The sequence below is a fragment of the Microtus pennsylvanicus genome, chromosome 1 (genome assembly GCF_037038515.1).
Source record: "Microtus pennsylvanicus isolate mMicPen1 chromosome 1, mMicPen1.hap1, whole genome shotgun sequence".
Taxonomy (NCBI): domain Eukaryota; kingdom Metazoa; phylum Chordata; class Mammalia; order Rodentia; family Cricetidae; genus Microtus; species Microtus pennsylvanicus.
Genome location: NC_134579.1, coordinates 188,324,165 through 188,468,343, shown reverse-complemented (window position 1 = coordinate 188,468,343; position 144,179 = coordinate 188,324,165). Strand labels below are relative to the sequence as shown.

Below are 144,179 nucleotides of genomic sequence, written 5' to 3'. Positions count from 1 at the left end.
ATTTATTATTGCTATTGTTACAGTGGATAGCTAAAGATTTTGATAATCCTCAACAATTCTTTGGCTTGGAATGGAAAGAAGTCCTTGAAAGTTATCATCTCGCTAGGTTAGAGAGATAGCGCCCTGGGTCAGAGCACCGGCTGTGAAAACATGGGGACATGAGTTCAGATCCCCAGCACTTGTGTGCTGGCTACCAGCCTAGCTCCGGGTTCAGTAAGAGACCCCTAGAGGAGAGTGCAGAGCAGGCTCTCAGACATCCTTTTCAGGCCTCTGCTACACATGTGTACATTTGACATGCACACACACACACACACACACACACACACACACGAACAGAGGCTATATAAACAGCTTAAAACATTATTTTAAGTTATATAAATTTATAAATAATTAAGCATAAAAGCAATCTCGGTTTGCAGAGCATCCTCTTTCATCTAAGTTTTCCATACCGTTAGAAACTATATACGTTTCAGACCCAAGAATCATCTGTTTTACTCAACGAACATCAGGCAATGGGAATGGAAGAAAAGAAAAATGTCTATCAAATTGAATTATGCAGTTGGTTGTTTTCCTTAATCCAGTTATTCGTGTGACTGCCGAATCTGTCTTCTTGGCTGGCATCCCACATACTCATAATAGAGCCCATATGCCAAGCGTATTAATAAAGGTGAGCCGAAACGCAGCAGAGCGGTAAACTGGCAAGCTGTCCTCACCTACTCCTACTGCCAGGATCCCAGGGCTAGCTAGGGCCCACACTGAGATCATGCATCTTTAACCAACAATCTCATGTAGAGTACTGAATCTTAGGCTTACAGGAAAGAATGTGGCAGGACTATACATTTGTAGAAAAATAATCCAAGGTAATGCAGTTTTACTTTTAAAAAACCAAATAAAAATATTTACTTTGAAATGTCAATGACTTTTTATTCCACAAAAGTACATACAGATTTTAGAACACTGAAATAGTATTTATGTTTTCCTTTCCTTTTGGTTCCTTGTGAGAATTGCTTGATTTGCATCTCAGAGCCCAGGTCTGTATTGACAATGTGTGCCCTGAACTTTCTACACCCTGCTTCTTAGTGGGGCCAAGGCCCTCCCTACTATATCTAGGTTGAACAAGGTATCCATTCAAAGAGAATAGGTTCCCAAAAAGCCAGTACAAGCAGTAGAGATAAATCCTGGTGCCACTGCCAGTGGCCCCTCAGTCTGCCCCAAACATATCACTGTCAACCACATTCAGAGGGCCTAGTTTTCTTCCCAGTATGGCTTTCAGCCATTTGAGATTCTTCTGTTGAGATATCTCTGTTTAGTTTTATACTCCATTTTTAATTGGGTTATTTGTAATTTTGTATTTTGAAATTTTGATGTCCAATTTCTTGAGTTCTTTATATATTCTGGAGATCAGTCCTCTGTCTGACGTGGGGTTGGTGAAGATCTTTACCCATTCAATAGGTTGCCTTTTTGTCTTATTGGCTATGTCCTTTGCTTTACAGAAGCTTCTCAGTTTCATGAGGTCCCATTTATTCACTGTTGCTCTCAGTGTCTGTGCTACTGGGGTTATTACATAGGAAGTGGTCTCCTGTGCCCATACAGGCTACTTCCTACTTTCTCTTCTATCTCGTTCAGTGTGGTCATATTTATATTGAGGTCTTTAATCCATTTGGACTTGAGTTTTGTGCATGGTTATAGATATGGATCTATTTTCATTCTTCTACATGTTGACATCCAGTTATGCCAGCACCATTTGTTGAAGATGCTTTCTTTATTCCATTGTATAATTTTAGCTTCTTTGTCAAAAATCAGCTGTTCATAGGTGTGTGGATTAGTATCTGGGTCTTTGATTTGATTTCAGTGGTCAACGTCTCTGTTTTTATGCCAACACCAAGCTGTTCTCATTACTGTAGCTCTGCAATGGAGATTGATAGATTGTGATGCCTCTGGAAGTTCCTTTCCTGTACAGGATTGTTTTGGCTATCCAGGGTTTTTTGTTTTTGCATATTAAGTTAATTATTGTTCTTTAAACGTTCATTAAGAATTGTGTTGGTATTTTGATATGGATTGCATTGAATCTATAGATTGCTTTTGCTAGGATTGCCATTTTTATTATGTTGATCCTATCTATCCAAGAACATGGGAGATCTTTCCATTTCCTGATGTATTCTTCAATTTCTTTCTACAAAAGCTTAAAGTTCATTTCATAGAGGTCTTTAACTACTTTGGTAAGTGCTACCCTATCAACAACATCTAGTGCGCTGGGGTACCTGGGTAAGGATCTCATTCAAATCAGGACACAGGGGATGCAGAGTATGAACAACTGCATAACAAGTTTTATATTGTATGGCCTTTAATACAGACTAAAAAGCATTACCTCAACTCTGAATCCCCCCTTTACTCACGTACATGATTATGAGAAACTCTTGCCTCTCCTTGCAAGAAACAATACCTCAATTAATAACAGTAATAAAAATGAAAAGAAGTACAGAGAAACAAAGCAACATGTATACAGAAGCAAGGCACTCCTTTGTAACTGGTAGAGCGTGAAGAACTGAACTCAAAGGCCACTTCCTTATCCAGGCTACAGATTCTGAAAGAACGTTTGAGAAATGGGCAGAGAAAGTTTGCTTTCATCTATGCTTGGTTTGCCAAGCAACCGTTTCCCAACTTCATCTCATCTGTCCCAGAAGGAGCCTGCACTCTAAGCCATTTCCTCTTTTTTTATTTTTATTTGAAGTCAAAAGGCGTTTTAACCATAAAGTGTGTGAATTTTCTGCGTTTGGTTGAATACAAAACTGATACATAATCAAAAATAAAAAAAGCATAAGAATGATTACAATAAGCATACCACTGGAGGTATGAAGAATACTTTGTAAGAATCCCTTAGGATCTAATCCTGTCAATTTGTCAGCAAAAATAGTAGAGGCATCCAAATCAGGAAATGATTTAGCAAAAGTAAGTCCTATATCATCATGTAACTGTTGCGCAGGATGTTAGGGCTATGTATTCGTACTCCAGATACTAGGAGGGTGACATCCCAGACACAGCATTCTCCCAAGGGAAAAAGGGAAGGCAAGAAGGAAAAAAAGAGGGAGGGAAACTTGGCTCCCTCTTGTCCAGCTCGTAAGTCATTTGCTAACTACAAAGAAACACACCAAAACCAGATTGCGTTACTGAGCTCAGAAACCTTTGTGTGGGATTAATCACACTGGAGTCTCCACATCCTGGAAGTGAGCCCCATGAATAATAATGTACTAATGTCTCGGAGAACCATAGGAAAGTTGAAATCACATCTGCTGAGAAACCTAGGAATGACTGGGCCGTGCATTCTATATTCTATGTATTCTACAGCCTGACCATTCATTGCAGGAAACCAAGACGGTCATCTTCAATCACAAAAGAGATGAGAAACTAATCATACATACCTAAGATTTTTTTTTCCTATAGCATTCTAAATCTTTCTGTAGCTAAGATTTACTGAACACTGGAATGCCTTCAGGATGAGAGGTGACTTTTTGGTCTTTGCATTCCTTAATTACAAACTGTATTTCTACTGCAGAGACCTCCAGCCTCAAAAAGGACAAATCTAATTTCCCCAGCTGCATCTCATCTACGTCCATCCTGGCCTAGACTCTGATCTAACAGCCGAAGTTGTCACACTCCAGTATCCCGTCAGTAACCTATTGATGTGGAGACACATAACTGCATTAGAAATGCCGCTGATTGGTTTTGACACTTTACCAATGAATGGCAAAAATCCTTCAGTGGGATACCAGATATTTTTTCCTAGTACTTCTATATGAATAGAGAAAGGATTATGACAACCTGAGATCTAGTAAGTACAGGAAAAAAGAAGGGAGCGTTAGGCTTTAGCTGTCACAGATGAGGCCACCATGAACTCTGAAGTCAGTCTGCAAATATGTTTCCCAACTTTGTGTCGGATCTGAGTTGACCGCATGCCCCTTTCAAAATAACAGTAGTAATCTAGGAAAATGAAAGCCAGAACTAGTAAAGAAGATAGCCTAGGCTTCTTATGGTCCAGTGAAGCAAGCACCACAAGATCGAACACCCTCTGAGGAAAGAAGTTTCAGGGAAGCCGACAGAGGGTGGGCAGCAGAACGCTGTCCCGGGAGTCACATCAAGAACGGCCTTTAGAACACACAGATTTCTACGAGATGGTGTAGCAAGTTCCTGAAGTGGTCAGGTGCCCAAGTTTCTGCCATATCCTCCGAAGACTGTGTCACCTTCATTCCATCAGCCTGGAGTCCAGTACCCTAACAGCTTGTGCTCCCAGGATGTCCGCCCCAGGGGACTTTTAAATTGTTGTCAGAAAACTGAGCTCTTACTTAGCAGCTGTGACCTGGTGATGCCATGAGCTTTCTAGTGTGTGACCTACCTACAATTTAAAGTGCATGTCTTTTTAGTTTAGAACTAGCAGGCTAGCTATGAGTTTCACCTCACCTAGCCTATCAGATATTCTCAATCTTTCAATCCTCCCACACTGTGGCCTGTAGTAGGGAGCTGCGGGCTGCTTTCCTGCCACCCAGCTCCCGGCCGTCTGGCTAGCTTATGCCTCAAAATAACGACACACAAACTGTATTCGTATAAACACTGCTTGGCCCATTTCTATTAATGTGTGTAGCACCACGAGGTGTGCTTACCAGGAAGATTCTAGCCTACGTCCATTCTGGGTCGGAGCTTCATTGTGTCTGCCTCAGAGAGCAGAGCTATGGCGTCTGAGCTCATTTCCTCTTCCTCCCAGCATTCTGTTCTGTTTACTCCACCCACCTATGTTCTAACCTATCAGGCCAAGCAGTTTCTTTATTAATTAACCAATGACCTTTCTCCATCATTGGCCTCTATCACCATCATGGTTTTTATGCTTCTTTCCAACCATACACAAGACAGAGAGATAATAGAAGCCTCACATTAACAGATACTGGGAATGTTGCGTTGCAGTGACTCAAATAGAAAGAAGTCCCTGCGCCATCGAGAGAGAAGAGGAAATGTGGGCAATAAGAAAACCAAAACACATCAAGTAACAAGTGAGAAATTATTTCAGGAATAGCCAGAGGATTCGCTGTACACATCCAGATGATCTCCCCTATCTAGACCCTCTTCCCATTTAAGGAAACTTATTTCTTGGATCCCCCTCTAGCAGTGACGTTAAGTTTTTACGAGTTTTTTATTATTTGTTCTCAGTTGCTATGGAGATAAAATAAGCTTATGAAGAAGTATTCGCCGTCGATTTTTCAGCCGGTTAATTCAAGGGCAGAAGAAGGGCATGGGAGGTTTTACAACTAGAGATGAGCATTTTTCTGACATGTCATTAAGAGTATCAGCATGAGAGAACAGGCCTGAGGACGAAGAGGCTTCTGGAGATGGTTGCAGTGTTAGTCATGGTAGTCAGAGGAGACTGAGAAGGTAAGGTAGGACCAATGGGGAAAGGTTACAGAAAGACACCCAGGGGACACACAACTGTAGGGAGGGAGCCAGCCTGGTCTTTCCAAGGGCTACACAAGTGACTGGTACATCTGGATAGTTAATAAGGAGTGTGCGTTGGAATGGCAGCAGGTAGATAATAAGATCAAAGAGATATAGAGGGTGGCCTTGGAGTCATGAGTGACAAGAGTAACAACCTAATCAGCCCCTTTCTCCTTTGAATCTCGAAAATACTTCTTCAGGACTCTGGTCTAAGAGGCCACTAGGACTTCTTGTCTTAACCAAGTCGCTACACATTCAAAACCAAACCTCACCATATTTTAAGTACAGTCAGACTCTGTATTAAGTCACACTCATTCTCAGCTGTAGGGTGCACATGCTTGCAAGAAGGAACCGTAGAATACTATGGATCACACATTGAACCTAGGAGACAGGCAGTAATAATTTATAAGCTCTGGCTTATAAACTTTCTTTACTGTCTTTATAATCACAAGAAGTTCATAAAATTTGCCCACACCAAGGGCTAGTGTGTAGAGTACTTTCTTCTGCTCCAGATGCTGTGTGAAGCATGCATTAACTCTTTCATATGTGCTAACTTATTTAAACACCCTCTGAGGTACCATTATGACACTTTCCAGATGAAAACAGTAATGTCTGGATGCTTAAGAAGTGTCCCCAGGGCTCCTAAGCTCTGTACCATATCTTTGCATACAGTTTAGAGCACACAGTTTCACCTATTTTGTAAACAGGGTCTTGGAGAACACTAAGTAAACACAGGCAACCACTATGATGCATCAAGCATATGAATGTCATTTAAACTATTGCTAGGTCTTTATGGATTTCTCTGTTGGGTGAGGGATATGCTCTCCTCAGAGAGCCGGCCATAACTGCAATGCTGTAAAAACCCTGGCTTGTTTATAGGCTACCACTTGGCTTGAAAGCCTTGTAAAATTAGACACAGATGTATTATTTCAGTTTTTCCGTTGCTGAATCCAGTATCAACCAAGAAGTTCAGAAATTTGTACCTATGAAAGTAATCATGGAAATAAGCTAAATGGACGGAGATACTCCCTAAAGCACAGCGGGAGTGTGCAGTGAGACTCCTCCACGGTGCAGCTTTCTCCCTCACTCAGGATGAGAAGGGTTCTCAGCTGTTCTTTCCTCAGCTACAGTAGACATAGGAGACGTGATGGTGAGACTGCCAAAGCCCTTGGTGTGGGAGACACTTTTCGTCTGTGGCCTGCTTACTCAGGAGCACACAGAGGTTTCAGGCTGGGCTGTCCAGAGGGACCACCATGTCTGCAGCTTCTCCATTTACAGACTCAACCAACCATGGGTTAAAATGACTCAGAAAAAGTGCTAAGTGCGGCCATTTATCCTTGCATTATTGCCCAAACTGTAGTTTGCTTTGCATCCGGAAGGAATTGCAGGTGACCTAGAGATGGTATTGCACCTGGAGGATGTTTACCGTTTGTTTGCAAATATGACCCCCTTTTCCGTAAGGGCCTTGAACATCTTAGAATCCAAACTCGTGGAGGTTTTGCCATAAGATCATCCACCCCCTTGCTCTGAAGATTTTCTTGCTCTTTTGTTTACTGAAATATACTTAAATTCATTACATTTACAGAAAACTGAATTTTCTATATGTAGCTTTGTAGCTTTCTAGAACGTCCTGTATTACTTATTTGTGATTTTTATAAACTGAATAAATGTTTCTCCATTGGTATGCATTGCTATTTCAGAAACGCCTATATTGAGGATACCTTATATATAATATATATTTGTATATGTGTATATGCATGTAGCATATACATACTCTAACAACTTTTGTTCTTTTAATTTTTTGATATTTCATGTTTCTTTTAATGTCCTTTCTTTAAAAAAAAATATGCTTTTAAACCAGGCATGGTGGTGCACTCAGGAGGCAGAGTCAGGTGGATCTCTGAGTTTTAGGCCAACCTGGTTTACAGAGTGAGTTCCCAGGTCAGCCAGGACTGTTACACAGAGAAGCCCTGTTTCAAAAAAGCAAAATAAATAAATAAATATGTTTTTAATTGAAATAGAATTGTATCGCTCCACCCCTTCCATTTCCTCCGTTTAGCCCTCTCCAACCTCCACCCGCCCCTGCCACATACTCCAATGATTGTCTTTTTTCTCTGATCATTATTGTTACATACGTGTCTATGTGTGTCCTGTTGTATTTCATGAGGATTGCCTGCGTGAACATGGGCGGGCTGTTGTTTACTTACCCAGGGGCAATGTACCTTTGGGCACAGCACTGAGGAATGACTCTCCTTCCAGGAGCACTGCCTGGAGCCACTCAGGGACAGCTGGGTCTTCATGAGCTCTCCGGTGTGTGACTTTATGTCTTTGTAGTTGATGTTTAAGAAGAGCATAATTTCTGATAAAAATACCTTCTGATTCTGAATTAAATTTGATGAACACTTCCGGTAAGATAACTTACTAATATGTTATTGTCCCTCTGTTAATTAAGAAATTCTACCCTTATAATAAATATGTATGCCTTTAACAAAGAGTCATTGGGCAGTGGGCACGCGCTTCGAGCACCTGCTTCTTTCCGGGTATGATGCTGCATACTAGAAATATAATGATGAATGAGCAGCGAAGTGGTTCCCTTACCTCATGGCGGTCCGATATTGTCACTTCGCCACATTCAGCTGCCATTCAGACCAGTAAAACTCATCAGCAGTATAGACTCTCCCAGCGATTAAGCGATCACAGTAGCACATATAAGCTAATAAAGGCTATTTGACAAATGATAGCAGGACAGCTGAGATGGCTCACTGACAGCTAGGTGGATTCCCAGGACCCACAGAAAGATAGAAGGAGAGAACCAGCTTCACAAAGCTATCCTCTGACCTCCCTATGCTCACACACATCAAGCCCACGCATATGCACACATGCATACACGCACACTTTTTAAAAGGAATGATATCCAAAGTCAACAGTCATTTTCTGTCTTTAGTTGGTCCCGACTTTACTCTGTCAGTTGTCCGGGACAAAAACCTTGGTGTTGTCTTGACTTTTCTTGCTCCTTCATTCTTCTCACGAATTTCTCAGTGAATTCGGGGCATTTTCTTGGTGAAACCTGCAGAGTGTGCCTTTCTCCTCTGGAGCCGACTGAGGTCTGGTGTTAAATCTGAGTGGCTTTGCTCCTTATGTCACCCGCCTTTAACGTTCCCAGCGATGGCCGTCTATTGTCAACACAACTGATGGACTGAACCTGCTGTGAGTTAAATCAGAGCGTCCCCTCTTCTCCCAAAAGTTCCACCTCTGGCCCCAGATTTAATTGGCAGAATAGTAGCCTGCACTGCAAGATGAGAGTCTCACTTCTCTGAGCTTATCTCCGGCTCCTCTGCTCCCGTTCTTTCTACACCACACTCTGCCTTCTCTGCTTACCTGGGAAGTGGCCAGGGACACACCGGCTTCAGTCTTTGCTCCGGCCATCTCCTGTGCCCGCAATGGCTGGAAATCAGCTTTACTCTTCTTTCACACTGCTCCTCAAGTCTTCACTCAAAATAGTGAAGTCTTTATTTAGATTGAGTGTCTCCCTCTTCTAATGCTGCCATCTGTTTCCACACTCACTGCCCAGTCCCTGGTTTCTGTCATGTTCCCATCTGCCCTCGTGGCACTTGGTACCCATCAATGCATATATTCTCGAATAAGATTATGTTTTGTGCTATGGTAGTAGCTCAGTGGTTAGAATGCTTGCCTATCACATACAAAGTCATGGATTCTGTCTCTGTTACTACATAAAATGCGCACAGGTTGGTGCCTGGCTGTAAACCCAGTACCTGGAATATGGAGGCAGGAGGATCAGAAGTTTAAGGTCATCACTGGCTACATAGAACAGTGCCAGGTGTATACTATGCAATCAAGTAAGTACTGATTTTCAAATAGAATATAAACTTCTTTGGACTGAATAGTATAGTAGAAAACAGACTATGAGTTAGCAAACCTGAGTCCAACTGCTGGCTCCGCACTTTCCAATTGGATAAGCTGGGTACGTTGCTACTTATTCTGAGGCTCTGATTTCCCCAACTGTGATGAGATGAACACAGTGCTACTCTGCGAACCACATGTGAAGCACCCAGTGAGATACATGCTTTGTAGTTGCAGATATTATACCTGTAATATATATATATATATATATATATATATATATATATATATATATATATGATCTCATTATGAATACTAGACCCTGCTAAACAAAAATGACAATCCCCCTGCCTCAGCCCTCTGAATGTTGAGATTGCAAGTGTGTTACATGCCTACTTGCAATAAAATATTTTTATGTGAGATGGTTTTGTAAAGCATATATTGCTATACTCCTTTATCAAACAAGTTTCCACAAGGCAATACAGTTTGAGTACGCAAAGTGACTCACACTCTGGCACATTCAGCTGCCGTTCAGACCAGGAAAACCCAGCATCAGTACAGACTCTTCCTGAGCCTTCCAGATTTCCCAGAGAGCCTGGGAAACTACTAGAAAGTGACAACATCCTAAAGACACCACCGTCTGATAGTCGGGTTACTCAAGTCATGAACACCTGCGGCAGCAAACTGGTGTCATTGAGTCTGAGTCACAGAGGAAAGAGGGCCATTTCTGGGAAGCAAGTTGTGGGATGTTGGCAGATAACAGAGAAAGTGGGGAGGGGAGAGTTTGTTCAACTGTGCTTTTCATCTCTTTAATTCTCACATCGGCTTCTAAGCACAACCAGTCTTCACAAAACTCATCACATCTACTGCAAGACACCCACTCTTCCCGTCAAGCAGTGGTTCTCAACCTGTGGCTCCAGGTCAGGTATCCTGCATATCACATATGTATACTATGATTCATACTAACAGCAAAAGGACAATTAGGAAGTAGCGACAAAATATTTTATGATTAGGGGTCACCACAGCTTGAGGAACTGTATTAATGGGTCACAGCAATGGGCTTAAAACATCCCTGTGTCCTGTGAATACCATCTCTTTCATGTAGCCAGACGCATCTCTGGACAACTGCTTTGCTCTTGGTTGATTCTCACTGTTTGTGGAAGTTGAGAGCCCTTCAGCCCCTGGGTTGGTGGGGGATGAGGCTATGTGGGTAGAGTACCTGCCTAGCATTCATGAAGCTTTGGGATAGATCCCTAGTACAGCATAGAACAGGGCCTGGAGGTGCAAACCTTTCTTTCCAGCACTGGGGAGGTGGAGACAGGAAGATCAGGAGTTCAAGGTCAACCTTTGCTATCTAGGAGGAAGTTTGAGCCAGTCTTCAATACCTGTAACACCCTGTCACAGAAGAGAGAAGAGAAAGAAAGAAACTGTCCCCAGAGGAAAGTAATCTACCCAATGGAGATGCAGAACCCACTTCCTGTGATCACAAGTTTCTTTATAAACTGAAGGACATCAGGGTTGGGAGCTCAGTGGTAGAGCACCTACCCTGCCCGGGTTTCAATCCCTAGCAGGCGAGCAAGAGAATAAGGGAAGGCAAGGGAAAGAAGGGAAGGAGAAAGGAGGTACCAGGAGCAGAAAAGGGGGAAAGAATGGACACAGAGTGAAGCCTATAAATGTCACTGGTGGACCTGTGGTGGCCTGGCCTCATAAATCTATAAAACGATGCAACTCAAACTTCGCACACAATGTGAGAGCTGTTTGCTGTTTTGGTTTGTAAATGGGATACCAGAACATTCCCATGCCTATTGCACTTTGGAAACGAGAAATCTGCTATAACTGGATGAGAGAGTCAATCCGATTACTCCAGTTCAATAAATGTGTTTGAATTGGGCCCCTGTCCCTTTAGAAAGCATGCTTCCCTTCAGATTCGTTTTGGTTTATAGAGGCCTCGGAAGGAGTGCTTGGGAAGAAAAGAATCCTTTCATACAGACCTTGCGAAATATATGAAAAGATTCTTTGAAAGCTACAGCATTGGAAACTGCCTTCCAATGAGCTGTTGCTGGCCGCAGTGATCAGTCTGAATGAATAGGATGGCTTAGCTTTATTTTTAGTTTTTTCATAGTTCACTTTTTCCTAGTATTATCAAATAAACCAAATATCCTAATCTTCCTGGTGTTCCCTTTACAAGGAAACTAATAGCGTAAGAAGCAGCGTTCTTTTTCTCTGGCCACTTTTCAAGCAGACTCCGCATGTCACAGAGGCTGTGGCTAAAGAGAAGCAACCCGTAGGCACACATTTAAGGAAACAGACATCTAAACCATCACCTTTGTTAAATGGCAGTGCTGTTCAACCACTGAGCCTTGGGGGCAGGGAATGAGAAGGCCTCCTGTTTGCTAAAGAAGTAACTACCTGGATGACTTTGTTTAGAACGAGGTGGAGGAAAGGAATGGCATTTTCCAACTCTCTGTGAGAATCTCAGTAACAGAAGTGTGCGAAAAGGCGCAGTAAAGAAACTGCCGGCATGATCGCTCCATGGTATAGTTAAAGGGAAGATTTATATTGTAGGTAAAAGAGAAAGAAACATTCAGAGGCTCCTGGAAGTGTTCAGAGCAGAGAGAAACGAAAACTGACTGTGAGAGAAGGGAAAATAGCAGGGGCAGAGGGGGAAAGCCTTGCACTATAAAGAGAGGAAATGGGTATCTGGGAGGACAAAGTATATGGAGGTGAGAAGGGCCAAGAGATGGAGCAGGGTCTTTAAAATGCGTAGCAAATAATTGCGAGTAGGGACTGAGGGAGCCTGGTGACTGGAATGGGCTTTGATATACAACCTCAGTAAAACGTTGATGGAACCGTACGTCATTTTTGCCAAAGATAAAAGAGATGACTCCTATTGGCAGATGGGAACTGGTTTCACAAGTTCCTGAGGAATGCTGGATTTTGTCTAACTGCCAGAAATCCTTCCAGAGTTCAGTGTGAGCTTGTTCTGGATATTTGGGCTGCCTGAGACCCAACACCAACACAGTGGAGTCTAGGCATAGATCATCTGACTCATCCTTCTGCAAGGTATCTCACCAGACTCCCCTCAGTTCCTCAGTTCTCCAAGGTTGCTCGTTGCTGATGTTGACTCCTGATAAATAGACATTATGTGAAGTACCTTAAGTTCACACGAAAATCCAGCCCTCACAGCAACCTCCTGAAATGGGTACCATTTTCCCCTCATTTCTACAAGGGCAGAGACTGAGGTTAAAAGTTTTGCTTAGCCAATGATTGGCCAGTGATGATGCAAGCTGAGAGTCTGGCACTGTTATACCCGTCTAAGCAAAAATACAGCTCTCATTTCAAAGGGAATAAGAGATCATTCATTTTGGATCCAAATACGAATGACTATGCCCAGAACCCAGACTCAGATTTTCCCAACTGTCATGTTTCAATACAGCAACTGTTTCATGGATTTTTATACTAGCAGAATAATAAAAGCAGTAAATTAAGGCCTTTTTAAAAATTACATTGGTGGAAAGCCAGTGTGGCTCCATAGGCTCGTATGTTTGGTCCCCAGTTTGTGCAACTATTTAGGAAGGATTAGGAGGTTTGACTGTGTTGTATGAGGTGTGATACTAGGGGTGGGCTTTGGGGATTCAGAAGCTTACACCAATCCCAGCATCCTCTCTCATCCTCCTGTTTGCAGATCAAGATGTGAGCTCTCAGCTGTTCCTGCCACCATGCCTTTCTCTGCCGTCATGGACTCTTGGCCCCTGAAACAGTAAGCTTAATCAAATGCTTTCATTCGAAAGCTGCCTTAGTCATGGGGCTTTGTCACAGCAATAAAAAAGTAACTAGAAGAATTGGATAGGTGGATTACAAGCAAGCCAGGAAGTCTCTGCTGTGGGTTCCAGATGTTACCCTGATGGCATTCTTAACCTTTGCATTCGGAGAAGCTAAGGGGTCTGTTTACATATCACATTAGAATTTTCCTGAGAGGTACCAGGATGTTAAATCACAGCACACCAGCACCATAGGTGGTGGGCAATAAGTATGAAAGGCTCTAAAACCAGCCTAAGATAGAATATCCTAGAAGAGGGTGCAGAAAGAAGGTCAGAGCAAGACAGCAAGGAAGGGTGCTGTAAAACACTGTCTTCCCGGCATGACCTCTGTTCTGCACATGAGCTCAGCACCAATGGCTGCCCACATAGGATCTGCACAAAACTAGGCCCAGCCATATCTCGGGATGAATGGTGGAGGATCTTACAACGCCCCTCCCTTCTCTAGGGAGCCATGGACCGTAAACGATTGACCAAAAAGTGGGCGTTGAGTCCTCATTGATGTGGTCACTTGCTCAAGTAAATAACCTCCCACTCATGCCTATGTGGGCAACCCTTTATATGACGGCTATAATAACAGCAACCAAAAGATACCAAGATACAAAAAGGAAGTGGGTCAGTGGTAAGAGGGAAGGGATGAAGGGAAGATAACTAGGGCACATTCAAATATGTTTTACATACATACATACATATATGTATATATACACATATATATATGAAATTGCTAAAAATAAATTTAAGATCAAGATAATTTGATTCCAAGCTTGCAACAGCTCTCCACCATTACTGTTTTTATCAGACCTGCAGAATGCTTTGAGGGTTTGTTTGTTTGTTTTATTCTGGAAACTTCAGCTCACACACCCACATGCTTCTCTCAGCTGAGGTTCCTCTGCCTAAGCCAGATATACGGGCTGGAAGTCAGTCTGTGGAATGTTGAGGAAAGAGAAAACCCCAGGTGGGAAATGTGTGACTGGAACCTGGGATGTCTAGCCGCTGGAAACGAAGGGAAACCATGTTGGAAATCTTACATAATAAGCCACAGATGTGACATCAGGTCTCCTGGATGATTCATCGGCAGCCACGGCTGGAAACTCAGCCCGGAAGAACTCAGGCTGCGTCAATATGCTGAAAAGAGGACAGCATCCTTCCTGTTCGCTTTCTCTTCTCGAGGGTTTGGAAATCTGCCAGAAATGCCCGAGACTAGCCTTAGGAGGCATATTGGCAGCACCCCTAGGAGCCCTTAGCCAAAAGCTCCAAACACTGGTGGGAATCATTGAGACTCATCTGTTGTGCCCTGCTCAGAGGTAGTCTTTCCACCGAGATAATTGGCTTAGCACAAAGAGGCTGTTGTGGGTTAGAGCTCGCAATTGATTACTAGGTTGCGATAAGTGTTGTTCGCTCCTTCTCCCCCCCCCCCCCAGAGGCCTCAGATAGTGGAGTACTTTTGACCTGGTGCCACTGATATGCTCTTTCCCAGTGGGAATGATAGGGGGAGGAAGGAGGGAGGGAGGAAGAAGTGAGCGCCCATTGTTCCACTTTTCAGCAAGTGTTTTCACCCCGCACCTTCACACAAGCCAAGACTTCTGTCCTTGCCGCCAGAGAGCTGACACTATGATGATCAAGGCTCCTAAACAGTGGAAACTCTGTCCCTCAAAGAGTCTGAGGACCAAAGTTAGCAACCAACAACATTCCTAGTCAAAGTAATTTCTCCTTGCTTGTTCTTATGCATCCATTGATAATTATTACAGGAGATATAGAAAATACCTATCATCAAAAAAAGGTAATGTAAAATCAGAAACAATTTTCACCAGTAATTTTGTTTATCTCTAAAGCTTTTATGGTTTTTATTAAATTTATCATTTTAATTTCATTTATATGTAGTATATTACATGTCTCTCCTTTTCTCAAATTCATAGCCACATTTTCTTTAATTTTATATATTTGCACATATATATGCATATACATATAAATATATAAATCCAGCCTGCTGAGTCCGTATACAGTTGCTCATCCTGTACGTTTCCAGGGCTAACAACTTGGTATTAGATATTCAGATGGTACTGGATAACCAACCAAGGCTTCATTTCTGGAGAAGACTAATTTCCCTACTCTCGGCAATTGTTCAATACCTGGAGCTCTTCGTCTACTATTCAAACACAAACATTTAAATACATCTTTTTAGGAAAAAAATGCATCAAATTCTATACATGTCTTTTACTTAAAACCAACACACTGTGGGGGAGTTTCCATAGAAAAAGCTACACATTTTCTTGAACTGCCACGCTGTGGACTGCAGAACCTGGGCACCATCCCTTACCATCAGCTTCCTTGTTACTTTTAGGCACATCCCAACAACTTCCACGCACACAGCATTGAGCATCTGCCAACTGTTTCCTCAAGATAAATTGCCAAAGCTCAAAATAAACACTTATTAAGGCTTTGGGGATACCTTTCCCAAGAAAGATGGCATTCATCAATGGTTTCCCTAGCAATGCTCTAAGTGCCATGAAGACCTCCCAAAAGAACAGAACAGACTGAAGAGTCCTCATTAACTCCTAAGAGAGCCAGTGACCCGGGATTTCCATGTCTCACCAAAACCTGACCCCAATGTACAGATACTGGAATGCTTAATAATTCCCATCAGATGATGTAAACAATTACCCCTCTGTTGTCTTGGTCTCCAGGTTATGAGATGAGACAGTGGTGAAGACAGTTACTATCCCGGAGCGGTGGTGAGCTCAGGGCTGGTCTGAACAACTGCTGCCGTGTGGACCATAAGCGGAAAGCATAGGAAAAGCCAGCATGTTCTGTCAAAGCTGACACATTTGAGGCCCACACTTATATATGCATCTAATACTCGTAAGTCTTCTCAAACGCCAGCCCCCTCCGATTGCTTTATAGATCTCAAACATTCTTCATTCTCATAATAATCCCATGATAAGGAAGATACTGTTCTGGTCTTACTTCTTCCAGAAAAGGCTTTGCTAGAGTTAGCGAGTCTCTATGTTTATCCAGAAAGCAGCTTTGCCCACTAGATGTCCCCGATCACACTAAAATTATCCTCCACAATGTCCACATCCAGGGATACTGAATATTCCATTCTCCAGTGAGCAGGAAGCCCCATCCCACTGGGAGGGCCACCGAAAACATGAAGAAAACAGAACGTTGCCCACAGAAAGCCAATTCATACCCAAAATAACTAAAATAACTTTAGATAACAATGCGTCCCCTGTATCCGGCTCACTCACTCCTGGTTTCATTTGCCATTCACCAGCTTTAGTTATTCCATTTCCTGCAAAGATGCATTTTTCCTTCAATAAATAGAATCGGGCAATTTAGAAATCTTCCAGCTTCCAAGGCACTTTGATGTATGTCATGCCCGTTAGTTTGCAAAACAACCAGTTTGAAGGTCCTGGGGCTCAGTAAATAGGATTCAGGACCTGAGTGCAAACCCCTTATATGTCATTTCCTGTCTACTTTCAACTCCATCCTTATTCACGTTGTAATACTTGCAGCTGGCACGGAAGTCATGCAGAAGTTTACAGGCACATACAGATGTGTCAAACACATAGGTATGTGGGGAGATTGATGGGATGGACTTGCTAGAAATGGACTCACATATAATCAGGGAGGGGTCATGGAAGATTAAATAGGGTCAGAGAGAATAAGGGTATTCTAAAATATAAATAAATACAAGGAAAGAAAAAAAAGAAAAGAAAAAACCATGACCATGGGTTAGGTAAGGTCAGGTTCCAGGAAACAGGGCAACTCCACTCTCTCAGCATATAGAAACTTATTTTTAAAAACACAACATAACAGCTCCTGCCTTCAAAATGGAGTCAGGCGTGTTCCTCGTTCTCCCCTTGACTTACGTTTCCTTGTCAAATCTTTGATAGGGGAATGTTTTAATAATATCTTTGAGTAGCAATGATTATGTAATTTTTTTCTCTGACAAGTGACCAAGTTAGTGACACACTGGAGGACACAGGGCCCGATTATGATAATGAGTAGAAATAACACTAGAGAGCCAATGAAGGGGCAGAACCACATTAGCTGTATTAGTCAGTCTAATTTGTTTGAGATTTTGTTTATTTCTTTACATATATTATCAGTTTGGTTGCCAATAGTATGAAAGAAATCAGAGCTATTGAAACAGCATATTTCAGTATATTGCTGACAACCAATATTATGTTAAAGTAACAGGAAATCGAGAGCAGTTCTATTTGGAAGAACAGTTGTTCTCAGTTTGTCCATTTCTTGATTAATCTCTACTAAAACTTTTGCTGTGAGATTTGTAGCTTTTGAAATTAGGCAGGCTATGTGAGGGACCTCTCTTTGTAGTCCAGCAAGTCCTAGGACAGGTAACCAAAAGGCGGCTGTAGCAACAACTGTACTGGGATCTAGTAGAGAAAATCACCACAATTTTCAGGAAGAGCTTGCATAATTCTATTAACAAATTGTAGAGATTTGTTGATTAAAATAGGTGTAACATGTTCTATCCCACACAGACACTTATACCCTGCTAGGTGTGCAGAATAAGTATTATTTCACCGGGAAAAAAAAAGTCCATGCTAAGGGCAATTGTTTGTTAAAGGTGAGGGTATTATAAGAAGTGGAATTACCATGGGAAGGGACATTTGTGCAATCAAAACATAGACAGTGGAGGAAAAAGACATTACCAATTGGGAGCATCAGTCACGGCCTTTAAAACATGAGTTGGGGTATGTTCCATTTTGTCCCCAAATTCATAAGAAACCCCTATTCAATACAAACTTATTTTTAAGAGCCCGGCAATAGAAGGATCTCATATAACACAGAAGGCATTTTCTCATTGAGTTTTTAGTGCTAAATGGACACAGAGATTATATTCCACATTATTAGTTACATGTAAGGTTACTCTATGTATGTTAAATTCAATTGATGTGATTAATAAATTTTCCCTTGCCCTTCTTATTTTAGCACACCTGCAATCTTCACTATCAGAAACCTTTAAAGAATATTTGATTATGCTGAAGTCTGTGTTACTACATTGGGCTTGGTCAGTTAGATTAGTCCATCCCGTGTATCTTACATCCATATAACTAAAGACTGTTCCCCTTCTTTTGTCCAAACTATAGGCCCTGGTGGATAAAGACAATTTTTTTGCAAGGCAAGACAGTATCAGGGTGTTTTCCATGATAGGGGAGCCTTTTACTTTCCCTGTCAAGATGTATTTACCGTCTGTTTGCATAGGTTAAAAATAAAATAGCAGGACAGATAGCCATAGGGCTATCATGATGTAGATTTCAATAGCAAGAACACAAGTTATGTTAGATAGTCAAACCTTAGAAAGTTTGATTTTTAATGGACCTTTTCTGGACACTTTCCACTTTGGGGGTATAGGCCGCTCTTCCCTCAGTTCCTCAAATGCTTCTTGAGATGTGAGTGATGAATACGGGCAGAAATACCTGTGACTTTAACAGCAGTTGCAGTCCAGAGAATCATAACGTAAAGCCCTTTCCATCTGGGTTCAGGTTGGTGAGTTTTGAAGCGACAGACTAAAACAGGGTCTAATAACAGGCTGGAGCAGGTGGTCAGGTGGGCGGTACCCAACAGGTTGATCACCCTAGACCTGAGGGAGAATCTTATCCAAAGTTAATTGGAATCCTTTTAAGGACTCAGAGATTAGAGTGGGACAATCTGAAAACAGTCCATCATGTACCCAAGGGATCATGAAAACTGGTCATCTATAGACTATTCCATATGAACTTTTCTGAGTACATTGGACTTGAGAAGGGCATAAGACAAGAGGTCAACACAGTTACCACCAGTTTCAAGAGGACATTTAGCTAAAATCCCCTTTAGTTCTATTCACTCTCTCTAACTTTCTTGAGCTCTGAGGATGATACCTACAATGAAGTTTCCAATTTATGTTAAGAAACTTAGAGAACAATTGAGATAACTTGGCTGTGAAGATAAGGCCATTTTCAGATACCAGATATATGGGACAGACAAATCTGAGAATAATTTTCATTATTAATTTCCTAGCTACCATCTGGACTGTTCCTATTTAGGAAGAAAAGGCCTCTACCTAGCATGTGGCAGTACTGACAAAGAAGGTATTTATAGACATACAGTCCTGGCTCCATTTCAGTGAAGTCCATTTTCCAAAATTTGCCAGGTTCTGTACCTTGGCTCCATTGTCCTGGAGTTTGGCCTTCTTTGCATTTACCTGGGCACAGGTCAGGCACTGGTCTGAAATGCTCTAAAGTTTTTCTTGGTGTCCAGGTAGCCCAACATGAGGGGAGATGAGTTCTGAGATCTCCTTAGGTAACAAGTATATGGCAGGTATGATGCAAAGCAGTCAGCTAATTTGGGCCCAGTAACTTTGGCACACAGATTCTTCTGTCGGGCAAGATTCACCATCCATTGCAACTTTACTGAGCCCCAAAGTCAGAATAGGACTTGATCTCTTTTGGCTCATGCTCAGGAACATCTTCATCAAGGCAGAGTGGGGGTTTAGGGAAAGCAGATAATTCCAGAACAGTCTGGGATTTGGCTTCCCCAAGAGACTTGAGTTTTGGAGTTTTACTTTCTCTCTCTCTCTTTCTCTCTCTCTCTCTCTCTCTCTCTCTCTCTCTCTCTCTCTCTCTCTCTTTCTTTTGTATTTTTTTTTCGAGATAGGGTTTCTCTGTGTAACTTTGGAGCTTGTCCTGCCACTAGCTCTGTAGACCAGGATGGCCTCAGACTCAGAGACCTACCTGTCTCTGCCTCTTAAGTGCTGGTATTAAAAACATGCACCACCACCACCCAACAAGTATGGGGGCTTTTGTCTTTTTGGTGTCCTGTTCAGTTGGTAGCCAGATGGCCTCTAGCAACTGGACAATTTCATACTTATTTTTATTAGTCTTTACCACTGAGGCTCCTTCCAAATAGGCTCCCAGGAGCCTATAGTAATCTTCACCATAGTGGACCAACCTCTAAAATTTATGGGGAACACAGGGGTTACTCATTCAGATTTACAGGAGTCCCTGGGACCTTTTGCCAACCAAACAATATAAGTTCAGGGGGCAGCAGGGGATGCCAGAGAATACAAATGGACCACTGACCAGACTGCTAACTCAGGACAAGAAAATGAAACTCATTCTTTATTGTTATTCCTGAATGTCCCTACCATTTACTGGGATGAAATCACTTGAACAAGTTCCAGGCAACAATATTGCTCTCAAGAGACTCTTCTAGGTTGTAACTGGGAGGCTCGACTAAGGTTTTTAAGAATAACCTTCCCAATAAGAGGAATATCTGCTCCTCCAACATCCAACCCATTCCCTGGAAGGTGATAGAAAAAGTTGCTGATCCAGGTAATTCCTACAGTTTAGGTAGAAGACAATCCTCCTGGCTTGGTGAAACATGTGCTGCTTATTATGGTGCAACTAATATCAGGGACAATGCTCATTGAATCAAGCAGTACCCCATCAGTTCAGAAGCCAGGGACGAGACTAAGATTCACATCAGGCACCTTCTTGAAGCAGACATACTTATTCCTTGCCAGTCACTCTGGAGTACCTCTTGCTGATGTCCAAAAGCCTGGAACTTAGGACTGTAGACCAGTACAAGACTTGAGAGAAGTGAACACGAGGGTAGAATCCATTTACTCAATTGCTTCAAATTCCTATACTTTACTTAGTTTATTACCACCAAAGCACAAAATATTGGACTTAAAAGATGCATTCCTCTTCAACCCTCTGTCAAATTAAGTCATCTTTTCATTTAAATGAACTGATCCCGAACTTGGGACATCAGGACAACTAACCTGGACCAAACTGCTTCAAGGGGTCCAAAACTCCTCCTTCATCTTCAATGAAACACTCAACCAGGGTTCAAGTCTCTTCTGTATCAAATATCCTTAGGTAACCTTGATGGTGGAGAATCTTCTGTTTTGTGTTAATTTCATTGGTTAAATAAAGAGACTGCCTTGGCCCTTTGATAGGACAGAAAATTAGGTAGGCGGAGAAGACTGAACAGAATGCTGGGAGAAAGAAGCCAAGTCAGTCAGTCGCCATGATTCTCCCACTCCAGACAGACGCAGGTTAAGGAGAGCTATGACATCTGTATGACTTTGCTTTCTTTCTCCCACAATTCTGTTCTATCTTCTCTGCCTACCTATGTTCTGACCTATCAGGCCAAGCAGTTTTCTTTATTAACCAATGAAAGTAACACATAGACAGATGACCCTCCTACATCAAGAAGTTGGGAGGACCATATGGGACTCCCTGGCAGGTGTGGGTAGGGGAAAAGATAGGGGAAGATAGGGAAAGGGGTGGTGGAGGAGGAGGAAGACAGGCAGAGGTAAGGAAAAACTAGATGGTGGGGTATAGATAGGAGCAGACAGTGGGCAGAGTGAGGCCTTAGTGGGGACTGAGGTGGCAAAGGTGCAGGTTGCGGTGAAGAGGGGAGAAGAGGGTAAAGGTGGTTATATGGAGGGAGAAGGGGTTCTTCCTCCTGTGAGACCTGAAGAATGGTCTTCAGAAGAAGCTCATTGGTCTCTGTTACAGGCTCTGGAAAGGTCCATTTGCTAACTATGAGTACTCGGCCACCTTGTCTGTTATGATCATACACACCTTCACCCAGGGGTTTGGATTGGAACTTTCTTCAGCCATAGGCTGTTGAAATAATAGTGGCGGGGCTGCGTCCCTGGCACTCGGCTGCCCACATGGCTAGCTCTAGCTTATGCTCCGAAATAATTACACGGAAACTGTATTCTTTTAAACACCGCTTGGCCCATTATATCTAGCCTTTTCTCAGCTAACTCTCACACCTGGACTAGCCCATTTCTTATAATCTGTGTAGCCCACGAGCTGGCTTACCAGGAATGATCTTAACCTGCATCTGCCTGGAGTGGGAGAATCATGGCGACTCCTCAACTCAGCTTCTTTATCTCAGCATTCTGTTCTGTCTACTCTGCCTATCTAAATTCTACCCTATCAGACCAAGCAGTTTTCTTTATTAGTTAACCAATGAAAGCAACAGATAGACAGATAACCCACCTCCATCGATAGGCAAGATTCATTAAATCTATTCTGGGTTTATTGGCTTACCCAGGGCAACATTCACCATTGGCTAGGCTATCTGACATTAATCACTGCAAAGAAGACCCTGGGAGGGCCAGTCAACCCTGAATATGGGCCATTCAGAGTCACAGAATGTTTGGTGGTGACTCTTGGTGATAGAATAATCATAATCCTTATCTATAGGGGAGTAAATTTAATCAAAAAATTTTAGAACACAGGTTAGAGGGTTGTTAGACTTGCTAGTCTTATTACTCATACTGTCTGCCAGTTCAGTTGCCCCAAGTCCAAAATAAACCAATTAACACAGAAAATACAAAGAGGACAGTAAAAACAAAGCTAAAGACAAGACTAGACATACAAAGGCAAGACAAATGGGACATAAAATCAACCAAGAACTTCAGGTGGGTGGTGTCGCATCTCACTTTTGCCCTGAATGGGAGAATATTGGGGCCCCATAGAACCCCCTCCATGTCCCAGATAGGGATACCAAAAAAACAGAACCAGACTATGACTCAGAAGGAGGCCTCCCTTGATGCTTGCTGCTTTTCTCAGCATGAAAGTTCACCCCATAGTCCAGGAACTGAAGGCAGCCTCAGAGCCGTGGAATGTCTCAAGGCACATGCCTCCCAAGGAAGCTCCTCCCACCCCACTCCCCAAAGTTCTGGAAGGGTCTGGAGTTAGAATTTGGGTGAGTGGTCTGAATATCACTGGGGGACTCTCTAGAAAATAATCCCAAGGGCAAAAATAAGATCACTATCACAAATCTGATCCAATTTTGAAACAAGTTTGAACTTTTTAATTGGGGTGCTCCCAAGAGCTGGCCAGTGACTGCCTCCTAAGTCAGGTTAAGGGGAGCAGCCCCAAACCCATCTTTTGGACCCCTTTTAAAGAGTAAAGTCATGAGTTTTCCAGAAGAGAGAAAAATGGGGCAATAAGGAAATACAAAAAAAAATCTTTTAAAAACATCTGTGGTCACCATGTGATTAGGAGGGATCAGGGAAAGTCAAGGAGGGCAAGGGTATTCTTAAAAACAAATCAAGGTCATGGGTTAGGAAAGGTAAGTTTCCAAGAAGCAGAGAGGAACTCAGCTCTCATGTGCAGGAACTGGGCAGGACAGAAAGCTCAATCAACAGAATGGTGTCCAACGTGTGGACAACTGCACCCACAGAAAACCTGAGAGAGCTTGGGAAGTAATTCTAGTCACAAAATAACAGTGTTAAGCATGGCTTCTTGGTAGCATTTTCTTAAGTGGGCTCTATTTGCTTCTCATTTAAGAGAGGCTTCCTGACTCGGCTTTAGCTGCAAAAACTTTGAAGACTTTTTAAGAGGCTCTACCACAAAACACTTAAATATTGTTTATGAATAACCTACAGCGTGCTTCTTGGTGGCAGCATGGACCTTGAAACTCCATAGGGTAGTGGCAATAAACATGACTCCAGCCAGTACCTTTGCCGTGAGGCTAGACTCTCAAAAACCTAAGGAATGGACTGAATCCAGCTGTTAAAACCACGGCTTTAAGCCTAGCGATATTGCTTAGCAAATTAAAGACTCATGTCATCAGAAAAAGAGAGATATACAGATTCAGACAAAATAAACCTCTAAATGGTTTACAGTGCATTTAAAAATATATGTAGGCTTGGGCAAGAAAAGAAAAAGGGTAAAGTCCTTAAAACAAAAAAGAAAGAGAGTAATTGGGTGTGGTGGCACACACCTTTAATCTCAGCACTTGGGAGGCAGAGGCAGGCAGACCTCTGTGTGTTTAAAGACAGTGTGATCTACAGAGTGAGTTCCAGGAGAGCCAAAGATACACAGACAAACCCTGAGTCTAAAATCCAAAACTTAAAAATAAAAATAAAAAAATAGAGCCATGTAAAGATGAAAAATACACAGAGAATCTGGATACTGTATGTTATTGCATTGTCTTTAAATTGTTTGATGTCTGAGGAAGGAGCAATGACTGCTAAAAGATATTTGATTATAAATGCTGCTGGATTATCCAATATACATATTTTGAAAATGCCTTAACTTCAAAATTTAAGTCAAAAGATGTGTTACTTTGGAGAAGAGGTTTTGGTTTTGTTTCTACAGGAAATGAGAGGCTGTGGACTTATCCTGGGCTAAGAAAAATCAGGTTTGATCAAGGAAGACTCCATGAAGAATTTTCAATAGGAGCAGATGGTCCAGGTGATCAAACATTTCAGAGAACCTCTGTTGGAGTCTCCTCTAAGTTCTGCATCCACAACAGTTTCAAGACTGCTGGCTGAAATGATCAAGCCTCACACATAATATTCCTCTCAGGACTTGACCATAATTCAAAATTTTCTTTAGGTTCCCATAAGATTATCAGCACCCCCAGTTATCAGAAAATGGCATAGAAAACTACACCCACATTCCCCCAAAATGGATCATGGATGTTTGCCTTTGTTTAGAATATTGGGTACAAATTGTTATGGATAATGGTCAGGAGAAAAGCTAACCAAAGGAGATTTGATTCAGAGTTCTTGTTTAAAAGAAAAGGGGTGGGTGCTGTGGGACAATGGTCTGTACACTGTTAATTGTATTTTAATAAAACACTGATTGGCCAGTAGCCAGGCAGGAAGTCTAGGTAGGGCCGGGAGAACAGGAGGATCCTGGGAAGAGGACAGATTCAGTGTGCAGTTGTCACCCAAACACAGAGGACGCCAGGACACAGAGCAAGCAAGATGTGACTGCCTCTCCAAAAAAGGTACCAAGCCACGTGACTAACATAGACAAGAATTATGGGCTAATAAAAATTGTAAGAGTTAAGCTGGGCAGTGGTGGCACACGCCTTTAGTCCCAGCACTGGGGAGGCTGAGGCAGGTGGATCTCTGTGAGTTCGAGACCAGCCTGGACTATAAGAGCTTGTTCCAGGTCAGGCTCTAAAGCTACAGAGAAACCCTGTCTCGAAAAAAAAAAAAAGGAGTTAATAAGAAGCCTGAGATACTAAGTCAATCAGTTTACACTTAATGTAGACCTCTGTGTAATTTCTGTGGGACTTAATGACTGCAAGAACGAGGCAGGACAGAAATCTCAGTCAACACTCATGGTAAATAGAAACTTACTTTTAAAAATACAGCATAATAGCTCCTGCCTTCAAAATGGAGTTAGACAGGCTCCTCAAAGACCTTCATTTTTTCTTAACTTTAGTCAGCTTCTTATCCTATGAGCAATAGAATGTATTCTTCAATTTCACCATAACCCAAGCTATCTGGCTTTTTGTCTTTCTACAGCTGATAAGAGAAATTAAACCATTGGTATGTTATTCATTTATACGCCCACTCCCATAAGTGACATAAGTGAGCCTGTACAGGCTTCTTCTACTCTGCTTATCAAAACAGCCTTGGGTTCTCTCAGCTTAAAAACACACATTTGTACATGCACGCGCGAGCACACACACACACTCTCCGACCTCCCACACACACCTGTGCACCTACGAACATAATTACCACCTACAATCCTACATACCTCTGGACTCCAGATGACACAATATCGCCACTCCTTTTTAATTCTTTAAGCTCATCACGTGACTGTGTTTTTAGGATCTGAATGTTGAATCCTCCCAAATTCAGTTGTTAAAATCCTAGTTTCCGAGGTGATATTCACAGGTGGGGCCTTTAACATGATTAGGTCAGGAGGTGGAGGCCTCACACAAGCGCAGTTAGTCCTTTTTGTAGGGCACTCGTACGTAGCTCCTCGCACTGTGTCTCATGTGCCTGAAGAGTGAGAAGGCTGTTTAAGAGGGTGTGGCCCTCACAGGCATCAGAAGTCCGGGAGCTCTTTGATAATGGACTTTCCAGTTTCCAGGAATCTCTTCTGTGTCTGTTCCCAGTCTGTTGTATTTTGTCCAAAAAGTGTATTCTTTATGCGTACCCCAGAGCCTCCTATACTAATTCAGCTCTAATAAGTCTTATCACTTACCTCTTCATCAAGGTATTTATAAATATCACAGGAACTTTCATATGCCACCTCTTGACCCCTTTTATTTTTCTCCCCACCAGAACTGATGTTAATATCACACATGACTTATACCTTCTATTAATTATATATGTATTAATATTATTTTATCTTCCATACTCTTAAACCTTTCTTTCAATAACATCATTGTTAAAACTTTCAACATTACTTCCAAGATTTAATTTTATGAGACAGGTAAGTTCATATGGCCCCACTGAAGTAAGATGTCCCTACAGGTTCATGAACATGTTCATGTCACATTTTGTTCATACAAGTGCCTTAATTCTCTCTATTCTATTTAATCTCTGTCTCTGTCTCTATTCATTTCTAGGCCTTCAGCTTTCCTGCCTGAACCATCACAGAAGTCTCTCAAAACTCACTGTGTGGACCAGGCAGGCCTTGACCTAACTCACAAAGATCCGCCTGCCTTTGCCTCTTAAACGCTGGGATTAAAGATGTGTGCCACCATGCCTGGCCTACAAATGCATCTTTGCTATTATCGTTGAGCAAATAAAACAGCTTCCCCTTCTCAGTATGTTAGAAGTTTCCCCATTGACACAAGGTCAAATTTAAGTTCTTTGAGATGGCATACAAAGCCCTCTGGACCTGGTTAGTCTTCCTTTGCAGCCTTCCACAATTTGCTCGATTCTAGCTGCACAACTGCCCTTGGACCTGGAGAGCTTGGAGCTCATTCTGCCTTGGACCTTGCTGTTCTCATCAAATCTGACCACTCTCCTGAATGCATAAATGGCTGGGCATTTATCTCTTCATTTTTCAGGATTAACTGACTGTCTTCCTCTGGTAGACCTACCCTATGTATCTCTATAGGACCCCAGAATCTTCACCTTGCCCCTGTTTCTGTTCTTCATATCACTTGTGTAACTTCCATGCACTTTTCTTATTTGCATACCAGTTTATTATCTAACTTTCCACTAAAATGTATATTGGATGACAGCAGGCCTGTTTATCTACTTACCGCCTTAACAGTTCCTGTCAGTGGTTGGTTGTTTTAAAATATTAGAACAAAAGAAAAGAAATGAACAAATATTGGAGCAATTGAATAAGCAACACAATGAGCAGTTAAACCAGTAGGCATGAATTAGAGCTTTTGCTCCTGCACCTTCTTAACTTGGCTACCACCACAAAACAACACAGACCGGGAAGTGTAAGCAGCAGAAATTTATTAAGTCCCAAATTCTGAAAGTTTAAAGTCCTACTTCAAGGTACCAGGATAATCACTTTCTGATGAGGGCTCTTTGTTCTCAATGCCAAAAATTTATGGATTTGTATAAAGCTATTGATTGCTGTGCCAAAGGCTCGACTCTCAGAACTTTGTCTAATCCTAGCTACCTTTGAAGAGACTATCTACAAATACCATCACCTGAGGGTTGGGGCTTTAATATAAATTGGAAAATTACAATTCAGTTATCTCTATTCCCTCTGTGGGCTCAAGAGTGGTCATTTGTGTAAGTGGTTTCTGATAAAGTACTCACTTCTTCCTTTGGTCCTTGTACATTCTGTGTGCTTATAATCTCTTGCAGCAATCTTCTTACATGACTGTATCCACAGTCAACACCCTGAAGTCCCTGAGGACTGTGATATTACTTTGTGGTGTTACATCTGGTACCATGACTGGCAGACAGAAAGGATTCGATAATTATACATTCATTAAATAAAAAAAAATCCTTGAATGAACTCCAGCACCTAAGAAGACACTAAAATATGACCTGGGCAGCTAATATTCATATTGTAAAGCATATAAGAGGAGATTCATTCTTGAACTGTCCCATAAAATCTGTTTATAGCTCACTACCATACATTAAGTTACCATATGACTTCTAAGACAATTGATATTGGTTATTTAGAGCTATGATATTAAATCATCATGGACTGAATTACCTATATAGTAGAATTTTGTTTTCTCAGAGTTCTAGGAGGCACTTTGAGATAAGCTGTTGATAGCATTGGTGTTTCCTGAAGGCTATAAAACAAGCAACTTTCAGATCTGTCTCCTCAGATTACACATGGCCATCTAATGCTTTGCTGTCTATCATTTCCCACCATCATAACCATCTATGTCCAACTTCTTCCTAGAAGACAGTAGTTGTACTGACTTGGGACCATCATAATACCTCATGGTCACTCCTTATGCCTGTAAAGACCTTATATCTCAATACAGTCACAGACTGGCGTCGTGTGAATTAAGACTTTACCATAGGAAATCAGATGGAGATAGTATTCAACCCATAGCACACTGTTTCTTGTGAAAATGAGACAAGTGAAAGACAAGGGATATAAGGAGTCGCACAAAAGCGAGGAAAGAAGAAACATGCAAAAACCAGAAGTCAAGGACAGAGCGTACTTGCAGGAGTGAAATAAAAAAAAATGCAGGAGTGAAATTAAAAAAAAATGCACAGGGGAGGGAAAGAACAACAAAGTAGAAGAAGGAGACTAAACAAAGGGCAGAACAAGCTCATGTTAATGGACAGGGGCTTTGGTAAATGCTTGGGTATATTTAGAACAGCCAATTTAAAGGAGCAGGAAAGGCTATAATACATTTTATAGAGCAGTCCTTCAATTGTGGCCACATGGTTTTCAAGATTGCTTCTTAGAAGTGAAGCCTCTAGGCACATGATAAACTTTAGCTAATTAAGAAGACTCAGCTTCCACTGGTTCTGACGATTTGTATTGCAGCATGAGCTACCTCCCATCCCAGCAGAAAATGAGGATAATACACTGGGAAGTTCGAAAAATGAATAAAATAGCAGGAATTCTTCTCCATTCAATTTCTGTACTTCTCTCATTCTCTCTTTGCCTCCTATCTTCCAGGGTATCCACTTGACTCTCCAGGGAGAGTGAATCACCCTGTTTAAGGACACCAGGGGAAGGGGATGGAGGTGGCTTAGGGGGAGGGTAAGAGGAAAGACTTCAAAGGTGACTCACACTTCACAGACTGTAGCCAGTAATGATTTACTTGGCAAAAACTCTCATCAGACTTCCTGAATATGCTGGATGCCTGCTAAGATTTAGCTTAAGTCAATCCATTTTAAAATGATGCAGCACACAGCTTCTTGAAGCTGTGAGATTTACATCCCACAGTGCTGCAGTGCTCTTGGGTGTTCTTCAAGTGACAAAGCAGGAAGATTTTTGCTCTTGGTCTTGGCGGTGACCTGCTGTGCTTTTGTGATATTCTGAGGGCTTGTTTCATTTATAATAATAATTAAAACAAACAATGCTAGTTCTAGATTTTAAGATGATATTTTAAGGGCATTTTGGTTGTTTCCAGGTTCTGGCTATTACCAACAATGCTGCTATGAACATAGTTGAGCATATACTTTTGTTGTAGCCAGACTTGGAAACAGCCGAGATGCCCTTCAATGGAAGAATGGATGAAGAAAGTATGGAATATATACATATTAGAGTACTACTCAGCAGTAAAAAACAATGACTTCTTGAATTTTGCATACAAATGGATGGAAATAGAAAACACTATACAGAGATAAAGTATGACTGGCGGATAGCCAGATAATTATAAGGTCTTTTTTAATTAACAAGAATTGAAATGCTGTCTTAAACATCTAAGAAACTCAGATGTGCTTGAATTTCCTTGGTTGTGTTTCTTCTCACCATGTACCCATCCTAAAGTCAAACTCAGCATCTGGTTACATCTTTAGAACAACTCTGCCATTCTATGCAAAATTCTGTACCTAACACCAAAAACTCCTAGAGTCCTAGGAGAGGTGAGAAGAGGCAGACAAATCACAACCCAGGGGAATTTAAGAAAAGTTAAGCTTCCTGGTCACACCTGAACCTTTTCTCTCTTCTGCCGGTCAACAAATAAAGTCTTTCCTGCCGTGAAAAAATTAGATCTATCACATTGACTAACTCAAGTCCAACTCAAATAACTTGAGCTCTTCGGCTACCAGAAAGAAAGCCAAACAGAGCCAATAGTATCCTTGACAAATAAGTCCCATCAAAACTGCACCCGACACAGGCAGCAACAACTGATTAATGACCGTCGTTTTTGTCAGTCAAGTCTGACCCTGGAGTCTATGCAAAAATGAATAGGGAAGGCAACAAGATGAAGTAAAAAAATGCTTACTATAAAAATACATGTGTTTGTAAAGGTGAGTGCATGTGTGTTTTTTGTGTATATGTATATAGTATGTATGTGATGTGTATGTGTCTGTCTGTGTGTGTGTGGTGTAATGGTGGTGATGGTGAAATTCTTAAGAGAAAATTGTTTTCATCAGCTGGATACAGATGCTCATATGCCCATAAACACATGTGGAGAAAAGCCTAGGAGAAACAGGACAAGCACTCTTTCAACCTGACCTTAGGCTACCCTGGCCCTGAACTTTGGAGCTGTCAATTCTGGAGCTCCAGGTGATGAGACCAGGGCCTCTGGGTGGGAATATTCTACTGTACAACCTCTCAACATTCAAGAGTTTTGTAAAGAGGGGAGATTTTAGATGCTTCTGCCATGAGAGATGGTGACAGTGTTTTCTGGAATATATATATATGATATATGATATGTATATGTACATCCAAATATGCCACAGAACTTAAAGATACACAATACAGTATAGTATTTTTAAAAGTACATTGCAATCCTGTTTCTTAGAACGTTAAAAAACAGTTATTTTTAAAGAAAACCTAAAAAAAAAAAGACCCCTGTACTGCTGTAAACTCATTCAGCTGATCCAGCTGAATTTTGGCTCAAAAGACAGAGAGAGCTTCCTCTCATCTGTGACCACTCCAGGCCTCAGCAGCATCTAAAGCTATGCAGAGCAGGAGGGTGAAAAGCTTTACCTTGATGGCTCTCATGAATCCAAATTCGAGCTTTTTTTTTCCAGGTATTTACACCATCACTCAGCAACCGTTTAGTAATGGCCCAGTTGCTGTTTCCAGGCATGGGGGCCGAGGCTTGTAAAGTCAGGGTGGCAGAGGAGGAAAACCCAGCCTGCAAAGTTTCCACCCAATATGTCTGAACTGCAGACGAGGAGTGAGTCACTCTGAGTCTGCTTGGTTATTGAAGTTATATGGAAACTTTTTTTCTCACCTTGGCGCTGCCACCGGCCCTGACAACTGCTTCCAGTCTTCGGGTACTCTGTGCTGCCTCCCCTAGCTGGTCCTTGAAACACAAGACAGCTTTATTCTTCTACCTTTGCCCTTGCTATTTTGAAGTTTCAAGGTATATGGTTACAGATGACCATCTCTGTTGTCCTTATTTTAAAATAAAGACCCGCTTTAGATCTTGATACTTAATCTTGTTATTAGCCATTGCTTCTCAGAACCAGTTCAGCTATGTGGTGTGAGTTGCCTGCTGGGCTGCTCCATTCTTGATAAATACAGCCACCCTGCCATGGGCCCTAAATAACCCTTTCCTGTTCCTCCCCCAAGTATAGCATCTCATCCTCACAGACGTCTCTGTGACCCTCCGGTAGCTATCATCCATTCTGACCTGGGGTATGGGAGCAAGAACTGAAGAAAATTGTTTCTTAAGAATATATGCATTTTAAAAAGGCCATAAAGAATTAAAATTAATGTAGCAAACCTTCAATGGAAACAGTTAAGAGCCCAGAGGAAAAAGCTTTTAGGACCGTGGAATTAAGCGGCTCGTTTAGACATCCCCATACTCAGAGGGGCTGCACACTGAGCCACGGTCCCCTGTTTTCTAAGCATCACTTTGGTTAACTGTATTGTCTCTCACGGCTGTGTAGAAGAACTAGACTGTGCAAATGTTCAACACTAAAGCCTTGAGTATGCATATAACAGCCAAGGGCATCTGAACAAGGGCCATGGAAGTTAACAGCACTGTGTCATTTCTTGGGCATCATATTTTACTGTAGGAACATAAGATGTGGACATTGGGAAAGCTAGGCAAAGGACCACCTGGGCTCTTCGAAATACGTTTTTTTTTACTACTTGTCAGCCTACAACAATTTGAATAATACATTTTGAAAGTTCTAGAAGACATTTAACAATCTTCCTAGAAGTGTACATCACACTAAAGAAATAATACTAAAATTTAATTTGCGCCATTTCCAGTATATTTTTATGTCCCTAAGTACTATGCCTGTCATACATAAATAAATGTTTTCATATATGTATTCTGATACGGTTATCTCTTCCCCAACACCTCCCAGATTTTCCCTACCTTCCCACTTTGGCTGTTTAGATTCCCTAGGGGCCAGAATGCAAAAGATTTAATAAACACTAAAAAAAGCAATAAATGCAATGAAATCTTGAATAGGCTAGACATGGTCAGAAGGACTGAATGAGAAAGGAGACCCCAGACAGGAAGGGACAGGAAGGAAGACAGTGTAGAGTCTTTGGATGGATTTCTTCACATCTAATGAAGATTTGAGTCTACCTTGTTGCTCTTGAGTTATGACAATTCACTTTAAAAGCTGAGAAAGACTGAAGACAAATCCCAAAGGGGCAGCTGATAAAATTCTTGCCAAACAAACTTGTTTTCTGAGCAGTGACCCAGATCACCTGAAGCATTTACCTGAATTGACTGCTGCATCCAGTTTGTCTGCGCCATTGTGCCCAGTCCAGTGTAAATTTTTTATTTTGTTTTTAATATGTTCAAGTAACAGGATTAGTTGTACCATGATATTTTCTATCTCCGAATGTGGTAGATTAAATTATCCTTAAAATTTAAGGATATACCAGTGAATAGGGATTGTCATTGACACTGGCCAAAGTTAAAACTCAAGGCAACCACAAACAGGATGGAGGATACTTTTAATGGGACTGACTCATCCTGCAGGAAATAAGGGAGTCAAACTTCTATATCAGAGGCAACAAGAAACGGGCATGGTCCACAGATGTGCGGACACTGTGCCTAACTCAAGAATTTCCTGGTTACTTCTGGGAGCTTCATATGCCACCAAGAGTACATACCTTGTGGTACCCAGTCTGTATCTAGTAACTTATTCCCTGTGAAGCAGACACTAAGCAAACACCTTTTGTGGAAAAGAAAAAACCTCAGTTGTAAACTATAAAGAATCTGCATGGTTCACACCAGCCAGGAGACAGAATTTAACCCCATCCTACTGTCTACAATGTAAGGATGAAATCATAGCCTCTATGGGTTAAATCAAGTTAAGACCCTTTCACAGGGGTCATCTAAGACCAACAAAAACACAGAGATTTATATTACGATTCATAACAGTAGCAAAACTATTGTTATTAAATAGCAATGAAAATAATGTTATGGTTGGGGGGGGGGTCACCACAACATGAGGAACTATGTTATAGGGCTGCAGCATTAGGAAGGTTGAGTACCAGTGCTCTAGACAACGTTGTCTTTCGGTACTCGGGTGAAGATGCTGTAGAGATAAGTCTTTAGGAGAATATCAGCAACGAATAGAGCAGGTGCCATGCTAAAGAGACTGAACAGGATTCTTTACAATAGTCAATAGGCGAACTTCCTTAACTTTAAGAAAAATAAAGTAATTGCTCTATAGTCCTTCCTTGCCTCTACAAATTACTTTTATTTACAGTTCAGCAATGCACTAACTGGCCTCCCCAGACTTCTAAGCCTACGAACCTTAATTTGCACATTAAGAAATTATAAAAAAAAATGCCAGGATAAAGGAGGTTTTTTAACTCCACATCCCATGGGCATACTTTTCTAGTTGTTGTTCCAGCTACATTCATCCTGTGGGTTTGGGATGAGTCTAAATTGCCCCGATTCTCTGTCATTGAAGGGCTGAGGTTTGCTGCTGTCTGGATGTTTACCCAAATCCTAGTCCCCTGATTAAGGGAGTGATTGTGGTCCACCAGGGACACAGTGCAAAAAGGAAGTCATTTCCTCCAAGAGCCTTGTTTGTGTTTTTGACAACTGTTTCAGTTTATAACCCATTTCCATTCCCATACCCTGCCCTCCAAAAGTAAACAGACAACAAGTCATGGCAATGTGGGGGTGTGGATGGGAGAGGAGGAAGGACGATTTCCCCGGAGCAAGAGGCATTTTTAGCGAACCAAAATTTAATTTGGAAAGAAACTTAAGTGCCCAAACCAGATGGAGTTGACATGCAGATCAACCCAGTTCCTAAGCATAAGCAGAGCCTCCAGAAACTCCACTTGCTGGTACAAAATGGTCAGGCACGAATGGGTACTCTTGTGTTGGATTCCTGCAACATTAGCGACTGACGGTGAACACCATCCTGTGAGCAGGCACACCTCTTTAGCCCGCATGTCCTTGTCTGTCTACTCAACCAACATGGCAGGGAAGGTGGTCTCTACTAGACCAGAAAATGACAATTTGTTCTGATTCTTTGTGGAAGAAGAGACTCTCTTTTTCTTGAACTAGGACGCTGGAAACCCTTCCTGGAAGGTTTTTGGTTTTGTTTTTTGTTTTTAATATTTTTTTTAGGATACAATTGCACTAAGAAAATACATTTTCAAAACTTGAACTAAGTTTAGAAAATAAACCAACTTTTTAAGAGTTTCTCTTTCTTCTAGCTCTGTTCCCAAAACATTAGCTGGCCTCTTTGTGCTAGGAAATGCCCTCTCTACAATGACAATTCATTGTCATTCTTGATCTAGTAAAGGAGGAGTTCACAGAAACAGCCCTCTTTCGTATGCCCATTAATCAAACTACATATGATCCAAAATACCAACCACACACGGTCTGCCCACTCCATTGCAGGTGTCTCAGCTGCATTAAATGCCCACCTGTATAACAAGACTCCCAACCATCTTTAACTTCAGTTCCAAGTGACCTGATGCCTTCTTCTGACCACCACAGGTGCCAGACATGCACCTGGTGCTCTGATGCATGCACATCCAGGCAAAAATCTATCCAAATAAAAAATAATACTTTTGAAATTTGTTTGATACATATTTTACTGGCAACAGAAAAATAGGGAAAGTTACATTGCCTGAGATGGTAGAATTCTGTTAAATAAAAGTAAAATATCAGATTATAAAGACCGATGGATAATCACCATGGATACTCAAATTATTCTTTCTCACCACTCCCATGCCATTGACCATGAACTCCACCACACAGCTCTTCAGTACAAGACTGCAAAGCACATGTCATTTACTGAAATGTCACATAGCAGTTGCCTTGCTTGCTTCAGTAATTTCTATTTTCTAATAGAATGGGCTTCCTTTTATTTTTCCATGTCTTAAATGAACATATATTAATTAAACAACATTCTTAATTATGAAATTTTGTGCCTGTCTCCAATGTATTTCAAGCATATTTGCTCTGTTACCTTTTCTTGTTCCCACCCCTCTGACTGCTCTCTTCCTCCTCCCAACCATGTTTTTTTACTTTCATGTCTTTCTTTCCTTCTTTTTTAAGAAAGGACTCCTAAATATTGAAAACACATCTTCCTAAAAATTAGAAATTATCTGGGAAGAAAACATTTGCATCTGAGCCATAGTAACATGAAAAGACAATTTTTCCCAATCTCAAAAGAGAGTCATGCCAAGGGTCATGGATCAATAGGCTTTAAACATTGTAAACATTGATTGTGAAGATTGCATACAAGTTGAATATTTATACATGTAAATGTATAATGAATGTGTTATTTAATACATAATGGACTTGTATATATTATTCTGGTAGTCTTACAGTAAATAGATACTACTTTTAAGATGAAAATTTCCATGTTGGGTTGGGTTGGAAACCATGCTTCACTGAACTCAGAACTAAGAGAAGGCCTGCTAGTAAGATCTGTACCAATATTCTCTACATTTCTTAAAGATGTAGACCTACATATTAACCATTTTACAGAACTCACAAAGAAGATATACTTCCCAAAGCATAAAGCTTCATATTTGCAATGTTATCCATTGCTGTCTCTTAGTAACTATGTGGGAACAACCTAACGTAATATGTATAGGATATCAATAGTTTCTACACATAATGGCATATATTATAAATACTGTGTATACAGATCTCTGTTTACAGGTCTGTAAGCACCAGCCTAACCAAATGAGCAGTGTGGTCTCAGTAACAACCACACAAATCAACCCCATGTAAATATAAAGTACTGAGGGCAAATGCTACCCGTGTAATGTCACTGCCCAAAGTAGAGAGCACGAGGCTAATCATGAGGAAATGTCACACAAATCCTCATGAACAGGAAGCAAGGGTTCTTCAAAAACATCAATGCTGTTCATTAAAATCCAAGACATGAATGCGCATCCTTATTTTTTTTCCTTGAGACAGGTAACCTCAAACAGAAGAGAATGCATAGGGTAGTTAATGAATCTGCTTCAGATCCTGGACCAGAAAAGAAAATATTATAAAGACTATTATTCAAATGTGAAATTTCTTAGGTCAGTAAAGTATAAAGTTTATGTCAGTACAGTATTGACATTAAATTTCCTGGTTGATTGTGTTAGTGCTCACGATCTTAGAAAATATACACTGAAGTATTGAGAATAAAAGGGTCATATGACTGCAATGTACTTTCACAAAGCTCTTTTAAAATATTATGTAGCATATAATATGTATACATATATGTAACATATACACACACATCTATAGTGTAAATGTTCACAATTGGCAAAAGTCAAAGGAGGGTTATACAAGCGTTCTATATGCTATTTTTGTAACTTTCCATGTATTTGTTAGTCTCTCTAATAGTTTTATTGAAGCTAACTTTAATGTTTCTATTTTTAGACTTAAAAGGTAAAATCTTAATTTAGAATAAAGACAGAATACTGAAATGTTGTGTGAGGTTTTCTGTCCTGCCCAGTTCCCACAATTGTTAAGTCTTAAAGAAATCACACAAAGGTCTACATTAGTTATAAACTGATTGGCCCATTAGCTCAGGCTTCTTATTAACTATTATAACTTATATAGTCCATTATTAGCCCATTATTCTTATCTGTGTTAGCCATGTGGCTCAGTACCTTATTCAGTGAGGCAATCACATCTTGTTTCTTCTGTGATTGGGTCAAGATTGCAAAGGGAGTAGGCTTTCCTCTTCCCAGAATTCTGTTCTCCTTGACCCGCCTCTACTTCCTGTCTGGTTGTCCCACCGATACTTCCTGCCTGGCTACTGGCCAATCAGCGTTTATTTAAAATATAATTGACAGAATATAGACATTTGTCCCGCACCACTGAAAATTATAGTTGGACTAGCAATTCCCGTTAAGTCCATGGTCCTCTAAGTCACAGTACTCATTCTTCCAGAACAGTGCTTCTCACACATTTCTCTTTTCTGGTTTCCTCACCTTTTTTTCTCTTTCTGGCAGTGTTGGATACTGAACCCAGAGCCTCCCATAGCTAGGAAAGTATGCTCCCATGGTGGAGCTACAGCCCAGCTTTACATATTTCTCAGGTTTTTGCTCTATTCACTCATGAGACAGTCTTGCTATGTAACCTTGGCCAGCCCGGAACTCAGAATACAGACCAGGATAGCCACAAAGTCACAGTGATTCTCTTCATCCCAAGGGCGAATTAAAAGTATTTATCACCATGCTGGCCTACATATTTCTTTATTATGAGAAATGAGGTACAGAAGGGAGATTCAACTTTACATAATCGCTAGGAGAAACAGAAACCGGCCTTTTTACTTGTAGGTCAAGCACTCAACCAGTGTGCCATTACCAGAGACTCTTGTAGGCAAACTGGGTTTCCAGGGTTCAGGGTTGCAATCATCCAGCACTCGTCTACAAATAGAGAGGGAACTAAAGCCCAGAATTTACCATCTATATTGAAGCCGTGTTGGAACAGAAGAACATGGAAGGGATTCTATGCACAGAATACCATAACGCTGTTGGACATATGGAGGAGTTTCCAGCTTGAGTCTTGTCTCTCTGGGCTGCGAAGATGGCTTAGTGTTAAGAGCACTCACTGCTCTTGAAAAGGACCCAGGATCCTTTTCCCAGCAACCACACCACCACCTGTAACTTTAGCTCTAGGAGATCCAACGCCCTCTTCTAGCCTCCTTGGGTATCAGCACACATGCATGTGCACAGGTCAGGGGTGTGCTGAGGATATATAAAATTATTTTCAAAAAGATTTTTCTAACAGCTGTTTATAAAAATTAAAAGGATAGATTATAATGAAAATATGCAATACGACTTTGAGGATTAAGAAAAAATAGAAAATTTTATTTTATGATGTTTTTGGCAGAAAATTTCTTCATTTTCTCCAATTGCTTTATACATTCATTCAAATAATAGTTTCAAATACGGGTAAATATGTCTTCAGTTGCAAAATTTCAGAGACAGGCTGTGCTTTTTCCTGATAAAAGTCAAGGCCAGTAAGAAGTTCCACATCACGGACCCGAGCAACGTGTGCATTAAACCTCTCTTCCACCCAAAGGTCTTCTGTTTTGTCTTCCTGAAAAATGAAACACAGAACTGTTTCATTAGTATAAAGGTATTTTATTACTCTATTTTATTTTTATTGTCATGGCTCATTGATATGACTAAATTTTGTTTAATCTAACAAAAGTACTACAAAATTACTAGCCACCATTAACTCAGACCCACGGTGTACTTGCTGCAGTCACGAGTGTGTGTGTGTGTGCATACATGTTCATGTGTGTGCGTTGCATACATGCATGTGGAGAATAGACATTGATATTGTGATTCTTCATCAGCTGTTCTCCCCGTCATTTTTCAGGTCACTTATTGAACCTGGAACTCACTGATTTGGTTATTCTGGCTGGCCAGCAAGCTCCAGGGACTTCTTGCCCCCACCTTTCCAGTGCTGGGATTGCATGTGTACAGCACACTCTCTAGTATTTTATACAAGTAGTGAGGATCTGAACTCAGGTCCCCAAGCTTGGCTGGAAAATACTTTATCAGCTAATTGAGCTCTCTCCCTAACCCCTAGATACAAATATCCTTAAAGAAATATATTTTAGGTACTGCTGTTTTGTTCCCAGGTTCAGAGCTAACACTGCTAACTTACATGAGTCTTTATTACTCTGACCTGTTTTTAACTGTTACTACATATCAGTACATGGTACATAGCATCAGTTTGTGTTTTCAAACTAACACCAAGGGCACCATACGTGCTATCTTCGAATAATTTTTCAATCACGTCAAAGTTTACAATCCTTCTACAATGATGAATCCAGTTTTAAAAGAATCATTTGTTTTTGCCTAAATGTCTGCTATTTCTCCATCGTAATTTAATGCAGATTTTCAAAACTACCAGACTGATAGGAATGGGTTTTTTTCAGTTTACAAATAATATTATGATGAATAACTTGAAATGTTCTCCTTACATTTAAGAAGATGTCTTGAGGGTATATAAATGAAATTGTTAGATTATTGAACATATGTAATTATAACTCTACAAAATATTAAGCATAACATTCCTTAAAATGTTTATGCCAATTATACTCTTGTAGGCAATGGAAGATGATCCCCACATCACCTTATCTTTATCCAGTGGTGAACATGAAATAGCAGCTAACTTGTTCAAATATTTTTAACCTACCACATTAGTATCTCATAATTATCATTATAAACATCATCCATATTGCTATATCACAAATTCTAATTCCCTCTCCTTCCCACCCCGTGTGTGTGTGTGTGTGTGTGTTTAATACTTCATGCTTCAAGGTGCTATAATTTTTATTTCTATATTCATTCATGGAAACATTAAATTAATGTAAACCTTAGTATAAAATGTTAATGCTTGTGGAGTAAAAATCTAGTTCTATTACCAGAGTTAGTATTACACACACACAGACACACACGGCACACAAAGACCTTCAGCTATGAACACTTGTTTACATGTCAGATTCAGGCTTGATAATAATTCTATAGATCGCACATCTATAGAGTTTGGACAAGCCAAACTCTAGCCACAAAGCACTAAACCATGTGTTAGATAGAACTGCTTTTATGGCAGCCCAGATGAGATAGACGTGAGTATAATTTCCTGGGCCCCCGGTTCTCCCAGGCACACTCACAGGACAGCTCTCCACGTTGGTGGGTCGGTGTGGAATGATGAAAGGCAGGACGTCCAGCGACCCAGAGCAGTTGTCGGGTGTGTAGGTTTTGTTTTTACAACTTGTCAGCACCACGAAGTAGTGTGTTGGGATAGGAACGTCAGTGTCGGCTACATACCTGAAAACATCATTGAAATGAATTGACATCACTATAAATGGCTGGATAGATAGATGATAGATAGATAGATAGATAGATAGATAGATAGATAGATAGATAGATAGATGATAGATAGATAGATGATAGATAGATAGATAGATGATAGATAGATAGATAGATAGATGATAGATGATAGATAGACAGATAATAGATAGATAGATAGATAGATAGATAGATAGATAGATAGATAGATAGATAGATAGATAGATGATAGGTGATAGATAGATAGATAGATAGATAGATAGATAGATAGATAGATGATAGGTGATAGATAGATAGATAGATAGATAGATGATAGATAGATAGATAGATAGATAGATAGATAGATAGATAGATAGATAGATAGATGATAGATGATAGATAGACAGATAATAGATAGATAGATGATAGATAGATAGATAGATAGATAGATAGATAGATAGATAGATAGATAGATGATAGGTGATAGATAGATAGATAGATAGATAGATGATAGATGATAGATAGATGATAGATGATAGATAGACAGATAATAGATAGATAGATGATAGATAGATAGATAGATAGATAGATGATAGGTGATAGATAGATAGATAGATAGATAGATAGATGAAGATAGATAGATAATAGATGATGGATAGATAGATGATAGATGATAGATAGATAGATAGATAGATAGATGATAGATAGATAGATGATAGATAGATAGATAGATAGATAGATAGATAGAAGATAGATCGATAGATGATAGATAGATAGATAGATAGATAGATAGATAGATAGATAGATGATAGATAGATAGATGATAGATGATAGATAGACAGATAATAGATAGATAGATGATAGATAGATAGATAGATAGATAGATAGATAGATAGGTGATAGGTGATAGATAGATAGATAGATAGATAGATAGATAGATAGATAGATAGATAGATGAAGATAGATAGATGATAGATAGATGATGGATAGATAGATGATAGATAGATAGATAGATGATTGATAGATAGACAGATGATAGATAGATAGATAGATAGATAGATAGATAGATAGATAGATAGATGATAGATTAGATAGATAGATAGATAGATAGATAGATGATAGTAGATGATAGATAGATGATAGATAGATAGATAGATAGATAGATAGATAGATGATAGATAGATAGATAGATAGATAGATAGATAGATAGATGATAGTAGATGATAGATAGATGATAGATAGATAGATAGATAGATAGATAGATAGATGATAGATAGATAGAAAGAAAGAAAGAAAGAAAGAAAGAAAGAAAGAAAGATAGATAGATAGATAGATAGATAGATAGATAGATAGATAGAGTTAAGAAAATGCCGAGGTGAACGACCTGCCAAAAGGAATAAGTGGAGAGCATGGATTGTATGGAAAACATAGTTTTAGCATCTATGTCTCCCACTTTAGTGAGCCAGAAACTCCTAATCGAATTCTTAGAGTGGTCATTCTATCATTATAATAAAATATTAGAATACAAGGAATTCTGCCTTCTGTGTTTCCCAAGTCTGTTGGCCTCACACTTCATAGAGGTATCTTCTAAAGGAGCAGATGCCAAGAGCAAAAGACCCCCAGCCCTGCTGCTGTGCTCCTCCCTGCATGTGTGGAGTCATCTGCTCCTCTGAGACTCATTTAATCAGCTTTAACATGGCGGGTTCACCTGCAGGGTAACTGACGGTGCACAAATATGAACGCACGTTTTAAAGTTGGAGTGAAAAGTCAGGGTGCACCAGAGGAAATGTGTGAACTTGTAGGGGCAGCAACATTCCTGCCTCAGAGTCAGGCTGTCTGGATTCCCACTTGGCTTTTGCAGATTGTTGGATAAGAATCTATTAGACAAATTACTCAATCTCTAAGCCTTGCTTCCTCATTTCTGACTAGGGGCTAAGGGAACCTAACCTCAAGTTGTTTTGTAGATGAAGCAATACCTGTGCAAATGCTTTAAAAATTACCTTATATGTAGTAAAGAGCTCTCAAAATATTTTTTGGCCTATTTCTATGAGAATATTTGATGTTACCAAATGATGAGAATCAGCTAAGCCATGAAATGCAGGTCAGGTATGGTGGCAAATACCTACGGCCTCAGCACTTGGGAGACAGAAGTAGGAGGATCAGGAGCTCAAGCACATGTCAGTGATATGGTGAGTTCAAGGCCAGCCTGGGTAACCTCTGACCTGGCCTCCAAACCAGACAAATGAAAAACACTTAGATGAAAGATCAGCAAGCAGAGTAGGGGCTGGCGCCATGCTCAGTCTGGGCTTCACTTTGTCAGAAGGCATACACAGAAGCCAAGCTTTGCGTATCTGGGCTGGGTGCTGCAGGGGTCCAGTTTTCTCCTTCTGACATTTTGGTAATAAAAGAAGGAATGGGTAAGGCTTCATCCTGCAATGGCCAAGTGATAAGGCACACCAAGTACAGCAGTCGTTCCTAACAGTCTGCTATACTCGGGGTTATATTAAGGTGTGTAGTTCAGTTCAGCTGGTTTTCTACTGAAATCTACACCCTCTATTGAAAAATTGGATTGCCCACTGCATCTGTGAAATAGACTAAGGTAAACTTAGTCTTTACTTCATTTTTTTTCCCAATTATAGTTGGTTCGGATCCATCTTTATTGCTATTACATTGATTTTTCTACATCCCTTTCAGAAAATCTCCTCTTGTCTTGGCCCACAGTTTATAACTTTTTCAATAATTTTTTTATAAACCTTTGCCTGAAAACTCTTGTAGTATCTGCTAGTTTAAATTTTGGCTATATGATTTTTTTGCTAAATATTTAGGGTTTTTAAATTGAAAATTGGCAGCTATTAAGTATATTACTACACAATATAGAGATTACACAATTACCTAATTAAAGCATTGGGAGTTTCCCTTTCAATACTCTATTGCTAAACCAAAAAAGTCAAATTACTTACTGTGTAATTTCGTCTGGAGAATCGAAATGGCCATCATAGTTATAGTCGAATATCGGCCCGCTGACCACATTCACCCCGTTTCTCTCCACAGCGTGTTTTATAAGGAGAACCTCATGGAAGTAGTCCCACATTCCTAAGACGTGAAAGAACGGGCATTTTAAAGCAACTGCTTCTTCCGAGCAGCTCGAAGTGTTTTCCTATGTTGGTGCATTTAAATAGAATCTCATTCCACCTTGGTAGCTGTCAGTGGTGACCGGATGGTCTACACGGTAGTTCATGTGGCAAAAATAAGCAGCCATGTGGATGATAACTCTTTATTGCTTTAGTTTCAGACTCAAAATTAGAGCGAAATGTGTCTCCGAATTCCTTCAACCACGAGACAACAGTCAGAACACGCATGCTGTCTTGTTAATCATTCTGGGGTATATTTACCCTACTTATGGGAATGTTAGTCAAATTTAGCTTTATGAAGAGCTCTTAACAGTTAAGAAATAAAAACAATTTTAAAAGCTATCAATTTCTAACAGCAAGTCAAAATTGTAATTAGTCGAAAAGAAACTGCATCAAGAGCTGGACTGTGGTGGCTCATCCCTTTAATCCCAGCACTCGGGAGGCAGAGGCAGGCAGATCTCTATGAGTTCTAAGCCAGCCTGGTCTACAAGAGCTAGTTCCAGGACAGGCACCAAAGCTTCAGAGAAACCCTGTCTCGAAAAAAAATGAAAAAAAAAACCCAACAAAGAAACTACATCAAAAGTTTTGCACCTGTATTTAAACTAACAGAATAAAAGGATCCAATATCAATAACATATTAAAGCAACAAAACATAGGCTCAGCTTGGCAGTCTAAGGAGTCAATTTTTCAGTTTAAGATTAATACGTATATATCACCGGGTCTGTAATCCCAACTACCCTGTTGGATTAGAAGAAAAGATAACAAGTTCAAAGCCTGCCTGGTCTACAGTGTGAGTTCAAGGTCAGACTGGTCAATTTATCCAGACCCTGTTTCAAAGTAAAGATAATAACAGGTTGGCCATAGAAGTTTGGGTACAAAGGCCAGGGCAGAGCCATGGCTCAGAACAGAGTACGGGTCCAGCATAGGTCCAGCATAAGTCGAATGGCCAGTGTGGGACCGGGGAGGCTAGGCACTTACTTTTGAATTCTTCGTACATTGGAACCAAATTGCTCGTAATGAAAGCATCATACTGACTGTTGGAAGTTCTATTGATTGCTGTAAAACAAAAGTACACGTACTTTAATATAAGATTTCTGTTGACTAGTTCTTTGCTTTCATAAGCCTCTTTGTATCTATAACTCCAAATCCCTGAAGCATGAATCTATTAGTCAACTATTTTTGTTCATGACTTAAAAACCAGAACCACATACCAGGAGTAAACCCATTCCCAGAAACTGAAATTGTTGAAATTCTCATGAAAATATAAAAATGACATTCCCTGACAAACAGGAAAAAAAGGTTTGAGTTAAAAAAAAAAATGCCACTGGTTTTCACGTGACCTCAAAAGAGATCATTTCTTAAAAAAAAAAAATCAAAACAGTTTGAAATTCATTTACTCCTTAATCTACAGTTTAAAGCTCTCAGATACAGAGCCAAGCTGACAGACCAGGCTCCAGATCCTGTTCTCTGCACCGAGACGCAGCTGTGTTCTCTGCAAGGACTTGAGCCCAGGCGGTATGCCAGAGATAATGTTGTCTTAGATGCTTGCGTCACTTTCCCAATATCCTTCAGTTGTAAAATTAAACTTAAACCTACTGAACTCTCTAAACATCTGGGCCTCGTTACAGCTAACGTGTGGTTCCCACAGAAAAAAAATTATTAATCTTTAACGAAACCGTTATACCACCCCTGGCCAGCCCGTGACCATGGAAGCCTCGTAGGCAGCCCAAGCAGGTCATTTGGCTGGGGAGTATATGTTTAACGCGCACGCCACATCCAGCTGATTGAGGGCTTTCTAGCTGTTGCTCTAAAAAAGTGTTTCACTAACCAGGAGGATAGAGGAAGCCATGGGTGATATTCTTGTCCGCTAAATAGAAGGAACATTTTTGGCTTTCAGAAGGAGCAACCCTGACATCAGCCCGCAGACAGTCTGGGACAGTGGGAGGAAGAGGTGATGTGTCTCCCTGTTGAAAGAGAGAGAAGGGCAAAAAAATTACACCCACAGCTGTGGCTCGCCCACTGCCTTATTTGGTTTGTGACTTCCCTAGACTGGTTTTCATTTACCCTCTTCCTATTTTCTTAGTGAATCAGATCTACGCTAGCAACAGGGATGGATGTGTTCGGTTATGTTTTCTTGTGTGGTTCCCTTCTGGTTAGGGGACGTTGGGAGGACAAATCAAATATACCTTGGAAGAGAACATTTGCAGAATAAAACCTGAGTTTTAGAACTGAGAGTAAAGAAAGAATGGGAACTGTTGCCGAAAAACAAAATATTTTTCAGGATTGAACTTCTCTGTAAGGCTATGTTTGTGCGTGCAAATAAGAGGGAGGTGGAAAGCGCTGGGCAGGACGGGTGGTTCAGTGTTAGCAGCACTGGCTGCCCCTTGGTTGAGTTCCCAGCATCCACACAGCAGCTCACAACTGTCTGCAACTTCATTTCCAGGGAATCCGACACTCTCTTCTGGCCCTGTAGGCACCATCCAGACAGTTGGTGTGTGTGTGTGTGTGTGTGTGTGTGTGTGTGTGTGTGTGTGTGTGTGTAGATAAGAATTAGCTACATTGTTTCTAAACTGGGTGAGAAATTCTAATAAGCATACAAAGAGCTGTGGTTATCTAAACATATAAAATAGAAATATATTTTATACGTTGTATATAATAGATGCATTATAACACAAATATAACATATACGAATATGACAAAGGGTCTCAGGCATACCAGGCTGGCCTTGAACTTGCTACATAGCCAAGGACGACTTTTAATTCTTGGTCCTCCAGACTTCCACTTTCCAAGGGATTACAGGCATGTTCCACTAAGTCTTATTTATATGGTGCTGGAGAATAAACTCAGAGATAATGCCTTCTGGGCAAGCAATCTACCAACTGAACTACATCCCCAGTCGCCAAACATCCTTATTTTTGAAGTAGATTAAGTTTGTAAGATAAATTATAAAATAGATTTAAAGGATATAATTTCATTTTCAATCACACTTAAAGACTAATACTGAACCTCATCCACAGAATTATTCTGCAAATGTTGACAGGACTCCACATGCATGATGACAATGCATTCTGTGGTCACCACATTTGAGAACACATACTCATAAATAGGTAAAAAAAATACTACTTGCTTCCATTTGTCAGGGGCTTTGATATTTTTATTCTATACTTGATGGATATTTTCCTGAAGAAATAATCTTGAAACAATACATTTAAAATGAAAACTATGCTAAGCTTGTCCTGTTTCTTATTCACTGTGCTGGGCTTACAGCAAATGTTAGCTACGGTGTCTATCTAATCCGTGAGGCTGACAGTTGATGATAAGGGAACTAGGGAAGCCAGGCGGGGACTGGAAATGTGGGCACACTGCAATGCTTCAGTAGGAAAGCACTTCTCAGGAGCTTAGTACAGTTTTCATCTTGATATTAAATATGTACTGTTGTCTTTGCTTTCTTCTAAAGCTTATGAAGAAACATTAATAATGAAGACCCAGAAGAAATTACAAGAAGCACTCAGAAGTTAGTTTGAAAACAGTATGGAACTTCCTTTAAAAGAGAAACAACTGAAAACTAGATCTACCATGTATATGACTCTGTTCCTAGGTGTTTGTTAAAGGGCTCTGAGCCAACACACCACTGAGATAGTTAAAATCTTGTTTACTGCAGGGATGATTCAGTACAGCTTTGCAGAGGCACAGAGAAAGAAAACATACTACATATGCACGATGGAATTTATTCTGTCATAAAGAAGAATAAAGTTACGTTGTTGCAGGAAAAGCAGATGCAACAAGAGATAAATATATTAAGCAAATTCAGGCAGTCTTAAAAAACAATTATATGTTTTCTATTATGTGTGGTTGTGTTATTTATATAGATACATAAAATCATGTATGTACATATGACATGAAAGTAGAAGTCAGGCCATCTAGGGCAGCAGTTCTATGCCAGTGGGCTGGATTAGAAATGCCCTTTCTAAGCTGGGCAGTGGTGGCACATGTCTTTAAACCCGGCACTCAGGAGGCAGAGGCAGGTAGAACTCTGTGAGTTCAAGGCCAACCTGGTCTACAGAGCTAGTTCCAGGATAGACTCCAAAGGTACAGAGAAACCCTGTCTCAAAAAACCAAAAAAGAAGTAGAAAAAGATAAAGACCCAGAGGCAAAAAATAAATAGGATAATTTAAGAATAAAAAAAAAACAGCTAGAAATAAGCCAAGCTAAGACCAGACATCTGTAAATAAGAAAAAAGACTCCATGTGTGTGATTATTTGAAAACTGGGAGGTGGAGGGGGCTCAAAGAGCCAAAGAGCAATACAAATAACCAACTACACTATAGTGTGTCCTGCAGTAAAGTCAACAACTGTGTATAACTTTATTATTTACCTGATGGTACAATTTAAAATGACTTGTAGTTAAAAAAAAAGTCTGTGATATGTATTGTCCCTAGCTATTTAAAAACTTACAAACAAGATTAGTTCATAATTTTCAGAACCCAAGAGGGCTTTGCAGTAATTCCCACTTGGTTCAGCAGCAGGGTCTTGCAGTAAGTGTGAAGCCCTGAGTTCTGATCCCCAGCCCTGCCCTGTAGCACACGTCTGCAATCCTGAGGTTCCTTCAGCACGATGCAGTGGAGGCAGGAGAGACTCTGGAAGCTTGAGGTCCAGTATCCTTGCTTACTCAGCCATGGACAACAATGGCTTTTTCTCAAATCAAACTAAAGATGAGAACCAGGACTTAAGGTTGTCCTCTGACCTGGTAGCCACATGTGCGCCCACAAACATACACACACACACACACACACAGAGTTTCCAATGATGTGGGAGATGTGTACATACATTATGTAGTGTGTGTGTGTAGTGCATATATATATATATGTGAATATATGTGTATATTATATTATAAAATGATAGGTATTTTTCAATATTAACTTTTTAATCAAAAAAGTTTCAATTTCATACCACATTAATGAAGTATCTTCATTAAATAACCACCATAATTCTTGCTTTATTTTCATTATTTTTTTTTATCTAGTTAGACAAGTAACTCAAATCCTCCTACTGAGTAGACCCAGAAGCAACACCAAAACAAACCCTGACCAGATTTAATGTTTCCAGAAGTTGTTGTGGGAGGACCATGATTTCAAGTCACAATTCCTCCCCCAGAACTCTTCTGTGATAACAACCAAAATGACAACACCCACCCAAACCACAGAAAAACACAGACGCCGTAAAACTTAAAGACAAACCAATTGCGCCCCTGCTCCAAAAGTGCTTATTTAAAGCTGGATTTCTCAGACGCAGGGCTGATCTATGACATTATACGTGAAGCTCCAAACATCCTCCTATGTAATTTTCTTCAACCACAACACACAAAGAGAGCAATTTTTGAATTAGAAAGCAGAAAATTGCTAGAATTCCATCCTGTCACATGGAGGGCAACAATACACAAACACCTCTGTGGGATCAGAGAATGGACAGGGTCTTTTGGTAACACAGATGTTGGTTTTACAATACAATGAAGGCCTTTACTGATCACCTAGCCTGAACCCATCCTCCACTGCCCTCGTAAACTCAAGAATGCCAGGCGGCAAGGGAAAGCATCAAAAACAAGCATCCCCCTTAACTCCAAGCAATCCCTGTCTCCTGGACTTTTCATAATCACGGACTGGACAAGGAAACTGACCTTGAACTTGCTGTCCCTCTCAAAAGCAAACACAAACTGGAGATTATTTTAAGGGAAGCTGAAAAAACAGCATAAACACCTGAATAGTGTGCCCATTAAGAGAGTAACGGGGCTACCAGCCTATGTAGGAACTCAGGTAACTGTATAATATTTACCCATATTGGGAAATAAACATTGGCACCCTGTTAGCAATGGTCACAACTGAATCACTGTTGGCTGTGAAGCTGGCTTTCAGGACCCAGACAGCTTTAACGGGTAGTAGAAAAATAGGCTTATTTTTCTGTAATTTTTTTTAATTGGACTAAAAAGAGTAAGAGTAGATAAACTAAATGTAGCCAGTTACTTCCTTTCTATAAATGAAGTGATCCCCTTAGCAAGAGCACGAATAGTTAGAGTTTGTCTTGAGTTTTTGGCTGTTAAATACTATGATTTTTCTACACACACGCAAATACATGTGTCACACACACACACACACACACACACACACACGACTTCTTGGCTATTTCTTCACTCTTCTGCTTGGTGGTACAGCTTTGTCCTTACAGCACTGAAACTAATTCACCAAATCCACACTGTTCAGTGAGCAGTTCCCGTCCTGTAGACTTGAAGGAAACCCTTCCCCCTACTCAAGGAGTTCAAGGATGGATTTCATCCACAGTTCCCTGATGGCTAATGAGACTGAATGACTTGAATCACTTACTGTGCATTTTCTAAGCTGCCTCCCATCCTCTTGTTTATGTACAGGGGTTGGCTATCTGTCTTAGACCCTAATTGCTAGTCATGCTATTCGTCCCTCGTTTCTATATCCAACGCAAATTCACTGTCCCTTCTATGATTTTCATTTCTACATATAATAGCATGAGTAATTAAATTCCCTTGTAATTTTGTTAGTATTATTCCCCAAAGCCCCAAGGTCATAAAAGTATAAATGAAAAATAATACAGATTTGCCTATCGTATTTAGGCCTATAGGTCAGTCAGCAAGCTAACTCTGTATATAGCATGAGGCAGAGATCTAATATTTTCTTCAGATGGGTACCCAACCATCTCGACACCATTTAGAGAACTAGGAGCTTGCCAAAGAGTAAATAGGGAAGGAGATTTACCTAAGCAAGTTCTCAACTTCAGGCTAAAGAAACCTGTGACACAGAACACATGTACAATGTTCTAGAGTGCTTGGTCCTTCCAGGGAGGGCTAGATAGCACTTACACGGTGCCTCTCACAGCTCATGGCACACAGGAAAATGCTTATTAGATAATCTGAGGGACAAGAAGTTATATATAAGTCACCATCACCTCCAAGGTGCACCCACCACCTACTCCAGGGAGAGCAGGAAGATAGTATGATCGTCCTTTTGCCTCTGTTTGAGTCGTTTTTTCCTCCCTCCTTACCACTCAGCAAACTGGCCTAAATTGTTATTTCTAATTTCTCCAGGTACAACACAACGTCTTCCTTCTCTGTACCCATATGCCACCTATGAGGGCCTGTATATCAGAACTGTAGCAGTTCCTTGTAAGTGACAGGGAGTCTGTGCTCACTTTGGGAACACTTCAGCAAACCAGGACCCAACCCTTACAGAGTTTAGAGTTCAAATCTTTCCGCTGTCCACTGGTCACCAGGCTCCAAGCTTACCGGGTTGGGAACCGTGTATGAGCTCCACACGGCCATCTTCATATCCTTGTCAAATCCACTGATGTATTGCCTGTGGTAAAGGAGACAGTGCTCTTTGTTCTGCTGTATCACCCTGGGCCTCCCAAATGGCAAATTTGCTTTCGTTGTTGCTGTGACTGAAACAAAAAGGACATAAAACATTTGTGACATCAGCAAAACGGTACACAGTGACTTCCACTCTCCGAATAGGGGTTATATGTCAGGGAGATGGATTAATAGTTTGCAGCAACCCTATGAGATGGGTTATCATCTTGTGCCCATCGCAAAGGGGAATTCGAACAAGTAACTGGGCCAACCCAGGGTCTAAGCAGAGACCTGAAACCTGCCTTCTTTAGCTCCTTGTTGTTGAAGAGCTTACAAAATACAGCTTAAAAGCAGCTTAAAAGGAGGCTCAAAGCTAAACGTACATATTTTGGAAGGCAGATGATTCATCTCAATAACTGTCATAGCCACACTGACAACCTGTGCCTCAGGGGATGGTGTTTGGAGGTGAAACTTTTAGGTGATACAGGCTGTGACATGTAACCCTTGTAAGTGGGATTTGACCCTCAGAGCTGAGACCCTGGAGAGAGTGACTATCCATTTCTTCTATGGGAGGTTCTGATGAGGAAGCAGGAGCCTCCTGCTGGAATCTACTGGCACCTTGACTTTGAACTTCATTTGCAGATCTTCGTGAAGCAAATTGCTGTTGTCAAAGTCACCTTGTTTACAGTGTGTTAACATCCTGGAGAGCTGAAGAGAGTTTATTTGTTTCTGTGTTTGTGCTTGTATGTTGTTATATTTCTCATCCAAAACATCTGAACAATATCTAGAAAATTACATTTCAACTGCACATGGGCAAGTTTTTTCTTATCATTCACCCCCAGACAATATACCAATAGCTATTCTTATAGCATTTATATTGCTATTGGTTATTGTGGGTAATTAAAAAATGGTATAGTTTCTGCATGGATATGCAGAAGTCACATGTACATACTACACCATTTTCTATAAGAGCTTCAGCATCCTCAGACTCAGGGCATCCGCAAGGGGTCCAAGAACAATCTCTATAGTTATTAGAAATGACTGTATCCCCAGTTTACCAAAGATGCAGCTGAGGAACCCTGACTTTAATACTTAGAAAATAATACATGATGGCAACAGTGATGTAAGAGATGCTTCTAAATTCTTTCCACAGACTTTTAAAAAACTTTACAACTACATGAGGAAGGTACAACTACTGTAGATGAAGATACAACAAAATTAGATGTCCCTGAGGTGAGACAGTAGGAAAGCTACAGAGATCAGGTTCAAACTCAGCATTGTGATCTGTTCATATCTTCGAAAGGGAAAAGAAGACATGGATGAGGCACAACCATTTCAAGGATGTTCCTGGGAAGACTGTAGCTTCAAGCTAGCTACCCTGTTATTACAATTCTATATGTGTTTGCCTGTTCCTCTTGTATAGCGTCCTTAAAATCTACATTCAAAAGTTTTTATGAGTTTAGTTTGAAAGCCCTTCAAAGGGCAATGTTGTGTATTGTTAGCTCACAGTTTTTGTTGACTTACTGTCTCCGTCGGTTAGATTTAGCATTTGATTAACTTGCACGACTTGATCATTCTGCAAGGTGAGAGAGAGAAGGGAAGAAATAAGTCAGTGTTTTAAACAATGACCAAGAATATTTGTGCAGCAATGGCACAAAGTGCTTTACCACTGAACAAAGAAACAAGACTAATTTGTCATTAAATTCCAATTATGTCACCACTCAGAAACACAGAAGTATTTCTGTCACTGTGTGTGTGCGCGCGCACGTGTGTGTGTGTGTGTGTGTGTGTGTGTGTGTGTGTGTGTGTGTGTATGTTTGCAAAGATATTGTTAATTGGGAAAAGCATTGTGATAACAACTGGGATTAAGTTGGAATGGCTGATGCTTCTCAAACTTTCCTGTGAATACAGATGCCCGAAGGACTTGCTAAAGTTCAGATTCTGGGACTGAGCGGTGTTGGCGCATGCCTTTAATCCCAGCATTCGGAAGGCAGATGTAGACAAATCTCTTGTGAGTTCGAGGCCAGCCTGATCTACAAGAGCGAGTTTCAGGACAGGCCCCAGAGCTACACAGAGAAACCCTGTTTCAAAAAAAAAAAAAACTAATTCTGATTCAGCAAGCCTGGAGGATGGCCTGAGATTCTGCATGTCTTTCCAACCTAGAAGAGACATATAGGCCAGTTCTGGGGCCACATTTTAAACAGCAAGAGGCATTCTTTACAGAATGGGACTCTGGGGTTACAGTCAGATAGACTTGCGAGATCTTGAATAGTAGTATACCTCACTTCTCTTGGGTCCCCTTTATCTCTAAAATATGGAACACATTGCCCATGTTATGTTATTAATGATTTTTATGGCAGTTCCATTGAAGTTATCTGGAACAGGAAGTAGGAAATCACCATCTGAAGATATACACACAGAAAAGGACTCCACACCCCTACTAGGACTTTTTCCAATGGAATTACCATTTTTTGAAAATTTTTATTGGAATTCGATCCTTTAAAGTCTTCACCCACAACAACGGAGAACAATTTTTACCTTTGTCATTTACATTTTAAGTTATTCTTCTGATTCCTTGTTTTAGCAGTGAAAATTTCCCTTATCAACAATGTCCTGGTATCTGAAGCCTTACTTCTGGACCTAGCGCAGAGCTTTCTATATTAAAAAAGACCCTCGCAGTATGTACTGCCAGTTTTCCAGTGTTCTGTGTCCTGGTAGATTCTGCACCACTGTTCAAACAATGCCACCCGGCACACACACTGCTCAGTGTGTCTAACCCTTACTCCCTCTGTTCTATGTATCTGAAGAGAGCACCTGATTCTTAAACTGTAAAGAAATGGCTGGAGAGATGGCTCAGCAGTTAGGAGCACTGAGTGCTTTTCCAGAGTTTGATTCCCAGCAACCATCTCAGAGTGATTTGATGCCCTCTTCTGGCATAAAAGTATATATGCCGATAGAGCACTTGTATATGAAACCAATATTTTTTTATTTTTTTAATTATTTTTGGTTTTTCGAGACAGGGTTTCTCTGTGGTTTTGAAGCCTGTCCTGGAACTAGCTCTTGTAGACCAGGCTGGTCTCAAAATCACAGAGATCCACCTGCCTCTGCCTCCCAAGTGCTGGGATTAAAGGCGTGCGCCACCACCGCCCGGCTTGAAACCAATATTTTTTAAAAAGAAAATGGTTTGAATGGGAACTCAAAGAGAATGTCAAGATTACTATTTTGAATTTCTAATGTGAGTTAACACACAGGAAAATGAACCCTTCTCATAATGCTGTCCTGTCCCCAGAGCACACTCACATATACCAAACCATAGAGCCCCTGCACTGTACTCTCTCACTTCTTGAGGGTCAGAGAAACAACAGTTACTCAGCAAGCATCCAAGCCAGAATGCAAACTCGATGGCCCCTTTACATCCTTGTAAAGACATGAGGCTGTTACTTACAGTCTGCAGCTCAGAGCATGAGCAGTTCAGTGTGTCTGTAGGCAGTGGAGTAGAAAAGCCACAGACAGAAGGTGTTGACAGTTCTCCCGCATGAGATGGCTCATAAAACGGTGCCTTCAGAAGATGGTTTAGGCTCCCATGTGTGCCGTTGTTTGGTGCTGGCTGGATGTGTAGGAGATCTGTTTTTTAAAAGTAACAATAGTAAATTCAAATTAACTTGGACGGGGAAGGGAACAACTCTTTTGTGGGATATGGGAGCCGGGGAAAGCCACCCGGCGTTTAATATCTGTTATAAAGTCTGCTGCAATGTAGTTACAATAGGACTTAGTTCACTGACCTCCATTCCCCGGAAGTCACCAGCCTCTTGTCTGTCTACATGGGGGCACTCTGTATGATGAACCACAGTAACCTCCATGAACTTATTTCTCTAGGGACAAACTGTGTTACTTAAACGATCATTTTGCCCCTTAAGCACACTCTGAGTGTTAAGTATCAAAAGCTATAGTCTTTGTTGTTTGTTTGTTAGTGTTGTTGTTGTCGAGACAGAATCCTATTGTGTAGCCCTGGCTGACTTGGAACTGGCTGGCCTGAAACTCCAGAGATCCACTTGCCTTGGCCTTCCTAGGCCTGTGATTAGAGGTGTGTGCCAAAATAATGTTCTGGGGCTGGAGAGATGGCTCAGTGGTTAGAAGCACCGGCTGATGTCACAGACCCTAATTTCCAGCATCTCTATGGCAGCTCCCATTTGCCTGTGACTCCACTTCCAGGTGATCTAACACCCTCTGCCCTCTGCAGGTATCTGTACATACATAGTGCACAAAAATTCACGAAGGCACACATACATACACATAAAGAAAATTAATAAACTTCTTTAAAAAGCTATACTATGAGTAAAAATACATTTCTGGAAAATTAATTTAAAATCTTCCAGTCTATTTGTGTAATTACAAAAATTCTTTAAGGATAAATATTTTTTAACCTAAATTAGAGGCCAGTGAGATGGCTCAGTAGATAAAGGCACTTGCTGACAACTCTTATGACTTGAGTTTCATCCCCAGGACCCGCGTGATTCCCATAAATTGTCCCCATGCAAACACACACTTAGCATAACTTTTTAAAAAAACAACAAGTTTTGTTCTTTATTTAGAGAACTTTTTCTATTTTTCCTATAAAAACAATCATATCAAATATTTTACAGGCATCGTCACTTTTAGAAGCTCCAGATGATAACGGGGTCATTTGAAATTCGGCCAAACTAACCCTTTTTGCTGGAGAGGGTCTTCTTCAGGTCTAGTAAACTAGCTTTGGTGAGACAGATAAAAGCAAGCCACTTTTCCCAAGCATTAATACTCTCAAAGCTATTAAAATCTACTAAAAATCACTATTAATGTTGGTAATAAATTCTTCGGTTTTTTCTAAATGAGCAAAGACATTGGGGGAGGGGCAATACGGCTCCCCGGTGAGCAGCTGTTGATTGTCTCTTGCTGTCCTTGCTGCACTGAGGGAAAGGACACTGTCTGACAGCCAACATGAATGTTTTTCTAACACCAGCTTATCTCAAACACTCCACAGGTGCCTTCCTGCCCAAGACTGCATGATGGAGGAAGGTCATTGGTTAAAAAAATAAAGAAACTGCTTGGCCCTCATAGGTTAAAACATAGGTGGGTGGAGTAAACAGAACAGAGTGCTGGGAGTAAGAGGAAGTGAGGTAAGACGCCTCTGACAGACGCTATGCTTCCCCTCTCTGGGCCACACAAGATGAAGGGTGGACATAGGCTAGAATCTTCCCAGTAAGCGCACCTTGGGGTGCTACACACATTATTAGAAATGGGCTAGTCCAGATGTGAGAGTTAGCCGAGAAGAGGCTAGCTATAATGGGCCAAGCAGTGTTTAAGTGAATACAATTTGTGTGTTGTTATTTCGGGTAAAGCTAGCCGGTGGTGGGAGCTGGGTGGCAGAATGCAACCCGCAGCTCCCACAACAACTGCGGCTGGTGTGCTCGGCTCCTGAAGGCAGAGCCAAGTTTCAAATACTTCCTAATGAACGCTGTATGGTTGGAACCCACTGCGAAATGTAGTTGATCCTGCAGTCATTCCCACCTGCGTCAGAGAGGAGCCACTTCCCCTGCATCTAACCGTGTCTGCAATTGGTAAAAGAAGCACAAGTCTCAAAAAACCGGTAATTGGTTCTGGGAGGTGTGATTGGTCCAGACAAATGACTGTGATTGGCCCAAACACGCTGCAGGTCACTCAGTGAGTGGGCTGGAAGGTGGTCTCCTGCACCGCCTCCTCCCATGATACTACAGTATCAGCACCCTCGCCCCCAGTAAGGCTTGTCTTGCATGAGTGGTCCTTCTGGTCTACTGTCAGTATTGCAGGCTGGGTTTGTAGCACAAAGAAAGCGGCCACAGAGCCCATGGGAAGACAGCCGAATAGTAGAGGCAATAGAATAGCAGAGGCAGCCAGTGCCCAGCCGGCCGCAAACCAGGCTGTGAACGCCTCAAGGCAGGGGATTGCTTGGCAGCTGAAGAAGGCGGTAACAGTGGTACCCCAACCTCCGGAGTGACTTGTCTAGGTGACCCAAACAGTCCTGGCAGGAAGGCAGCCACACTAAGTAGTCTGGCACCAACCAAGCTGAGAAAGCAGCCTGGGCACAAATAAGGGTAGTGGAAAGAGAAAAAGATGCACGTGGTGAGAGAGTGGACAGTCAACACTGACGAAGGATAAACAGCAATTGGGAGCCAGAAAAGAGAACATGTGGATCTTGGCCACCAAGGGAGCTGCAGAGGGCTGTCAAGTCTCAACCTAGGGTCTCAAAGTCCAGCCTGAGTGTTGTCCACTCCTGCTGCCAATGGCCGGATACACATGACCTGCATAAGGACTGAACACTAGAGGGCGCTACCTGCTGCTGCTTTGACTACAGCGGTTGATGCTGCTCAGCAAACTCTGGTAGAACTAGACAGAAATAGAAGCTGCTAGAAGCTAGCGCTTGCGGAGCTCCTCCCTGCCTACCCGCGACTCCTATCTGGGTAGAGCAAAGGACCCTCAGACAACTGACTCAGGGCGACAGAGAGAAACAAAGTCAGGTATGGGGCTTTCATTACAACAAAAAACACACGTTTCCTGGAATGAGTAAGATCATACCATGCACAGAGATTTCTGACCATCATCACTCCGGCCTGCCTCTCTCCCTTCCTAAAAGCTCTTTGTACCCTAAAGTCCCTGGGATACATGTAGAGATATGAGAGAAGTTTCCTTTGTCTTTTTCAGGGCCAGTTTGAATGAACACTCTCCCTTGACCTAACTTCTTCAACTTGCTTTTTCTGTAGCACATTTAGGGCTATGAATCTTTGATTCCCGAGACAGCCTACCACCGAAAACCTCCCCGAGCCCTATCAAATTTCTTCTGATCACCCCAACAAGGCCAGAATCCCTGATCTAAGCCCAGTTTCGGGGACTAAGAACTTAAGTTGCTAAGACTGTAATAAATAGTTTTTAAAGTCTTATTACCCTTATGCATGTATTTGGATGCTGTCTATTTAACGTGTTTACTGTGATAAGGAAGGGCACATATGTAGGGATCCGAGGACAACTTGTGGGAATCTGTTCTCTTCTTCTCCCATGTGTATTCCAGACTGGACTCAGAAAGCACCTCTACCTGCTGAGCCACCTGGCCAACCCCCACCCTGTGTTCAAACAGAGACTTTTTGTCCCTCTAAGTCACATTCAGTTATGATGAGCCAAGAGCAAGATTAAGAAAAACAATCGTGAATCTGTCCGTGTCCAACCAACAGTGAAATTGCAGCTCCTCCCTGCTCGGGCGGTCTAAGTGAACAATCTGCTGGTGTCATAGACCAAGGCAAGAGTGTAGAAGGAAGTTTGGTTCCTGGACCACTAATTCTTCACAGTTTTATAACACTTAGTGTAATAACAAGTGTCGAGCAAAATGAAACTATATTACCCCATTTAGTTTCAGAAGACTTCTCTTGTAATAATAGGAAGGCATGTTTTAGTTGAGTTTGTATATATGTGTGTGTGTGTGTGTGTGTATACATGCATGCATGTGTGTATGTGTATGGGTGCAAGTGCATGTGTATGTGTGTGCATATAGAGACCAGAACTGATGTCAGGTTTCTTCTTCAACCTCTCTCAGCTTCCTTCTTTGAGACCTGGTCTCTCAGTGAAGCTGAACCAGCTGTTTAGATTGGCTGGCCAGTGAGCCCCAGGGATCTGCCTGAGTCTGTTCCATCAATGACCACAGGAGTGCTGAGGGTCTGACCTCCGGTCCCCACGCTTGTGCAGCAAGCACTTTCCTGACTGACATATCTCCTAGGACTTAGATATGTTTATCTTTTTAAAAATTAAAATTGTTATTTTATTTTTCTAATTTTTTCGAATTATCATTTCATCACTAAACTATTTTTCAAAATCTTGGCTTCCTAAGATACAAATTTATCATTATTAGTAAAGCAAAAGGAGTCACTTATGTAACTGAAAAATTCTGAATGAGAAATCTTCCTTGTCTTTCTGCTTCCCATCTTCTTAATGCAGGGCAGGCAGCCTTCAATTTATCCCTAATTTCAAGTTAGAAATATATTACAAACTCCATGTCCTTTTCGTGAGCTGACTTAAACGTACTCACCACACAGTAGATTATAGACTTCAATATTTTCAAATGGTTCAATTTCAATGCTGTCTTTAAAGCTGGGTCCATGTGCCAAAAAGATTGCCTACGTGGTAAGAGTTATTACGTTATTACTAGATGACATCAAATTCACAAAGTGCAGAAAGAAACATACATTTATGTTACAGAATATTCATTTACACTGCGAAGATATGTCTTTGCCAAGGCACCTTCATATTGGTGTAATAAAGAGCTAGATGACCAATAGCTAGGCAGGAAGAATTTGGACAGGACTTCTGGGGACAGAGAGGACTCTGGGAAAGAGAAAGAAGAGACAAGCCAGAAGCCAAATGAGTCTAACACACAGAATAAGATAGAGATAAAGTCACATGGTAGAACATAGTTTAATAAAAATGTGGGTTAATTAAAGTTATAAAAGCTAGTTGGCAACAAGCCTCAGCTAAAGGCCAAACTTCCATAATTAATGACATGCCTTCGTCTTCTGGACAGAGAAAGACTCATTACACATTTCCTTCTGGGACAACCCCTCTTTGCTCCTCAGGCCTCTGTAAGAATCTCTTCTAGGGAGGAGAAATGATGTTTAAAGCAGTTTCCACCTGTTATCTGCACCAATCCCTCTCAGCCGTGATGCAAGCCTATCTCCAGCATGACTCTCAACTGCTATTCAACATCTCTCATTGCACAACGACTATGCCCTTCAGACCTGGATGCCCAGCTATTCTCTTGCTTCCTCCTTCCCAACCAGCAGCAGCCAGTGTCAAAAGCTTCCAGTAGTTTGCCAAGGCTCCTTGTCCCTAACAAATGATGAATGCCCCAAACTAAGGCCTCTGCACTGGTTATTTCTTTTGCATGGGATACTCACCGCTCCCCTTAATTTTAGAAAAGGTGTTTTATCATGGAGTCTCTGCTCAAATGTTACCCAAGGATCATCAACTCTTTCCCACTAGTTCAATCATCCTCAGAGACACCTACCCCAAGCCTGCCCCTGCTCTACGATTTCTCTGTACCACAGCACTTCACCCTCTATGCCAAACCACATATTCCCTCTGTGTTAGGTATTTCTTATCTCACTGGTGCCTTGTGTCTATTTAAAAGCTGCCGGCTTACCTCCATGCTCTTAAATTCGTTGTTGTAGCCATGATTACCTCCTCCACAGCTTGTACTCGATGGGCTCCTGTGAAGATGTGACATTATTATCCACTGCTCAGGGTACTGATAGAAGATGCTATTCTAAGTCAAACTTTAAGAGCTATTTATTTAGCTTCTGTTTTCAAAATCACTTTTTTTTTTGCCAACCAAATATGTATGTTTTCATGGTCAAATTCACAGCCTTTGATAAACCAAAGAGTAAGACAGAAAGAACGAGACTTCTAGCTTTTACAAAGAGAACCCAAAAGTTTGCTAGCTCTTGGACATCGACAAGGAGAGATACTAATAGGTATGGATTCAAAGACTTTACCTTCAAGGGGGGGGGGGATGGATCAACAGATAAAGGCACGTACCATCAACCCTGACTAAAATCTGATCAGTCTCCAGGACTAATGTGGCGGGAAGTGACTACCAACTCCTGAAAATGGTCCTCTACCTCGGCACACACACTGTGAAACATGTGCCCACACACAAATACATGCGCTTGCTCACGTACATACACAAGCAAAATAAGGAATGCAAAACAAAATTTTATAAGATTTTATGGTCAGACTCACTTTTGTATACCAAATTCAGTTTGACTAGGAAGTCAGTGATTTAGGAATAGAGTTTTGAAACTTGGGGAAATACTGATTCGTGTTTTAAGGGGGCAATGTCTAGGAATAATATGAAGCCATAAACAAGGAATACTTTGGAGAAGTTGCTAATAACAGGGTAAGACGTCTATAAATTCTGCAACTTCGATGTTTATTTTTAACTTCCTGGAATTTCTTCCATAAGCTGTTACTTCATTTGCTAAATGACTTTTCAAATTTAATTAATTTGTCAACTTTTTCACATTTTAACATTTGAAATTAGTGTTAAATTCACCTCAAGTCTTCTGGTACTTACCAAGGACTTTCTACTTTCTCCAAGATCTTAAGAAAGCGAATTCTTAAAATACAATTTTTTCCAGGAATTTCCAGGAAATGGCTTATTTGATGAAGGGCTTGCAATACAAACATGAGGAACTGAGGTCAGATCTCCAGCGCCCACATAAAAGCCTGGCATGATTGTACACGTATGTAACCTGTGTCTTAGTGCTGTGTTGGGGCTTGGGAAGACACGCAGATCTCCAGAGCGTCCTGACCAGCCAGTCTGGCCAACTGGAGAGCTCCAGGTCAGTGAGAACCTTGATTTCAAACCATGTTAGAAAGCAACAGTAGAAGCTATCCTCCAGCCTCCACCGGAACCTGTGCACCCACATGCACACAAATGCACTACACCACACACACACACACACACACACACACACGTATATACACACATACACATATTCACACATGCACATATACACACACGTATTTACACACACATACATATACACACATACACACACATACACATACACACATGTATATGCACACATACACATACACACACAGTTGCCAATAAAATTTATTCCACAAAAGAAAAACGCTTGGTAGGCATAAGATTAGTTTTTTCGAGTCCCATTAAGTAGCTACGTGGGCAGCCAAGCCTTGAACAGACAGGCTGATACCGTAGGTCAGACCTCACTGCTAGTTTTTGAAAAGGATACAGAGCTCATCATTTGGAACTGGGCTTTGGCACATTGTGTCTACAGGCATCATGGTGGCTGGACCCACTCTAGGTCATGATGTACCAATGGCCTCCTAACTTCTTTGATTTCATACCCCAAACACTAAATATTTGGCGACTGCCTCTCCATTTATCTGTATTAAATTACTAACATATTATATTTAATAGTAGTTTAGTTTGGCTCACATATTTTAAGGACACATTTTTCGAAACGGTGGGCTTGAACACAAAGGGCTAAGAAACCAATTCTCAAGGAGAGTCTATTGCCCTCTAGTGACAAAATGAGGAACTGCAGTCTGGTCAAACTGCATTTTCCGGTTACTTTTACAGAATAAATTCAGTCAAGTCCCCAATTTCTCTTCCTTCACACACATATTGAGATGGATGACCCTGTCCTCTTTCAGCTTGTCTTTCTTTGTCTAACATGTATTTTAACCGCTGTCCTCCCTTCAGTCCCTTCCCCACCAGCGTTGTGCTGCACGGATACCCATGAGGCCAGAAAATACAGAACGACACTGATCCTGTTTATATTCACTCATACATATAGAATTGCTATTTTAAAACTCAGAATCAGGTTGGGTGTGGTGGCACACACTTTTAATCCCAGGACTCAGGAGGCAGAGGCAGGCTGCCTCTATATTGAGTTTCGGGCCAGCCAGAACTACATAGGGAAAACCTGTCTCAAAAAAATAAAACAAAACAAAAATCAGAATTACTTCGTGACAAGAAGGTAGATCTGTATTTGTTCTCTGCTTCTTTACTCAGAAATAAGTGTCACTACTAATTAGTGACCCTAGCCATTAAAAGACTATTTTATGGAAGCCAGGGAGACTATAGTCTTAAAGAGCCAGCTAACGATTCCGATGTTACTCAGCCTGGATGACGACAAAGCCTTTACTCTGTCAGGATAGACATACGCTGTCACTCGCATCTCCAGAGCCCCTGGAAGCAGTTTCAACCTCCCTCCATCTTTTGATCTGGTTTGAAAATTAAGACGCGAACGGCAACCATGTCACAAAAGTATCGGCAAAGAGGAAGTGGCGGGTAGCATGAAAAGGCCAAGGCGTTGTGGGTGGTCAGAGACGTTTGCTCCTAACGGGAGGGGAGAGCTAACTAGGCATACAGACAAAGATGTTTGGCTCCGAGAAGACACAAACCTGGCGGCCAGCCACTGCCGATCCACCATGAGATGCACCTTGTCGATTCTGACGTGGTTGGCGTAGTGCAGTCGTTTCGGCAAGTCGGGAGTCAAGTAGGGTTTGAAATGTTGATCGGGTTTCCGGCACTGGAAAGAAAGGATAAGCTTTAACTTTTAAAACTGGGCGGTGGTGGCAGTGCACACCTTTAATCCCAGCACTTGGGAGGCAGAGGCAGGCGGATCTCTGTGAGTTTGAGGTCAGCCTGGTCTACAGGGCTGTTAAACCGAGAAACCCTATCCTAAACAAACAAAAAATGCCTTAAAGCAAAAGATTTTAACAATTTTTAGAAGTAGATTTAGTGCTGGACGAATGGCTCAGCAGTGAGGGCACTTGCTGTGCCTGCCAAAGACCTGTTTGTGTGTGGTTCCCAGCTCCCACATGGTGGCTCCCAATCACCTATAACTCCAGTGCCAGCAACCCCCATACCTTCTGACTTCCTCAGGATCTTGCAAGCACATGGGCACATAAAGCCATTCAGGCAAACATACATACATATAAAATTTTTTTAAAATAATCTTTTCTAAGTAGTTTCAAGATTAGCTAATAAGCTAGGATTATTAACCCTGTTATCCACAAGACCAAATATTATATTTATTTTATAATCATAATTATCAATTTAAATTATAATTATAAAGTTATAATCATAATGATTGTCATATTATTTATAATCATATTGTATTTATCATTACTGCAATCTTTATGTTGCAATTTAAATTTTGATTGAATGTTTGATGTCTTTCTTAAATTTGTATGCTTGGGTATTATCTAATCTACCACAAATTTCTCCTCCCTTTTTTGACAGAAAATTAAGTAGATTTATATAACAACTTCAACTTTTAAGGTTAAATTATATATGTTAACAGATATGGACACAAATATACAAGTCAGTTTAATTGGACCAAAAAGTCCCATCAAAATTGACTCCTCTGACCTTATAAAACTATTTCCTTAGCTTTCAAGTCACTTTAATAACTTTTGAAACTAAAGGTACTCTATTTGTGAAAAGCTCATGGGTTCATCACAAATTAGTAAAATTTTATTTGAAAACTTGTTTGATAATTACTATTTTAAAACTTTAAAAATGAAAACCACATTGGTGTCTATTCTTGCAAAGTAAAAATGGAGAAATGAGAAACAGAATTACAAAGAAACCTTCATACCCTCGATGAGAAAGAAAATGAGAAAAGATCAACATATAAGTAAGAATACGAGGAAATGAAATTTCCTTCTTTATTCTCATGTATTTTAAACCACGGTATCTCATCCTAGCTATCAAGCTTGAGTGTCTGCTATCTCTTAGGCAATTTACAGAAGAAAATGAGGAATTATGAAATATGACATAAAAGCAAAATGTAAAAGAGATACAGGCAGTGGGAGAGTTAGAGAAAATTATCAAACGAGAGAGCAAAGTGATGAGTTTTTTTTTTTAACAGGTCCACGCATGGCAAACACGGCACCGGTAGGTTTTGCCCTCTCCCTTGCTAAACCATTAGATTACATCCCTATTCCTAAAGCCAGCTCCCAGGGGTTAGTCTCTCATTTTTTGCCACCAACTCAATCCTGAGACCGAACACCAAGGTCCAGCGGCCAAAATCGACTATTTGGCTCTACTGGCTGGCCCGTCCAATCAGCACTTACCATCTCACCCTAACACAGAATATTCCTTTACTCCCTAAGAAACACCTGATGTCTTTGTCCAATGCAGATGCACCCCCATCCCCTGCTTGCCCCTCCAGGGTAATAAATCTCCTTGGAGCCAAGCATTTGGTGTCTGGGTGTGTTCTGCATCAACTCCGAGGCCGCCTTATAGAAAGGAAGTACTCATTGCAGACTTTTGCCAGTTTGTTATTGTTGTTGTTCTGTTGATTGTTTGCCTATTTCAGAATCTTTTCTAGACTTCTTCTACCTCAGTATTTTTGTATTTTTGTCGTTTTCTGGCAGGCACATGGCAATGCTAAATACAGCTCCCCACGAGAGAACAGAGCGTGCCTCTGATATCAGCAGGTGATTGGACTGGCCACAGGTTTTCTCTGAATGTGCAGTTGAGATGAGTCTAGAGAAGACAAGTTGGTACTCCAGCTTCTGACAAAGCACCTGGTTAGTCTTTGTGTTTGAGAACTAGGTGCATAGACATCGGATTTAAGGTTAAAGCGTGTCTTTCATCATCCTTAGCACAGAGTGGAGGTTGCAGTTCAGGTCTGCTTGAGACCACCCTACTACGTTTTCCCAGGAGTAAGAAAGCACTTGGAGAAGCACACCCCAGTTCTTCCAGCCCGTGTAGCTCCACACCCAGCCTGAGTGTGTGATGCCATGGGAAAGGACCTCAAAGCCTGCCTTCCTCAACCCTTAGCGCCTCTCACATATTAGAGATGTGCTCCTTTTCCCCAACAGAACTTCTGCAGCATACAGATCATTAAATGATGAAATACAAAGAAAGCAAGTGTATTTAGAGAGGCCAGAAGAAACATTGAGGCCCAAGGCCATCCAGTATGCGCACAGCATGTATCCCAATTCTGAAGAATTTCTATGCTAGCATGGCTTTGAATTCGCAAGAGGTTCCAGATGATGTTAACCCCTGCGTATTCAGTGTCTCTTTATCCTCAATAGTTCATATTCCATCTTCCTGTTTTTGTTCTGACTGCTTGCCATGCATGCTTAAAACAGTTTTGTGTCATCCATAACAGTAGTGAATTAACAAAACCCATACAATAGGAATATATCTGTTGGCTGTATTTTAACAGCAACAACTACAACAATGATAATAATACACATTAATATATTCTAAGCATAAATATAACAAAAAATTTCTAAAAGGGACTTACACTGAGGTTCCTGACAATTTCTTCAGAATTAACTGTTTCAAAACAAAAAGATAAGTCACATTACATGTAAATCATTGCCAAAATACACACAACTTCAGCAAACTTGGCACACATATTTATTTATCAATAACTGTGACAACAAAAAAACTGTGAAAATTTCTTAAATCAAAGAACTACTTTAGAATTAAAGACTGGAGTACAATTCGTCTTGACCCAACAGTGTGAGTTGCATTGTGTAAACTAACTACACTTGGGGGTGCCTCATGTGCTTCTGTGGGCTTTTCCCAAAAAGCTAAAAAGAAGCTTATGGTTGCCACAGGCTCTCAGAACTTGGTAACTATAGTTACTCTTTCAATGTTTCCCTTCATTTCCTTCATACTTACAGGTAAAAAAGTCCTGAGGGATATTGCGCGACCTGATGCGAGGGGCAGGGCCTTGATACATATAGAAGTTTATTTGAGAAAAATAGTCTGTCATGTATTCCACCTTGTCACAGTAGGTCTGGTCCATTCCTAAAATAAAATAAAAACTCATTGGACGTATATAAATGGTAAAAAAAAATCTTGTCTTTCTTTGTTAATGTCAAACATATGTTCCAAACGCAAGTGAAGTGAGGATTTGTAGAATCTATTCAATTATTATCCTGTGAATGGCAGAACTTGAAAACTGTGGCAGTGGGTGAGGAGACTCATCTCCATAAAGTGAGACTCAGTAGGAAAAGAATAAGTTGATTATTTGTTTAATAAAGATGAATTAAACGATTCCAAAGGATTTGCTTTTGAAGGTACATTTGAAGTCCATTGAAATATCATGTTCTCCAGAACCAGTTGTTAATGATGTATTTTTTTTTAATGGGCAGATTCTTAAGACTGCATTTAAAATTTTTAATTTTAACATTTTTCTTTAATAAAATGTTCGTGTAAAGTTCTTCCAATACTTTCAAAACAGCACAAGGATATAGGAAACTATTCTAGAAGCTTTAAATGTGCATTAGAATGGGAGTCAGGGGGCAGGGAGACGGCTTAACAATGCAGGCATCAGTGTGCAGGAAGGGGGATCAGCTTCCTTTCCTACCGAGCACAAACAAACTCCAGAGTTAACCTTGAGCTGGGAAACAAAAGAAGACAGGGCTTTTGTAGACAAGACCAATGCTTAAGCACACACCTGCCATGTAATTTAAGAAACGCAAGAGCTCAGTAAGACTTCAATGTAGCCAACTGCTGCAAAGAAACCATTGGCTAAAAGGCAGCCTGAAGCTCTTCGTAGACTGCCCATATCCCTGGTAACCATTAGTAACTCTATTTGACTCTGCTTCTCAGGAAATAAAGCTTATAGACAGAAAATATGCAGAACTATTAAATAATTAAGGTAGAAATCTTTCCATGGTCGATCACAAAATGCATTCTTTACTTTTTCAATAGCATCGACATCTGGAAATCCAGACTTGAAATATCACCATCATTTTGTATTAACTTTAGAAGGATAAGATATAGCCAATGATAAAATAGGGTTTAAAAAAAAAACCCACCATACCATGATCAGCCAGCAGGATTATATTGACACAGTTGTGCAAATTCCTCTGTTTCAAACCTTCCATCAGCATTCCGAAAGCATTATCCACTAACTGCAAGGCTTTAACTACCTGAAAAATAATTCAGAGTTCAAGTTGCTCTTTTAAGCCATTTCAGTAACTAAATAGTTACCCAGTCAAGGAAAAAAATTAAGTGTATTTTTTTCTTCTCTAGAATTAGTTCAATTTTAAATGTGGCATCAGAGATAGCACCTTTGCCACCACAACTACCAAATATAAATTTTCTCACTCTCTATATATAACAAGAAAGTTGAAGCACGTTTTCTATAAAGAAAGTCTGACTAAAGGCTTATACTATATGAAGGAATATTGAATATCAACAAACACCATTCGGCTACAGATGTTTTCATAAGAATGCTTGATGGAGCTGGGCAGTGGTGGCACACACCTTTAAACCCAGCACTTGGGAGGCAGAAGCAAGAGGATCTCTGTGAGTTCGAGGTCAGTCTGGTCTACAAGAACTAGTTCCAAGACAGCTAGGACTGTCACACAGAGAAACCCTGTCTCAAAGAACCAAAAAAACAAAACAAAACAAAACAAAAAAAAAAAAACAAAACAAAAAAAACCTTAAAAAGAATTCCTGATGGTAGAGGTCTAAATCTGGGTCCCTTCTAAAAGAGCTAAAGGGTTGCATACGTTCTGAAAAGATTCTGTGACAATGGGGGACCAGACTACTAAAAAGTAATATTTTCTTCAACCAAATAGTTCAAATTCTAGGCAAATATTACATGCAAAGAAACCTGTCATATTATGTGGAATAGTCCTTTACACTGTGATTGATTTAATAAAAGAGCTGAATAGCCTATAGCTAGGCATGATGAGGTTAGGCAGGAGAGCCAAACGGAGAGGATGCTGGGAAAAAGAAAGGCAGAGTGAGAGGAGTCATCAGGAGATACAGAGTGAGCAGAATGGGAAGTACCTCCCTACATGAAGTGAACGAGTCTTGGGGCAGCATATAGATTATTAGAAATGAGTTAGTTTAAGTTATAAGTGCTGGCTGAAAACAAGCCTAAGCTATCAGTCAGGCAATTGTAATTAATATTAAGTCTCTGTGTGGTTATTGGGGAAGTGAGTGGTGGGACAGAACTGATCAGTGGTCTAGACAGAAAAGTCCACCTACAATGCTGTTGACTTGTCATTTTAATTCTAGGAAAAATAAATTACACCCAAATATTAAGCTGCATAGGCTATAGTCCTTACAAATCGTGTGTGTGTGTGTGTGTGTGTGTGTGTGTGTGTGTGTGTGTGTGTGTGTGTTTTGCTGGAGCTCAGGTTCACAGACACAAACATGCTAGGCAAGCTGAACTATTCTCCCTGCCCATGAAAGAATTTTAGAGAAAATAAAGGCATAGGAAAAGATTCACAACACTATATATTAAACATTAACAAAAGAAAATCAGATTATAAACTCCACCATTCATGTTTCATAACCCTGGTTTTGAATGTAATTATCTCACCCTTTCTAAGTAAAAACATATGAACAGAAAACTAACAGAAATATACCAAGCCATATAAACAGCGCTTGCGTCTAACTAGCAAATTTTAGGGTTCATTTTTATTTAACTGTTTGTAGTCTTTGTGTTTTACAATTTCTCTTTATTTTATCAATAAAGTGTATTGAACTGACTTAAAGTTTAATGAATTGTCAAAGCTGTCCTTTTCCAACCCTCTTTAGTGAAAAGGGAAGTATTATAGTAAAGGATCAGGGATATGGGTCTTGTTTCTCTTATTATTACAACTATTGTCTTTGTTTCTTCTTTAGAAACAGTATCTTACAAACCAGACAAAACTAAAGACATTAGCTAATTCTCACATAAAATCCTCCCGGAAAGCACTCATGGATGTGGAATGTCCTGTTGTGAAGGCTTAACCTACTTACATCCAACGGTTGCTAAGAGACAAAAAGACTGGAACCAACCCTAATCTATCACCAAACCCAAGATGCTCATCTGACTCTTAGTGTCAGGATATTTCAGTCTAATTTGTCTGTCACTGTCCCAGATGCCAATGTCCCTTTCCACATCACCGTCCTACCCACATTTCCCAAGCGTGCTCAGAGCCAGTTCTCACCCTCTGTCCTCTCCCAGCTCTTGACACACTGCTGCCACTGCACTTCCCAGTCTTGAAATCACCAGTGTGTGTAGCCTTCCCACCCCAAGGGCAAAATGAGCTCTTGTAAGGCAAGATCCCTATACCCTAACTTATCCCATGTCTGCTAATAGGAAAGGAACATGAAGCCCTGGTATAACAGGTTAACTGGTAAGACCAGAGTGAGTAATTGTGCTTTGGATCTGCCATTTCTTCCCTGTGAAACTGAATTCAAAGCTGCAGAGGATCCAGCTGGCTGGAAGTCCTATACAGCAATGCCTTCCCAAAGGCCCACCATCCTCCAAGATGTAACCTCTCTCAGTATGTTCCTCTACAGGGGCACTTGCCAGCACTCTAAAATCCTGCCATGTGTGTGAACATTATCTGTCTCTAATTTTCTCTTCGGAACGACTCGTTCCTCCCAACTTTTCATCCTACTAAACATGTAAAGATTCTTTACTGAATAATGAGTAACAGGTGACTTTTACTGACTCATGAAAACCAGTCTGTACATGTTTCAGCTTCCATACAAAGCAACCATGACAATGGCACAGCACTGAGGAGGCTGAGGCAAGAGGACTAAGAGTTCAATGAGTTACATCATAGGACTCAATGGGAAGAGGGAAGAAGGAAGGAGAGGGGGGGAGATGGGGGAAGGGAGCAGGAGGAAGGGGAAGAGAAAGAGGGATGAGAAGGGAAAGGAAGAAGAGGAGAAGAAGATGAAAGAAGAAGAGGAAGAAGAAGAAAAGGAGGAGAAGGGAAGAGTGAGGGAGGAGAGTGGAGGGAGCAAGAGAAAAGGAAAGAGAATAGAAGGCTGGAGGGGAATGAGCAGAGGAGAGAGAGAGCAGGATCAGGGAAGGAGGGGAAGAAAGGGGAGAAGAGGGAAGAAAGCGAAAAGAAGTTTCTGGACTTCTATGGCTTCCTCAATACCAAAATCCCAGCACCCTCTAAATCACCATTTCATTAGGCCCTCTCAAGTGTAACCTTCCCATTACATTATCATTTAAACTATCAAGTTTTTAGTAATTTAAAATATCTATAACAACAAAGATAAAGACTTTCTTTAACAGCAAAAAATTACATGGTATTAACTTGTTACTTTCTTTATCCTTTGGAGATGGCTTTGTAAACTAGGGTATTACCTTATCTTAAATGAGCTTTCAACTTAGTACATGGGCTGAAGCACAATTAAAAAAAAAACCAAAAACACAACAACAGCAACAACAAAACAACCTTGTGCTTTTTGTAGGAGTCAGCCATAATAAGCTAAATATGAACAGATTACCCAAAGGAAGTTGTTTACCATTATCACCTGCCAGAGTAGGACTCAGACGTGGATGAATTTAAATGGAGGCCTGAGTCTCAGCAGTTTACCCTAAAGCAATATCTGGCTGCAGGAAGAAACACGAACTGAGATTACCCGAGCACCACCCAAGAAGAGACCATCCAAAGGAAATGCCCAATGTTCCAACAGCTGTAGATAGGACTACCTGCCAACACACACTCACCAGGACACCCCTAGACTAATGTCTGCCAATCAGCTGTCCTGAACCTCAGAAATCCCTCACCCCCACCTTTACTACTATAAAAACCCAACTCTAACTGAGCTTGGGGCTCTCTGATTATACCAATACGTTGGACACACAGAGAGACCAAGTTTGTAAACTTGCATAAAATAAAGGCTCTTTGCTTTTACATACGGGACTCAGTCTCCTTGTTGGCTTTTGGGGGACCTTGCGAATTGGGGTATAACACTTTTAATTCACAGGATTTAGGAACTTTAAATTAAAATGTGATTACAGATAGCAATAAGATGATAATACTAAAATTGCAAAGCTATCAAACTTCCTCCATCTGTTTCCCTCCATTTGCTGTGATCTTACGTAGGTTTTGTCTTCATCTCCATTTTGGTTACCACTCTTCTCTCCCTCCTTATGACCTTTCCACTTCTGTGTGTAGCTGTATGCTACCAATTCCCAGCTCCTTATCCGCTTTCATCTTTCAATACATATTCAATTGCCATTTGGAAACTTACATTCATTTGGACATCATAGTTACTTCAATTAGATAAGCAAACATCTACCCGCAACATGTCCCTGTGGTAGGCTTATAAATGCCAGTGGAACCCCCATCACTCACCTGTTTGCATGTGACACAAAGCAGAAACACATCATTTCTCACCCATCTCCCACCAAAAGTCACCATCTATCCTCTATCTGAATCTCAACCATTCCTTCTTCCAGCCTTGATGTTGGCCTCTTCCTTGGTCCAAGCCCTCTTTCTTCTAGACTTTTGCAGAGACTAACATGTTTCTCCCTCCTTCTCTTGCATCCCTCTTGCCCAATAAAAATGATGTCTAAATATGTATGGAACTAGCCATTCACCTCTCCTAATAACAGTGCCACAATGTTTCTCATTGAACACTTCTCTGGCCTGCACCACTGGGTGTTTGCCTCCTTCTCTTGGCTTCTCTATGGCCTCCTCTGATTCCCGGTGTTCTAGTCAGGGATGTGAGGTTCTAGCCACGCTGCACTTCAGACAGGACGGATTGCAGAAAAGGACCATAACGGTACCTACTACCACCATTCTTCACCATTATGGTGCTGTCTATTTGTGGAAGGGGGGCAATGGTCTGCATGGTCCTTCTGTGTGGTCCTATAGTACATAGTCAGCTCCTTCTACCAAGCCATCTGCAAATTCCGTTTCCTTTTTGTTACTCAGGGGGAGACTCACTAATATGGTTGATTTTAATATCAACTTGTCACAAATTAGAATTGTTGAATAGGAAGCCTCACCTGAGGAATTGGCCTGACTGATATGGAAAGTGGGCATCACATTCTGGTAGCAATTCAGATTTTTTTTTTTTTTTTAAAAAAAAAAAGGGCATTGCAGAAGGAAGATCATCTGACCATTTGCTCGGTTGTCTCTCCCTCTTACAAGCTGATTTGCCCTGTTGTTGCTTCTGACTTTCTGGGCTCTCGATGCCAAGCTAAGAACACTGAGACATCTCACCTGATGGACTGAGTAGCTGTCTGTTGTGACTCCCCACCAAGAGACAGACATTCTGGGACTATTCCTATTAGTGAGGCACCAGCTTCAAGGACAGAATGATTCCTGAGTTCTCAGTGTCTCGGGTGTGATTTGGCTGTCATTACCATTTTAAAGCTCACTTAATAAGTTATTTCTGGACCTGTGTGTGTGTGTGTGTGTGTGTGTGTGTGTGTGTGTGTGTGTGTCCATCACCTCAGTTCTGTTTCTCTAGAAAACCCTGACTAACATACTCTTCCAGCAACCCACAATCCCACCGGCAACTACTAGAACAGGGCCTCTTTCTAGACACCTCTGAGCACTCAAGTTTTCTTCATTTGCAGCACTTTTCATAATTATTCTTAAAACTTAAAGATAGATGCTTTTAAAACTAGAGCATAGGAAAGAAAAGAAAAAGCTAATGGCACCTAATCTCAGTCAGATGCAGAGGTGGAAAATACAGGACAGTGCTCCGTCTCGAATGATTAATCTTATCAAACATGTAGCAGCACACATAGACAACAGCTAAACAGAGAAGAAGCAGAAGAATTTTGGAGTTAGTAAGTTATTCTTTCTGAGATACACCGGAATAAGTGTGAGATGCTGCATCAAGTTCATTCCGAGATACACCAGAACAAGTGTGAGATGCTGCATTATGTTCTGAATGGTACCAGAAGACTGAAGAGGCCCACAGGTGGTGAGAACTGAGCAGGGCCTTGCATTAGGAACAATTTTTGCTTAGCAGGAAGAAGAAAAAAGACTTTACTGCTAACTAGTAAAGGAAGACGGCCCAAACAAACATGTTTACTTTCCAGTGGATGCAATTGTTAAATGAGTTTCCATAGGACATCTTACCCCTGGGAGCTTTTAAAGTTTCACATTTTGAACAAAACAATGGAGGTTCAGTAGGGTTTAGAAAAGACAATGGCTTTGTTTGCTGGAAATAGTATTTAAGTACAATAGCCATGTGAAAAAGTTGTTTGAGAATGGTCTAGATGCTGAAGAAATTGGCATTAGCAGTCACTCCAGTGATAAGGAGAGAAGTCAGTCCCTGGGGTGCTTGTGATGAGCTCTGAGTGACAGTGGGTAGGGTAGACAGTGGAGAACACCAGAAGAGTCGGGCAGTGACTTCACTTGAAATGTCTACACTACAATGCTGAGTGCTCAGGAAGTATTTGGCCTTGAGTTCTCAGTATGTGAATTAAGAGTTCCACATTAAAGTCCTCATCAGATTGCCAATCAAAAGACCTAAAATTTGTGGTTAAAAATAACCCAATTAAAAAAATGGGGTACAGACCTAAATAGAGACCTCTCAACAGACGGATCTCAAATGACTTCAGTGTCTTTCAAGACACCCAAGGAAATGCTCAACATCCTTAGCCATCAGAAAAATGCAAATCAAAACAATTCTGAGACTCCATATTATACCTGCCAGAATGGCCAAGATCAAAAACACTGATGACAGCTTATGCTGGAGAGGATGTGGGCTAAGAGGATCACTCCTTCATTACTGGTGTGAGTGAAAACTTGTACAGCCACTTTGGATATCAGTATGGCAAATTCTCAGAAAATTAGGAAACAGTCTATCTCAAAACCCAGCAATAACACTTTGGGTTATATACCCAACGGAATCTCATTCATACCGTAAGGGCATGTGCTCAATTATGTTCATAGCAACATTATTCATAATAGCTAGAACCCGGAAACAAGCTAGATGACCCTCAACTGAAGAATGGATAAAGAAAATGTGGTAATTTACACAATGGAGTACTACTCAGCGGTGAAAAATGATGACATCTTGAAATTTGTGGGCAAATGGATAATTGAGAAAACATCATATTGAGTGAGGTAACTCAGACCCCAGAAAGACAAATAAAATATGTACTCATTCATAAGTGGCTTTTAGACATAAAGCAAAGAAAAACCAACCTACAATTCACAACCCCAGAGAACCTAGACAACAAAGAGGACCCTAAGAGAGACATACATGGATTTCAATAGAAAGGAGAAAAATACAAGATCTCCTGAGTAAATTGGGAGTGTAGGGGTCAAGGGAGTGGAAAGAAGGGGAGAGGGGAGAAGGGGAAAGGAGCAGAGAAAAATGCAGAGTGCAATAAAAACAATAGAAAAGATTTATGGTTAATTAGGCAGTTATCCTTCCCAGAACTTTTAACAATTTCACAGTTAAACTATTAACCCAAAATGTTGGCTTTAGACTTTTGGTTGCTTGATATCAAGTATGTCTTAAGTATGAGTATTTGGTAAAAAAATTTTAAGAATCTGATCTTATTTTGTAGGTTAGGGCTGGACGATTCTCCATTTGTTTGAAAACAAACAAGCAAACAACAAAAAGAACTTACCCCAGCACTGACTGGTCCATTGCTATGCCCTGCAGAATCGGGTTCTTCTACATATAAGGTATAAAAACTGGGTCTAGGCACAAAATTGAAACAAAAGAAGGCATGATATTAGCAACCATACAGATGGGACAACCACACAGATGGATTTGAGGGTCTTAAAGGTCTTGAGCATATTTGGCTGTTCCTGCCTCTTTCTCTCTTTAAGGCCCCCTCCCAGGCCAATGGATGCTCTTGGCTTGAGTGGAGTTGAGTCTCCTAATGGGAAGCAAACAATACCTTCCCAGAACAAGCACTACTGTGGCTCATTTGTGAAAGCATCCCTTTTGCTCTTGTGGTAAGACCTTTCTCAAATGCGCCCAGCCCTTTCTACTTCCTTGTGCCTGGCCTTTGGCTGACTCTGTGTTCTCTGCCTAACTCCTTTGCCAGCGGCTGCTTTCTGATGTGCTGGATTCTGTTTACCTGGTGCTGTCTTTCAGTAGCCTCTGATTCTGGTCTGTGGTTCTGGCTTTGCAACAGCCCTTCCAGCTCCTGGAGTCGAGCCAAGGAAACAAGTGCAAGAGCCTCTGCCATGTCTGCCTCAGTTCTATATTTTTGTGTTCTCTGCCTCACCTCTTGGGGACTGATGCTACCTTAGTTGTTAATGTCAACAAACCCCCTCACCGGAGTATGTGTCCGCAGGAATACTTCTTGAATACATCTTGAGAAGAGCTCATTAAAAAGCAATGCAAGAGCTAGTGGAAGTGGCACAGGCCTGTGTCAACTCAAAACACATCTCTCACCTCAAAGAGGACAAGAGCGTTTGTTGGGGAGCCAAATATGAGTGACCATGGCCCCAGCACAGACTTAGTTTACCCCAAATTATACAGTCTAACACAGAAGCAGTTTCATGAAGTTTGTATAGTAACAGAATAGAGAAAGCCACAGATCAAGACACTTTCAAACACATTGTTGAGAGTGTTAGAGAGGAGCGCTACAGCAAAAATGGAGGCAACTCTGCTATTAGCCCTAGAAGCTACTGATCACATTCTTAGCCCTTCGCTGGTGGAAATTAGGGTCTTGTTAAGTCAGTCTATTCCAAAAGGCGTTTTTTACATGTTAGTCACAGGATGTTCGGTCTGACATAGAGATGGACAAGGTGTAGGGCTACGTATGGCCTAAAATAATTTATAATGTGGTTCTAGACAGTTCCAAACTTTCATAACCATGGAAGTGCTAATCAGTTAACCAGCTTGGAAAAGGTTTCATTTGGAAAGGGTGTGATCTCAGTACTCAACAGGGAGAGGCTGGAGTATGGCAAGAAGTTCAAGGCAGCCTGGTCTATGCAGTGAGTTTCAGGCCAGCATATGACCAAACATCTCAAAATACCAAAAGGGGTTGTGAGGAGGAGGAGGCAGGAGGGGAAAGAGGGAAAAAAAGACAGACAAAGTAAGAAGGAAGAATGGGAAAAAAACAAAGAAAGGAAAGGAAAGGAAAGGAAAGGGAAGGAGGGAGGGAGGGAGGGAGGGAGGGAGGGAGGGAGGGAGGGAAGGAAGGAAGAAAAGAAGGAAGGAAGGAAGGAAGGAAGGAAGGAAGGAAGGAAGGAAGGAAGGAAGGAAGGACAGAAAAACAGAAGGACAGACAGGGAATTAATTCCAAGGTTTTGAAAAACCACCAGCAATGGTACAGAACATTCCGGTTTCTCCCATATGTACACCACAATGGAGCACTCGTCAACAGCCGGGTTACCTTTCAGCTTTGGGCAGATCCAGCCATTTTAACAGCGTAGAGATCCTGGTTTCATATGGGACAGAACTGGAACGAAAAGTTTTGAAATTTTAATCAAATATATTTCAATGTATTCTTCCTTAGGGAGGGGAGTTAACACCTTCAGGCATCCATTCTGTAGTGCAAGATGAGAACACTAAAAGGGATGCGGCGTACTCCCCCATTGTAAGCACTTCAAAAAGACTTAAAACAAACTCTTTCTAATCAAGACAATTCTTTCCTCCTTACTCATTTCTCCTTTAATTTCCCACAGCCAAAATGAAAACCATCCATTATCAACGATTCATTCTATTCACTTTTATTCATTTATATATTCACGCTTATTAGCAAACAGTATCTATGTATTTGAAATAGAATTTAATCACTGAGTGAGGGGCCTCAAAGTCTTTCTCTCTGGCCGGCATAGTGTGATGGTTGGTTTTCTATGTCAGCTTGCCGCTTAGAATCACTTGAATGGGATCTCAGTGAAGGAATTGTCTATATCAAGTTGGCCTATAGTTATATCTGTAGGACATGGTTTTGATTATGAATTGAGGGCCCAGATGCTGTCGGTGGTACAATCCCGAGGCAGATGAAAAAAAAAGTGAGCTAAGCAAGAGCCTGTGAGAACACAGCAAACAGCATCCGGCCATTGTGTCTGCTTCAAAGATCTTATTTGAGTGCATGCCCTGACTTCAATGGTGGACTGTGACCTAGAAATGTAAACAAAATACACCTTTCCCTTCTGTAGGCTGTCTTTGGTCATAGTGTTGACCACAGTAGCAGAAAAGAAACTAGAACACATAGGAATCCAACGAAACTGGCTTAAAACAATGCCTACGGCTACCTCTCTTCGATATTGCTCTTACCAGATTTCCTAGAATAAAGTAGCTCATTAGAAAGAATAAGCAGAGTGTGCTTAGAAAGAAGGGTCTGACTACTCGAAAGATCCAAATGTTCTTTTTACAAATGTCACATTACTACTGGCTTTCTGGCTACAACCCTTTCAGAGCTGCTTTTGTATGTTCCCTTAGAACTACACACATTCAGAGAGCTGGATATTGAAAGCCATTAAAATCTTGGGTGCAAACCAGTGCCGTCATTGGACTTGTACTTAAAGGAAACTCTTTTGACTGATGAACAAGAATAGATCAGAGGGGATAAGAAGCAGAGGGGTGTTGACAGAGGGGCTCCCAGGCTCCAGGCAAAGGGGTGGAAGTACAAAAACAGAGGTAACACAAGATTCTCAGATTGCATCATCTGTTGAGTCAAAAGCAAGGACTGACAAACTGGACAAGGAATATGAGAACAGAAGCAACAACTCTAAGATCTTGGGCCTCAACAACTGAAAGAATAGAACTGTGATCAAAATTAGACAAAATGGGCCTTGAGTGGAGCTCGGCGGTAAAGTGTAGGCTTGGTGTGCATGTGACCCAGGGTTCAGCTCTTAGCACTGAAAAGAAAAGGAAAGGGGACAGTGTAGTGGCCCAGAGGCTATGATCATTACTTTTAATTTTCAACCTAGAGCCACCAGGAAAGAGAATATTAATGAAGGATTGACTGCATTGGCTTGGCTTCTGGGTATGTCTTGATTAAATTAGTTGATGGAGAAACCAAGTCCAATGTGGTTAGCACCAGTCCCTAGGCAGGGGCTCCCGAACTTTGTAAGCATGGAGAACAACTGAGCTCAGCACAAGCAGGCAGGTGAGCATGTGTGCACCCATTCCCTCCCAAGTCTTGCCTATGGATATGATGCCACCAATTGTCTCATGTTCCAGCCTCTGTGGCATCCTTCAGTGACAGATTTTAACCTGACCATGTGAGCTGAAATAAATCCCTTCCTCCCATAAGTTGCTTTGTGTCAGGGTAAGCAACAAAAGAGCAACAAATAGAAGCTACAACAGATAAGGTGCCTGACACTGAGCTAGGTGACCTGGGTTCAATCTCAAACCCCTATGAGAAAAGAAGAGAACTGACTCTCGAAATGAGGCCTCTGACTTGTACATATACTCCATGGCACACTTGAGCGCAGTACACACACACACACACACACACACACACACACACACACACACACACACACCAAACAAGTGGAAAAAGTCTTTAAGGCAAATAAATAAACAAGAAAATCGATCCTATAGATCTCCCCCTAGAGAGAGTATTAGCTCAGTACTTGCTGTAATTCCTGTATATGGTAGGGAAGGAGCCGTTGACAGCCACATCTGATCCTGGCCAGTAGTAGGCAGCAGCTTTTAAACCTTGATACATTGCCGTTAGCCAAATCTATAGAGAGTGAAAGTCAATAGGATAACTGTTAGGTACAAACACTGTGGCTTACTGCTAACAGCTCTTGACTGACAATTTGCTCATGACCATTCATGGTTGTTTTTACAGTAACTTAAAATTTGTAATCAGTCAATCTGCCTCAAAAATAAAACATGTAGTAACGTAGGAGCGGTTCATTGTTTCTTTCACACTGATAACATCGCATAGTTCTTTACCTTTGAAGAAATTGCAAAACAGTGTGGGGAGAAATAGTTATCTTTTTGAGAAAGCTGAGGGTTGGTACATTGATGATACAATACCCAAATTTCAACATAAATGACGATAACTTTTTTAATTCAAATGACAATAATAAATAATAGTAAAATTTTCAGCCATTAGAAACTACATGGGTGATGAGGAACTCGGGGTAAAATGAGAAGCCTGAGTCATTGGCACACAGAAAGAGAGGCGTGGAGGCCAGGAGCAGAATGGTACATACCGGCTGCCCACCCCACCAGGCAGGATTGTTTTTCTCCACTGAAGAAAGAGAAAAATTCTTGTTGAAGTGCACATCATACATGTTATTGTCAACGATGCCATGAGATTCTGGATACAAGCCCTATAATTTTTGTTACAAAAATAAGAATACTTTAGTAAAAGGCAGGCATGTCGCAGTAGCAACAGATCCGTACTCATACCTAGGAAGGAAGCCATCCTTTTGTTTGTTTTCGAAACAGGATGTAGTGGTATATTATTTGTACTTTGAAAATAAATCTTGCCTGAAGGCCAAAGGCAAAGCTAAAGCCACTAAAGGTCAGGCAATGGTGACACACATCTTTAATCCCAGGATTTGGGAGACAGAGTCAGGTGGATCTCTGAGAGTTCAAGGCCACCCTGGGCTTGATCAAGATCAATGCAGAAACAAATCCAGGTGGTGGTGACTCACACCTTTAATCCCAGTCCTAGGGAGTCACAGGCCTTTAATCCCAGCACTGGAGGGAATATAAAATGGGAGGACAGAGAGGCTTAGTCTGCTTATTCTGTGTTAACCCAGCCTTGGTAGAGATTAAGACTTCTCTAGTGGCTTGGCTGCTTTGCTTTTCTGATTTTTGGGTTGAACCCCAATTTCTGTCACTGGGTTTTTATTCGTGCTACAACAGGATTTCTCTGTGTAACAGTCCTGATTTCCTGGAACTCACTTTCAGGTTAGCCTAGAACTCACCGAGATCCACCTGCCTCTGCCTTCTAAGTGCTGGGACTAAAGGCATGCACCACCACCACCCTGCCAAAGTCTAATTTGTCATATATTCATTTTTGCAGACTGGGGACTGAACCTCACACATGGTCGGCAAACACTCTCCCACTGAGCTACATCTCCAACCCCATATCTCTCAATATAAAAGTCTAGCCACAAACCTAAGTATCAGGAAGATGTGCAGGTCTCTACCCTACAAGCCCATTTCTTGGCTTCAGCAGCAAATGACTGGTATCAAGCAAATGGTTTACATTGATGTCCGTTGGTGTGTCACTGTTAAATGTCCCACAGGGGCTCAGTTGTTTTAACACTTGGTTCCTGTTTGGTAGTGCTATTCTGGAAGGCTGTGGAGCCTTTAAGAGGAAAAGTCTTGATGGAAGAAGTGGTCAGTGGCTCACTGGGTACAGGTGCGAGTTTATATATTTATTATCTGTGCATGGATGTGTGGGCATTGTGGGGGATATAAGCATGCCACAGCAAGCGTGAAGAGGTGAGAGAGCAATTTCGAAGAGTTAAGTTCTCTCCTTTCTCTGGGTGGACCCTGAGCACAGAACTCAAGCTGTCGGGCTTGGTGACAAGCACCTTTACCTTCTGAGTCATCTCACCAGGCCTTGTAGCCCTGCCCTACTGCTCTCTCTCTCTCTCTCTCTCTCTCTCTCTCTCTCTCTCTCTCTCCCTCTCTCCTTCCCAACTAGTCATGACCATGACCAACCAACCTCCGGCTCCTGCCACCATGCCTTCTACCATTACAGAATGTAGCCCCTCAAACTGTGCTTCAGACTAAGCCCTTTCTTGCTTGCTTCAGTTGCCTCAGGTGTTTTAGCATAGCAAAGAACAAAGTAGCGAAGCCAACTCTGTGTGCCTAGGCACTCTTTGTTACCTATATATATATATTTTATTTACTAGGATGAATTCGTTGGCTTTGGTTGTCCAATCTTTTTAAAACGTCACCAGAATGAGTCCATTTATGAAACAAAATTCTGTCAAGTAAAAATCATAAAAAAAACTAGAAGAGACTAAAATTTTCCACATAGAAGTGTCTGTCCTTATACACTGCCTACCCAGCTGACCTTTAGTTAAGTAAAGGGCAGTCAAAAAGTCCAGGAGAATGATATTTCTCACATGATGGAGGTGGCCATGGCCTCACAGTGGTGAGTTAGCCTAATGCTAGGGGCGTTTGTGGCTAATGAATGTCTCATGGCACTCTATTGGCCTCACACTGAACCATGCCTTTCCGACCTAAGCACCATTACACACGTAGTTAGGAAGTATGTGGCTCAGGCTTGCCAGTTCTTGCTCCATATGTCTATGTAATATAGTCAATTTCCCGTCTATAGCGTCAGCTTTTCACCAGGGCCAAACACTTACCGTAACAATAGTATAGTGATTTGGGAAGGTTTTGGTAGGATACATTGCTCTCATGTATTTTGAGTGAATTCCACATGTTTCTGCAAGAAAATATAGTAAGAGTTTAGAGTCATTTCTTTCTGAGGAATATTTTGGGTAAGCAAATACCAGCATGTTTCCTATAAAGCCAGAAAACTGGAAGGTGAGTTAAGATGGAAAGAGTTTGGAATTCTGACCCCTATACTTTGTCCATTACTTTAAAAAAAAAAAGTCCATTTTTAGAAATTGAGTGAGTACTTTTCTGGGAAGAGCCAAGAGGTTTTTCAAGGCCACATGGTTTCTGCTACAGCAGCTCAACTTCGTTTTTTGACACCACAGGTAATCCATACACAAGTGAGTGAGGCCAAGGTACAGTAAATGTTATAAGTGGACATTAAATTTGAATCTCATATAATTTTATATGTTGCAATCTTTTCTTCTTCTCTTCTGAATCATTTAAAACTTAAAACTTTCCATTCTTAGCATGTGTTAGATTAGATAAAATAAAGCTGGAGCCCTAGCTTGCTGCCCTTTCAGCTAAAAGTACCCTGAACTGCACACTGCTGCCATCCTTTTCATTGGATTCCTCTCTTTATGCATCTGGTCGTTACCGTGACAACTTCTGCACAGCATTTATCTCTCAGCTGGCAGTTTCCAGATTTTAAATACTCAGAATAACAAAGCTCTTCAGAACTGCCTCCACACCCGAAAAGGCATTTGCAGTATACAGCTGCTGCACGAGCCCATGCCACCATGCAACATCTGTGAAATGAGTTCACTCTACGGCTTGTTATTTTGGGTTCAGTTTCCACTGATCTATGGCGTTTCCTGCAAGCTGTTTTTCACAGAGTATGGCATTAGTTACACTCCCATTGTTCTTCCATTTCCAGTGTGAGCAGCAGCCCCATAGAAGGAGGTCAGCCCCACTGGAGCACATTGCTATTTCCTTGGCATCCGTGAAACCCATGCAGTGTTTCCATCCCGAGTGCCGTGACCTCTCCTTCGAAAAGCCAGCTTTCCCATTATAGATCCTATTTAAGCTAAAACACAAAGTGAAGTTGGTTGATGGCCAAAATGTCACATGCTCTGCAGCTGAAAAACAATGTTCTTCCAAACAGACACAAGCTTGGTCTACTTCCCAGCCTTTGTTTGGTGTTTTTAAATAGGATCCAGAAGTTTCCCCATTCAGAATCTCCTGGGAACCCACCCATATCAAGCCCACAATGTAGGGACCCTAATGGGAAGAGGAGAGGTGGAGGGGTCACTGCCTTAGGGCGTTATAAGTTGGATGCTCATGAAGTTCTATGACAAAATGAAATCTAATCTACTTTCATCATTAAAAGAATGACAAGAGAGGAAAAATATTATACAATGACTAGATATGTAGAATCAGTTCCTGTTTTGATTTCCTTGGAACATGGGTGGGGCAACTCAAGTTTCTAAAGACTTATAGATACTGGCTACAAATGAACCGTAATTAACCCTGGTTATTCTGCGGCAAACAGGACACATCTGTGACTACCTTCAGACTTAGGCTACTGTTTTCTGCCATGATTTAGAACCAGGACACTAGAGGACAGAGAAGGAAGCACGGCCTCCCAGCAGAGCGTCTCCTGAATCTGAATTATGATCCAATAGAATGCTTTGGAAAGGACGCGACGGGTTGCTTCCACAGGGAAAAAAATATTCTCCTGCTTTGAAAAGGAAGTGATGGGTTGCTTCCATTGGGGGAAAGAAAGGTCCTCAGAGCAAGGCTCGGCTTTGACTATGTACTTTCTAATATTACTTAAAAATATTAATTGTTCACATAATTTATTTATAAAAAACACTTTCGAAGAAACAAAATTTTAGGGGCAGGGAGATGGTTCAGTTAGCTGCAGGAGCATGAGAAACTGAGTCTGGACCTCCATCACCCACATAAAAAGCCAGGTATGGCCATGTGCAGCATTAACCCCAAGTCTGGGAAGGCAGAGACGGATAGATCCTTGGAAGTTCCAAGTCACCTAGCCTTGGCAAACTGACATGCTTCAAGTTCAGCTAGAGACCCTTTCTCAGAAATAAAGAGGGAATTTGTTTGAGGAAGACACTTGATATCAACTTCTGGCTTCTACATACACAAGCACACATTATGCATGGGCATGTACAAACAAACACACAAGCACATACACCACACACAAGAGAAGAAAGAAAACTTTAAATAAAAAACCACCCAAAAATGTGAACAGCATCCTTCCCCGTAACCAGGTTTACAGTCTTTAAGACTGCAAGGAAAACAGAAAACTAAATGAGGATAAGACCAAGTTGAGGAACATGCAGATTGGAGCTTTAAAGCAATCTTGATAAAATATGAAATATTTTTGTGCCATACACACACACACACACACACACACACATGCACGCACACACACAAACTAATGACATACAAACAGCTCAGTGACATTCACAGATCAAGACATGTGTCTTCCATTTTTCATATATCTTATACCCTCTGGATAGACTAGTCAAATATGAGCTAACCTAGGTCCCATCCAGAACCCAGTGGACTCTGTAAGTTCTGTAGGGTGTTGGTCTCTCAGTGTTTGCAAGTCTGTGTCTAAGCCCACAGCACAGGGAGAAGGAAAGTTTAAAGAGGGAGCGATGTTGGGAACTCTTTGAAAGGGTAGGAAGTTCTTCGTCACACCACAGGCACAGTCATTCAGTAGCAACCGAATCAATCCCCTGTGTGAGAACTCCAGAACCCTCTTCGGAGGCTCCTGAAGGGCAGGAGGGCAACGGTGAGCATAGCCACTTGGCAACTTCTGGAACTCCTTGTCGCTCAGCACAGAATCATGTACCATAGGAGCCACTGGGGACCTCTAGGTCCCAGCTTCCCTCCAGGGAGAAAGAAAATTAGACTACACACAATGGACAAACCTCCTAGTTCAAATCCAAGTGTAAGTTCCTATCTCACCTGTCTTAAAGAACTGGGATGACCCAGCCTATACTAATTCTTCAGGGACTGAAGAGAACAAGAAGAATTGAGCCAGCATGGGCACATTCACCCCAGTTCCTCACTCTGCCTTAGCCCAGAGTGAGTAAGCTGTGCACCCTAGTTCAGAGATTACCCCTGGATTATGTCTAATTGTATTTCTCTTTCAGGGCTTCCTCAAAAGAATGGCTTCTGCTTTGCCCAGTGTCTTGTTTGCTTCTCCTGACATTGAAATAAAATAACCAAAAAGAGCAGCTTAAGGGAAAAGGGGGTTGCTCTTACTCACAGTCCTTTGTTTGGGGGGGAATTCAGAGCCAAGAGCTTGAGGTAGTTGGTCTCATTGTATTGAAAGTTAGGAAAGAGAACAGTGACTACTTGTGCTTGGCATGGGTTTTTTTGTTTGTTTGTTTGCTTTGTCTCTTCATGCTGTAGTTCAGGATTCAACCTCAGAAAATGGTACAACCCCTTTTGTGTAGGTCTTCCCTACACAAAAACTTTAAATTTTTTTAACCTGATCAAGAGAATCCCCACAAGCACGCTCAAAGATCCATCTCCCAGATGGCTCTGAATCTCATCAAGATGACAACTGACATTAATCATCAAACCTTCCTTCGAGCACTAACAGGAACCAGTCTACTCTCCTGGAAGCCCAGTGATATCAAAGATAATGACTGTACCTAGAACACTAATTAGCAATCTGCCTCTCCATTATCACAAGGAAAACAAATTTCCAGAAGTCAATCTTAATGAAGCTAACAGAGAGTTATGTAGTGAAAAGATGCTCATTATTGATTCATGTTCAAGAACAGAATTTCATAAAAGACATAGACAGATATGCAGATTTACCAAACAGAAATCGTAGAACCCAAGAATGCAATCACTTCACTGAGAATTTCACTAGAGAACTACAAATTCAGACTAGATCAAGAAGAAAAGGCCAGAAAAACTCGTTCACTGGAAATGATTCCTACAGAAGAAAAAAATTTAAAAATGACATAAAGAAAATAAAGATGAAATGTCTTCCAATACATCCTCAAGGGGACCAATATATACACCTTGGGATTTTCAGAAGAGAAAGAGAAAGAGCTGAAAAGTTTATTCAAAGAAATAAAGGCTGGGATCTGGGAAAGAGGACATATATATATATATATATGTATGTATGTATGTATGTATATATATATTTATATCCCCAGAACACCTACAGAAACCCAGAAGACAGGAGCGTAAAAGACATCACAATAAATTTATCAAAAGATAAACACATTGAAATCATCAGAGGAAAAGTGACTTAGCACTCCTGGGGAGCCTCTGTAAATGTATAAGTAAATATTTTTCAGAAGAAAATCAGAAGTGAGAGGAATAATGAATTCAAAATGCTAAGCTAGAAAAAGTAAAAAACCTATCAAACAAGAACAATTTATCCAAGTTCTCCATGAAAAGATAAAGAAAAGAGGAAGTGGGAGAAGGAAGAAAAGAAAAAAAGAGGGAGAGAGAGAGAGAGAGAGAGAGAGAGAGAGAGAGAGAAACAGGTTTCTAGACAAAACTGAGTTCATTGGCCCTCGTCTTGCCTTGAAAAGGATGCTGAGATGAAATCACATGAGAAGACAAGAAAGCATGGGCAGAAGCAAACATACGGACCAATACAGAAATTCTTAATTATGCGTAAGTAGAAGGTAAATCACATCTAATGCCAATCTAAAAGATAAAAAACAAAATATTGAAATAACTGTAGCTAAATGATAAGCTGATGAATATATAATATACATAGGCATAAATTGTGGCATAAATTGTATGTTGAGGGAAAAGTGTGGCGTTTTGTGTACAAATTTCCTATTGTAAAGTAGGTGTTATAACATGATAAAAATGTATAAATTGCAATGGTAATTTATACAAAGAAAATATGTACAGAAATTATACAAAACAAAATAAAAAATCAAAGCATATTTTAAAAATTAAGCAGAAAAGACAACAAAAAGGGGAAAAAGCAACAGAAGAACTAATGTCAGTCAGAAAATCTTGTGTAAAATAGAAACAAGAAATCTATCCATATCAGTAATTATGTAAAATGCATGCACCCATAAAAGATGGGGAGTGGCTAACTATATAAGTTTTTAAAGTGTATGTTAACTATGAAACTCAGTTTGATTCAAAAGCACAGACAGTATGGGAAAAGCTATCAAACTGTGAACCAGTATATATAAATCTGTTGTGTACAATGATGGCATTTTCGAGGCCCTCTGTAACCACTGTGCTTACAGACAACACTGTCCCATACGCTTACAGTAGTAGATTTAGAGTCAAGCGTTCTTATCAAAATACAGCAGAAGGCAGCAAGCAATGGCCTGGTGCGGAGACTGTAGCGGCCTACTGTCTGTAAATGCCAGCCTTGCCAACTAGAATCTCCAAAAACTCCAACAAAAGAAACCTGACGAATCTTCTAGTCTCCACTACATACTTGTAGTCTTACTTTAGCCTCAGCTTCTCGCCTAACTTTCCAGAAGGCAGCTTCCTACCCAAGTCAGATCTATTCCATATTGAAAAGGTTCCGGGTCTTGTCTCTAGCCACGCTATGCGTACAGTCTTTCACACTAATATGAAATAATGTCATAAGCCCATTATGATATGAGTCTGGGAGCCATATCCTCATCCACTTAGAAGTTACTGATACGACTCACTGCTGTGTGGTCTGAATCCATGCTCAGTTTTGACAAGCATTGTAGTTCAACATCTCGATGGGATGCTGAAGCGAGGCACTTGGACTTCCTTAAGAGCGATGCCTACTTCACCGCAAGGCTACCATGATGTTAACTTTATTTCCTAATACCTGCTCTTAATCCATAGATTAGTTAACTCTCTGTCCATGTGACCAAAACCTGGATGAACAACTAGAAAATCAGGATTCAGTCTGGCTTTTGTTTTCGGAGGATTCAGTGTTCAGTCCTTGGCTACTGGGTTCTGTGAGCTGAGCAGAACACACAAGAATGTAACTGAGGAAATTCTCTTTGTCCTGTTAGGCAGAAAGTGGCAAAGGAGAGGCAAGAAGAAGCCAAAAACAATACTCCAAGGACATGCTGACTGACTTTTTTGCAAAAGTTTCCAAACATCTTGCAATAAAGCCAACAGCTGAGACCTAAGTATTCAAAGCACAGCCTGTGGGGGAGGGGCGTTTCAGATCCAAACAATTATACTCCAGTTCCCTAGAAACTGACAAGGAAGTAGTTGTGTTGGAAGTCTTGACACATTGGCTAACAAGATGAACTGAATACGTGACTAAATGTATTTAAAGCAGAAACCAGAAAGCTCTGGTTGAAATATTTGTTAATGTCATTTCCAATTATCAGTGGGATGAGAAAATCAACTAACTCCACTTGAGAACAGGTTCAGTTCAACCTTCCATCAAATTCCCCTTTGACAACAGGATTTCAGATCCACGTTACCAAGTAAATTTAGATAATGAGAGATATTGGTTAATTTTCCAGACCCAAGTAGTTCAGCAGAGAGTGGTGAGCTCTGCACTGAAAATTCTCAGTCCCTTTGCCAAAGATCTGTCTGAATGAGGGGGCAGCTGTGTTGCAGAGAGGAGCAGGCTGCCTCTCTGTGTCGTCTTGGCATGGGGTTAACCGAAGAAATCAGCTCTGGTCATTTCTTTTTACCAGTAAGGAAACTGAGACTTAGCAACTTCAATCTTACTCAGACTTACACGGTCACTTTCCAATAGTCTGGAGAAAAATCAAAATAAGAAATCAAATAAAATGGTGACTGTATTCAAGAATTTTGGAGATAAAAGAAAGTCTGGGGGAAAAGAAATGAAAGACAGGAATTGCTATGAGCCCAAGAGTCTGAACAGAGACTGTGACCTCAGGCTTTTATTTACTATTGTTGTGTTGATTTTCATGAGGGCCAAGTGCCCTAGCTCAGAAGCATAGCAGTGTGACAATAAGGACCTTATGGATCATAACTTAAAGCCCTGCAGTGAGCTGATGGCAGTCCTGCCTGCTAGGAAGCGACCATCTTCCAGACAAGCTAGCGCTGCGAGGGAAAGGAGAAACTGCCTGACAGACATCTCCCAGCTGTGAATGGTGGACCGATCTGCTTTCTATGCAGTCTGATACCGGAAGTGGAGACGGAGCTTGACCATCGGAGGCTTTAGTGGACTGTTGGTACACGTCAGGTTGACCCAACAACCCAGGCTCCTTCAAGCCCTTGTCTTCCTGACTCACAGCCACCTTGCCGAGATGCGGAACCCAGTTCTGACAAATACCACATTTGACTTGGTATACGTAATGGAGCTCCCTCGTTCAGAAGCTACCTTCAAACATGGGACATAGCGAAATAAACAAAACGATGAGCATGCTACTTAAGAAAAGGGCAAGGAGAACCAATGTAGGAAAACCTTTCCCTAGTGAAAATAGAGCACAGAGGTCAATCATTGAGATGTGGAGAGGGCCCCCTCCCCCCCGTAAGACAAAGCACGGACGGTGCTCGAGGGGAAGAGACAGGAGGAGTGGGTGTCTTCAGCGGTGGCACTCGGTCGCCTGTCCGCCTGTCCGGACTTACTCAGTTTGTTGATGTTCGGCACCAGAGTGCTCCAGGTCTGCAAATACTCAGCTCGGAAGCCGTCCATGGAAAACAAGATAACCGGTGGCAGGTCAAACCTGAACAAGGAAATCAGAAACTTCATCTGTGCTCTCTACATTAGAAAACACTTCGAAGACACACTCAGAAAAACGGTTCCAGGTCAAGCAACAGTCGCTGAATTTCAGCCACCTTTTGGACGTTCCCTGGACATAAATGTGGTAAAGGTTTCGTGATGTGTTTCATTCTTTGACTCTATGCTCACATCTTGGTATGCTAACAAACATCAACAAATTTTAAAGCTCTTCTCAACCAGTTTTTAATATAAATTGTTCAGTAACAGTTTTGAACTTATAACCATGAACTCTATTTTTAAAATTTGTTGTTTATCTTTACCTTTTGACTTTTGCTTACATGATAGACACGTTCATATGTGATCGAAACATACCTTCATAATTTTTTGACTTGCCAAACTCTAACATGCAGCCATCACTGAGATCAAGAAACAGAAAATGAACAATACCCTCAGAAGTTTTCCAGATTCCTTTCCCCATTACTCACCTTGGCAAACACCATCTCCAACCAGGATGAACAGTAAGTAGCTTAACTTTTAGGAACTATTACTCCTATCTTGATACTGAATTTATACATAAATTGAATCACATATTATATATTATATGGGCTACGCTATCTTTTGTTTGACATTTATCATATCTGAAATTAATCTATCTTGAGGTTTAAAATTATAAACCATTCCTTGTAACATTTGTTTAGTTTCCAAAGCATGAATGAATCACAACTCATTCCCTCATTCCTTCCTCTGTTGACAGGCATTTGGGTGTTTTCCAGTGTGGCTTTCTCGCGAATAGCAACTATGAACACAGTAGATTTGTTTTTCATTATAGTGCCTGAAAAATGGATATGGTGCCATGCATGGTGGTACATGGCTTTAATCCCAGCACTTGGTAGACAGAAGCAGGGGGATCTCTGAGTTTGACGCCAGCGCACAAAGTGAGTTCCAGGACAGTCAAGGCTATAGAAGAGAAACTCTATCTCAAAAAAAAAACAAACCAAGAAAAAGAGAGAGAGAGATGGGTATGGCAAAGCAATTTTCACCTCTGTGCTCAAGCAATTATATATCCCACAGCTTCTTAACCAAAACATATCTTTTTAAAAAAATTGGGTTAGAGTAAATCCTAGAAATTCTAATAAAATACCAAAAAAATGACTGAAAGCAAATCTGAATGTTGGTGCTAGGTAAAATAACAAAATGGCTTCCACTTCCTCACTATGACCGAGTAACGTTTAAAAAGTTACTAGTGCCATCACTTTGACGTTGTAGAAGAAACCATCAAGGGGAACCAGAAAACCAGTTTGTTTGGTTGCAGAGAAGATCTATTTATTGCAGAGTAATTAACAGAGGTTCAAGCAAGGCATTGTGCTAGATGCTGAGTCTAAAGGTGTAAAGGAGACACAGGAAATGAAATCGGAGAGGTAGCTGGCGAAGGCCAGGAGCTGAATCTCGGTACAGTGTCAAGCACACAGAAGGAAGCCAGATTTAGTCTGGATGAGGTGGGAACAGGCTTTCTAGGAGGTATGACTGCCAAGTGACCAATAGCAATCACACGACAAGAGAACGGGACTAATGTCCAAATAGGGCAGTGTCCTGCACACATACCCAGAGAGAGCTGATAACAGTGCATGCTTGAGTCTCAAAAACATTGTGCTAAGCCAGAAGATCCAAACATGAGAGGATATGTGGTATGATTCCATCAATGGGAAAGTCTAAATCAGGGCTCAGTGGGAAAGGAGCTCAGAAAACTTTAGGGAGCAGAGGCTGGGGAGGGGCACAAGGCATCTCATTGGGGAGATGAAAATATTTTGTATCTTATGTGTTCTCACTTTTAGTTATTGAGGTTTGTGTCCAAGTTTTACTGTATCATATGCTGAAAATAGGATATAGGAAGTATATCTTGATTTATAAATAAAAATGAAAAACCTGGACCATTGGAACTACAATATGCAGAAAATATGTCACAAAAGAGGGGGGGGGTTGATGGTTCACACCTTGAATCCCAGAACTCGGGGGTAGAGGTAGGCAGATCTCTGAGTTTGAGGTCAGTCTGGTCTATAAAGTTAGTTCCAGGACAGCTAGGGCTACACAGAGAAACCCTATCTCAAAAAACAAACAAACCAACAAGCAAAAATAGGGGCTAGATACATGGTTCAGCCGTTAAGAGTGCATTCTACTCTTCAGAAAGTCTGAATTCAGCTCCCAGCATCCACGTCAGACAACTCACAATTCCGACTGCAGGAAATCCAATGCTATCCTCGGGCTTTTGTAGCCACTGCAGTCAAGTGCATGGACCTGCATATGGACACTCACTCTTATACACGTGATTGCAAATTAAAAATAAATATTTTTAAAAAATAAAGTGGCATGGTGTTGCTTATATTAGAAAATATATGGACAGATGTGGGTACTGGCCACCAAACCAGGGTGTTCTGGAAGGGCAGCAAGCACCATTGACTACCAAGCCATCTCTCTAGCCCTGTGTCGCTAATATTCAGCTTCCTGGATAAAGCTCAGAAGTGCCTAGTGCAAACCTCCATGGGTAAAACCAGCACTCAAGCTTTGTTGTACAACCTTGCTGTTCTTCTAGAGGCTGCTGAAGAGGGCTAATGGGTCTAAAAACTGTCATAAGTCAAATAGCATGACAAAGAGCCAGGAACTTTATCTCTCAGTGAGTGTTTCCCTAAATTTAACCACGAGAAAGGTTAAATTTCTCGGCCAAAGAAAAAGGACAATCTGTCCTTGTGAACTTAGGGGAAAGAGTTGTTTTGGTATGGACATGCCATGTCTATAAAATTGTCTTCTAAATTGCTACTGTTGTTTATAGAACAGCGCTGCAGTCAGTCTTGGTCACAAAAACCATCTTTTTGCAGAGGTTAGCAGTTAATACAGAGACTCATAACTGGCCAAAGTGCTGAGAATTAATTTTTAAATGTTTAGTCACAAATGAGATGTCTTCGTCACCTACTCCAAGGCTCAGGAAACATTGTGAAAAAAGGGACAGACAGATAGGATATAAAAGTCCGATGGGGATGTGTGTGCGTGCGTGCGTGCGTGCATGCATGTGTGTAATACTGACTTCCAGACACGGCTGTTGCAAACTTGAACTCATGCTGTCATGATTACCTTCACAAAATCTCCACATGACTGGACCTATCAGCAGCCTGGCACAGAAGGGGAGCTGCTCAGGGAGCCTCAGTCATTCCCTGAGCATATATGCAGACAATGTTTGATGGGGAGGGAGAGACATTTTCTTGAGTGTTGTAGACATGGTGCAGCTCTTGTAACCCAACTCCCACCCACACCCTTATGAAGGGCCCTAATCAAATGCATTGGTCACATACATACACACAAAAGATCAGAAAGTGGGTTAAAGGAAGCTAGCTGGAAGAACAAAGGGGTCAACAGGAGTGAAAGAGACAAGAAGGGGGTGAAGGGGTGAATACTAAGGGGACCCTGCAAGTGTCCAGGCAGGGAAGTAAGCCTCAAAGAGGTGAGAATGAAAACTTGGTTCAGATTGATTTGGTCAGTCGGTCACGGATTTGGGGAGTCTGATGCCAGGCAGCTCATTGTCAGCATATTTGAAACACAGTACCATTTAAAAAAGGGTTTCCAGGCAACAAGCATTCCAATTCCTGGTACACAGTAAAGCTTAAGGTGTGAGCATTTACAAAGTCCCTCACAAAATACATGCCATCATGAGGGTGGGCTCTAAAGAATCTAGGAGGTCATAAAGTACGTGTGTGACATCTCCCCTAAGGGCTGTATTAACTGGGAACTAAGGAGAGATAGAGGCCCCTCTGGGTTTGAAATTCCTGGGATTGAAAACAGCTGACCCACGCTAGTGGGAGCTCCTGGACTCTGGACTGCATAGGACTAAATTAGGCCCTCTGAATCCGAGTGACAGTTGTGTGGCTTGGGCAATTTTGGGGCCGCTGGCAGTGGGATCAGGATTTCTGCCTAGTGCATGAACTGACTCTTTGGAGCCCATTCCCTAAGGGAGGGATACCTTGCTCAATCTAGACAAGGGCCTTAGTCCTGCCTCAAAGTGATGTGACAGACATTGTTTACTCCTCATGGGAGGACTTACCCCCTCTGAGGAGTGGATGGGGGGGGTGAGATGGGAAGAAGGTGTGAAGTGGAAGGAGGGAAGGGAGGGGGAACAGGGATTCATTGGTATGTAAAATAAAAAAAGATTGTTTTTTAAAAATAAAATAAAATAAAAAGTTGTGGGTTCTTATCAGAGAACCTGGTCTTTTCAGGCTAGTATCTATCAACTCAGACATTTTATTTCCAAGATCTCTGTTTCAAGAGCTGTGATTTAATACAATTTTTTGTTTGTTTTGTTTTTTCAAGACAGGGTTTCTCTGTAGCTTTGGAGCTGTCCTGGAACTAGCCCAAACTTGTGGCCCAAGCTGGCCTCGAACTCACAGAGATCCACCTACCTCCCGAGTGCTGGGATTAAAGGCGTGTACCACCATCGCCCAACTGACATGTTCTTCTTTTTTAAAGAAAGACATCACCTCCCTTTGTTGCTCCAACTGGTTTCCAACTCCTTGGCCCAAGTGATCCTTATGCCTCAGTTTCTCAAGTAGCTGGGGTTCCTTATGCTGGCATACCGCCATGTCAGGCTCCATACATATATTTTTTAAAAATAAAATGGCGCTATTTTAAAATGCTGATTCTTCATAAAACCCAGTACTCCTTTCATCTTTTGCCACCCCACTGTCATCCCTAACTGCTGGGACTAGAAAAGTAAGGGCAGAGGACAAAGGAGGAAAAGGAAGTTCACCCTGAGGGGGAAGTGACAAGGGACATGGCTCAAGGCACCACCAAGATCCCAGGAGCAACAGTCATATATATGTGGGAGGAGAGGCATGGTGGGTGGACATGACTTGACAAAGGTCTTCCTGTCATTGTGAGCCTTTCTTTCCATAAATCCCTTCACCTCCCTCAACGGGAAGATACTTCTATTGTGAGGATGTCAATTGACTGAAAACAGTCCCGGCAGGAGTAAATTTAGTCTGAATTCCAATCTTACCCATAAGACCCTGGGAATGTGGGTATATGCCAACAAATGTGTTTAGTTATTGTGGGGCATGGACATAATAAAATAAAACACAAAAGTGATTTGTCAACAGCAAAGCAAACAAATGTCTGTTGAGTGTGAACCCACTAGGAGCCCAAACTTCTGCGAATGATTGTATTTGGAGAGGAGAGTGTGGAAATTCTACTTCGCCTCCTCCTAAAGCATCATATGCCTAAAAGGAGCTGAAGTCCCGTGACATTCCTGCTTACCCTTCTGGACACTGGGGCTCCTGGGATGTGGCGCAGGCTTCTGACACCCATGGGGCTTCTCCTGCAAAGCAGATTGCATTGTTTAGGACAGCTTTGTCACACACAAAAGAAAGAAGGGATTTGCTGGGTGTATCTTCTCTAACTGTTTAACTGATATCACTGGATATCCAGAACACAATATGCCCGATGTCATGTAGTGACAAGGGCAGTGGCCTCTAAAGAGGAGAGACCAGCGATCTACACTGCTGAGTGCCAGGAAGGGAAGCCACCCCATTCAGAAAAACAAAGGAGAGTCCTTCAGTGGAAAGAATATTTCTTCATTAATGGGTCTGTTTTTCTTACACCCCTCCTGAAAGATATTTTCACAATGGCTACAATAGAATAGCTTTAATAAATACTGACACAACCCAAAGAAGAGAAGAAGAAAACCATGAAGAAAAAGTAGCTGAGATGGCTTTTATCAGCTAGAAAATACTGAGAAATCTTTTTTTTTTTTTTTTTGATTTTTCGAGACAGGGTTTCTCCGTAGCTTTCGGTCCCTGTCCTGGAACTAGCTCTTGTAGACCAGGCTGGCCTCAAACTCACAGAGATCCGCCCACCTCTAATACTGAGAAATCTTAACAATAAAAGTTTATTGCGTGAATCTTTCCCTTTATAGAGCATTCCCGCTAACAAAGTAGAAACGCTAGAAGACCCATTTGACTCTGTGCGACTTCTCATGCCCCCTCCCACAGAAGACACAGGCAGTCATAATGTACACCACGATGGAAGCAACACCATTCCTTACAAAATACAGTTTACAATAAAACACTACATACCAGAGTTTCAACAGTACTCTGGCTCTAACTACTACATTTCTGGAATTTATGGAATGATAAATTATTCAAGTCACAAGGCATTCAATCAGCAAAACCTAGACCAGGAAACTCTCTAGAACAAATGACCTCATTTTTCCAGCATATAAAATGTCAGAGGCACAAAGAGGGGAAGCATAGCTCGTTTGTTTGCTTTTACAAGACTTGAAATCTATCAGTCGCTTGCAATAGCAAGCACCTATTTGGTTTTTGTTTACATCTTTTAAAAAACTATTATGAAACAAAGAGCAAATTTTGAGTACAGATTAGATATTTGATGAATAGAAGTAATTATATTTATAGGTAGTGTTATAATGTTAATAATTTTTTTATCTTTCTTAGAGACATACTGAAAATATTCCAGAGAAGTGATGCTAATGCCATCTTGGTAATAATCTGAACTTTTGAGGGAGAAACCGAAACAGAGAGAGACAAAGGCAGAGAGAGAAAAAGAGACAGAGACAGAAGATGAGGAAGACAGTGATGTGTATACTTTTGTTTTTTAAAAAAAGTAAAATAAAGAAAATACAAGGCTAGAGAGATGGCTCAGCAGTTAAGAGCACTAGCTGCTCTTGCAGAAGACCAGACTTCAATTTCCAGACCCACATGGAGGCTCACACCATCTTTAACTTCAGTCTCAGAAGATCTGACACCTTTTTTCTGGACTCTACAGAAAACAGGCACAGACATGGTATATAGACATACGTGAGGTAAACACTCATATACGTAAAACTATTTTAGAAAGCAAAAGAAAAGGAAATACAAGATTTGGAGATATGCACATCATGGTTCTAGACTCCATGTTAGTCTCCCACTGGGAATTACCTAAAAGTCCACAGTCTATACAGCACTCAATTACCTAGATGAATGTGAGTCTATCTGGTTACTCCTTTTACAACTCATGGTAACATATAACTAGTAGAGAACAAGTAAAAATATACAGTGATGAATTCTTGCATAATAACAAATAAATACCAAATTGCTGTGCAAACGGGTAAACAATTTCAACCCCCCAGGCTACAATTTCAGTGATTTTATTTCAGTGATCTTTCCATCCTTAACATGCTCTTCTCTCTGAAGCAGATTTACCATCCAGTGGCTTATCTTGCTGAGTCAGGAAACCTTTGCCTTGCTCACTCTGCCTTTATCTGCAAGTCACGCCACCTTTATAAAAATTATGCTTTGTCAGTATAAGATGGGATTGGCCCTGGCATGATAAGGGCAGAAGATAGGTGTGGACAGACATGAGGAACACATCAGGTGGCTCTCTCGACCTCTGCACGTGAAAATTAATCACAGTGTTCAAAGTTTTCTAAATTTGCCAAGATATAAAAGCCACGAGCAAATTCTTGCTCCCAAATGATTCTAATTATCTTCACACTACTCTCTGAAGCTGTTTGTTTAAATCTAAACAAGTAAATATGTCTTTAGAGTGAGAAAAATCTAAATTTAATTTGAAAATAAACAGGTGATTAGCCCCACCAGACTAATGAACGTGTATAAGGCTAAACTCCCGCACTGTTTACAACAACCTCATCTCCTGTAAAAGTCAAGCAGGGAATTCAGAAGAAATTGTACATGATCTCAGCACAAGCCTTCAGATAAGATATTAAAGTTGCAAAACTAGGACAAGAGAAGGGAGGACTGTAAGGACAAGTGAAATTAGCAAGCTAAGGCAACCAGAAACCATACTTGCCTTTCGAAATACTCAGAAAAAAGTGTATGACTCAATATTCACTACTAAGCATTTGGAAATTGTTACCATTTTAGGCTATTTTCCAGTAAGTCTGTTTTTTATTATTTTTAATTCTTTTTCATATAAAATGACTCATACATCAATACAAAATATCCTTTCTGCTCCTGACTATAGCGAGTTATATTTCTAAGACAGTTAGGAGTCACCCAAATGAAGAATAAAATGATAATGTGCTGGGAAGGGGTTCCCAAGGCTCACTCACACCTATTTTGTCACAGAAAAGTCATAAATAAGGAATTAATAAGGACCCGGGCATGCCCCCATCTCCTGTGTTAAAAACACAGCATTGCAAATGCATCCTACTCATGGAGAAGCAGACCATTTCTCTTGAAACCTGCCTTGCCCTAGTAGTCAATGCTGACCGAAAAGCTCAGCCGTGGGCCAGTAGGGACTGGACACGCTACCAGTTGAAAGTCCTTATCTACACAAAAGGTCTAGAAGGGAACTTCTCCGGTAACCATGCTTTCTCTGTCCTGCAATTTGTCAGAACTATGTGTCTTACCTAAGTTGAGGAGTTGTCTTAATTTAAAAAGCAAAGAAGCCTTGCCTAAAGTCTCTTGGTCTTGGCCTGTGTGTTAGTTTCTCTGTCTGTTGCTGTGGTCAAACATCATGACCATGACAACTTATAGAAGAAAGAGTTTATTTGAACTTAAAGTTCTAAAGGAATATGAATTTTTTGTGGCAGGGAAGCATAAACCCAAGTGGCATAGCAGCCAGAACAAAACCCTGAGAGCTCACATCAAAGCAGAGAGAGCAAACTGGAAGTGGTAGGGGGACTTCAGCTCTGAAAAGTCATCCACAGTGACACATGTCCTCCAGCAAGGTCACTGGAACAGGGTCTTGAGTGTGAAGAAGTTTAATATCTGTGTAATGTATAATTTTCATAGCTCATCGGGTGTTCTGAAGCACTAAATGAGGTTCCAACACTTTCTAATCTCTATGAAGCAAGCTGGCATGGCCAGGAGTCACATACCTGCTTTGGGATCTTGCATTGGTAATAAATCCCTAAGAGCTCTTAGTCCTTAGATCACTCAGGACACAGATTGTTCAAAATACGGTTGATAGCTATGTTATGTAACCATCGCCGCACACTTTATTCTTGGAATTTGTCATCTAGTATCTAGTATCTCAAACCATACATGGTATGGTCACTGGACTGTAGACACCTTGCTGTTTCCATGATGACAAGGTTCCAGGCTCTTTAATCCCATCTGTAAGATATATTCTATCTTTTCTTCTATATAGAGTAATAGCTAAATATTCTCTCTCTGTCTCTCTCTGTGAGAAACTGAGTTCCAGTGAAGTCACCGAAGCCAACTCGCCAACACCCTCTGCTTACCGTGGCACACAGTCCTGTAGTCAGCACAACAGTCCTTCCTCTCCAAGCAGTCATCTGCGCAGGAGCAGAGGCTCGACTCCAGTCTGCTCTCCCCACAGCGGAAAGAATTGCACGTCCATATTTGAGCTGGAAAAGCATGCAAGTCAGTCCTGAGCACTTACGTGAACAAAACAAAGACTGCAAATGCCATGCATCCCCCCCTCTGTCATTACAATACAGTCAAACTCTTGACTTAGCTGCTTCAATAAATGATAATACATCATACAAAACAAAAAGAAGCCATGACTCCACTTTCCTTGCTCGGGTAACAGAGAGAAATGAGGCTTCATAAGTTGAACCTGTGCTCTGAGTTTGCAGATGATCAGGACCCCGGTCCTATTCCCACTCAAGTGTAGGAATTCCATATGTTGGAGCATCAAGAGCACTGACTGATGCAATATGAATATATCTAAGAGAAGCCGTGCCCAGCCTTGTCTAAGGACAGCCAATAAAGAAAGGAAAATGGTGACAGAAGTAACAAGAGCACCCTAGAGATCAATAAAAACCCAGGTCGTTATGTACCATTTCACTTTCTGTACAGTTATACCTCATCTGCAGTCAAAGTGTGGGCTTCTGTGTTTTGCACTGAGAAGGGGGAAATTACGATAATTAATCTTGTGCAGACATCCAGGAAAGATGCTGTGGGTTGAATTGTGCAGTCTTAAGAGATAATGAAGTCATAATCCCCGTTATATGTGAATACTTGCAAATACATACAAGTAATTGGCAAAGCATCAAGGAAAGTGAAGTCAGTATGGCAATCCTCATTGCAATGGCTGACTTTTTTCCGTCTCTTTTTCTCCTCTTCTCTCTCTGTTTTGGTGCTGTTTCCTTTTGATGAACCTTCACTATAGATCCCAGTTTGGCCTCATCTTCACAGAAACCCCTCTTGCTTGGCCTCCTGAGTATGGAGATTACAAGTATGGACCACCATGCCCTGATACGGTTTACTTACAAAAAGGGGAAAGTTGGAAACAGGGGCTCACAGAGGAAGGCTATGTGAGGAGTCATAGATCACTTGACAGTGACAGCAGAGTTTGAAGCTTGGGTACTGCTAGTCAACGAATGTCAAAGCTTGCCAATGGCCAACCAGACTCCAGAGAAAAGGCACAAAACTCTTCTCCCCCACAGACAATGCTATTAACATCTAGATCTTGGATTTCTTGCCTCCAGACTCTACCTAGACTATAATACTTTGTTATGGTAGCCCTGGAAACAAACACATGGTGGAGGGTGGAGATGCCAGGATGATAGAAGCACAGCTAATAAGTTAGTGGACAGACTGCTAAAGCCCTTACTTGACTTCACACAGGTGTCTTCAAAGTCCCAGCAGCAATCCCCTCGGCCTGTGCACTCTGAGTCACATCGGCAGCCCTCCAGTCCTCTATGTGAAGAATCAAAGCATTTTTTCCTGCAACTGCCTGTCAAATGAAAGGCAAAGAACAGCAACATTTAGAAGTCGGCTGGGGTTTCATCCTTAGACGGTGAGAACATATAGACATACTTAGCCCAGACTAGACTAGAGTTCAGTGTGATGATGCCGTGTTGAATAAGAAAAAAGGTATATACAAGTCATGCATGGGATTACACAGAGGGTAGGATCAAAGCTAGCAAGGGGCGGGATGACTCCACTCAGGCTGGGGGTGGGGCTTTTGTAAATTAGCAAAGCCAAGAAGGTCAATGAGTAGTTTGGAATGGCGAACAGAGTTCAAACACATAGACAGACTGGTGCAGGGAGAAGAAAGCTGCTTATGCCAGGCTAAGAAGCGTGAGGCCAAACTGTGATGAGGGGAAATCACTAAAGAGTAAGAGCAACTCAGATTTGCATTTTAGAAAGCAAGTGATGGGATTTTGACCCAAACTAACAATCAGAAAGATGAGTCTCTAAAGGAAGGTAACAGCAATGTACAAAGAAGACACAAACGTAATCTAGAAAAAGGAAAGTGCATTAGAGAGAAGCTTTATATGTAGAATAAAAAGAATAAGTTAAGGACTCCTGACAAGCAGGGCGAGAGTTTCAAACAACGTAAGCTCAGTGATTCTGTGTATTTGAACTAATAGACAGGTACTAGGGAGTCTGAGAGATAAACTAATGATGCTAGTCTTGAAATCACCAGCATATTCATGGCTAAACAAGAAGAACGTAGGCTATTTTGATGTATTTTATTATTTACTTGAGAATTTCACACACGCACATGATATATATTGATCATATTAACCTCATGTCTTTTCCCTGACTACTTCCAGATTCAGATCCAACTCCTACCCCACCCCAAACTTTCTGTCCTTTTATTATTATTAATTTTATAGTCCACTGAATCCAATTCATTTACACACACACTCACACACACACACACACACACACACACACACACACACACACACACACATACACACACTAGTATGGGGCCATGTACCGGATCATGGTCATCTTACCAGGGGTCAAAAGCTTAAAAAAAACTGATTCTTCTTCCCCAGCAACCATAAGTTGCGAATAACTTCTCAAAGAGGAGTGGGGAATCATATCTCCCTATGATCACCACCATCCATGCTAGCCTGTTGACAGGCATGATTTTGTTTAGATCTTGTATAGGCAACCACAGCCTCTGTGGGTTCCTGGTCACATCAGTCCTGTCGTGTCCAGAGACAGTTTTACAACAGTCCTCTCCAACCTATTGTTCTTAGGACATTTCTGTCTATCTTCCTTGATGTTCCCTGAGCCAAGTATGTGCCTTGCTAAATGTTAGTTATCTTTACTATGAATTGAATGAGAACTAACTAAAAACATACTATATAAAATTTCCTTATGGCACTTGCTTTCTGCTTTGTATTCCTAGAGAGTCACTTGAAGGCAAAGGCTACTTGGTAGTATGTTTGGGAAAATTTAGTCCTGCAAGCATTATCTCCCTTCCTTGGAAACCAATACATACTTTTTAAGTTTATTTATTTGCCATTCAAAATTATATTTTTGAGACAAGGTGTCATGTGGTCCAGACTGGTGACAAACTCTAAATAACCCAAGGTAACTTTGAACTCCTGGTCCTCTTGACTCATCTTCCTGACCTTTGGGATAAGAGACACATGCCACCACACTCACGGTACAAGGTGCTGAGGACTGAACGCTATGTCCTTAAACATGGTAGGCAAGGAATCTACCTATTGCAGCCCCAGAACACAAAAGTGCTGTTTTAGCATTGTTATATTTCAAACCATGCCATGAGGATCAGAGTGAAAGGCTGGGGAGACAAAGACATGGACGCAGAGACTTTGCATTAATAAAAGACTTTTCAAACAAATGTTAACAAAGTATTAGCGAGTTTCATTATACTAGGACAACTGATCAATTGCAAGGGGCAAGGTGGAGTCTCCTGATATGCTTGCCTCATTTACAAAAATCGGTAACTGTAGAGGCCAAACAAACTATAAGTGTCTTGGAAGTCAAGAAGAGTATTCTAGACCACTCATTTCAAAATGTATCAAAAAAAATGTTAGAAAAAGAAAGGAGAGTAAGAAGGCAAGATGAAGACAGTGGGGAAAGGCATGGAAATGAATGTTTCTCAAAGTGGCAGACCTCTCAAACTCAGCCTACTCTATTTGACCCCAAAATGTGTGAAACAGCAGTCAGATTATTTTCAAAGTACTATTACAAAACGTTCGTGAACATATGAAAACTATGGTGGAATGTTTGCAGTAATTCAGTCCATAGGCTATATTGCCATTGGTATAAAGAGGTAAAACAGATGGAATGTTTGCAGTAATTCAGTCCATAGGCTATATTGCCATTGGAAAAAGAGATAAAACAGCTGGAATGTTTGCAGTAATTCAGTCCATAGGCTATATTGCCATTGGTATAAAGAGGTAAAACAGCTCGAAAAGTCATATGACAGTGTGAAACAAAGGACTCAAGTGTTTATTTTAAAAAGGTGGGAGAAGGAAAGAAAAGGAAAGGAAAGAGGAAAAAGGGTAGCCGACTGTGAGAAAAATATAACATTAGCATGTTATTATATAATTAATGTAATTATTTGGTTTTGTATATATCATTTATACATATTAAAATAATATATCTACATAAAATTCCTACAAGAGTATAACTGTAATCATCTCAGAGGAGGAAACATTATAGCTGTGCAGGACGGCAGAATAAATCATTGTGAATAAATTATGGGATCTTCTTATCCAGTCAAGTCAAAGCAATGACTTTTAAACCCTAAAACAGGGGACAGTTTTCTGTTTTACAATGTAAAATCTAAAATTTCTGTATCTCTGACTCTCCTGAAACTCACTGTATAGACCAGGCTGACCTCGAACTCACAGAGATCTGCCTGCCTCTGCCTGCCTAAGTACTGGAATTAAAGGTGTGTGCCACCACCAGCCTGCTTCTTATATCTTTTAGAAATACACTCTGAAATATTTTTGAAAATAAAATAATGCCAGGCTTTTGTTTTAAGATAATATTGAAGGAAAGCAGTAGATAAATATAAAAATAAAGTGAGATTGCTCATGAATTGTTACTGGATGATATTACATAGACATTTTAAATTTGAATTTATACTTTTGCATATGCTTAAAATTTACATCATTTTTTTTATGCTTTCTTGCTTTAACCTCAGCAACTTCACTTCTTATTCTATTCCAGAGAAAGCTATGACTATACAGATTCACAAAAGTTCTCCCAGGTGTTATCTGTAATTGCAAGAATTATTATTATTATTGAGATAGAATCTCTCTATGTGTCTTTGAGTGCCCTGGGACTCTCTATATAGACTAGGCTGGCCTAAAACTCACAAAGACACCTGCTTCTACCATCCAAGTTCTGAGAGTAAAGGTGTCTACCACCATGCCCAGCTGCAAAAATCTTCTTAAAGTAAAATAATGTCAATATACATTAGAAGGTTCAAATTTGCATTCCCACCAACTTCTTTAACAACCTACCTCAAGACCCAGCAATACCACTTTTGGGTATATACTCAAAGGATGAGATGTGCTCAACTATGTTTATAGCAGCATTATTTGTAATAGCCAGGACCTAGAAACAACCTAGATGCCCCTCAACCAAAGAATGGATAAAGAAAATGTGGTACATTTACACAATGGAGTACTACTCAGCAGTAAAAATAAATAAAGACATCTTGAAATTTACAGGCAAACGGATGGATCTAGAATACATCATATTGAGTGAGGTAACCCAGACCCAGAAAGACAAATATAATAAGTACTCACTTATAAGTGAGTTTTAGACATAAAGCAAAGAAAAACCAGCCTATAGTTCACAACCACAGAGAACTTAGGCAACAAAGTGGACCCTAAGAGAGACATACATGGGTCTACATAGGAAGGAGATAAAGATAAGATCTCCTGAGTAAATTGGAAGCATGGGGGTCACAGAAGAGGGTAGAAGGGAATAAGGAGCAGAGAAAAATTCATGGTGCAATAAAAACAATAAAAATAGAAGGTTCAAGTTATTATGGATTTTTTTATATATCTCTATAAAAACATCCCAAGCACTTCTGGATACCAACAGTTCTTTTAATATTCTGTTATTTATGACTTTAATGCACTGGTTCTCAACTTTCCTGATGCTGCAATCATTTAATACAGTTCCTCATGTTGTGATGACCCCCGACAATAAAATTATTTCTTTGCTACTTCTTAACTGTAATTGTGCTACAGTTCTGAATCATAATGTAAATACTGATATGTAACTCCAAAAGGATCAAGACCTACAGGTTGAGAATCATGGATTTTTAACGAATTTGAGAAATACTTACACTATTATTCAAGAAGAGAAACATAAATCATACAGTTTTGTCATTTATATTTGACTTGCATTTCAATCTCAACTTCTCAAACCCCCCCACACAAATTTTACAAAAATAGTGAGGATCACTTTTTCCAAACTCCAAAAAATGGAAGATAGAAGCAAGAGAAAAAAACAGAAAGAGAATTAACAGAAAGAAGGAATTACAATTGCACAAAATGGAAGGACATCTAGGAAAAGGCAAAGGTTTTGCCCTGGAACCCTAAAAACAAAGCTGTCAGTGATGGAGGGTCAAGCATTATCAAGTGAGGGTAGGATGGGAAGAACAAGGTTAAACATCAGAGAATGGGTAAAATCCAGGGACTCTCCACTCTACTGCCTACTCCAGACTCCAGGGCTCAGACTGAAGGAATTCAGGAGCAGTGACTATCCTGGAGGGACAACACAGAAAATAGCTAACAGGGGAAAATAAACAGCAGTAAACTACAATATAAACAGATGGTCACCAATCACTGGAGACACGGTGTCATGGGACGGGAGAGGTAAAGGCTAAGGCTGAAACGGAGGTGGAGAGAGAAGGAAAAACTTGGTTTGAAGGAAAACAGGAAGGCAAGCAATATTAAGATACATACATGTATGCACACACACACACACACACACACACCCTCTACTCACACAATGTTCTAGTTGTCCAGGACACGGGTATTTTCTCCCACAATCATGCCTGCTCCTCCCTAGACTTCTGGATTTTCCTACATCTCCCAATAGTTTACAGTTCATTTACTCCAGTCACATGACCTGAAGACCCACATAGGATGCTTGATAACCAATTACCACAGTGTGTGTCCAGGCAAAACTTTCCCCATCAGCTAATCTCACATATCAGCTTTCTTCTTGACTTCGCCTCTTGAACACCTAAATGACATTTCAATTTCAACATGTTCAAAATTGAGCAGCTGGGTCTTTTTATCTAAACTAATGCTGCTCATACCAAGTATGGAAGCTTTGCATTTCCAGATGTTCATGCAAATAAATAAATAAATAAATAAATAAATAAATAAATAAATAAAATAAAACAAACAAAAAACCATCATTAGGTCATTCTTAAGTCATCTCATTTTCTCTTTATACCCAATTTTTTAGGATTTGGGCTCTAACCCATACAAATGTTTCCAGAACCCAAATATGTATTGCCTGCTTATGCAGATGCCTATCCTCTCTACTCCTGTTCTCACTCTTCCATGTTTGAAACACAGTAATAGTCTTAGCTCATGCAACAGTTGGAAACAAACCGGATTACTTCATTCCTCAGCTCAAACCCTCTACTCGGTTTTTATTGTATTCATAATCCAAGACCGAACTTTGATATACCAAGCCCTGTGGGTTCTCTCCTCTACCTGGCTGAGCCCCGTGTGGGATTGCCTCCCTCTGGTCCTATTACCTCTGGCTTGTGATCTCCCTGTTATCCCTTCAGTGGAGTACGCCAGGCATTCTCCTGGAGTAGGCATTTGCATTCGCTTTTTCTAGCTACCTAGAATGTTCTTCTGTTGGAATACATTGCTGGCTGGTTAGAGGTCACAGTCTGCCATACCCAGATAGCTTTCTCTAAGCTTGGCAATATGGGAATCCCTCCGTCCCAGCAGGGCTTCCTGCTCTCCACCTGCCCTTATCAGGAGAATGTCCCTGGGCCTGGAGGACTGACCTGATCTAAAAGCTGTCTCTAAACCAGATGCCTGATTCATCTTTAGCTTGACCCTTCGCACAGATCCCTGCTAAGACTTGTGCTAGGGATGCTGCTATAGGACTCCACTGCCACATACCCAGGCCTGTGATAAGAGCGTGCCACTTACTGAAAATTGGGCTTTGTTCCCAGACTCCCGAGTCCTATATATCCCTTATGCTCTGGAATAAAGTTGAGCTGATTCACCAGTGTCTATCTCCAGAGGCCTCTGTTTGTGGTCACAAACCATGTACAAAGCTTTCTGTCTGCCCTTCTGCCTCTCCCCTCTCTCGGACTGACAGCTGACAAACTGAGAGGGGAAGAGGACCCCAATACACATTCTTCCTTGGGAAGTATCCCCATGTCTTTACCTCCATGAGCTCATAATTCAAAAGTTCCTTCACACCCACATCCATTCCCACACACCAGCCTGACTTAATGTTTCATATTCTTGGCTTGGGTTTCACTCTTCATTCCCTGGAAACACCCACACACCCACACCCACATACACTCCTTCTCCATGCTATACTGCTGAAGATGACCTTCAACTTCTGATCTCCCTGCCTACTTTCCTCCCAGTGCTGGGACCATAGGGGTGCACCCCATGCAGTCTATGTAGTCCTGAGTACCAAACCCTGGTCTTCACGTGTGCTGGGCAAGTACTAAACCAACTGTATTAACAGGGCTTCATCTTCAGTATAGAAATGTACATTCTGGACTTTAGTCTGTTGTCTTCACTATATCCTAATTAGAAAATCACAGAACACAAGACAACGTTCAATTTTTAGTGACGAAGTAAAAGATACGTGCACACATGGCAGTAAGTGTGTAAGAATACATACCCATTTTCAGAATCCACACAAGGAACAATTTACCTTGCAAATGAGGGTTACATGAAGTGGAGAATGGTTAAAAATTGTTCCACATTTGGGCTGAAGGGATTAGACATGAATGAATAAAGAATAACAGAGCTGACTGTGCTATATGCCAAGAAATATTGAAAAGGACGAACAAGGTGGAAGGGTCCCTGAGTGGGAGAGGAAGGAAAACTGAGACGCTGGCAGGCGGGCTCAGAACCTGAGAGGAAGAGGAGAGGAGAAAGGAGAACCATCTGGGAAGCCAGCCAGTAGATTTAAGGAAGTAAGGAACAGGAGAAAGATCTGAGAACAATAGGGGATTTTGTTCAGAGATTAGTATATGCCTTCTGCAGTCAACTTATGCAATTTGGAGAATAAAACAGTCAAGAAATGATGCCCATTTGTACGAAGAATACCGCTGACACAGCTTGCTAAGGATCATTCCAGCCAAGGACAGCAGCACCCTTCTGAGACACAGCAGTCCAATGGCCACAAGATGGCGGGAATTTTCCAGCTAGTATTCACTTTTAAAAAAAAATCTCTGCCGTGTTCCTATGTTGCATGGAAGAACTGTGTGAAAATTCTTAAATGACAGTATGGCTGGAGAACTGCCAGCTAGCTTCTCCCAAGAGCCTCCCTAATAAAGAGATGCTAAGATTTTTCTCAATGGAGCCAAATGGACATGGAAAGCAGTATCCAATGAGTTAAAAACAGCCTTATAGTTCACCTTAGTAAAAACGCCAACACAATCTACTAAGCATTACAGAAGACCAGCCAATAAGATGACTCAGAAAGTTAAGGGAACTTCTCGTACAAGCCTGACAACCTGAGTTCAGTCTTGAGCACCCAAGAAAAAGTGAGAGAACAAACTCCCCAGATTCTTGTCTTCTGGTCTCTACACATGTGGTGTGCACTCACACACACACATACACACACACACACACATACATACACACACACATACATACATACACACACATACACTCACACACACATACATACACACACATACATACACACACATACATACACACACATACATACACACACATACATACACACACACATACTCACACACACACATACTCACACACACACATACTCACACACACATACATACACACACACACCACGTGCATAAATATCATGCACATTTGCATGATACTAAATAAAATGTTTTATGGAAAATGCTATTATTACTTATAAATGGTATATTTGATATTCACACAAGTAGGATCAAAACAAAGGGAATATGATTTTATAGTTAGAGGCATGTATCTCCTATTTTTTTTTTTTGCTTCTTATAAGGAAAAAAATGAAGCTTTTATGATGTTCTATATTTTAAGTATTTGGTATGGATTAAGCACATAGCAGGAGGTGAAAGATGGGCAATATTAACACGCTCTCAAGGCACAGAAGAGGTAGGCAGAGCAGCGAAAACTTTGGGAGCTCAAGAGGCTGATACTGCGAAAGTCTAAAGGCTGGAAAAAGCAGAGGTCAAGGGATTGGACTTAGTGGCATTAAGAGGATGCCACAGCAGAGGTCCAGAGGCTGGACAGAGTCGTCGGGTATTTCTAGTTACAGTGGGAACTGAGGCAGAATGCAGACAACTAGTTACCAGAGTTCTTTTTACTTTGCTTTGCATTTTGCACGTGAGGGTGAAAGAGTACAGTCCAGAAAGAACAAAGAGTAAAGTTGATTATGAGGCAAATAGGGTGGGGTGGAGGAGAGGCAAACAGACCTGGGGAAAAACAAGTTTGGATGAATTAAAGCCAGAAGAATAAAGAGACTGTTTATTTTGTTTGTTTGATTTTGATTTTTGATTTTTTTTTTTTGGCAAAATGCCAGGGGTTATACCTTGCAGTTCAGGTTTCCTGAGCCCAAGTCCCAGGCCTAATCCAAGCGACACAATCACCAACAAAGCAAGAAGAACCTATTACAAAAAGAAGGAGAAGTCATCTCTATGTTTTTTTTTTTAAAAATATAGACAAAATGACAGAGAAGTATCCTTCCTTCATCGGTCAATACTAAATACAAGCAGCTTACAAAATTTGCTATCTAATTACAAAAGATACTAGATGCAACAATGACCAAAGCGTGTTATTTTATTCAATATCTGATCAAGAGAGATCTGGAAAAAATTACTTATTTTTGTTTGTATCTGCTTTTGAAAGGAGTTCTTCTGTAGCCTAGGCTCATTGTGTAGCCAAGGATGACCTTAAACGGATCATCCTGCCACCCTACTTGTGGGATTTCAGGTTTGTGCCTCTATGCCTGCCTAACACAGTGTTGGAGATCAATCCCAGGACTCCGTGCATGCTAGACCAGGACTCTAGTGACGAAGATCCATCCTAATTCCATGAGAAAATGTTTCGTACACCATTTATTATACATGTCCAAAGTTCAAACACTTTAATAATTCAAATGTATGCTTAACTCCATATTGAATAAAAGCATTAATTCAAACCACGGGAGGTATTTACTGTCCTCTTTCCCAGGGTTGTTTTTGTTTTTTGTTTTTTTCACTAGGCTTTTCTTTGGAGAACAGTGGTAGGAAATGATTCTGACATCCAGTAGAACTTTGAAATCCTAAGTGCCTCGTTGCTCATTAGCCATGTCTTTTGTTCTTGTGCCGTCCATCAGAGGACAAGGGAAATAATTAACGTCTGTTAACAAACAGCGTGCAAGTGATTCACGGCAAGGGCCTGCTTTGTATGATTTGGAAGCCTCTGGACCAAAACCCGTTTAGGTCATTGTGATAACTACCGCCGACAAAGCACTGCAGGAGAGGGGACTCCCTGCTTCCATCAGATTAAATGGTGATGTGATTAGATTCTGTTACCTAAACCAGGACTTCAGGCGATAAGAGTAACAGCTGAGGGCTGGACATGCTGGACGTGGCCGCAAAGAACGGTTACAGGGTCCAGTGAGATGCCTCAGTGGGTAAAGGTGATGGCCTGAGTTTGATCCCTGGATCCCACAGAGCAGAAAGAGAAAACCCCACTTCTGCCTATGTGCTATCATATGTGTGTGCCCCCTCAATAACTGTAATTTAAAAAAAAAAATTAAAACAGTGGTAAGAGACATAAGTTCAAATGACTTTTGAAAATAAAATAATTTGATTCTAATTTAAAAGGAAACAGTAGACCTTGCAAAAGAACAAACATAGTAGCTGGGCCGTGGTGGGCATGCCTTTAATCCCAGCAGAGGCAGAGGCAGGCGGATCTCTTTGAGTTCAAGGCCAGCCTGGTCTAGAAGAGCTAGTTCCAGGACAGGTTCCAAAGCAATGGAGAAACTCTGTCTTGAAAAATAACAAGGGAACAAATGTAGTATCAAAACTGTTTACATAATAAAGAACAACACAAACTGTTGACTTCGAGGAGTTTGTGTTTTGAAAATCGACTAAAAAATTAACACATTAACTTTTACCACAAAAGTAAATACAGCGGCCAAAAAGACACATTAATATAATATTAAAACAATTTTCCCAGAGGTCTCCAATTGTACGGAAGTACCAGATTTGAGTGTGCATCTGCTCAATGAGAGGCAGTGAGTGTAAATACTACTTAAGAACAATGTTAGTGGGTGACAATGGAGCACACCGTCGATCCCAGCACTCAGGATATAGGGACAGGCAGATCTCTGGTTTCACAACCGGGCTAGTCTACAAAGTGAGTTCCAGGACAGCCAGGGCTACACCTGGAAACCCTATCTGGAAACACACACACACACAAAGAAAAAAGGAAAAAAAGAAACATTGGTAAGTAGTTAACCCCTAGTCACAGTGCCTAGGAACCACAGTTGTCCCCTACAAGAATTATTAGAAAGCCTAAGGCCAACGTTGATCAACTATTCATGGTAAACCTAACACGCTGCAGATTTACAGATTAATATACTTTGTCCTACATCTTTTCTCTTGTATCTTCTCCACTTAAACTTTCTAAAAAAAAAAAACACACAAAGCAAAGCAAAACAAAAAAAAGCATCTGGCTCTGCTTCCTATGCTTTAAAATTTTGCAATGCTAAAATTTACATTTTTAATGATGTTTTATTTATTCCATTCAAAGATTTCCTTTCCTTTTTCTTTCTTATTCTGTAAGTTCCTTGGCAGCCAAAGATTCATGCTCACTTTTAATGTGTAATTTATTTGATCCTCTGGACACTGGAGTACACGTGCACCTTAAGCTGCCTTATGCTGAGCACAAAGTAGGAAAAAGATTCTGGACTCCAAAGCTTACTGAGAACTCAACATTTGGCTTCAGTTTGGCTGAATAAAATATAAGAGGAATGTGTAGAAATCTTGAAATGTGTTAATTTTTTTTTTTAGTTTACTTTTGTTGTTTTGTTTTTGAAATGGGGTCTCATGGAGATCAGACCAGCCAGCCTCAAACTTTGTATATAACTGAGGAAGACCTTGAACACCTGATTCTTCTGCCTCTACCATCTAAGTGTTATGATTATAGGCATATACCACCATACTCACTGAAACATTAAGAGAAAGAGAGAGAGAGAACCATTAGAATCTCATTTAAGGTATAATTTTAATATAATAAACTTCCTAATATATATATGGAAGAAAAGAAACATTCCAGAAAGATTTAAAAAGAAATCTCCAGGTTAGAGAGATAAGTTAGTCAGTAGAGAGTGTACCTTATAAATAAATACACAAGGATCTAGAGTACAGTATCCAGAACCCAAATCACAAAAGAGCTTGGCCTGGTAGCATGTTCTGTTGGGTAGAAGACACAGGAACATCCCTGTGGCTCCAAGACCAGCCCAGACTCTCCTAATCAGGAAGCCCTAGGTCTCAGAGAAGCACCCCGTCTCACAAAGAAAGAGAAGTGGAGGTCTTCTGTAAGGTGAAACCCAGGCTTGTATGCCCGCCCACGGGTGCCTCGGTAAGAAAAGAGAAATACACAGAGCACACAAGTTTTGCTCCCAAGGGATTTTGATTCCTTGAGATGAAAAGATGAAATAAAGCTAATAGCATAAAAGTTGCAACGAGCGCTTGGTAATTCCTGGAAAGATTAATACTGAGAATTGATTGAGGGTTTAGATTATCATTATCACTGTGCTCATTGCCCCTGCCTTCTCTCACTTACACTAGAGAAAGGAGTGGTGGCTTGTGCTAGCCTACAGGAGTCAGAGGAAAGCCACAGTTAAGACAGAGGTGGTGCTGGATAGGAGCAAGGTAAGGGAGCAAGACCTGGCAAGAAGTCAGAGATTGTGGCTTAGTCTTGGGTGGGGGGCAGGTGTGACTTAATATCACAAGAGAACACAGAGATTGCCAGAAGAAAAAAAGAAAAAAAAACGGATATTATGAGGGAAAACATTCAGTAAAGATAAAGGTAGATCAGCAAAAACAAAAACAAAAAAGCAAGTCTTAAAAGATGAGCATTTCAATATTGTCAAGGAGGCAAGGCGAGAGAATGTAAGCTTCAAGAACATCCATGCATCCATGCATTGTTGTTAGGGCCAGGGCCATTCAAATTAGAAGTGAAGATGGTGCAGAGTTGGGGTCAGGGGAGACAGAGCAGACACTGGAATGAGCCATGAGAAATTAGGGTGCTGGACAGAGTCCCCCACTTCTCCCAAAGTTCGATGATGAAGGGCAAAAACAGACTAATAAAAGCAAAGAGTTTTCTAATATTGTATTTTGGGACAGGGTAGATAGTAGATAGACAGTATAAAAAGATGAAAGTGAGCAAGAAAATAACAACAACAAAAACCTATCTCTACATGGAAGTTAAGTAGAAATAAGATACTGATAAAAATCAAGTTCCCCAAAACATATCTGGTAATGATTTCATTCACTAAATGTTTGCTCTTGCAATATTCATACCGTTCAAAAATGGCTTGAACTCTAACTATAAACATGTGGGGGGAAAAAAAACAGAGCAAAGTGTTCTAGTTTTCTGTCTTTTAGCAGAATACTCACGGATTATAATTCAAAGTTCTGACTGAATGTAATTAATAATGCTAACTTGCTTTGCAGTCAGGAAGGACAAAGCTGGACACGATTACTTAGCATTTTAACCTAAATAGCAACACAAGCAAACACAAGCGGAGAGGCATGCACCTCGCGTCTGCCACCAAGCTTGTAAGACTAAAATCAACAACTGTACTCACCACACAAAGGATTTTGTATTTCCTGAGACTGTCTTTCTTAACGGGCTCCTCTGTGGCTAAGGTTAGCCTGGAGTCCATTGTTTCTGTGGCCCTGCAAACCTGTTTAGCAAGAAGACAATAAAGCTCTTTCCTCTCTCCAGTCAGGGAAAAAAGAAACTGTCCTGAGGGCCACAGCTGTGACTGCCTTTTAAATACCAGAGAAGAGCAGAGCTCTGGAGTGATTGGGTAATCCGAGAGGGGAAAGCCGAGGTGGAAGAGGGTTGCCCACAGATTAAAGTCCATTTCTCGGGCATTGTGGACAACTGCTCTTTAGCCTGAGATATTATAGTCTACAGTAGACAGGATATGTAGATAGCATGAATAATACATTAATCAATGTTTTTAAAATCTAATATTTGTTTTGGTTTTGTTTGTTTGCTTGTAACAGGAGCTCAAGTCCCCACTACCTCCCGAGTACTAGGATTATACAGCAAGGGCCACCATGCTCAATTTGCCAAGTGCTGGGAATTGAAGCCAGGATTTCATACCAGCTACCAAACACTCTACCAAGTGAGCTTCACCCCCAGCTCCATTGCTTTTCTGCATTTTGATTTAGCTTTTCTTTTGAAGCAGGATCTTGCACAGTAGCCTGGTGTCCTTACGTTTTCCATGCCCTCCTTTCTCAGTCTCTCAAGCGCTGACGTTAGAGACATGAGAAAGTGATAATTTGTTTTCCTTGAAAGTAACTTCAAACAAGAAGCCCTGTGACAAGAAGTTGGTATATTTATATAGACTTCAGGTTACGGTGGAAAATGAGTGCATTTAATAAAGCGTTTGGGAGCTGGAGAGATGGTGTGCAGTTATGAGCACATTCTGCTCCTGCAGAGAAAGAATTTTAGTACCCAGCGGTCATATCAGGCTGCTCCCAAACACAGGCAATTCCAGCTCCAGAGGATCTGATGCCCTCCTCTGGCCCCAAGAGGATTAGCACACACACACATGCGCACAGATGTAAACGACAGTGCTCCAAGAACACTATCACACACATACAGACAAATAAAATAACTACTAAAAAAATATAGGGATTAAAGCGAGGATTCAGCAATTAAGAGTGTATATTGCTCTTGCAGAAGACCCATCCTGATTTTCCAGCATGAAATCCCTGCATCAGAAGGCTTACAACTGCCGGTAACTCCAGCTTCTGGAGGGTTCTTAGCCTTTGACCTCCAGGGTACCTGCACTCATGAACATGTAACAACCCTCCCTATATATAATTAAGTAAATAAATTGACTAAAATAAAATAGAAACATGTTTAGCTATAATGGAAACCTGAAACAACGATGAAGTCTGTTCATTCTGTGAAGATTGTGTCTTACATTTTATAATGTATTTTTCTGTTTTCCAGAGAGCCAGGTATGAATTGGACAGAGATGCCTTTGGCCTCATGAGAAACACCTTTAAGTTCATATTTAAATGGCAACCAGAATAAATCTTAAACTTGAGCTTGTGACCCAAACAGTAAGTAGCCATTACTCTATCAGCTTATCAGAACTATATCATGGAAGGGAAAGAAATCAGAAACATTTTCCATATCTTAACCTGTATTTAGTTTTAAGTCACTTTTTAGACCCTCTAAGCTTATGAACTTTTATATCCTCAGAACTTTATATTTCTTAAAACATCCTTTTTAATCAAGAGACCTAGTAGCCTTAGAAAAAGTAAAGCTTGACTTCTATATATACATAAAATTAGCTAACAAGTTGACTATAGTCTTGTTGCCTACTGCTGCTAAACTAAGCTAACAAAGTTATAGCTAGCCTAGCCATCAGTACTATCAGAGATCCCAAAAGGATGACTAAATTATATCTGCATACACACCAAGTAGTTTACAAATCTATTAAAAGCTGACAGGGACCAGAGTCCATATACAGTTATCTATACCCAGGTTTCCACAGCATTGGAGGCAGAAGTATCTAGAACAGCAGTCTTACAGTTTTAGCCAGGCCCATAAGGCAATCCCCCCCCCCCCCGTGCAAGAGGGACATAGAAAAGACTGACCTTATTTTGTCTAGACCAAAGTGGTGCAATCAATTACCCAATGTCCTGCTGTTTGCCCACAATTTGGACCAGGTACTGGCAACAGGTGTTGCACTGGGGCATCTCAGCCAGTGGTCAGTGTCATCATAATGCAGGTGAAGACACCATAGTGTCCCATGATCTTATTTGGAGACCTTGGGTCACTGTTAGGATCTTGGAGTCTCTATCTAATACAATAAACTTTTTAATCATTATTTTAAATGCCATATTCTGCAGATCTCTGAAGTATGAGGGCTGCCGAGGTATAGCTAATTAGACAAACTTTGTTTCTCATTACTTGTTTTAAGTTTGACTTAGAAAACAAATACAGGGACCTAAATAAGGCTTATCCCAGTAATTAATTATATCAGTACTTTAAGGACGACTGGCTACTTTGTATTTCCTAACAGTCTATAATAAGTTAGCAGCTTTCATAAGCCTAAAACTTTATATTCTGCCAGGTTTAGCCCTAAAAAATAATGATTTCGAATTGAAAATAATAAAGAAACTGAATTTGTCATTCCAAGGGTAAAAACAGAACAAGTTTGTATCCAGCTCTTACTGCTGTCTCCTGGGAAGGGAAGGAAAAGGTCACAGGTCAGAATGGGAACAGGAGGGAGCTAAAGGGCTAGCATTGCCCTTGACAAGTTCTAAGGCACTACAGCTGTGTTAGGAAAGTGCTACGAGTTCCTTTTGCCAAAGATAAGGAGAGAGCACTGGAACAAACAGAATGTTTTGCTGGAGATGTTTAGTCAGAAACTGCAAGCTAGCCTCAATACAAGTCCCGGGAGGAGGGGTAGACCTGTGGTCTCTACAGGTCCCCCCACTTTTTTATAAATTACATGACTAGGCTTGTCTTAGGTGGCATTGGAAGTCAGACAACATTCCTTATCCGTCATGGGAAAGCATCCAGGTCAAAACACATTTCCTGTCTTAGGTTAAGGCAGCCCCCTAAAAACCTTTTCCACCATTGGCTCACTAGTCACCCATCACCATGTGTCAGCCAGATTTATGTTGAAAGATCCTCTGAGCAATAGCTAAGAGGACTCACCATGTGGCGACATTGACCTGAGCTTGCCTCTGGCTCTGTCACCATGAAAACATGAAGATGACACTCCAGCACATATAAGCACTCCAAAGAGGCTGAGCCTGCTCAATCCTTAATGAGTCTGCATGCAAGTTGGAGCCCTAACCTAAAAGCAAGGACTCAGCATTGGTAGGAGGACTCTGGTGTTGCTAACTAGAATAATCTTATGAGTCAATTTGTAAATTGTGCACTCCAGGGTCCATGAATAGCAGCATTAAGCATTTTCACAGTAACTGCTAAGTTGTAACCTTACAGTGGTCTTGAACTAAAACCAATTGCAAATTCAGCTGCAGTATTTGAGTGGCCAAGGCATTTGCAGCCTGCCCTTATAAGGTATCCATTGTACTAGCAGAATCAACTGACTGACTAATGGCAACTCCAGCAGCCATAGCCACTATGGCAGCCACAGCAATGTCCACCATTATTGCTGCTGTAAAGCCAACATTGTGTTTTCTTTCAATTTTTTGACTATGAAAGAGCTAAGTACAGAGAGACATTTTATTGTATGGGCTGCTAAGCTAAACCAGCATGTATATTATAAAGGTATCTTGATTCAGAATTTGGGTCTAATGACATGTTGCTTGGGAAAAGAGTTTCTTCTTTTGTTTTGACAGAAGATGAGAACCTGTGGATTGCTTCTAGACCAATATGGTATGATAGACCACACCCCCTGAAAGATTGCTGTGAACACCCTCAAAAAATTACTTTGCCCAACTGCTAACTGAGATGAACCTAGCACACAGGATACACCATGGAAAACCTGAGTAACAGAGCTCCCAGTCAGTAGGAAGCAGTATGGACAGAACTGTGACCATATTACCAAATATTGTCTATAAATGTTTATTTACATTCAAAGAGGGATATGATACAGATATGAATAATTTGCATTGGTATGGATCTTGGTTTATTGATACAAATTTAAGGTCAATCTTGTATGTACATTTCTGCTCTTGACTGAGATGTGCTTGTGCAGTTCATTTAAAAATTTATAATTAAGAAGTAGAGGTTGTTAATGGATAATCGTCTGTAATAGTCAAGCTTATAGTCATGTTAATTAGATTTTCTAGATGTATAGAGATATATTTCAGTTAGATAGGTATTCTTCAAATCTTTCAGAGACCTTCAGAATATGGCATTTAAAATGTTTTAATAACTTAGGACTTTTCATGATAATGAGACACATCTGCTCCTGGTAGCACCAATTACTTCAAGAGGAAGATGGGCATTGAAGAGGCTCCTGAGCCATTTGGGGAAGAAACTGCTCTTGCCTGGACTGCTTCACTGGACATTCAGTACCCACAGAGAGATGACTGCTGAACTTGCCTAAAGGTGAAGATGATCCTTTGGGGGTTCCTGCTTCATGAAAGAGTCTGTGAGACATTCTGCAGGATACAGAAGAAAATAACTAAACTGTCTTTGAAATTTCCTGCTTCATGAAAAAGTCTGTTGGGTACTATGGGCCTGTATGCTGAATATGGATGCCCCAATAGTACAGAAAAACTTTGTGTGACTGTCCAGGTAGCGAGATGTCTCTCTCAATTCTAGAGTTTTGGAAGTTGCTTACAATGCACTTCCTGTTTACTTCGGTAATATTATATCTTTCTGGAGTCTTTGATTGAGTTGAAGAATTTATAGTTATAGTTTTTCCTAGTTATGATAAAAAATAAAGTAGATATAAATATTTTAGCTGACTTCTTGCTTGATAACTGTTTTGTTATATTTAATTTTACTATGTTAAAAATAAAGCCTTCCTTTTTGTTTAAACAGAAAAGGGGAAATGGTGTCGGAGTTCCTTCTGTTTATGTGTTGCTGTCATTGGTTAATGAATAAAGAAACTGCCTTGGCCTTTTGATAAGGCAGAATATAGGTAGGCAGGAAAGACAGAACTGAATACTGGGAGGAAGAAAGCAGAGTCAGAGAGCCACCATGGAGCCGCCAGAGTCAGATATGCTGAATCTTTCCCAGCAGGCCACTGCCACGTGGTGATACACAGATTAATAGAAATGGGTTAAACCAAGATGTGAGAGTTAGCCAATACAAGGCTAGAGCTAATGGGCCAAGCAGTAATTTAATTAATACAGCTTCTGTGTGGCTATTTCGGTGTAAGCTAGTCGGGAAGCTGGGACAAACAAGCGGCCTTCTCCCTTGCAACAACAAAGGAAAAGATTTTTAGAATTTGTAAATATTTTATTCCCAACCCCACACTAGCAGCATATCCGTTGCTGCCTTCAGGCTGCTCCAGGTCTGGAGATGCCAAAATGAGGACTCACCTTTGCCCCTGCAAGCAGCAGTGCTGTGTAGCAGTAGTCTCTGCATTGCTGAGCAGGTGGCAAGAGTAAAGAGAGCTCAGGGCATGTAGCCCAGAAATGACCCAGGTTACCGCTGAGATTGTGGCCATCCATGCACAGGCACTGTAGTCAGCTAAGTCTGACCCATGCTGTGCAGTGGAACAAAAAAGAAAGGAGACAGAAAAGTTTAAAGGGCTATATTCCCCACAACCATGGTCATCAATGGAAATGCCTAGAGGCTATTTGGCCCATGAGCCAAGGAGCCTAAATGGATAAATCTATGGCGTTTAACAGAGGAGAGGAGTCAAGAATTTTCCTAACTTTATGGTTACAAGATTTAAAATACAAAAGCAAGGATAGTCATATACATAGACTGAATCATTAGAATACGTTTACTCTGTGTTGAGATGAAGGTTCAGACTGATGGAAAAGCTAAATTAGTTAACAGTGGGATCAAAAGTCATGACAAACTCTTCAAGTTTGGATGATGCTAAGCCAGTGATTCTCAAAGTGAGGTATTGTGGAATGCTAGTCCTGTAATCACAGCCTTGTCAAACAAACCATGAGAACTCCTTTCTTGTATAAAGATTATTTAAAACCCTTAAAGGTGGAGTAAACCCCATGGAAAACACTGCTTTAGTCTAACTTGTCTAACTATATGATATGGTGGAAGATAAATATGAAAAGAATGTGCTTTGCTACACAAATACTCAGAAACATTAAGAATAGCTCCAAGAAGCATGTCAAGTTCCTTCTTGTCAAGTTATTAAAGCCACTCTCTCAAGTAAAGCATCTGTATCACAAAGCCAGTTTCTTGTGATGGCTTGGTAGGTTTTTCTAATTGTTTTCCATCATTTCCTCTTCTACTCAAACCTAATATATAGAAGTAGGATCATTCACTGCTAAAACAAAAGAAATATTTTCAGATTAAGAAGATTCCATTGAGCCGGTCGGTGGTGGTGCACGCCTTTAATCCCAGCACTCGGGAGGCAGAGGCAGGCAGATCTCTGTTTGTTCGAGGCCAGCCTGGTCTACAAGAGCTAGTTCCAGGACAGGAACCAAAAGTTACGGAGAAACCCTGTCTCGAAAATTTAAAAAAAAATGCTAAGAAGATTCCATTGAGATAATCAAATCCAGGTTTTGCACACTTTTTAAATTAATAAATTCTGTTCCTTGAGAATTTTATACATACATACATATAAGCATTCAAGTTATTCTCTCCCAATACACCCTCTCTTAATTCCAGTTTTCTCCATTAGTCTCCCATTTCTCCACAAATTTCTTTTTTTCCCATATCCTTGACATTTTGTCTTGTTTTATATTCCAGAATTAACAAGGTCTTTCTGTGAGGCCATGGGTTTGGAACTATCCATTAGAGTCTGGTGGACTCGTTGGTAAATATACAGCTACATACTATGCCTCCTTTTCTCCCCAAATGCACTAGTTGCTAATAGTTGATCAGTAACTGGTAGAGCCCTGTGGCCCCTTTCCCCCTCAAGGATGACTGTTTTCTGGTCCTGATTTGTGTAGACCTAGTGTCAATGAGCACACTTACCATGAGCTCATGATTGCTATGGCCATGTGATGCTTAGAAATGGCGCTTCACACGCCTTTGTCTTCTGGCTCACACTCGCTACCTTCTCTGCAGAGTTCTCCGAGCCTTAAAGGGATGGCATAAACGGTATAAATGGGCAACCATGAGTCTCTACCTTCACCTCCTTCCACTCATTGTAGTCAGAAGCTTCTTTGACTAAGGCTGATAATACCCTTTCCTTGCACGAACTAATGCAGATATTTATAAGAAAATTTGAAGCTGTGCCAACTTAGCCAAGCACCGCTAGTTTATTTCATGCTGGAGCTTAGGACATGAGTTCTTTAGACATGAGTTCTTTAGACATGAGTTCTTTAGACATGAGTTCTTTAGACATGAGTTCTTTAGACATGAGTTCTTTAGACATGAGTTCTTGGCTGGGTTTACAGTCTGGGTATGGATTCCCTCTCACAGGGGAGGTTATAATCTCAATTGGGGAGCTGTTAATTACCCCCATAATACTTGTACCGCTATTACACCAACGGGTACATTTGCCTGGCAGTTTGTTATTGCAGTTCAATGTTCAGAGCTGGGTCAGATAGTGTATGCCTTCTCCTCCCTAGCAGGTCACATGATACCATCTGACACTATGAAAGCCATCTAACAGAAAGAAGTGTCTAGCTCAGTTACACCTTGGCTTACACATGTTTTGTATTCAAGATGTCTGGTATCTCTGGCAGTAGAATCATCTCATCTGTTTCTGGTGGACAATCAAGCGACATTACAAAAGCCTACATTTGAGGGAAGGGCCTTTGGAGCCTCCCAGAGTAACAACTCCCATGCAGGGATCCCATACCTGGCATTGGAGTTTTCCTTTAGTGGTCTACTAAATATAAGATCAGCATTATTTAGCCATCTGCCACCAAATTCTATTTTGTGTTTTTCAATTGGTTAACCAGAGAGTAGATGCCCTATTTTGCTTTCTATCTTTGTGATAAGCAATGTAATCAAAAACAACTTGTGGAAGAGGGTTAATTTCATCTTACAACTTACAATCAATTCTTAAGGGAAACCAGAACAGGAACTCAGGGCAGGAACTGAAGCAGAGGCCTTGGAGGAGTATTGCTTACAGGCTTGCCCCCCATGGCTTGTTTATCCTGCTTCTTTAAACATCCATGGTCACCTGCCCAGTTATAGCACTACTTACAATGGGTTGGACTCTCCCACATCAATAATTAATCAGGAAAATGCTCCACAAACTTCTCTACAGGCCAAATCCTTGAGATTCTCTCTTCCCAGATATGTTTAGGTTGTGTCAAGTTGGAAAAAAAAATGAGCACAGTAGGTTTGCATTTTGGTTTTTCACAGCCCCCTTCCTATTAACTTACACTCTTTCCACCCTGTGGTCCAGAGGGGGCCAAAACTGTATCTCAAGCTGGCAGAACTTGATAATGTATACGAGTCTCTTCCATATTACTGGGTCCAGTCACATCAGAGCTGTCGGGTTGAAAAGCAGCTGAGAGTGGTGGTGGCGGTTTGCGCCTTTTTTTCCAGCACTTGCTGGCAGATCTCTGAGTTCAAGGCCAGCCTGGGCTACAGAGTGAGTTCAAGGAAAGCCAGGCCTACAAAGTGAAACCCTATCTCAAAAAAGAAAAACAAAAATAAACAAACCAAAAAGAGCAGCTAAGGCTGGGTGCTGTGAGAGACGGGAAGGTGCAGCTTCCGTGACACCGGAGAGCCTGGGATTGAAGGGGTCATGGAAAGACGCTGACGCTAGGAACCCTGTGTCAGAGTCAGAGTCCCTGAAGAGAAGATGGGAGGTCATTGGTGAGGGTGCAGCCTGTAGAGATTCCTGCATATAGGAGTTGTCAAGACTGTGGGGTGACCACCACGGAGAGCAGCATTTGTGGAGTAGCTAGCCTGAGCCTGTAAGATGAACTGTGTGTTCTGTAAATGACAGAGCCAGGGAAGAGAAGCTGTCCAGGCCTTTGGATTTCTGAAGTCTGTGAGTAAGCCCCAGACACCAGACACTCAGTTATTCTCCTTTTTGGATTTTGGGTTTGCTTGGACCTGACTGTAACTGTGCCCTGGCTCTTCTCTCTTGTAGTAAGAAAATATTTAACTTGATATTTATTTTACAGAACCCTACTGTTGAAAGACTTTGTACTTATAAAAAAAGACCTTCAACTTTTAAGTCACTGGAATTTTTAAAGGCTGTGGGACTTTTAAAAGTTGGATTGTGTTTTCTATTTTTATATTAAAATTAATGAGATCTTAAGGGCAAAACAAAAGGAAAGCTTATGGTTTGATGGTGATATATTTGCGTGTTAAGCTTGATAAGTAAAAATTAATAAGAAAAGGGCAGCTCCGCCAGCACAAGAAATCCAATTAGGTCAAATCAAGCCAAATCAAAATGTCCATCATTTTATTAAGATTGATGCTCTTGGGCGGCCAAGCACATGGTGGGGAGACAGGACAGCAAGGAACCCACGTGTTTCTCCTCTGGGATTTAACTTAAATACCCTATGGGAGTGGTCTTGATCCCAGGGGGGGGGGTGTCAGGACCTGGCATGCTGGGATTTGGAGTCCAAACCAATACAACTCCCAGGCCAGGTTGGCTGGGACAGATGGCAGGAGCTGGGGGCTATGCTCCCAACTTAACAAAGCTGGCAAGGAGTTAACTGTGTTGGTTAATTTTTCTCAACTTGACACAAGCTGGGAAAGTGGAATCCCAATTGAGAAGATATTTCCATCAGATTGTCTGTAAACAGAACTTGGGGGCCTTTTCTTAATTAATGATGGATGTGGGAAAGCTCAACTCACTGTGGGCGGTGTTACTCCTGGACAGACAGTCCTTGGTCATATAAGAAAGACCGAACAAACCACGAGGAACAAAGCAGTACGCAGCATTGCTCAGTGGCCTCTGCTTCTGTTCCCTGTATGCAGGTTCCTACAATGCTTGAGTTCCTGCCCTGATTTCTCTTCACGATAGACTACAATTGTCAGATAAAATAAATCCTTTGCTTCCCAAGTCGCTTTTCATCACAGCAACAGAAACCTAACTAAGACAATATCCATTGATGTGTCATGGTTTGTTTTTAAGTTTTGTTATTGTTGCTATTGTTCTAAATTTTGAAATTTAGGTTTCTTAAGTAGAATCTTCTAGAGTTTTGCTAAGTCAGTAGTACTTTCTAATAGTCCTTCAGGGATTTTACATACAGCCAATGCCAGCTAAAATGTTTTTGTTTTTAAATTATGGATTCATTTTCAGATTCCCTGCAGCAAACACCCTATTTATGTAACCAAACTTGCAAATATTACAGATAAAGACAGAAAGGTTTGGTCACCTGAATAAGATTGCTTGGATAGTGATATCTCAGAAATGCGATACAATTTATAATTGTTGCATGGCACCTATTTTAGGAAAGATTGAGCCTGTATCAAAAGGTGTTTTAAAAATTGGGAGCCACTGAAATTAAAAAGCATTTGCCATACGTCTTGAACTCGTGTAGGCTTCTGAAAACCTCAGCCGCTTGTGACGTGCTTGAGTTTTCTACTTGCATCTGTGATGGTTAATTTTAATTGTCAACTCGGAGAAACTCTAATGTTGTTAGTGAGTCTAGCACTAGTCTAGGATGTTACTGTGATGATATTTTGTAGATGTGGTAACAGCTATAATCCGTTGATTTTTTTAATTACCTTCAGTAATAGAAGTAAAGGCTGCGGAGGTGGCTGAGTGCTGAAGAGTGGGGGCTGCTCTTCCAGAGGACCTGGGTTTGGTTCCCAGCACCCATGTGGCACTGACAACCATCTCTGTAACTCTACCAGAGGATACAGTATCCTCGTCTGTCTTCTATGGGCTCCTGCACTCTCTTGGCACATGCTTGCACTCACAAATGCATTTATGCAAAAACAAACAAACATAAATTTTGAATTAGTGATGATGATGATGATGATGATGATGATGATGATGATGATGATGATAGGAATGTAAATGGTCCTTCTTTAATCACTCAGAAGTGGTCAGGGTAAAACCTGGGGACTGAACCATACCACACTTGGTAGAGTACTTGCTTAGAATTTGTAAAACCCTGAGTTCATTCCTCAGCACCACATGAAACCAGGCCTCATGATGACAAACACTTGTAATAGTGCACTTGGGCAGTGGAATCCAGAGGATCAGACCATCCTCAGTTACACTGGGATTTCACAGCCAGCCTGGGCTACCTGAGATGCTATCTCTCAAAACCAAAAATGGGGGGGGGGGGCAAGAGTAAAAACAAAACTTCACTGGATAGGATATTTAATCTTGAGATAGCAACTTTAGCCTGTTCTACATCAGGTCCATCTGGTCAGTCCTGTGGGTTTTGGACATTACCACTTTGCGAGAGAGTGAGCCAACTCCTTGAGACCTGTATCTCCCGGCTTCCAATCAAGCTCATTGGAGAACCTTACCTCTGTTTACATTGGTTTTGTTTTTAATGTTTAAATGAAGCAATGTTGCCTCATTTAAAAACAAAACTCCCCTTTACTTAGAACACTAGGATCTTTGTTCTTGGTTTTTTAGCCACTACCTTGATTTCAATCCCAACCTTGATGGTTCAAAAAATTTGTATGTCTTTGACCCCAGATGTTTGCTGGTTCTGAGACTCCAACTGCACCTTCAGAAACTGTTTTCTAGTTCTCCCCAAGATATAGCTTCATTTTGCATCAGTGTTATCTAGGAGATACCACTGATTCTATCCCCATGTTTTCACGATGCATTTAATTATCTCATGTCTTACAGAACCTCTTTCCTCCCTTCCGCTTTCATCTCTACGTTTCCTCTCTGTTACAGTCACAGTGTATCTGAGATCACTTAAGGAAGAAGGGTTGATTTTGGCTTATGGGTTCAGAGCTTTCTGTCCATGTCAGTAGGCCTTGTAACTTAGGGTTTGTGGCACAATAGGATATTGGGGGGGAAAGATGCTTGGGTAGAAGCAGCCACCCAGCTCATGGCTACTGGGAAAAAGATAGAGAGAGGAGAACCCCATCCTTTTTATAACCTGAGGATATAAAAACAATAGTGAACAGGCAAGGGCGGGATTACAGAACTTTTGTTTACACTGTAAAGATGTGTCAGTCTCTGCCTAATGCACCTTTTGATTGGCTTAATAAAGAGCTACATGGCCAATAGCTAAGCAGGAAAGAATAAGCAGGATTTCCCAGGAGAGAGAAAGAAACTGGGAGCAGGAATCTAGGAGCATAATTTTGCCAGTAGACTCGGAGCAAGTCGGATGTGCTGTACTAAGAAGAGGTAACCAAGCCAAGTGGCAAAACGTCAATTAAAAAATAAAATGGGTTAATTAAGCTATAAGAGCTAGTGGGGAAAGCCTAAGCTAAGGCTGAGCTTTCATAATTAATAAAAAAAAATCTCTGGGTCATTATTTGTGGGCTGGAAGTCCAAAGATAGTACTATAAGAAAGCTTGCTACAGGGAGGTCTCTGCAGGTGTCAGACAGAGAAGCGAACCTGTGAAAAGATGAGAATGAATACCCCGTTCAGACTGACTTCATCTCCCTGGATCAGACTCCAAGGAGTCTAAGGAAAGGCGGTCCAGTGTCAGCATATTTAAAACACGGTACCATTTGGGAAGCGGTTTCCAGGCAACAGTTATTTCAATTTCAGGTATACAATACAGCTTAAGGTGTGACTGCTTAGAAACTCCAAAGTCCATGTGATCATGAGGATGAGATCTATTTATAAGAGGCCTACAATCTAGCATGGTCTCTGACTGATAGCATAGAGGTCGGCAGGCCATAAAGAAATGAAATAGCTTCCCTAAGGATAGGTAACGGACCAGGGAGGGAAGAGTCTGGGACAATTGTTCCGGGGGTGTTTGGGTGAAGTCTGCCAAAAGTTGGGTGAGGTCTACCATAGACAACAAAAAGGTCACCAACTTATTAATAAAATCCACTCCCAGCCTTCTGGGCAGGAAAACAGGTACTTTATCTCTTCCATTGTGTGTTTAGCATTACTGGTTTCCCTAGGAATCTGTGGGCACAAGAATTTTGTGCCCCCAACATCTCCTCATTTCTAACTTTTTTAAAGAAAGAATAGTGGCCATAATAGCAGCCAGTGTTGAACGTATTACCTCTATAACTAGTCTAATTAATACAGGTAAGCATAAGATAATTCTAATAATATCTAATATCTAATAGACGATGGAGGAAAGAGGAAGGCCATCCTCAATTCATCCATCTGTTGATTAATTTCTGCTAATATTTTTGTTGTAAGCAAAATAGGTGTAATATGACCTACTCTACATAAACCTTTATAAACAGACTTCAATATGGCAAAGCAATATTGTACTGTCTCCTATTTCAGGTGTGTCTTTTATCTCCCCTGATAAAAGGCATTTAGATTCTGTATTGACAAGAATTATTATTCATTACAATCATTAAACAGAACAGTATCAATTTTGGGTTAGCCTTGGTTTTTTGTTTTGTTTTGTTTTGTTTTGTTTTGTTTTCCCAAAGTCTCATCTTGATGAGTTAAAGTCCTGATGTCACCCCAAGTTATCAGCTTCCTCTCTCCCTTAAGATGTCACCTCTTGATGGATTTGTCATCTGCCTTCAGATGTTTTATTTGTCTAATGATTTCTGGATGTCCTGGTTGGAAGGATCAGATCAAGAGCCATCTGTGACTGTTCATTTTCAGGGAAGATCTAAGCATAAACTCGACTCAATGTTAGAACATTAGGCACTTTCTTTTAATTTAGCATTAACTTTAGGTTGTGTTTCCTCGAGGGCAAATGTCTTTGGGTGGCAGAAAATGTATTACCCTTTAAAATGAAATTGTTTTCAAAATTTAAATTTAGTATGCTAAATAGTATATGAGTATTTTGGGTGGGTGTAAATACCCCTCTTTATTTATTTTAATTTGTCAGTTAAGTATCTGATGGTGTCATTCCACAACAGTTTGACCCTATGGAAAATAAGAAGGATTTTAGTAACATGATTAATATTAATATTTTTCAAATCACTTGCTAGCATAAGCAGGACCATTGTTAATTTTCAACTGTAATGGGGTCCTGGAAAGGAAATATATGAAGAGCTATTTGACAAAGTTAAGTTTCATATAGGATGCAATGGTATTTCACAGGCATTTCCTGGGCCCCTTGCTATTCTTGGGGCTGTGATCTGTAGCTGATTAGTTAGGGAGAGGCAGTGTCCAAGCCCGTAGTGCACACTGATCACAGATCTTTGCACATCTGTGCACAGCTGTGTCTGAGACACAGCCATGTTCCAGATATTAAACTGATGTCCATTCATTACCAATTATGAATTAGAAATTTGGAATACTGGCCAGGTGGTGGTGGCGCACACCTTTAATCCCAGCACTTGGGAGGCAGAGGCAGGCGGATCTCCATGAGTTCGAGGTCAGCCTGATCTACAAGAGCTAGTTCCAGGACAGTCACCAAAAACTACAAGGAAACCCTGTCTCAAAAATAAAAATAAATAAATAAATTTGAAACACTGTATAGAATTTGTCTTTATGCTATATAAAACAATGCCTTTAATAGAGGACAGGCTCTTGTGAGCCTCTTCTAAGTATTATCCTTGCCAGGGTCTGATCTTTATCAGACCAAAGGCAAGCAGACTAAATAGCAAACAAAGCTTATTGAATTAGCAGTGGTCATTAACCGCTAAAGATTTAAACTTAAGTCTTCTAACTTAAGGTTTAGAATCTTTAAATTTTAGGACAATTTTAAGTATGAGTATAAACAGACCTTCCTACTAGGTAACAGGATATTTAGAAGTACCTGAAAAATAATTATAGAAAATCCTGAAGTAGAAACCAATTGGACTTTCCCATGTAAGCATGAAAATTTATATCCAACTGATATTGTAAATGAAACAAACATTAAAGTTTTTGAAAACCTTTCTTGTTCATCTGAAATTTCAAAAGTAATTTATTTCTAAAAATGTCTCAAGTTTTCATAGACTCCTCTTGTCTTTGGTGTTTTTGTGAGGGAATCATGTATGACAAATTCTAGAAAAGTCCACTAGAGAGATAGCCTAATATCACTATGTTGACCGAGTGCTTCAGAATCCTGGAGAGCAGTCCCCTAGGGCAGCCCATGGGTTGGACTAAGTATCAACCACACTACTTCTTTGAAACATGGAATGAGCTGAGTTGTTTTCCTCAACCCTAGAACTCCTTTCTGACATTGTCCACTCTTTGGTGACAGGGATGAAATAACTTCTGCTTTTTATTATGGAGACCTCTGTCAACTACAAGACATTCAAGGAAGATTTATCAAATAACTTATTTAATAGTTTCAACAACAACAACAACAACAACATGGAGACCTAAGCCCAATACATAAATGTCTAGTAAACGAAACTGCAACACATTTTGTGTAGGTAGACTTTCTTTTTCCAGGCTGCTGGTCAGCTCTGTGCCATCAACTGCTCTCAAATAACCACACAGAGATTTAATATTCATCATAAATGCTCTGCTGATAACTGAGACTTGTTACTAATTAACTCTTATTGCCCAAATCAACGCATATTTCTTATCTAAATTCTACCACGCGACTCATTGTTTGTTGCCACATTTGGTACATGTCCTGTTTTCTCTCTGCTTCTGGCTGGTGACTCCTCTGACTCCACTTTTCTTCCCAGCACTCTCTCTGCCCCAAAATCCTGTCTAGTTATAGTCAATAAACTTTTATTAGCAGTGAGAGTAACATATGCTCACAGTGTACAGAAGGATTATTCCACAGCATCCCCCACTTTTGTCTAATAAAAAAGAAAAGCCTTAGCTCTAGCCTACTAAAACTATAGACAATAAGAACAATTGTCAGACAAGAATTACATTTACAATTTTAAATGAGCTTCATAATCACAATACCCCAAGCAAGAGTAGAACATGCATATAGTATAGAAAAATAACTTTACATTTGTACCAATAAACCAAAATCCATACCAATGTAAGTTATTTTGAGAAAAATAGTTCCTTTTAGGATTAAAGTGGATTTAATAATCTACCTGTTTTTCCTGTCATTCCTATATCATATTGCCCCTTTTCCTTTTAGAAACAGATCTTTGAAGTTAACTCCTTTGGCTTGCTTTTTTTTCTGACTATAGCCAATAATAATTTGTAACCACCCCATTAAATGATAACAAACATCCATAATTCACCTTTTGGGAATGTGGGCATTGTTTTTTCTAGTCTGCTTCCTGTTGTCTAGGGGCTCTGGCATCTTTGGGGGAACCTGAGAAAATTTATGATAATGCTTAAGTTTTGGCTTGAGTATTTTGTAATGCTGGATCTTCTCAACCATTAGCCTTGAAGCTGTTCTGGATGCAGAACTCTGAAGAATGCAATAGATGCATTTTGAGATGCTGGATCACCTGGGCATTTCATCTTTATTGGTGTTTGTTCTCCTGCTCTGAAAATACATAAACTTTTATTGGTATCATCAATATTGACACTAATACAAGTATAAACTGTGCATTGTACACAAGTCAGCCCAAAACATTTGAGCAGGTAAAATATACCATCATGCATCTTGTAGCTTTTATAGACTTATTTCTTTATGTATGAAGTCAGGATTTTCAGAGGCAGGGTCTTCCTCAATCAAACCTGATCATCTTTAACCTTGAACAAATTCACAGCTTTTCACTTTCTATGGGAACAAAAGCAGAAGCTCTTCCCCCAAACAATATATTCTTTGAATTTTATTTTGAATTCAAGATATTTTTGAATTATATAGTTTGGTTTAATCTAGCATCTTCCATAATCCAATGTGTCTTAGCAACTAGCACTTGCTCCTCAACAATCAAAAAATTTAAAGACAGCACAATAACATACAGGATCCAGACCCCCCCATGTATTTTCCATCCTCATGTGGCTTATAATTTTTATTCCTTTATTTTTTAAGTACTTTATTATTTTTAAACTATGTCTTAATCTGTGACTGTATATGCCCTTGTTTCTTTCAATTTTATGCATATGTTTAAACATACTCTAATCTACTTAGAGGTTTCTTTTGTTTGAGTCTGTCTTTATTGAGCATCTGTGTTGTTTTTTGACCACATGAGACTAATCTTGAGTTGTTATGTCGACTGCTGGCGCTGCTCAGCTTTGCACACGGTGGTAGCACATGGCCACCGGCAGTTGGTTCCATCCCCCAGGCAGCTGCCAGGAGACAAGTCTCTGTACTGCGGCCAACATGAGACTGTGAGACTAGGAAGCCACGCTTGACTCTATTTTTGTGTGTTTGGAACTTTTTTTTTTAAAGATTTCTCAGGTTTTATGTGGAGGTAGGTGGGCGAATGTTTGGGTGCCATTTGTCAGCATAAGTTTCTGTGTCTTGCCAATCATCTCTGTCTCACCAGCCCACTCCCAAGTAACCATGCAGAGAATTAATATTAATTATAAATGCTTGATTGAAAGCTTAGGCTTGTTTTTAGCCAGCTCTTATAACTTAAATTAACCTATTTCTATTCATCTATGTGCTTCGCTGAGCCTCATTTACCTCATGTATGAACTTTCCATGTTGTTTCTTCAGCATCTCATGGTATCTCCCCAAACTCTGTCCTTCTTCCCATTGTCCTCCTAGTCTGCCTCTCCCACCCAATCTCTTCCTGACAAGCTGTAGGCCAGTCAGTTCTTTATTAACTGTTGGAGCCCACAGAAGTGGGTCTGTTCCTCCTTGATGAAAGGTCATAGAGCACAGGCCTATTCCTGCTCCTCCATGGTTGTGACAGGAGGTTTGACCCACGGAGTGGCTGCCTACAGGATGCTGGGCCTAAGGTGTGGTCACTGCATATCCTGCTTAAACAACAGAATACTTAACTCAGGGTATAGTTACTTGATGTTTCAGGTATGGAAGCAGGTAATTATTGTTTATTTTTTTGTATCATTGTATCACGGTAAAGCAGTCTTTTGCCTTCTCCCCCCCCCTTTGGATTAGGGTATATAAGCATATGGGAAATAAACATGGACAAATTCAGCATTCACTGGACTGCCCTCCTGACCCTATTCTGCGTCTCTGTCTTTTTCCTTTTGTATCTCTTTTTTTCTGTCTAATATTTCTAATACACATGCCCCTACCCTAGAAGGTACAAACCCTGTCGAAGCTAGACCCACAGATGTCACCCCAATGCGGGACTCTGACAATTAACCAATGAGAGCAATACATATTTGCAGTGCAAAAAGATTGTTCCACAGCAATTTTGAAAACCTTAGTAGGTATAACTTTGTTGGTGATCCAATCTTTTTCAATACCCAGAATTCTAGAACTAGCTATTACCTCAGAGGTAGCTATGTCCAGGAAATGCAGGGACTGTGAAGGCTTTTATGTCATCTAGGGTAATGAATAGTAAACGTGAACCACCAAGCCACAAACTTTGTGCTGGGACTTAGAAGGTGTAAGAATGTTGAGCTTCTGAATTTGTTTTCATGTAAAGAAACAAACAATGAAGGCCATAGTATAGTGTGGTGCATGCTGTACAAGTGGTGTTGATGTACCAAGAGAACAAAGGAAGAAGTACATTTTTCTAAGGACAGGGTTCAGAGAAATATTTAAGTTCCTTTTCAGTCTGCAAAGATATAAAAACAGTATCTATCCATCCATCTGTCTGTCTATCCATCTGTGTGCATACATATAATATATATATATATATATATATATATATATATATATATATATATATATATATATATATATATATGCAGGATGATAGAGACCCTGCACACACTGAAAGCTGAAAACACAGACTTCTTGCTCCACTTGGAAGCAGAGATTTGTCAGCCTTCAGAATCTTATTCACCTACATTACACTGAAAGTGTCTGTTCTGCAAACTCGAACCTGCCAAAGAAGAAAGCCTAGAATGCTCAACCTTGGGAATTTCCCAAGGTAGCATGCCTCAAGCCACCCACAGGTTGGTGTTTAAAATCAGCCCACCCATCAGCTTAGAGTTTCCACCAGCTCTTTCTGTCTCTACTCTCAACCATGAACACAAAGGCAGCAGAAAAAAGGCAACAACAATCAAAATAAGGTAACAAAGAATACACAAAAAGTGGAGGGACTTAAGAACTATCACTTAAGTGGTACATACCTGTAATGTCAGCATTATGGAAGATGAGGCAGAAGGGTCCCAAGTTCGAGGCCAGCATGAGTTACAGAGTGAGATATACATTAGTTTAAAAAAAAGAGTCTAAAATTGCATTAATGGTTGCAGAATTCAGTAAACATATGAAGAATCAAGAAATTTTTGGCTGGGAATGTAATTTAGCTGATAGAGTGCTTGCCTAGCATGCACTTAGCCCTCAGTTCAATGCTCAATACCACATAAACAGGGTGTGGTACTTCACGCTGCAATCTATCACTAGGAATGTAAAGGCAAAACAACCAAGGGTTAAAGACGGTCTACAGCTACCTGCTGAGTTTGAGGCCAGCTTTGGCTACATGATACCCTGTCAAGGAAGCAAGGAAGGAAGGAAAGAAGGGAGGAAGAAAGGAAGTACAATGGAAGGAATAAAAAGAAAGAGACTATAAAACAAGTACAAGGAGAAGTTTTAGAGAAAAACAAATTTAACATATTTTAGATACTTAGTATACTAGTTTGCTGTTTTGTTGTTGGGTTAAAATACTGACCAGAAGCAATTTCATGAAAAAAGATTTTTTTTCCCTCTTAGTTTATGATCTGTCATTGAGAGAAGTTAAGCCAGCAACTTAAGCAAGAGCTTACAACAGAGACAAAGGAGGGTCACTGCTTATTGGGTTGCTCTGTGCAGCTCACTCGGCATGCTTTCTCATGCAGCCAGACCCGCATGCTCAGGGGTGGCACTGCTCCCAGGGGGCTGGGCTCTCCTACATCAATCACTAATCCAGAAAATGCCCCCACTGACATGCACAGGGGAATCTAATGGAGGCAGCTCTTCAACTGAGGGTTGCTCTTCTTTGGTGACTCAGTTTGTGTCCAGTTGAGAAAAACTAACCAGCCCATACGGTAACAGATATTTAAATTTTAGAATAGAGAATTTAGCCTCTATTAAATAATAAAAGTTGAAATGAGACAGAAGTCAAAAGGGAAAAATCACCCACAAATTGGTTGAAGAAATTTTGCTAGACCCGAAGGAAATGTGTTTTATGACTTAAAGGGCCACTGCATGACCAGTTAATGAATATAATACAGATGTCTGCCAAAACTCTCAGCAGTAATGGTTGGATTGTCTAAGCTTCAGGCAAGAGAAAAGTAGGAACCTATAATCTCTCTAGAATCAAAAGAATTTAAGATTTTCCCAACAGCCATGATAAAAGAGAGAACAACTCCTTCGAAGAAATTACCACCTTCAACCTATAATTCCACATACAGCCCACACTCTTTTTCAAGAGAAAAATACGAGAACATTTTAAGACATGAACTTTTTTTTTTGACTCTACACCCTCGTTTATACCAAAACAAGATAGTGCACTATAGAACAAGGAGACACCGCTTACAGGAAGATGGTGATCTGAACTTAGATCAAAGCAGAACAGCCCAGAAATTAAACAGAAGGGCAACAAAAGAAAATACAGCACAACCGATGTGCAGGGACAAAGGAAGAAACCAGTTCAGCTTATATTCTCCAGAGAGGTTTTGTTAGCAACAGTCACATGGTCCTTAGTTTATACCTCACTTGTTCCCTTGCTACCCACCTTTAGCTAAAGAAGACACATTTTTTTACTGGATGAAAACCTAAAGACAGTGAAGAGAGTGACCAACCTCTAAGTGTTGCCTCTGGGAGGAGGAAGGAGATGCTACTAAAGCATGGGACACTGCGGTGTTAGCAATGTTCCCGTCTTCATCCAGTGAGGGCACACTAGATATTTGTCCCAAAATATTTGGTTTATTATTACTGCTGCTATTCTTACTTGGGGTTTTATTTGAAAAAGACAGGGTCTCATGTTATGCAGGCTAGCACCAAACTCCTTGCGCAGCTGAGAATGACGTTGAACTTTTGATCCTTCTGTTTATACCTCTTGACACTGCCTCACAGAAGTGTACCAGCATGCACAGGTGCCACAGGGCTGGGGAACTGAACTCAGGACTTTGTGTATGCTAAACAAGCACTCTACCAGCTGAACCAAATCCCGCACCTTCCACGAGGGGGTGGGCTATTACTTTTAAGCTATGCGTAAGTTTCACATTTCTTCCTTATGGATGACTGATTTCACTGGTGAAAATATAATAATCTTAAAAGATAATGTCCACACCTAAAGCTAAGACATAAAATAACAAATTTGAGTCCTCTAAAAGCCTCCCTGGCTGAAGTGATACCCTGCCTTTAGCTGTATGAGTCAGATCTCACCGCCTTGTTTTTGAGTATTTGTTTGTTAAGATACTGACTGATTGTGTAACCCCAGGTAGCCTTGATCCTGCCATCCTCCTGTTCCTACCTCCTGAGGGCCAGAATTCTAGACCACATAAGAGGGAAGAAAGCAGTAAGCAAATGAGGATCCATACATTTACTTTCTTTTTTGTTTGCTTGTTTGTATTTTTTTAATTTTTGAACATATTTATTTATATTGTGTGTGGATGTGAGCATGCCATGGTGTCACACACATTTACTTTCAATGCCTGATTGTGATGCTTTAGGTTCCTATCTTGTCTTCCCTGTAATAATGGACTATAACCGGGAACCGTAAGCCGGAGAAACACTTTCTTCCCTAAGTTGCTTTTGGTCAGGGTATTTTTCACAGTGACAGAAATTAAGCCAGGATGGAAGAGGGTAGAAGGGGAGAGGGGAAGACGGGAAGGAAGAGAGAGAAATATATAGCTCAATTTAAAAAATAAAGAAATTAAGCTAAATCAGGACTTCATCACATAGACACCATTTAACAGCTTTTGTAGTTCATCTCCGTTTTCAGTTTTCCAGAGGTCGAAGTGATACTTCATGGTTGAGACCATATTGTATTGTTAGATTCATAGTTAAACCACATAGGTGACCCATGCCCCTAGAGAAGCCAAATTACTTCCTCCAGACTTCACCTTCCAAGGGCATGATCTCCTAGAAGTCAAGGTGAAAGCCAGGTCTCTTTTTGGTTAGAATTGAATTCTTCACCAGGTCACTTGGTACTTCTGTGCCACCTCCCTTGCCTTGACCAGCATTGTTTGTCACAAACACAGACACTGGACTGGTTACATGATGTTCCTCTACAAGGATATGCAGAATGGCTCTCCAGTAATGTCTTTTGCAACTCCACAACTGTAGTTGTATGTTTGCAGATATACATTCAAGTGTGTGATTATATGTCCATGTGTTTATGTATGTGTGTGTACACATAAACCTGTATGCAAACAGTTTGCTCAGGTATCCAGTAAGCTTGACCCGGGTGAGTATGAGACTTTTGCAGATCTTTGTGTCATTTCAGTCCATTAGTCTCACCACCAGCTCTTACCTTGATGTCAATAAAGTTAGTTCCCGCCTAGTGGTGGTGGCGCACGCCTTTAATCCCAGCACTTGGGAGGCAGAGGCAGATGCAGGTGGATCTCTGTGAGTTCGAGGCCAGCCTGGTCTACAAGAGCTAGTTCCAGGACAGACTTAAAAGCCACAGAGAAACCCTGTCTCAAAAAACCAAAAATAAATAAATAAATAAAGTTCCCTTTACTTTCCACGCCAAACCCCAGAAATAATTTGCTTCCAGCATTCTCTACTGCTCGTGAAGAAAAACCCCACATCCCCTACACCTGTGGGTCGCTCCCCAGTACTAGGTCCAAGTTACTGTAGTACTTGATTTTATGACAATTTGAGTGAGTTAAGGAATGTTGAGAGAGCTGGTAAAATGTTATTTTTAGTTTTGTCTGGCAAACAGAATTTAGCCTTTGCATTAATAGGCTCAGAAAAGAGACTCGTGTTTTTTTAAACAAAATAGAAGAAAGGAAAACCTCATTTTCTTTGTTTGAATTGGAGCTTCCACCTTCCTGAGAGTCAGAAAAGGATGTAAATAGAGAAAAAAAAAAAGGCCAAAAATCTGGGAAGTTTCTGAACTTGAAAGTGGAGGAAGGAAGCTATTAGCTAAAGAATGTGCGTGCCTTCCAGTAAAGCCAGAAAGGCCATAACACAAACTCTTTCTTACCAAGTTCAGAGAGGGCTCCAGGCATCTTGATAACTGGACACTGGACTTTTGCCTAGGTTGACTAATACTGGACTTATAATCAACAGAACTATAAAGTAATAAATTTGTGTTGGTTTAGATACATCCAAGGCAATTTGCAGCCTCAGCAGCAGAAAACTGGTTGTTTGTGTTGAGCTTAGACTATGCCGTGCGCTCAATTTCTTGACCCTCTATAAAACAATGGCTTTTCAGGCTATGCCTTGCCCTGAGGGACTCCATTTTACAGGCAACTTTGGACTCAGTTTTGACTTTGGGGGATGGATGTCAGTTTGAGTGGGTTAAAGAATGTCCAGGTTAATCAACCAGGGTGGACACAGAAACAACACAAAAACACAATCAATTCAGAGCCACCCACGTATCACAGACTGATAAATGACTTGTTAGAAGTAGGAAGGATGCCACCCTATGCATTTCTCATAATGAATTGGGATTGTAGGAACATATGGGCATATTAAAATCATATCAGATAAACCAGGCCTAATAACTTACCTGACATGCTGGACCAAGGAAAGGGTGTAACTCCCCCATCTGGGCTCCATAAATTGATGAACGACTATCAAGGTGATTCGATGGTCCCACACCCATGTGCCATCTGATACGAGGTAGGTCTGTGTCAGGAAAAGAGAACTCAGCTATCCTGAGGTTTCAGTTCAGCTCTGGCCCTCTTTTGACAGATTAGAAGTCTGCTGGTTATCTGCTCACTCATTTGGACCTGAACCTGAAGGTTCTGTTCTGGACCCAGTTCTTCCCTATTGCTTCTGCAGAAGCAGCTTCTTCCAGCAGCTGCTTTGAGTTCATTTTCTTATCAATACGGACAACGCACGAATTCCTCTTGAACTCTGCTGCAGTCTCTTTAACTGGAATTCATTGTACAACTCACATTAATTACTTGATATCTATCCATCTATCCATATTTACTGTGTGATATGAGAGCTAATATTACTAATTGAGATTAGCGTAAAAGAAACTGCATTGGCCTTGGCCAGATTATCAAGGTAGTTAGGATCATTTGTCAAAGTGCCGCCATTAAAACCACCGAACCTCGCGAACATATTGTTATTTAACACAGTCTGGCATTGTTTAGTGTGCTGTGTTTGCTTAGAAGGCACAGCACACACGGAATGATATGGGACACTTGGCAGGAGTCAGTTCTCTCTTTCTGCCACCTGGGTTCTGAGGGAGGAACTTGGGTGTCCGGGTTGGAGCTTAGTTGCCTTAATGGTTGCTTTTAGATTTTTCTCTTCCCCCTGCTCCCCCATCCTTTACCCTGCTCTTTCTCCCATAGGCCCTCCATCCCTTCTTCATCTCCTCGCTCCTCCTTCCTTTATCTATAAAATAAAATAAAATATTTGCTTAGCTATTCATCTTAATTTTACATAGATTCCCCCCCCCCCATTTTCTCCCTCTCTCCCTCTCCATCCCCACCCTCTGTGTATATTCAGCGCATATTATGCAGTGTGGCAGGTGTTCTGGCCATTACCTTATTTGAAACTGTCTTAGAATCCATTTGCACTTAAACCTCTATTGCCTTTTGTGATAAAAATTTATTTGAATGTTTCTCCTTAATTTAAAATTGCACACTTCATGTTTCAGTGCTTTTACACGCTGAGCTATTTTGCCTGCCTACACCATTGCCTATGAGGGACTTGCACATCTGTGGGTTTGGATATTCCCATAGTTGAAAGGGGGTGATTGCATTTGTCACGTGAGAAACTCGGGCAAGGACAGATTACTCATTCCTTTCGATAAAAACATTTTGGATGCTCGCCCTTTTCTATGGTCCTGACAGATTCGTTCCGTATGTCTTAGCTGCTTTCTCCCTGTTGGGATACAACTCCTTCACAAGCACCTGTGTTCCCTCCTCAACCCACACGTGGTTGATGGACAGAAGCAGCTCCTGTGCATTGTCCTCTGACTTACACACATGTGCCGTGGCATGTGGGTGCACACATGCACATGTACAAATAAACGTAACAAAAATGTTAATAGCTGGACAAAAGAAACTTTAGGGATAAATGGTTTGTTTTGGCTCACAGTAACCGGCCATCATGGCAGGAAAGATACAACTGTAGACTCAGAAGCCACCAGGAGTAGATGCAGGAAGCCCCAAGGTGTAGGAAAGCCCCCAGGTGTAGGAGCAGGAAGCCCCCATCTGCAGGAGCAGGAAGCCCCCCAGGTGTAGGAGCAGGAATTCACCAGGTGTAGGAGCAGGAAGCCACCAGCTGCCGGAGCAGGAAGCCCCCTGCTGTAGATGCAGGAGCCTCCAGTCACCTTGTATCTACACTTGGGAACAGAGAGTGAGCAGGGAGTAAGACAGGCTGTGCTATAAAGTGTCAAGGCCATCACTAGGGACCCACTTTCTCCAGAGAGGGGTAGGGCAGCATTCACACACAAAGGTATATGGGGGGGCATTCCACATCCAAACCTCAACACCACCGTTCTGTTTTAACCGGTTCCCCCAAATTTCTGATAGAGCTAAGGCAGTGAGTTGCCAGCTTGTTCTTAGATTTTCTGCAGCTACTTAGTATGTACACGTTCTAAAAACAAAGGCACTTTTCTATATTGCCGCAGCTATGAAAAACAGGGCCTCTCATTGGTCTGCGTCTCCCATCTAATCGTAAATTCTCTTTTAGGTTTCATCAACTTTCCTTTAGTAGAAGAAATGCCGCTGAGAGTCATGGGTTGTGTTAGCTGTCACTGAATAGGTCTCTCGTTCTCGAAGCCTTTCTCAGCCACTCCCTAACTCTCTTAACGCATGAGGAAATACACCAGTTAGCTTGTAGAGTACCCATTGATCTTAGCTTGATATTTCTCCATGAAGTATGCAGTTGCTTCAGAGAATGTCCGTAAGTATTCGTTCTACTTGTATTTCCTCGTGAGGAAGATTAACACTATGCAACGTTGGCAGAAAAGAAAAAAATGCACAATGTTCTCATGTCATCCTATCAGGCAGCTGCATGATTCACATTTTCTCATTGATGATAATGTTTGATCAGCTGGTTAACGTGATGTCTACTAGGTTTCTTTACTGTGATATCAATCTCTTTCTTCTTCTTCTTCTTCTTCTTCTTCTTCTTCTTCTTCTTCTTCTTCTTCTCTCTCTCTCTCTCTCTCTCTCTCTCTCTCTCTCTCTCTCTCTCTGCCTTCTCCTTTCCTTCTTTCTTCTTTTTTTTCTATCTTTTCTAAAAGGGTTGGTGACTGATCCCAGGACCTTGAGCATACTTGGCAAATACCACTGAGTTGTATCCTTAGCCTTGAAGTTTCTTTTCGTCCTTCTGTATGAAGATGTACTGTTTTCATATTCTGCTTCCAGTATTGGCCAGGACAACATTTCTGGGCGGCAGAAACTCTGTTGTGTGGCCTACTAACTGTAGTTTACATAAGAAAGAGGAGCCTGGATCAGAACAATTGTGCACAATTATCAGTGGTGGCAGGGATGGAGACATCTCTATGCTGGCACCCTCAGCAACCCGAGAATTTCCCTTAATCTTTTAGGAACCTTGACTGAGCTAAAACTGGATCTTGGATTTAACTTAGAAAATGTCTTCAGAAGAAACAAGTATAAAGAGGTGAGGTTTGTTTTAAAAGAGGACCAGCAAGATGGCTCAGCCGGTAAAGGCAAACATTGATGACCAGAGTTCAATCCCTGGAACCCACAAGTTGTCCTCTGATATCCCCACCCACGCCAGAGCACTTGCACATGAATCCATAAGTAAATGTGTAATTTTATCTTTAATTTCTTATTTTTGAGAATTTCATATGTGTACACACTGAAATATATTCCCATTTGCCCTTTCAGTTTTCCGTATATTGTCTCAACATGCCCCCTTCCCTGCCTTGTGTCCTATTCTTTTTATAACTCACTAGATCAGCCAGGACTGTTCACATGTGCATGGATGTAGTGCCTTCCCCTAGAGGATGGAAAGCCTACCAGTGGCCATATCTTCAAAATCAAAGGATTCTCCCTTCCCTCAAAACTATCTACTGCGTATAGCTCTTCAGCAAGGGGTGGGGCCTGAAGATCATTTAACTTCTTTATGCCAGGATATTGGTTGGCTTGATGTTGATCTGGTGAAGGTATCCACAAGTGCCATGAATCCATTATGGTGATATCCATATCACTTCTAGAAGGTACATTTGCCAGCATTCTTCCCTGTCTGCTGGCTCTTCTCCTCTACAGCTCTGGTGACAGATGCTCTGATAGGACCAAGCTCTCACCTTCTTCTTCTCAGCTCCTCAACCACTATGCATCTCTCCACTGACTGATGCCCACTGCAAAGAGACTCTTCTCTGACTAAGGCTGACAGCAGCACAGGGCTATAGATATACATAAAGAGGGGGCAGCTTGACAGAGTTAGTTCAAGACCAGCCTAGGAGACATGAAACCTATCACTAGAATTAGAAGTGGGAGAGGAGGAAAGAAGGAGATGGAGAAGCAATGGCATCAGCAGTCATACAAAGGGAAGGCAATGAGAAAACTCAAGATGATGTCCATGAAGGAGAGAGGCCACAGAAGAAACCAGCCCTATTATTTTCTCGGATGTGGGTGAGTCAGCCCTAAAGCAACGAGCAAGGGAGAGCTGGCCGCTCACCTATTTTTCCTGTCGTGGCATGTAGCATGATTAATAAAAACCCAGAGACAGATACTGGGGTTCAACCTGAAGATCAGAAAAGCAAAGCAGCCAGCCACTGGCTCTTACTTCTACCTCAAAGCAAAAATGGCGATCCTGCCTCCACAAACCCTCAGAACGAGACTGGGCATAAGACCTGTCTCCTCCTGTCATATATTCCTCTTTAGTGCTGGGATTAAAGGTGTGCACCACCACTGCCCAGCCGCTGCAGGTAACTAGTGTGGCTGCTGGGATTAAAGGTGTGCATAAACACTGTCCAGCCTGTATGGCTGAGTGGTGTGACTGCTTTTCACTAACCTTCAGGCAACTTTATTTATTAAAATACAAAGAGATATCACCACAGTGGCATAGGCTGGAGAGAGTCCCCTCCTCACCTTCCCCTGCCTTCCATCAATGCCTGAGTCAGGTGTGAGAACTGGCCCTGAGGTCACAAGACGGGGAGAGCTGCCCCTGCTCCCCACCAGCTGCAGCACTTGGGAGAGCAGGCCCTGTCCCTCACCTGGGTAACACAATAGAGCCAACGTTGTTGGCAGAGGCGTGGGTAAGCCAGCTCCCACGTTGTAATCGTGGGAGAACTGTCCCAATGACTCAACCGTCATGCGGCAGTGTGGGAGTGGGAGAGCTGCCTCCCTTTACCTCTTGCCCCTTACCTATTGCAACAGATGAGAGAGCTGACGACTCCCCCGCCCCACCCCCGCTTATCAGCTGCAGCATTCAGGTAAGTCAACCCTGTCCCTGGCCTAGGCAGCACAGCATAGCTGACCAATGGTCCAAGGTAAACGTGACCCAACCCTGATGCTGTGAGCAAGGGATAGCTCCCCGTTATTCATCTGAGACATGGCGGTAGAGGAAAAATGCCCTCCTCTCCACTCCTTGCCCATCAATGCCTGACACAGATGGAGGAGCTGGCCCTGGAGTCCTAAGAGTGGGAGAGCTATCCCTGCCCCTTACCAGCTGCAGCACACTGCAGAGTTGTCCCTGTATCTTGCTTGGGCAACACAATAGAGCTGGTCCTGATGGTGTAGAGGTGGAGAACTGTCCCTGCAATTCGCCTGGGCAACACAGTAGAGCTGGCCCTGATGCTGTAAAGGTGGGAGAACCAGTCCTGAGGGTTTGAAGGCAGGAAAGCTGGCCTCACCCTGCATTCATTGCTATAAGAGGCGAATTATCCAGGGCAATGCTGGAGAGCTCCCCCTGGTGGTGAGGACAGGAAAGAACTGTGGGCAGACCAGCCCTGAACCTGCGCAGACCCAACCAGGGTTACGACTTGACTGGCCCCCAAATCCACCGCGGCTATGATCTACCAGAAAATCTGAAAGAACCTAATCTGCAGACACAGAGCTGCAGGATCTCCACAACACAGGGCAACAACAGGGCATCCAAGAGGAGTTCCAGTGAGGGCCCAGCATTGAAAGTGTAGTAGAAACCAGAGGTCACGATCCAGACCAATGACTCTCGGTAATGAACACTTGCGAGTGAACGGACAAAGGGGTTTACTGCGGGTCTGCTTGTGTCACACTACAGCTTCCATGATGAGATTTATTTTTTCCTTTTTGTTTCCCTCTAAAATTTTGTTTTATTGGGGGTTGAGGGTTGCAGGGGTGAAGGGCGGATGCAGGGGCAGAGGACAGATGCAACGGAATGGGGAAATGAATGGGATCAGGACACATGATGTAAAAGACACATAGAATAAATAAAAGAAAGGTTTTTTTTTTAAAAAAAAAAAAGAAAGAAAGAAAAGAAACCAGTCCTGACTGCACCTTCGTCTTAGACTTTTAGCCTCCAGAATTGCGATCCCATAAATTTCTATTGTTTAAACTTCCCAGTCTTTCTTATCACATTCCTAGCGAGCAACATAGTGGTTATAAATCTTTAGGTTATTCTCCAACAGGAAAAGTGAATAGTTCATCTCAGTGTTTAGGAGCCATGGCACAGTAAACAATCATATACAGTGCTTGTATGTGTCCGTTACATTTGCTGGGAAACTAAACTTCTGCCTGGCTATACTGGGGATTCACCAGCTTCTTGCCTAGGAGCTCTCAAAGAGTAGCATGTGCTTAGCAGTCTGTACTATTCCATAGGACCTCCCACCACACACACACACACACACACACACACACACACACAAAGACTAAAGGAACTTTAGCAGTCTATGACTCCAACGGGTGATTTTTCTCAAGAATTAAAGTTGATCGTCTAAAAGACATATGAGATAGAAAGGAAAGCATTTGACAAATTTCCACATCTATTAACAATAAATTCACAGTAATAAAGTCAGGCATGATGAAGCATGTCTGTAAGCTCAGGATTCAGAAGACTGAGGCAGGAGAATTACTTGGGCTACCATCACTTGAAGCAGAGGAGCTTCAGCTGCTAGCATGATGCAAACATGTCAGCTGGGGGTGTGTTTCGGTTGGTAGACTACTTGTCCAGCAAGCAGGAAGCCCCAGGCTCAATCCTTAGCACCACATGAACCAGGTATGGCAGCACAAACTTGTAATCTCAGCATTCAGGAGGTGGAGGCAATATGGTAAGGTTCTTCTCATAATTAAGGGATAGCAATATGGCAAAAGTAATTTCTATGAGGGTGTTCGTGACTCTACCATGGCCCTGTAACATAGAACACCCAGTCTGAATGTATGTTACCATGTAAGGGAGACAAAGGGGGGACTAAAGGTGAAGGGGAACTAGAGTAGCTTATATAAGGCTACACCCCTCTGGGGTAGGGGCTCCATCCTTGAATGTAAATTCTCTGAGCTAGTGCTGGCACAAATAAACAGAAAGCCCCAGTGGCATCCCATCTTCCTGCATGAAAATCCCACAATAAAAGAAAGATCAAATATTCAAGGTCATTATCTGCTATGTAGTGAGTCCATGGTCATCTTAGACTAAAAAATATCCTGTCTCAAACTATCAAATAAAACAAAGACCCCACGGAAACTCAAGGCAGTCTTTACAAGATCCCCAGAAACACCCTCTATTCCCCAACATTGTATTGAAAGTAAGTAATTTATTGAGAGGGCACGCCCCAGTGGTACATATTTGTATAAGCTATCCATGCTTGGGGTAGGAGCTCCCAATAATAAGTCTGCCCAAGTCACAAAATGCTGCCCTAAGTAACTATAATAAACATTGGTTCACCAAGCTGGGCTTGAATGGAATCCTTTCTTTATTCTGTCAATGCCCTCTTTCAGGGTTTGTAGACATTTATTTATATCTGCCCTAGGAAAAATTATGTGATAACTTATCACTAGCCAAGGAAGATAATTTAAAAAAAATCAATGAGTTTAATATCAAAGCTAAAACTATAAAGTTTCTGGAAGAAAACATTGGCAAATAGCATCATGGCCTTAGAAAAAGATGAAAATTTCTTGATACCGAGAAAACAAGAACAAGAAAAACTTAAAAGTATTCATTGAAATTAATCTACAATGAAATAAACTTTTATAAAATAAGAAAACATCCCAGTATTCAGGTGGTTGAGGCAGGAAGATTGTGAGTTCAATGGCGACCTGAGCTATACAGTTGATCTCCAGGTTAGCCTAGACTATGCTAGACCCTGTCCTGAAAAGCAGAAGGAGAGGAGGAGAGAGGAGGAGGTGAGAGGAAAAACTCAAGGTTGTATAAATAAAGTGTGAGTGCTTCCTGAGTGTGGGGCAGTGTGGCTAGGTAATTAGCTGCATAGGATGTGAGAAAAGTTCCAGGGGATGCAAAATGCTGTGTTTAAATCATATACT

At 41.0% G+C, this 144,179-nt stretch overlaps 1 protein-coding gene across 2 annotated transcripts; it reads right to left on the bottom strand.

Moving 5' to 3' along the window:
- Positions 1 to 38,255: 38,255 nt before the first annotated feature.
- Enpp3 (ectonucleotide pyrophosphatase/phosphodiesterase 3) lies at positions 38,256 to 112,839 on the bottom strand. Of its 2 annotated transcripts, none has more exons than XM_075947525.1 (25): positions 112,694 to 112,839; positions 108,422 to 108,497; positions 99,528 to 99,650; positions 98,191 to 98,316; positions 94,242 to 94,302; positions 88,853 to 88,950; positions 81,310 to 81,389; positions 79,186 to 79,305; positions 78,595 to 78,704; positions 76,404 to 76,469; positions 74,675 to 74,751; positions 67,146 to 67,250; positions 65,996 to 66,124; positions 65,613 to 65,644; positions 62,749 to 62,876; positions 59,951 to 60,017; positions 58,841 to 58,928; positions 54,200 to 54,378; positions 52,279 to 52,330; positions 50,692 to 50,846; positions 45,215 to 45,350; positions 44,365 to 44,442; positions 43,216 to 43,348; positions 40,099 to 40,255; positions 38,256 to 38,510 (listed from the first exon to the last, which is right to left on the bottom strand). In XM_075947525.1, the coding sequence occupies exons 1-25, from the start codon at positions 112,769 to 112,771 to the stop codon at positions 38,340 to 38,342; spliced, it is 2,625 nt and encodes an 874-aa protein (XP_075803640.1). In that variant the 5' UTR covers positions 112,772 to 112,839; the 3' UTR covers positions 38,256 to 38,339. The 2 variants fall into 2 exon arrangements, with proteins under 2 accessions (XP_075803640.1, XP_075803646.1); XM_075947531.1 differs by having other exon boundaries at positions 67,146 to 67,254; positions 74,679 to 74,751.
- Positions 112,840 to 144,179: the final 31,340 nt, after the last annotated feature.

Coding starts and splice junctions, on each gene's coding strand:
- Enpp3 (XM_075947525.1), bottom strand. CDS start 112,771: ATGGACTCCAGGCTAACCTTAGCCACAGAGGAGCCCGTTAAGAAAGAC. Junction 88,951..94,241: donor GAGCCCCAGTGTCCAGAAGG/GTAAGCAGGAAT, acceptor TTCCTTGTTCAG/GTTTGACCTGCCACCGGTTA. Junction 58,929..59,950: donor ACGAATTTAAGAGCATGGAG/GTAAGCCGGCAG, acceptor CTTACCACGTAG/GCAATCTTTTTGGCACATGG.